The sequence below is a fragment of the Eretmochelys imbricata genome, chromosome 9 (assembly GCF_965152235.1).
Source record: "Eretmochelys imbricata isolate rEreImb1 chromosome 9, rEreImb1.hap1, whole genome shotgun sequence".
Classification (NCBI taxonomy): domain Eukaryota; kingdom Metazoa; phylum Chordata; order Testudines; family Cheloniidae; genus Eretmochelys; species Eretmochelys imbricata.
The window spans coordinates 85,729,228-85,873,406 of NC_135580.1; the positions used below are offsets into that span (position 1 = coordinate 85,729,228).

At 42.9% G+C, this 144,179-nt stretch overlaps 1 protein-coding gene across 3 annotated transcripts; it reads left to right on the forward strand.

Annotated features, from left to right (window-relative positions):
• Nucleotides 1-3,091: 3,091 nt before the first annotated feature.
• Nucleotides 3,092-77,743, forward strand: SMARCA1 (SNF2 related chromatin remodeling ATPase 1). Of its 3 annotated transcripts, none has more exons than XR_013347058.1 (24): nucleotides 3,095-3,264; nucleotides 17,196-17,282; nucleotides 22,253-22,419; nucleotides 23,154-23,254; nucleotides 23,369-23,469; nucleotides 24,895-25,074; nucleotides 30,390-30,545; nucleotides 30,831-30,962; nucleotides 34,998-35,066; nucleotides 42,188-42,297; nucleotides 43,266-43,492; nucleotides 44,840-44,961; nucleotides 48,643-48,795; nucleotides 50,752-50,884; nucleotides 51,447-51,595; nucleotides 52,437-52,556; nucleotides 54,545-54,655; nucleotides 54,810-54,923; nucleotides 59,659-59,781; nucleotides 63,154-63,286; nucleotides 65,083-65,201; nucleotides 65,562-65,774; nucleotides 67,205-67,334; nucleotides 76,126-76,236. XR_013347058.1 is itself a non-coding variant. In XM_077825812.1 (24 exons), the coding sequence occupies exons 1-24, from the start codon at nucleotides 3,184-3,186 to the stop codon at nucleotides 77,105-77,107; spliced, it is 3,084 nt and encodes a 1,027-aa protein (XP_077681938.1). In that variant the 5' UTR covers nucleotides 3,098-3,183; the 3' UTR covers nucleotides 77,108-77,743. The 3 variants fall into 3 exon arrangements, 2 of the variants coding, with proteins under 2 accessions (XP_077681939.1, XP_077681938.1); XM_077825812.1 differs by lacking the exon at nucleotides 67,205-67,334 and adding an exon at nucleotides 77,036-77,743 and having other exon boundaries at nucleotides 3,098-3,264; XM_077825813.1 differs by lacking the exons at nucleotides 65,562-65,774; nucleotides 67,205-67,334; nucleotides 76,126-76,236 and having other exon boundaries at nucleotides 3,092-3,264; nucleotides 65,016-65,149.
• The last annotated feature ends 66,436 nt before the right edge of the window (nucleotides 77,744-144,179 follow it).

Here is a 144,179-nt window from a genome sequence, read left to right on the forward strand (position 1 = left end):
CATTATTATCCTCATTTTACAGATGGGGAATTGAGCCACAGAGAGATGAACATTTTAAAAAGAAAAACATGAATGATAATGGGGAACTGTTTAAGAACACTTCACTGGATGCCTAAAAAGCCACAATTTCACAATTGAGAGAGACGGCTACACTGGTTAATAAGTTGACTCAGAGGGGAAGTGAAAGCAACTAATAAAAGACAGACAGGCACACACACAAAATAAATGGAAAAAAGAGGTATTTGATTGCTGTGAGTATAAATTAGAAACTAGGAATTGTAGAAAATTGAAACAAAAGTACACAAGGAGAAATCTGTGGCCAGCAGAATTAAGGACAAGAAAGAATTTTTAAGTATATCAGTAACAAAGGGAATCCTGACTATGGTATTGCCCCACTGTTAGAAGGTATCTGAAATGGTAAAATTTCAATAATAGGACAAAAGTGTTCTATAAATATTTCTGTTCTGTTTGGGGAAAAAGCCAGAAGATGTATTTATATCTGATGAAGTAACTTCCATTACAAGAGTCACTCAGGGGGATGTTAAACATCAGCTATTAAAGGGAGATATTTTAAAATTAGCAGGAAAGGATAACTTGTATTCAAGAATTTTAAAAGAGCTCTCTGGACCATTAATGCTTATTATCAGTAAGTCTTAGAACACTGTGGAAGTTCCAGAGGACTGGAAGAAAACTAATGTTGTGTGACTATTTAAAAAAGAAAAGGAGGACTTGTGGCACCTTAGAGACTAACCAATTTATTTGAGCATAAGCTTTCGTGAGCTTCAGCACACTTCATCGGATGAAGCTGTAGCTCAAGAAAGCTTATGCTTATGCTCAAATTGGTTAGTCTCTAAGGTGCCACAAGTACTCCTTTTCTTTATGCCTTATCAAGAGAGACTCAGGATTTGTTTATCAAAGAGAAGGGAAGGGATGACTTGATCACAGTCCAGAAATACCTACATGGGGAAATTTGGTAATAGACGGCTCTTCAGTATTGCTGTCAAAGGTGTAACAAGATATACTCTATTTCAGACAAGAATCAATTTAGGTAAGTCCAATGGCTTATGTTACACAGTTGGTGATCACAATGGTCCTATCTGGCCTTTTAATTTACAAATAAGGCCAAAATTATCAAAAGTGTCCACTAATTTGGGGGGCCCAACTTCAGACATGTATGGCACAATTTTTCAGAATACTTAGCATTTTTATTGCATTTTCTATATTAAAAATACAGCTCCAATCAATTTCAGTTGTGGCTGTAAACACTCAGCACTTCCACATATCTGGCTCCAGGTGTCTTCCACTGGGCACCCAGAAAGTGAGCACAGGTAACTGCTGACCAACTGTGAACATTCTGGTTTAGGTAACTTCCCCAGCATCACATACTCTGTGGCAGAGACAGGATGAGAATGTAGGGTCTCATCCAACTGCCTCAATCATAATACCATCCTTTTTCCTTCCAGAAACCCTTGTGTTATTCACTACAACCTTCCAGCTTCTGCAACAGGTAAGGTAGGAGTTTTACAGATAACAGGTTTCAGTGGTAGCCATTTAGTCTGTATCAGCAAAAAAAAAAAAAAAAAGATAGCCTCTTTCACTATAGAGCCGCAGTTAATTCCTTGAGCACTATTTATTCTGTGCGCTTAAGAAGGCTGGGATCCTATGGAAAAATAGGTTTCAGAGTAACAGCCGTGTTAATCTGTATTCGAAAAAAGAAAAGGAGTACTTGTGGCACCTTAGAGACTAACCAATTTATTTGAGCATAAGCTAAGTGAGCTGTAGCTCACGAAAGGTTATGCTCAAATAAATTGGTTAGTCTCTAAGGTGCCACAAGTACTCCTTTTCTTTATGGAAAAATAATGTGATCATTTAATAACGAAAGGCTGTATCCTAATGCATATCCAAAAGAGCTGTATTAAGGTTGCATAGGCAACCTTAAATCTAGCAGTTCCTAACTTCTCAGTGCTTAACTTTGCAGCCTTAACATTCCTTTAGTGTAGGTTTTTTAATGTTATTTCCAAAATAAATGATATACAGAAATTCTAGGGTGTGGAACAAACACTCAAGGTGGGTTAGCAACAGGGTTCAGTTCTTCAGATCTCTCCCACTTGAGCTAACAGAGTAAGGGGGAACAGATCAGGCCCTACAAGGGGAGGAGAGATCCACTTTGCCAGATCTATGCTAATTAGGGTGACCAGAGGAAACGGGCAAAATAGCAGGACGCAAGGGGGAAGCAAAGAAAGAAAAAGCGGCCGGAGCGGCCAAAGCCGCAGTATGGGGGCAAAGGGCGTCCTGACCGTGCATCGCTGGGGACGCGGGACAAAGAACTGAAAAGCGGGACAGTCCTGATTTGACCGAGACGCCTGGTCACCCTCACGCTCCTGGCAAGTGAAGGGAGAGACAGAGGCGCCCCGCTTCTCTTTCAGGTTCGGCAGGGGAACCTGCTCGGAGGCCTACAGGCCCTCCGGCCCCGACGCCGTCCCCGCCCCGCTTCCCGCAGCAGGCGGCTCCGCTGGCGCGTTGCTAGGCAGGAGCCGGCTCGGGTCACGCCGCGGGGAAGGGCGGCCCGCACGCCACGCCCAGCTGAGGTGAGGGGGGAGGGCGCATGCGCGGGGCGAGATCGCGGCGGAGCGTTACCGCTGGCCCCACACTGGGTGACTCGCCAGGAGGCGGCCCATCCCAGACACCAGAACGCCCCCCCGCGCCCGGTCTGAAAGGACGCCCCTGCTCGAGCGTGTCGTCAAAGCTGGGGCGACGTTGTTCTTTGGCTGGGACACAACAGCTTCCCCCCCCTCCTTTCCAGAAAGGCCAGGGCGGGCGAGCGGGACCTGCTCCTCCCGCTGCCCAGGCCCGGGCTCGGTTCTGCCCTGTTCTCCGCCGGCTTTTGCCCCTCGTCCTCCTCCCCCGTTCGCTGTATTTCGACCCTTCTGCTCCCGTTCGCTCCCCGCCGCAGGTGAGGGCAGCGGGTTCAGCGAGCGTCACGATGCACGCTGAGCGCGGCCGCGCATGCCCAGTAGGAGCCGATTAGCCGGATTCCCTTTCCCGGGCTCTGCGCCGCTCTCGCGGAGCCGCTATCTCGGAAATCTCGCGAGCTCGGCTGGGAGCGGGAGAAGGGGGCGGGGCCGTGCGGTGTTTTGGGGGCGGCGGGCCCCCCCCCCGACCCCGAGCCGGTTCCGACGCAAGATGGACCCCGGCCCCGCCAGCTCGGACGGCGAGGAGCCCTCCACCTCCGCTGCCTCCTCGCGGGAGCCGGGCGCCGAGGAGGTACCGCCGGGGGCGCGGGTGTCAGAGTCCTCGGGGAGGGGGCGCCGGAGCCCTGCTCCGCTGCCAGCCCCACCCCATGCCGGTACCCGGCCCGGCTGCTACAGCCCCCTGTCCCGCCCGGCTACAGTCCCCAGCCCTGTCTGCCCCCGGCCCCTCTCTCCCCCCACCCGCCCGGCCACAGACCCCTTGGGCCCCCTCCGCCCACCCCAGCCTCCCTGTAACCCGAGTCCATCTCCAGATCTAGCTGCCCTTCCCCCGGCCGTGCCCAAGCCCATCTGCATCCCTCAGCCCCATCCAGAGATCCCCCACCCGTCTGCACACCTCCTTCGCGGTACTGCCTGTCCCAGCCCATCTACACACCGGCCTGTCCGTACCCTCAGCCCTGGCCATGCCCCAGCCCATCTGCATCCCTTAGCCCCATCCAGAGATCCCCCACCCGTCTGCACTCCTCCTTCCCGGTACTGCCTGTCCCAGCCCATCTACACGCCGGCCTGTCCATACCCCCCTGTGCCTCCAGCCCTGGCCGTGCCCCAGCCCATCTGCATCCCTCAGCCCCATCCAAATATCCCCCACCCGTCTGCACTCCTCCTTCCGGTACTGCCTGTCCCAGCCCATCTACACGCCGGCCTGTCCGTACCCCCCTGTGCCTCCAGCCCTGGCCATGCCCCAGCCCATCTGCATCCCTCAGCCCCATCCAGAGATCCCCCATCCGTCTGCACTCCTCCTTCCCGGTACTGCCTGTCCCAGCCCATCTACACACCGGCCTGTCCGTACCCTCAGCCCTGGCCATGCCCCAGCCCATCTGCATCCCTTAGCCCCATCCAGAGATCCCCCACCCGTCTGCACACCTCCTTCCGGTACTGCCTGTCCCAGCCCATCTACACGCCGGCCTGTCCATACCCCCCTGTGCCTCCAGCCCTGGCCAGGCCCCAGCCCATCTGCATCCCTCAGCCCCATCCAGAGATCCCCCACCCGTCTGCACTCCTCCTTCCCGGTACTGCCTGTCCCAGCCCATCTACACACCGGCCTGTCCGTACCCCCCTGTGCCTCCAGCCCTGGCTATGCCCCAGCCCATCTGCATCCCTCAGCCCCATCCAGAGATCCCCCACCCGTCTGCACTCCTCCTTCCCGGTACTGCCTGTCCCAGCCCATCTACACACCGGCCTGTCCATACCCCCCTGTGTCCCCAGCCCTGGCCATGTCCCAGCCCATCTGCATCCCTCAGCCCCATCCAAATATCCCCCACCCGTCTGCACTCCTCCTTCCCGGTACTGCCTGTCCCAGCCCATCTACACACCGGCCTGTCCGTACCCCACTGTGCCCCCAGGCCTGGCCATGCTCCAGCCCATCTACATCCCTCAGCCCCATCCAGAGATCCCCCACCCGTCTGCACTCCTCCTTCCCGGTACTGCCTGTCCGCAGCCCATCTACACATCGGCCTGTCCGTACCCTCAGCCCTGGCCGTGCCCCAGCCCATCTGCATCCCTCAGCCCCATCCAGAGATCCCCCACCCGTCTGCACTCCTCCTTCCTGGTACTGCCTGTCCCCAGCCCATCTACACACCTGCCTGTCCATACACTAGCCCATTTACATCCCTCAGCCCCATCCAGAGATCCCCCACCCGTCTGCACTCCTCCTTCCCAGTACTGCCTGTCCCAGCCCATCTACACACCAGCCTGTCCGTACCCCCCTGTGCCTCCAGCCCTGGCCATGCCCCAGCCCATCTGCATCCCTCAGCCCCATCCAGAGATCCCCCATCCGTCTGCACACCTCCTTCCCGGTACTGCCTGTCCCAGCCCATCTACACACCGGCCTGTCCGTACCCCCCTGTGCCTCCAGCCCTGGCCATGCCCCAGCCCATCTGCATCCCTCAGCCCCATCCAGAGATCCCCCACCCGTCTGCACTCCTCCTTCCCGGTACTGCCTGTCCCAGCCCATCCACACACCGGCCTGTCCGTACCCCCCTGTGCCTCCAGCCCTGGCTATGCCCCAGCCCATCTGCATCCCTCAGCCCCATCCAGAGATCCCCCACCCGTCTGCACTCCTCCTTCCCGGTACTGCCTGTCCCAGCCCATCTACACACCGGCCTGTCCATACCCCCCTGTGTCCCCAGCCCTGGCCATGTCCCAGCCCATCTGCATCCCTCAGCCCCATCCAAATATCCCCCACCCGTCTGCACTCCTCCTTCCCGGTACTGCCTGTCCCAGCCCATCTACACACCGGCCTGTCCGTACCCCACTGTGCCCCCAGGCCTGGCCATGCTCCAGCCCATCTACATCCCTCAGCCCCATCCAGAGATCCCCCACCCGTCTGCACTCCTCCTTCCCGGTACTGCCTGTCCGCAGCCCATCTACACATCGGCCTGTCCGTACCCTCAGCCCTGGCCGTGCCCCAGCCCATCTGCATCCCTCAGCCCCATCCAGAGATCCCCCACCCGTCTGCACTCCTCCTTCCTGGTACTGCCTGTCCCCAGCCCATCTACACACCTGCCTGTCCATACACTAGCCCATTTACATCCCTCAGCCCCATCCAGAGATCCCCCACCCGTCTGCACTCCTCCTTCCCAGTACTGCCTGTCCCAGCCCATCTACACACCAGCCTGTCCGTACCCCCCTGTGCCTCCAGCCCTGGCCATGCCCCAGCCCATCTGCATCCCTCAGCCCCATCCAGAGATCCCCCATCCGTCTGCACACCTCCTTCCCGGTACTGCCTGTCCCAGCCCATCTACACACCGGCCTGTCCATACCCCCCTGTGCCTCCAGCCCTGGCCATGCCCCAGCCCATCTGCATCCCTCAGCCCCATCCAGAGATCCCCCACCCGTCTGCACTCCTCCTTCCCGGTACTGCCTGTCCCAGCCCATCCACACACCGGCCTGTCCGTACCCCCCTGTGCCTCCAGCCCTGGCCATGCCCCAGCCCATCTGCATCCCTCAGCCCCATCCAGAGATCCCCCACCCGTCTGCACTCCTCCTTCCCGGTACTGCCTATCCCAGCCCATCTACACACCGGCCTGTCCGTACCCCCCTGTGCCTCCAGCCCTGGCCATGCCCCAGCCCATCTGCATCCCTCAGCCCCATCCAGAGATCCCCCACCCGTCTGCACTCCTCCTTCCCGGTACTGCCTGTCCCAGCCCATCTACACACCGGCCTGTCCATACCCCCCTGTGTCCCCAGCCCTGGCTGTGCCCCAGCCCATGTACATCCCTCAGCCCCATCCAGAGATCCCCCATCTGTCTGCACTCCTCCTTCCCGGTACTGCCTGTCCCAGCCCATCTACACACCGGCCTGTCCGTACCCCCCTGTGCCTCCAGCCCTGGCTATGCCCCAGCCCATCTGCATCCCTCAGCCCCATCCAGAGATCCCCCACCCGTCTGCACACCTCCTTCCCGGTACTGCCTGTCCCAGCCCATCTACACACCGGCCTGTCCATACCCCCCTGTGTCCCCAGCCCTGGCCATGTCCCAGCCCATCTGCATCCCTCAGCCCCATCCAAATATCCCCCACCCGTCTGCACTCCTCCTTCCCGGTACTGCCTGTCCCAGCCCATCTACACACCGGCCTGTCCGTACCCCACTGTGCCCCCAGGCCTGGCCATGCTCCAGCCCATCTACATCCCTCAGCCCCATCCAGAGATCCCCCACCCGTCTGCACTCCTCCTTCCCGGTACTGCCTGTCCCCAGCCCATCTACACATCGGCCTGTCCGTACCCTCAGCCCTGGCCGTGCCCCAGCCCATCTGCATCCCTCAGCCCCATCCAGAGATCCCCCACCCGTCTGCACTCCTCCTTCCTGGTACTGCCTGTCCCCAGCCCATCTACACACCTGCCTGTCCATACACTAGCCCATTTACATCCCTCAGCCCCATCCAGAGATCCCCCACCCGTCTGCACTCCTCCTTCCCAGTACTGCCTGTCCCAGCCCATCTACACACCAGCCTGTCCGTACCCCCCTGTGCCCCCAGCCCTAGCCATGCTCCAGCCCATCTACATCCCTCAGCCCCATCCAGAGATCCCCCACTCGTCTGCACTCCTCCTTCCCGGTACTGCCTGTCCCAGCCCATCTACACACCGGCCTGTCCGTACCCTCAGCCCTGGCCATGCCCCAGCCCATCTGCATCCCTTAGCCCCATCCAGAGATCCCCCACCCGTCTGCACACCTCCTTCCGGTACTGCCTGTCCCAGCCCATCTACACACCGGCCTGTCCATACCCCCCTGTGCCTCCAGCCCTGGCCGTGCCCCAGCCCATCTGCATCCCTCAGCCCCATCCAGAGATCCCCCACCCGTCTGCACTCCTCCTTCCCGGTACTGCCTGTCCCAGCCCATCCACACGCCGGCCTGTCCGTACCCCCCTGTGCCTCCAGCCCTGGCCATGCCCCAGCCCATCTGCATCCCTCAGCCCCATCCAAATATCCCCCACCCGTCTGCACTCCTCCTTCCCGGTACTGCCTATCCCAGCCCATCTACACACCGGCCTGTCCGTACCCCCCTGTGCCTCCAGCCCTGGCCATGCCCCAGCCCATCTACATCCCTCAGCCCCATCCAAATATCCCCCACCCGTCTGCACTCCTCCTTCCCGGTACTGCCTGTCCCAGCCCATCTACACGCCGGCCTGTCCGTACCCCCCTGTGTCCCCAGCCCTGGCCATGTCCCAGCCCATCTGCATCCCTCAGCCCCATCCAAATATCCCCCACCCGTCTGCACTCCTCCTTCCCGGTACTGCCTGTCCCAGCCCATCTACACACCGGCCTGTCCGTACCCCACTGTGCCCCCAGGCCTGGCCATGCTCCAGCCCATCTACATCCCTCAGCCCCATCCAGAGATCCCCCACCCGTCTGCACTCCTCCTTCCCGGTACTGCCTGTCCGCAGCCCATCTACACATCGGCCTGTCCGTACCCTCAGCCCTGGCCGTGCCCCAGCCCATCTGCATCCCTCAGCCCCATCCAGAGATCCCCCACCCGTCTGCACTCCTCCTTCCTGGTACTGCCTGTCCCCAGCCCATCTACACACCTGCCTGTCCATACACTAGCCCATTTACATCCCTCAGCCCCATCCAGAGATCCCCCACCCGTCTGCACTCCTCCTTCCCAGTACTGCCTGTCCCAGCCCATCTACACACCAGCCTGTCCGTACCCCCCTGTGCCCCCAGCCCTAGCCATGCTCCAGCCCATCTACATCCCTCAGCCCCATCCAGAGATCCCCCATCCGTCTGCACAACTCCTTCCTGGTACTGCCTGTCCCAGCCCATCTACACACCGGCCTGTCTGTACCCTCAGCCCTGGCCGTGCCCCAGCCCATCTGCATCCCTCAGCCCCATCCAGAGATCCCCCACCTGTCTGCACTCCTCCTTCCCGGTACTGCCTGTCCCAGCCCATCTACACACTGGCCTGTCCGTACCCCCCTGTGCCTCCAGCCCTGGCCGTGCCCCAGCCCATCTACATCCCTCAGCCCCATCCAGAGATCCCCCACCCGTCTGCACTCCTCCTTCCCGGTACTGCCTGTCCCAGCCCATCTACACACCAGCCTGTCCGTACCCCCCTGTGCCCCCAGCCCTGGCCATGCCCCAGCCCATCTACATCCCTCAGCCCCATCCAGAGATCCCCCACCCGTCTGCACTCCTCCTTCCCGGTACTGCCTGTCCCAGACCATCTACACACCGGCCTGTCCGTACCCTCAGCCCTGGCCATGCCCCAGCCCATCTGCATTCCTCAGCCCCATCCAGAGGTCCCCCACCCGTCTGCACTCCTCCTTCCTGGTACTGCCTGTCCCCAGCCCATCTACACACCTGCCTGTCCATACCCAGCCCATTTACATCCCTCAGCCCCATCCAGAGATCCCCCACCCGTCTGCACTCCTCCTTCCCGGTACTGCCTGTCCCAGCCCATCTACACACCAGCCTGTCCGTACCCCCCTGTGCCTCCAGCCGTGCCCCAGCCCATCTGCATCCCTCAGCCCCATCCAAATATCCCCCACCCGTCTGCACTCCTTCTCCCCGGTATTGCCTGTCTCCAGCCCATCTACCACCCAGCAGCCCTATCTACACACCAATCTGTCCGTTCCCCCCCACCCCCTCTGCCAGCAGCCCTGGCTGTGCCCCCAGCGTGTCTGCATCCTCAGCTCCATCCAGATATCCCCACCCCCCATCTACCCACCTCCCCAATACTGCCAGCCCTATCGACTCCCTGTTCACAGCCCATCTATAACTTGGCAGCTGCATCTACACCCCAGCCTGTCCATACTCCACTGTACTACCAGCCCTGGTTGTACCCCTAGTCTATCTGCACCCACTGTACCTTCAGCCCTATCCATAACCCACCCCCTACAGCCCACCCATACTTCCAGCCTATTTGCTCACTCTGCCACCCACCTCTGTACCCTCCTACCCAACCCATCTGTTACCCCTGCACACAGCCCGTCAGTCCCTTCTGTCTCCCCCTGTGCACAGTCCATCCATGCACCCTTACAGCCCCTCTCTGTCAGCCTTCTCCTTGGGTACTACCAGTCCCTGGGGTACTACCCTCCCTGCTTTAACGCCAGGCGAAGAGCTGCAGTTGGGGAGGGGGCCTGTTTGCCCATGCGGGAGGGGAGCAGTAGCAGGTAGTTAGGGTGCTGTGTGGCATAACCAAAAGCTGGACATTTGTAGTGTGGGTGGGTTGTGGTTGGGAGAGTGAACTGCACCTTTGGGTTTAATTGGAGGTGCTCAATGATAGTGATACACCAAGGTGTGGGGGAGAAGGGACCTAGCTGGCCCCACCTGGTGGGGAGCAGGTTACCTGTATGCAGAGCCATTTAGCTAAGCTTGTGTAAACAGTTGGTGCTAGGGATGAGGGGAGATCTGAGCTGTTGGGATACGCTTCCCACTCCCCTTCAAAAGTGTATGATACTTCAATCCACTCTCGCTAACTGCTTAATGTATCTGGCTAGGGATAGGGGGTGGATTGCCAATGGCTAAATGCTGTTTGGAGGGGTGATAATAACAATATCTGACTGGTGGGAGTTTGTTTGCTGGTGTCATGGTACTTTCAGGTTTTTCAGTTATTTCTTCCACTCAGAGCTGCTCTCTTCTGCACGTGCAGTTTAAATTGTTTCCATGATCCAAAGCAAGATGCTCCAGAGAGCATGTGTGGCTGTCTCTCTCCTCTTCCCTTCAGTTTTCTGAAGAGATACTAAGCCAGGACTCTTGAGAGATCGTTAGGAATGTCAAAAGTGACATCTTCAGGTGTCACTGGAAAACAAGGTTTAGTCATAAGTAGGAATCCCTTCAAAAGTCTTTTAGGATTACCCCTGAAGGGCCAAATCTCTGTTCCACTGAATGGTAGCTGTTTTGATTTAATTGTGACCAGAATTTAGATCCAAATGATGAAATTTCACCTCTGGATATATTGGGTGAAAGAATTAGGCTGATGGAGAGAAGTGAAAAAACATGATGTTGTAGTATTTAGTTTGTCTGTGAACTGTGCAATGTGTAGTAACATTAAGACTAAGGAACAGTAAAGGAGTTAGAATTGTGAGCAAGAATTACCTACAGGGTACAATTTGTGCTATAAGGTTTTCCATCTGTCAACTGGCAAAAAAAACCTGACACAATGTCTAGACAGAACAGGATAAGTTGACATATGCCAGTAAGTGGATTAAATATTGTATTAGCATTGTATATATATCAGAAGGTCACACGTTTCTAACAAAAGGAAAGCTGGTTGCTGCTATTTAATAGTACTAGTTCAGCTGGAATCATGAATAGCTGAGAAATTCAAAGCTACATCTCATATAGATTTCACTTTAGCAACGTGCCCCCTAGGGTCGAATTGCAATTCAGATGCACAAGCGATATTATACAATGCACAGGTACATGTTAGTGTCTGGAAATCCCAGGTAATCCTAGATAATGATAAACTGTGTTTTTGTAGTTTGTCATTATGCTGTTTACACCTTATGTTACTTTAATGCTTTGTTGTAAACAGCCAGTTAAATGCTTGTATTAATTTGATACAATTTTCATTAGTTACTTGGAATAGATTTTTTTATCTTTACCTAGCTGGATGCTCTTTACATACGTACATACAAAAGCTCAACATAGGAAAGACTAAAAAACAAAAAAAGCAGCAGTGCTTCTTACTCCCACCCATTGCGTGGCCAGACATGTGAGTGATTCAGTTTAGGATGCACCGTTGCACTTTCCCATTAGCTGGAATGCCTTCCCATAGCCTAAAGTTAGCATCTTCGCTTAATTAGTGAGCAGAGATTGTCAGAGAAAATGTTTTGGATCCCTGGGGTTACTCAAGCTATACTGTTAAAATTATTATATACTTTGATAGTCCTCCATGTGATGGGATGCTAAAACTACACAGGCTTTGATTATATTCTCTAAGGCAGTGTTTCTTAACCTGTTTACCATTGTAGCCTGCATATGCAGCTCTCTGTGTATTACGCGGGCCGCATGCACACAATATATATACTACTTGAATGGTCCCTGAGGATGGCACATGGGCCGCAGCTGTGTGCTGATTGGGCCGCAAGTGGTTGAGAACCACTGCTCTAAGGCTAGTCTACGAGACAAAGTTTACTGCTATGCTATACAGCAAACCCTCTGTGTAGAAGGTGCTTGTATTGGGATTCTTTTTCTGCTGTAGCTTATACCAGTTCCCTGAATGAACAGCACTTGTTTGCTGATATAATTGTGTCTACATTAGGACTTCTGCTGGTATAGAAATGTTTGTGGGGTTTTTTTAAAATAAATCAAAGCTGTAATCTACATTACTTTCGCAACAAAAGTTTCTGTGAAGACCTGTAAGAATACATTCTATACTTAAGAATATAAGCTTATGTGTTTAAGTGACTGATTAGGGTATGTGCTTTTGCTTGGTGGTATAAGAGGAAGTATTTTTACTTGTATTCCAGTAAAATAGCAAAATACAAACTTGTATAACTCTTAATGTTACCCAGAGGTAAGTACAAACGTGATTCTCACCTCCACTCTCCATTGGCTTCCACAAACAAGGAGCAATGTCCTTATGAGAGGTACAGCACTCTCTGTCCCCTTTTAAGCTTCCAGGGAGGGAAAGGGTGTTGGAATGTTAGCAGGTACTTGTCCCATGAGTCTGCTTGGGTTCTCTATCTTCCATATCAGCTTCTAGAAGGCATAATGTGCTGTGCACTTGTTTCCCAAATTACACTCCTTATATGTTCTCCCCATTATTTCTTGTCTGTCACATTTGCAACAATTTGCTCTTGTTTTGAAGCCTACTTTCGCTGTTGCTCATAAGGATCCAAAGGGACAATGAAATGAGCTTGGCAAATTTCACTCTCCTAGTGGAAAAGTTATGAGAAGCAGCAGAGGCAGGTACTGGAGCCATCTGTCTTCAGATTTGGGAAGGCAATATTGCGTTAGTTTTCATTTGTGCGGTTCTCTTTTATAGCCATAAAGGCTACAAGCTATTTCGAACAAAGATCTTGAGTTCTTCAGAATTCTTCCCTTTCCAGGAGAAGTGTCCTACTCACTGCAGGTAGATAGATAAGTCACTTGTATTTCCCATTTCATGTGTTCCTAGAAGAATTGCAGGAAGCATCTGACATTTGATGCTGTCATTTTCACTTTTGTCTGTTAGAAGGAGTACTCTTCTTCTGTAACAAGAAGATTGTGTCCAGTATTAGTGTTGACAGTGGTCTTCTCACCAAAGTAGAATTGAGTTATGTTGTATTTACACTTTGTGTTTTAATAATAATAATTTCTATTTTAATTTCCTTTTCCTTAAGTGAGCTGTTATGATGTTCAACTGAGTTATCTACTGAGTTATCTTTTTCTTTCTGAGGCCCCTTCCAACATGCTATAAAAACTCCACGGGCCACCTGTGCCACAAAAACTGGTTTTCTGCATATAAAAGCCAGGGCCCACGTTTGGGGGAAGCAAGCACAGCAGTTGCTTGAGGCCCCATGCCACATGGGCTCCTGCAAAGCCACATTGCTCAGGCTGCACCTTCAGCCCTGCATGGCGGGGCTCAGGGCCCTGGGCTTCAGCCCCTTGTGGTGGAGCTTTGGCTTTCTACCCTGGGCCCCAGCGAATCCAGTGCTGGCCCTGCTTGGCGGCCCCCCTGAAAACCTTAGGTCTTTTATGGTAGATAAGTATTTAAGGCTACTTCTCTGTAACACGTTTATCTGGGCCCTGCAGCGCAGAAGTCAAGTGTTAGTAGTTTATGAAGCGGCATTTAAACTCTTCCTTAGCCACACTCTACACATACTTATGGCATTCTGCATTCATGGGATTTTTTGTAAATTTAGTAAAACAATAATATACCCTCCTAAGTACTGTAGCTGAGATACTGAACTCAAGTATAATGAAGCAAGACAGAGCAGTCAGTCCTACATTCATGCCCAAACTGAAAAAGACATCCTCTAGCATAAACATTATGATTCTCGGATTTGTGTCCCTAAAAACAGGTGGGCATGTTTAGCTGGCTAAGCTTTTTCAAGAGCTGAATAAATTACCAAGCTACCTCAAAAGCAAGTGAAAATGGCTCATTGAGTTCAATGTTTCATCTCTCAGATTTCAGTATTAAATTGGTTCCATTTACAAGTTTTAGGTTTTTTTAAAATGTTGGCATAATTTTGTCTAGTTTTAGTACCTGAACCTATAAGAATGGCTATACAAGATCTGACCAGTGGTCCATCTAGCCCAGTAACCTGTCTTCCGACAGTGGCCAATGACAGGTGCTTCAGAGAAAATGAACCATCCCCTGTTGTCCACTCCCAGCTTCTGGCAAACGGAGGCTAGGGACACTAAGAGCATGGGGTTGCATCCCTGCCCATCCTGGCTAATACCAATGGACCTATCCTCCATGAACTTATCTAGTTCTTTTTTGAGCCCTGTTACAGTTTTGGCCTTCATAACATCTCCTGGCAAAGAGTTCCACAGATTGACTGTGTGTTGTGTGAAGAAGTAGTTCCTTTTGTTTGTTTTAAAGCTGCTACCTATTAATTTAATTGGGTGACCCCTAGTTCCTGTGTTATGTGAAGGAGTAAATAACATTTCCTTATTCACTTTCTCCACACCAGTCATGATTTTTATAGACCTCTATCATATATCCCTCTCAGTCATCACTTTTCCAAGCTGAAAAGTCCCAGTCTTTTAAATCTCTCTTCATACAGAAGCTGTTCTATACTCTGAATCATTTTTGTTGCCCTTCTCTGTACCTTTCCCAATTCCAGTACATCATCTTTTGAGATAAGGCAACCAGATATGCATTCAGTATTCAAGATGTGGGTTTACCATGGATTTATATAGAGCAGGGGTGGGCAAACTTTTGTGGCCTGAGGGCCACATCTGGGTATGGAAATTGTATGGTGGGCCATGAATGCTCATGAAATTGTGGGTTAGGGTGTGGGAGGGGGCTCCGTGCTGGTAAGGGGGGGAGGCGGAGGAGGGCTCTGGCTGAGGGTGCAGGCTCTGGGGTGGGACTGGGGATGAGGGGTTTGGGGTGCAGGAGGGTGCTCCGGGATAGGATCAAGGGGTTTGGAGGGTGAGAGTGGGATCAGGGCTGGGGCAGGGGGTTGGGATGTGGGAGGAGGTCAGGGGTGCAGGCTTTAGGTGGTGCTTACCTCAAGCAGCTCCTGGAAGCAGTGGCATGTCCCCCCTCCAGCTCCTACGTGGAGGTGTGGCCAGGCGGTTCTACATACTGCCCCATCTGCCACCACTGCAGCTCCCATTGGCCGCGGTCCCCAGTCAATGGGAGCTGTGGGGTCGGGGCAGCGTGCTAAGCCCCCCTCCCACCCCGGCTGCCCCTATGCCTAGGAGCCGGAGCCAAGGGGAGACGTGCCACTCTTCTGTGAGCCGCACGGAAAGCCCTCGACCCTGCTCCCAGTCTGGAGCGCTGGAGCGGGCAAGCCTATGGTCCTGCTCCCCCACGGGAGCTCGAGGGCTGGATTAAAAGGCCTGGTGGGCCGGAAGTGGCCCGTGGGCCGTAGTTTGCCCACCCTGATATAGAAGCATTATGATATTGTCTGTCTATTACCGATCCCTTTCCTAATGGTTTCTAACATTCTGTTAGCTTTTTTGACTGCTGCTGCACATTGAGTGGATGTTTTTCAGAGAATTGTTCACAATGAGTCCAAGATCTTTCTTGAGTGGAACGGCTAATTTAGAGCCCGTCATATTGTTTGTATAGTTGGGATTATGTTTTCAAATATTCGTTACTCTGCATTTATCAACATTGAATTTCATTTGCCATTTTGTTGCCCAGTCACCCCGGTTTTGTGAGATCCCTTTGTAACTCTTCGCAGACAGCTTTGGACTTAACTATAGTGATTAGTTTTGTATCCTCTAGAAATTTTGCCACCTCACTGTTTATCCCTTTTTCCAGATCATTTAAGAATAAGTTGAACAGCACTGGTCCCTGTACAGTTTCTTGGAGGACATCATTGTTTACCTCTTTCCTTTCTGAAAACTGACCATTTAGTCCTATCCTTTGTTTCCTATGTTTTAACCAGTTACCAATCCATGAAAGGACCTTTCCTCTTACCCCTTGACAGCTTACTTTGCTTAAGAGCCTTTGGTAAGGGACCTTGTCCAAGGCTTTCTGAAAGTCCAAGCCACTGAATCACCCTTGTCCACGTGTTTTTGACCCCCCTCAAAAGCTCTAATAGATTGGTGAGGCATGATTTCCTATTACAAAAGCTGTGTTGACTCTTCCCCAACAAATCGTGTTCATCCATGCATCTGATAATTCTGTCCCTTAGTATTTTTTCAACCAATTTGTCAGGTACTGAAGTTAGGCTTACTGGTCTGTAATTGCTGGTATCACCTTGGCAGCCTTTTTAAAAAAAAACAATAAATCTTCAGATATATTGTTTTAACATCTTCAGATATATTGTTTTAATATTTATATTGCAGTAGTGCTTTAAGGCCAATCAGGTCAGGACTCCATTGTGCTAAGAGCTGTACAACATATGGGAAATGAGCATCAAGTATGAATATCTTAGATAACTTCTGTAAAAGTCTTTTTTAAAGCAATTATTTGAAATGATGCACGCCCTTTCAAAAGCACCTTTTCTAATTTTAAGATATCAAAAAGGCTAGTACTTAAACTTTTTTTTGCAGGTGAGCCTTATGTTTCAGGAGCAAAAGACATATTTTTAAAACGATTACATTCAATTGGAAAAAACCTTCCAGATAAGAATTCTTGTATCTTTCTGAATAATAGGTTGAAAGTCCATACTAGTTTCTAAACCTGCAGTCTTTACTCAGGCAAAACTCTCATTGAAGTTAGTAGAAGTTTTGTATATGTAAAGATTGTCCAGTATTTTTGTGAATATCTACAAATTGTGTAAAGCATGAAAATGAGCCGTTGCGATCACCATGTCTTAAACAATTTGCCCTGAATTACAGACTTTTTTCCCTTATATGGCTGAGTGTGTCCCTTGGAGGGGGATCTATGAAATTTAATCTGTTTCTTGATGTGTGTGGTGGAGAGAAGTTAAGCCTTTATCTCAGACCTTGCATTGTTCTTTTGGGTGGGTAGGGGAGGAGATCAGGATCCAGCTGCCAAAAATGTAAATAGTTAGGAATTTTATATTTAGGAACAGGCTGACAATTTTGTAAGCCATGGCCTTTCCTATGGGTAAACAAACCTCCCACTCCCAGGATGAACTGAGGGATTGTTTGTGAGGCCATACATAGGAAGTGATAAGGCTAATCTGAGGTTTTTATTTGGTCATATTTGCCCTTCATTGGCTATTTCTTCACGGATTTCAGCTCCGATTAGGGTGAGATGGTACATTTTCTTTCAGTGCTTATTTTCCATTTTGTTTGGTATGTGGGTGATCTGATTTTTTTTTTTTAACAAAGAATTCTGATACTGTTTTTGAAGTTTGCACGCTTTTTTCAATTTGGCTTCAGTAGCTCACTGTATTGATATTAATAAATATTTAAAATTTGAATTTCAGAAAAATGATCCTCCATTTCAACTCAAACTTCCTCCCAAGGCATCTAGACCTGAAAAAGAAATTGATCCAGAATATGAAGAGAAGATGGTAAGTGTGGTTTCATAGCACAACAGATGGCTAACTTTTTGTTTTACTGAGCTAGGTAGAGACAATGGGAGGAAACAAGAAATTGCAGACAGGATGTCAGTGGGAGGGAAGGAAAATGGAATCAGAATAACAATATTAATTAAATACAATTCTTGATCTCGAAGTACATCTCTATGTGCAGGGGAATTTTCAAAGCTGAGAGATAGTGAATCATGAAACTGACTTGTTTGCCGAGGGTTGAGGTATACACTTTGAAAGCCTAAGTGGATGGGGTTTAACTTTCCACAAATCTATCCAAGATATTGCCCTCTCTGTATACTTTGTTTACCCCTATGTACGTGGACATGTATTCAGCCCTTAGGGTTTTTTGAAAGAAAGCTGGGATACATGAGATTGCAGCCAGTGTGTGTTGTGACCTAGGGAGACACATGGGCATAGTCACCCACAAGGATATGAACATCCAGAATCTAACAAGGGCACGTGGAGGATGGACAGGACAAATAAAATGCTTGGCACACTTTTAAACTAGGTCCAGAATCTGAAATGCACATGACAAAGGGGAGTTAGGTTTGGGAGAGAGAGAAAAGATATTAGTAGCATATATAATTTTTTTTTTTTTGGTGTGGCCTGAGTCCATGCAAGAATTTTGTACAGATTTCAGAATGCAAAGGAAATAACTTCATAGCTCTGCATTCTTTATACACAAATTGAGAGTTTTCACTTCTTAAATGGGAGAAAAACAAGAAGCTGGTGTTTGTACGCTACGTCTCTGAAAACACCACAGAATCCTAAATCTGGGCACCCTCCACAACATAACACTGCAAACTGTGATCCATCAGGTCAGGCTTAAGGAACAGAGAATGCTGGACAGGAAAGTAGAGCTAATCAGGACATTAAGGGAGAAACCCATAGCAGAACACACAAGGCCCACTCTTGAATGTCACTCACAGGGTCAGATTTTGGTGGATGCCAGTGACCAATGGCCTGCTACATTTTCATTAGTGCTCTTCTAGAGAGTGGTGGAATTTGACGGAAATGCCAGATTAGATAGGAACAGGGACAGAGATCCGCTGCCAGAGAGGCTTAAGGAAATGATTGGTTGGCTGAGTGAATACTTCATTTTAAGTGCTAAGCACAGGTCAATGGTTAGAAAGAAAGTCAATGCGCTATGGTAATACAAATAACTGATCCCAAAAAGTAGCACCTGTGTTTTGCAAGGATATGTATTTTGGATCCAGTCTTCCGTAAATAGTACCCTTCTGCTGCTTGGAAGCAGAGAGGGTATATGCATCAAATAGCCTGTATTTTCAGCAGTCAGGCAATAAAGCAATGGAAGTGTGATATTATTTTCCAGGGTTCACCCCTTAATATCCTCTAACCTGTAAAATTGTTGGCTATAAATCGGGTGTGGCTGGCTTTGTTCCCAGTCAGCATCATCATCTGTCAGTCTGATTTAGACCTCCTGATCTTGGATTGCTTTATTTCCCTCTCTTCTGTCGGTGGTGTTATCTGAGTTCGTTGGCGGTTCATTTGGCCCCTCAGACAAGGGTACTCCACTGGAGGTTGTAGTATGGTGCAGCTTACTGCCCTCTGCCTGTCTGACCAGCTCTTCCGGTTAGTGTTAGGCTGAACATGCATAGCCATGGCCCTGTCTCATTTCCTGTCGTGTCGCCCCCCCCCCCCCCCCCCGGGGCACCATATTACAGCTCCCCCAAAGACAATAGGGAGGAAGCAGTCTCAGATCCCTGAACCCAGGCAGGCATTCTGATCAGCTTTTATGTAGGCTGCACGAGCTGGAGAGGAGTATCCTTGTGTCGTCCTCCCCTGTGTAGGAGGCAGGCAGAATCTAGCCCTTAGTAATATATTTTTCTCATCTCTACTTAGGCAACGTTTTCAGGTATGTTAGAAGTTTATACCTGTATTTACTCACAGGACAGGCATGGGCAACAATAATACAAGTTTATCCACATCATCCTCACAGACTCCCCCAACCCTGTTCTGGAGAGACCACCTCTAGAGGTTGAGATGGTAATATAATCTCTGTACAGTTTTTAGCTTGCTCCGGTTGCCAAGTATGTAGTTTCCCAGCCCAGTTGGGCTTTTTCTAACTGACAGTTTCAGGTTATTTTTGCAGCTGTGGGTTGCGGTATTTTGGGCTATTTTGCTGCCCTGCTGCTGCTGGCCACGCCCGCTGTCAGTGTCTCACTTGCACTGTGAGTGCTGTCAGTGTCTCACTTGCACTGTCTCATTGGCAGCATGCACAGAAGATGCTGTTGCCCCTTAGTCCCTCAGCCCCGCTGCCCTGCTCCTCTCTTCTGCCATCTGCTCTGCAGTTGTGTTGTGCTGCCCTGTTCTCTGAGACTGTCAACAAGGAGGCCAAGAGTTGTTACAGTTATAAAGGCAGCTGATCCCTTTTGTTACCAGCTGTCATAAATATAAAGGGAAGGGTAACCATCTTTCTGTGTACAGAACTATAAAGTCCTCCTGACCAGAGGCAAAACCCTTTCACCTGTAAAGGGTTAAGAAGCTAAGATAACCTCGCTGGCACCTGACCAAAATAACCAATGAGGAGAGAAGTTACTTTCAAAGCTGGAGGGGGGGCGGGAACAAAGGGTCTGGCTGTCTGTGTGATGCGTTTTGCTGGGAACAGATCAGGAATGCTCTTCAGAACTTCTGTAAAAAGTTAGTAAGCAATCTAGCTAGAAATGTGTTAGATTTCCTCTTGTTTAAATGGCTGATAAATAAGCTGTGCTGAATGGAATGTATATTCCTGTTTTTGTCTCTTTTTGTAAGTTAAGGTTTTGCCTAGAGGGATTCTCTGTTTTGAATCTGATTACCCTGTAAGGTATTTATCATCCTGATTTTACAGAGGTGATTCTCTTACCTTTTTCTTTAATTAAAATTCTTCTTTTAAGAACCTGATTGCTTTTTCATTGTTCTTAAGATCCAAGGGTTTGGGTCTGTGTTCACCTATGCAAATTGGTGAGGATTTTTATCAAGCTTTCCCCAGGAAAGGGGGTGTAGGGCTTGGGGGGATATTTTGGAGGGCAGACGTTTCCAAGTGGGTGCTTCCCCTGTTCTTTGTGTAACATTTTGGTGGTGGCAGCTTTTAACCTAAGCTGGTAAGAATAAGCTTAGGGGGTCTTTCATGCAGGTCCCCACATCTGTACCCTAGAGTTCAGAGTGGGGAAGGAACCATGACACCAGCTCATTTTTCCAAAGCCACCAAAGGTATGTCCACGCAGCCAACAGTAGCAAGCCTCCCAGCCTGGATCCATTGGGTTAGTGGGGCTCTTGCTATTGGTCTAAAAACAGCTTGAGATGAGGGTGAACCACTTTGACTGCACGTTGAAGTTGTGGCTTGGGCTGGAGCTTGGGCCCTGAAGCCTAGGCAGGGTTTCGGTCTTGAAGGCTGAGCTTCACCCCAAGCCACGACTTCACTAACTGCACGGCTATTTTTAGAGTGCTCTTGTGAGCCCAACAAACCCAAGTCTGTTGACCCTTGCTGGGAGGCTTGTTGCCCCAGGCTGTGTAGGCATATCCCAAATGTCCAAGCTAATATCACTGCTGACCTGTGCTGGATTTGAAGCAGCAAATACTCTGTATCCCATTTCTCATCCATTGAGTTATCCAGCCTCCCACAAATGTGACATTTCATTGAACTGGGGAGAGGAGAATGGAAGCATACATTTGGGGTCAGTACATTTATATGCCTTTTGTGTGTCATGTACTGTTTATGGAACATACCTCTTTAGAAAGAAAACATAAAGTGAGTAAGAGAAACTGTAGGAACAAACATCTAAAAACCTGAATTTGATTATTTTATTTGTTGGGAACGAATACTTGTGGATAGCTATAAAGTGGCGTTCTAGCTACTTGCACGTTGTTCATGCAGTGCAGAATAATATTGTATGTGTTTTTATATATAACCTCTTTTAAAAAAAAATAAATGGAGTAAACCATATGTATATGAAAACTGCTAAAATTGTGTAGGCCGGCAATAATGAAGACCTTTATACAAAAACAGTTCAGTAGCTATAAATTCAAGGGGGAATAATAACTGACTATAGTGGTATCTGTATTGAGTTTTTTAGAAAGACTTGTTCTTATGTGATTGTTAAACTGTGCTTGCCATCAAGATTTGAAGAGTTTGTGTGAAACTTATATTGCCCTCCTGTGGCAAAAAGGATGTATCAGCATCTTTTCAGCTTCATTTGTGAATATTGCTATCTTGCCACCGATAGACTGCTGCTGTTTGCATCTAACAGCTACCCAGCTCTTCTTCAGAGGAATCTTCTGTAGTTTACGTATTGCTTAAGAAAGTTATGATACTAATTTATGTTTTTACTTTAGTATTTGAAACAAACACATATTGAGAGGTTAAAGGATTTCACAACGAAACTGTTTTAAGTTACATAATGCATAAGATTTTGTAAACACTGTTTAAGAACTGACAGGAAAATAGCATGGTGTTAGTTGCTGTCTTGTTTAAAAACTGTTATAGCTGTTATTTATAGTCTATTAAATACAGTGTAGCAGGTGTGACTCATGGACTTAAGAAACATTTGGAGCCTGAGCCTGCTCCAACTGAAGTCCAACAGAAAAATTCATTCACTTCAGTGGGAGCAGGATTGTGTATTAGTTGCTTTAGTTTTTGAAACAGCAAAATATTACTAGTCAATGCAAACACTTCTCAGGTGGAATCTTGACCACAATAACTTAAATGAGGAGTTTTGCCATTGACTTGAGGGGGAGCCAGGATTTCATCCCTGGGTGTAAATAAAAAAAAAAAGTAATTTTTTGTCACTCATGTATGTAGCATTTGTATGGAGTTCTCCTGCAAAGTTCACTTGCTCAGATTGTTCTGCAAGATCAGTACTGAGGTATGTAAGTTGCTTGTTTTAACAAAAATAAAATTATTGTTGGTGGGGAAAAGATGCACATTTCTTCTTTTTTGTTTTGTAACTTAGAAAACAGATCGGGCAAAAAGATTTGAATTTCTCCTGAAGCAGACGGAACTTTTTGCACATTTTATTCAGCCTGCAGCACAGAAATCTCCAACATCACCATTGAAAGTCAAATTGGGACGACCACGGATAAAGAAAGATGAAAAACAGAGTTTACTTTCAGCTGGGGAGTATGTTTTCGTATCTCTATTCTTATGTCAAAGTTCAAAGTTATTTTTTCAAACAAATTATATATTTTTATTATCTATCTTTTAAATTGCAGTTGAAAAATTATGGCGTAAGTATGCCAGAACTCCTTGAAAAAGTAAAGTTGTAGTACTAAACAGGTGAAAGTGTGTGTGTGAGAGAGAGACTTTTCCCCCTGATTTGGGTGTTTTTTTATATGAGGCACTTAAATATTATTTTTGAAAGTTGCTTTTTTTAAAATTGGAATAATTTTTAGAAGTCATCCAAGCAAATATTTATGGAATTGAACATTCAACTGAAACTTTTCACTTATCCTTCTGAATGGTATACTGATCAATGGTCTATTGAATGGTATACCGATCAAGTGGCAGATTGTGTGGCCATAGTCCGTGTGTACCTTATGCCCCTCTGCCCCACTCCCTGCACAGCCACCTGCAGAATTTTTGCTTCCTTCTTGCACAGTACAACCATGGCTGAGGAGGAAAGGGCTGGATTTTAGCCTAAATAATTCAGAGCTGGAATGGATATCTGGGAATAATTACTTAATGGTAAACTGGTTCTGTGGAAGAGCAGGTGATAGAATATAGATTTGCTGGATCGACAGTGATTTCTATCCTAATTTACTGTTTTCTCAAAAATGTAGTCAGGGTATATTCCATTAGCTCTGTTGAAAAGCTTTAGAATCCAAACTCACGTGTAAACTTTCTTCCTTCTTCAGTTATCGTCACAGACGCACGGAGCAAGAGGAAGATGAAGAGCTGCTATCTGAGAGTCGAAAAACATCTAATGTGTGTGTTCGATTTGAGGAGTCACCCTCATGTGAGTATCCATGTTGGAAGTTTTCTATTTGTTTTGATTGATTTAAGTAAGATCTCATAAGTAGATCACAATAAAATTAAAAAATTTCTAGTTAGAGGAATCTTACATTTGCAGATGTGAAAGGAGGAACGCTAAGAGATTACCAGGTTAGAGGGTTGAACTGGATGATCTCCTTGTATGAGAATGGCGTTAATGGAATTCTGGCAGATGAAATGGTAAGCAGCAAGATTTTGGAATTTATGTAGAGTAATCATTCTGTTTTGATCTTTTTTGTGTACATATGTGACCTTCATCAGCCCAAGGACTTTCTTCATGGGTTTAAATTGCATGCTCTGTGCACAATTTCCTCTAACAGGAAGAAATACATGGAATAATAAACTTATTGAAGCAGGATATCGCTTTGTACCCTTTTGACTAGTTATTGCATACATAGTTATATGCTCATGCCTATTTTGGAGCATAACACTTGCATAGTTGTCACTGGTTCTTATTCTATATACAGTTAATATGTCTTAAAAAATGAAAATGTGAATTATTCTCTCATGCTTTCCAGAAAGAAAATGCCATACAGAATTTGTTAGCTAACTTAGGATTCTGCTGTTGCTGCTAAATAAATAAATCTTTTTTTTTTTCCTCTGCATTTGACATTTCTGATGCTCTATTTCAATATTGAAAAATTGTTGTGCTTGATATATTTTATTTTGTGAAATGGAATTAACTTTTTTATACTATATCTTTAAAAAAACAAGTCCTCATTGAAGTTGTCAATTTCTAGGAAAACGTTTAATACCGCAAAAGTCTATGTATAATATAGGGCCAAACCCAGCTCACTTTAATCACATGAATGTCCCTATTAACTGAGTTTCTCCTGTGATTAGGGCAAACAGGATCTGGGCCGTAATATGCCTGTTTTGGTTCTTGCTTCATTTTGGATATTGACTACAGAGGCAAACATTTTTCCTGGATAGGTCCTCTTGGAGTTTGCCATCTATCCCAGTGATCGGCTTTCCCATTAACAAGTGCATAAGTTACTAAAGTTAGCATTACACATGTGGATAGAAGAAAGAATAGATTTCTCTGGTGCTGATCTGACTCCCATTAAAGTCTTTCTATTGACTTAAATGGCAATTGTATTGGGCTGTAAGAGAGAGGATATGTTATGTTCTAGCTTCAGCAAAAGGGTCATTTTTTACTCTTTCCATCCTTTATGTGGTTAATGTACCCTTTTTGTGTAAGTAAAAAGATCATAATAGATGCAGTTTCATTAACGGTGAAATAAGTTTTTTGTGTAATTCAAACAAGAGATGCATAATATTATAGGGACTTTAATTTTTTATTAAACTTTGCTCTGAGCCATCTTGTAATTTAACATTGAAGTCCCTATAATTCATTTATATACAGTTGAACTCATAGTAAAACTATTTTGTTCTGTGCACAAAATGGCTGTATTCAGAATTGTAATTTGGATATTGTAATACATTGAAGCAACATGGGTTTTAATTCATCTCAAGAACAGACTTGCACTGTATGCATTTCACTATAAGCAGTTTCAGCAGCAGCATTAAATAGCTGGAAAATAGTTTTGATGTCCTTAATGTTATGATGACACTTCATTTTAATTTTTTTCTTTGCTAATGTAGGGTCTTGGTAAAACTTTGCAAACAATAGCATTGCTAGGCTATCTGAAGCATTACCGAAACATTCCTGGACCACACATGGTCCTGGTTCCAAAATCAACTTTACACAATTGGATGAATGAATTTAAACGCTGGGTTCCATCTTTACGTGCGGTTTGTCTTATTGGAGACAAGGATGCCAGAGTAAGTGAACAACTGAAACGTATTGTGCTTCGCATGTCAGAAAGTGGTGTTCCAGGAAATACAATTGTTTGAAGTAGTTTCTTTGGTTTGTGAAAAAATACTGTAGCTTTTAACTATTGTGGGGAGGTGTTTAGACGCTATGCCAATAGGTGTTATAGGAAATGCTAAAGTAGAATAACAGACAGGGATTTAACTGTAAAGAAATTGATGAACAATGTATCCCACTTGCCAAACTCCTTCCTCTGTTGATTTCACCTTTTTCTGGTGACTACTGAACTTCTGTACTCCCTTTTTCCCTTCAGCTGATTATATTCTTTACTTCTCAGCCTTGTTGTCACCTTCCCTTTGTCTCCTTTCTCTAGTGGTTGCTCTCCCCACCTTTTTTGGGCTTCCATTATTCCTTGATCCTAATTGTAATGGGATGATGACAAGAGGAAAACTTTGGCTAATAAAGATGGAAAGATGTCTTATTTCTGTTTGACTGGTACCCAACACATGGTGATGGGCACAGTAGAAACATTTAGATTGTAGAATCTCTGAAGGGAACTGGTGGAAGAGCCATTATTTGTGTAATTTAAAACTATACTGGACAGAGTGAATTGGGTGAATTATAACAGCAGCAGCTCTGCTGTAGTTAAGATTAAGAGTTTGCTTACCGTTTAAAAGACAAGTGCTCTAAAATCCGTATGTTGACTTAGTTTGTCTTGAAATTCACTGTGCTTCCTGGGGCGTGGCTTAGTTAATGCTCCAAATTTGGGGACATTTGAGCAAGGGGTTCCCAAGATAGAATCACTCTTAAAAACTACTATTTTTAAAAATTGTCTGGTTCTTCTAATTTGTGCACAGACAGATACCTGGGGCTCAAGCTATGGGTTTCCAGGCAGTCTGTCACCACAGTGACTACAGGTATGTCTGCACTTCATTGTAACCCTGTGCGGGAGCCGGGCTGAAGCCTAACTCCCCTTGTGTCTACACTGCAATTGCACTAACCCAGGGCTTTGACCCAGGATCCCAGGAACCTGAAGGGCTAGAGGTCTGGGCTTGAGTTAAGCAGGGACCCAGGGTTTGACCCTCTGTTGCTTTGTATATAGGCACAGCCCTGCTTGGTTCAGGTCCTGAGTCATCTGGAAGTATCTCACAATTCCATGTGACCACTTTTAGTCCTCTCTGTCCGAACAATCTTCAGTCCACTTTGTTGAAAAGGGAAGTCTGTTTCCCCCCGAACCCCCTTGGCAAACTGCAGCAGCTCGGGTCAGCCCATTCTCTTTTGAGCTCTGATCTGCGAGCACACTCTCAGAGAGCCTCCTGGGTTTGTAATGGAGAGCGAACCAAGAAATATCGTGAAATCGTAAAAAAGATAATATTGTCTGTTTGGTCACTCTCTTGAATTTTGAACTCCCTCTGTCCATCCTCAGGATGTGTGCAAGTGACAGTTGGTGTTGCCCACTCGCCCACATGTACTGGAAAAGGGCAATATTTTAAAGTGCTCTAAAATCTACACACAGACTCTGATTTTACTTTAGAAGAATTTTCAAAGAAACTAACATTAGTTAACCAGAGTGAAAATGAAAGATGGGGAAGTAATTGTGATAATGTAATCATTCTGAGCGAGATCCAAGAAAAACAAGTTGCTTGCAGTGTTGTAGCTGTACTGGTCCCAGGGTATGAGACACACAAGGTGGGTGAGATAATAGCTTTTAATGGATCAGTTTCTGCTGGTGGAAAAGCTCTGTGCATCTCGAAACTTCTTTTCCATCAACAGAGGTGGGTCCATTAAAAGCTATTACCTCACCCACCTTGTCTCTCAGAGTAAAGTAAGTCCTGGGTCACTTGTTCCAGAGACATCCTGATACACAGCCCCCTAACGAGCTGTTCATAATACTTCCGTAGTCTTGTAAGTTTTTTTTTTTTTTTTGTTCAGAGCCTGAGGAATATGGGGAGTTGAAGCTGTGGAGGTGCTGTTGAAGTGGTGCTGGGGATGTGGGGTTTGGCAGTCTACAGAGTGGAGGCTTTACATCATTGCCGACCCTTGGTCCTTAGGGTTGTGCTCTGGCACAGCTACTGAGGATCCAGGACATCACCAGACAATGACCCTTCACAACCATTATGCTTATGACAGAGCTTTGATAAAGAATTGGATTTCTAAAAAAGGAGATTTTGCGTGTGTAGTTTTTTTTTAAGTTCCCTCGATAAATAGAGGATTGTCCTCAAAAAAGGACCCTTGATCTCTGAAAGCTCAGAAGCAGTGACAAAGTAGATCCATAACTGGGGAACTTAAGCACTTTCTCCTATAGCGACATACTTAAGGGGAAGGGAAGTGGAGCCACCTGGTCCCTCCTGCACAGTTCCTCCTCTATGGCTCCCCTTTCCTCCACTGCATCCCGACTGGCAAATTAACCCAGAAATCATCATTTTCTTTATGCTGCGTCCAGCAGTGGAGAAGAGGCATCAGCTTCACCCTTCCCCTGATGCCATTGTCTCTAGAGAAAAAGGAGAGGCCAGAGCTGTGCAAAAAAGAGAAGAGTCTATATCTGGGTATGGGGTATCTCCCAACCCTTCACACATTCATATCACCTATTTCCGTCCCCCACTTCAAAATGTGACCCACAGTGATTAGACTGGAATGGGGAGCTGAGAATAAGCATGTTGAGTGCATGGCATGTGATCAGTACTGAGGTGGAATGGGGGGCTGAGAACAGGCATGCTTGAACATGCTCCACGCACACACTGCTAAGACCAGAGTCAGGGCTTGGGAGCTGAGAACAGGCAAACTCGGTGCAGGGCAGAGGCCCACAAGTGCTGAAACTGTGGGAAAGGGGATGAGAATACCCACTCGTGAATTGGAGCAATTCATACCTCTAAAACTATTGTTGCAGGTTGTATTCACTTCTATGAGAAGTTCTTATTCGGCTGAGAATGTTTCACTGACTGGAAGGACTGTTTCATATATGTCTCTGCCTCCTGTGCTGCAAATGCATGTGGACAGCCCCTTCCCCATACATTAGGCCCAGATTTGGGGTAGGGACTCTGCATCTTCACTTTTGGGCTCCTTCCTGCCTCCATCTGCTGCAGGCACTCTTCACAGCCTCACTATCATGCCACCTCCCCATCACCCCTCCAAGCTTGCCAGGGACCTAGAATGATGATTAGGTGTGGGGGGTCTTGGAATAGGGGTGCTCAGATCAGCAGGAGGTGTGGGGATGGTCAGAGCAATGGATACAATGGAGGAGATGGAGCAGCATCTGAGTAGTGCTAGGAGAATCTGAGAAGTTGGGGGGACGTAGAGAGTCGTAGTACAGCGTGTGTGATGGTTGGGGGAGTGTTGTAGCAGCACAAGGTAGAGCGGGGTGGGAAGGAGGGGGTCTGAGTTAATCAGTGATGGGGGGGGGGGCTGCATGTGTGCCCTCCCGTAGCTATCCCTCCTTTCAAAAAAAAAAGTCCCATGGATTCATGCTAGTGTCCCTGCACTGTACCTGCATCCTTTCCCTAGCTCTTTAACCAGCAGATCCCATGTGGAAACCTGACTCTGAGGGGAAGAGGGCTGAGAAGGAAGAACTGAGCTATGCTGGAGAGGTAGAAAGATTAGATGATGCAGGGGCAGTGAAGGAGCTATCATGCAGCCAGTGCATTCTGTGGCAGGATTAATGGTGGCCAAGGAGCTGAAGACCGGGGGGGGGGGGGGGGGGGGAAGAATTATGGGTGGGCAGGGGCTGCTGAGAAATTAAATGTTCCAAAGTTTCACTAATGCAGTGTTACGGTTGCCCAGTGGTGCCTGGTGCCCCTCCAGAATACGGAGTGTGACTGAACTTAATTCTCTGAAAGCCTGGAAATACAAAGATAAGGTACATGCCTTCCCTGCAGTGCAGCCTCTTTGTGCAGTGCCCCAACATGCCACTAACACACATGTTAGCACTCCTACCTTTACAAATGTCACGGAAAACCTTGGGCATAGAGCACATGAGCACTGCAGGACAAAGTCTGCTATGCTTGACATTAGACAGAAGCTGCCTGTACTCCAGTACTGAGCCTCCCCACACAAACTACTCCATGCTTGTACAATATTACTACCATTTTGCTCTTGTCCTGCAGATTGCTTTTGAGACAGTATATTCATTTTGCCTTGCCTTCACTTAACTCTGGCTAAGCCCTGGAGACCCTGTACGCTACCAGACTGCTGGCAGTCCCCATGACAAGAAGACCCTGTGTACCTCTGCAGATATAACCTCCAAAATTCAATGGGGCATGCTTGGTGTCTTAAGGTACACATGCGTCTCTTGTCATGAACCAGTCACAGCTTTGCATACTAGCTCCAACCAATCGCTCCACCACTAAATGCAGCTACAGCGAATGCAGGTGGAGTGTGTGCAGACAGTGTCGTAATTCAGATCTCTAGAACATAACACAAACACAGCACATGTTTAGTCCTTCCTAATGTCTGTGTATTACAGATTTTAAGGATACAGGGGACCATTAGGTCTTCTAGTCTGACCTTATTAACACAGGCCATAGAATTTCATCCAGCTCTTTCTGTATTGAGTCTAATAACTTGTTTGATTAAAGCAGATCTTCCAGAAAGGCATCCAGTCTTAATCTGAAGATTGCGAGAGAGAGAATCTCCATTTCCCTTGGCAATTTGTTAATCTTTGCACCGCTATAATGGAACCGTGGCTATTGCCAGCCCTCAAGTGTGTGTATGGGGGCAGGGGGTACAGTTAAAGCTGCAGGTAGCTAAAGTTGCATTGCAGGATGTCATGTATCTTAACGGTGTGTCCTGGTTTACATTTGTGTTGCTTTACCTCTTTTTATTTCCTGGTTTTCAGGGGTTTAAGTTTAGCATCCACATTCTAGAAATGCACAAGACATTACTGGGCAACCTTAGCTCTACATTAACCCAATATTTGGGCATTTAATATACAACATGGTTGAAAACACTCCTTCACGTGTCACTGAAGGGGATGTCTTATTTAACGATTTCACTGCTGATCACTTAACAGGAAATATTTATTTTAAAAATACATAGTTATGCTTAAGAATAAACACCCACTGAGGTGAATGGGGACGATTTATGCCTTTCGTCTTAACTCCAGCTGCTGATCAGTTTATGCCCTGAAACATAGATTGGAAGCCTTTGTTGTTTGACTTGAATTAGTGTAACTCCAGGTATTCTTTTTCATATGTGGTTAATCTTTTATTTTTTTTACTCGTTAACCTTTTGTTTCAATAATATTGGCAGACATAAGGGGCAGAGAGCTCCAGATAAGTTTATGCTCGCTGTTGTTACTTAATATCTATTAATTAATATTATTTTACATTAGGCTGCTTTTATCCGTGATGTTATGATGCCTGGAGAGTGGGATGTTTGCGTTACCTCATATGAAATGGTAATTAAGGAGAAATCTGTTTTCAAAAAGTTTAACTGGAGATACTTGGTGATAGATGAAGCCCACAGAATAAAGAATGAAAAATCTAAGGTAAACTTCAATTTCAGTATTTTCGTAACCTTTGCTTGAGCATTTTGTAGCAAAATATTTTTAGATTTTAAATGTTAGATTATATTCTAGTCCTATTCAAATCCTTCCTGAAGGTCGTTTTTTGAAAATAATAGTTTGATCTTCTGGGGCTTGAATTTCAGAGGTACTGAGCACATGGCGCTCTCAAAGACTTCAGTTGAAGTGATGGGTGCTCAGGATTTTTGAAAATCTGTCCCTTATGTGTTTAAGCCACAGATAACAAATGCTGTTTGTTATTTTTCCTAGCTCTCTGAGATTGTACGTGAGTTCAAGACAACAAATAGGTTGCTGCTGACAGGAACTCCTTTACAGAACAACCTCCATGAACTGTGGGCATTACTCAACTTTCTTTTACCTGATGTCTTCAATTCTGCAGATGTAAGCTGGGGCCTGATATATATTTTCGCTAGCATAATTCTGATGATATATCCTGCAGAGAGGATGAATTACCCAGTGGTTAGAGTGGCCTTGGACTTGAGATACGCAGATTCAATCCCTTCATTTTATCACAGGCTTCCTGTGTAACCATGGGCAAATCTTAGGGCTTGTCTACACTACCTGCTGGATCGGCGGGCAGCGATCGATCCAGTGGGGGGGTCAATTTATCACGTCTAGTATAGATGCAATAAATTGATCACTGAGCGCTCTCCTGTCGAGTCTGGTACTCCACCAGCATGAGAAGCGCAAGTGGAGTTGACGGGAGAGTGTCTGCTGTCAACTTACCGCAGTGAAATCACTGTGGTAAGTAGATTTAAGTACATGGACTTCAGCTACGCTATTCACATAGCTGAAGTTGCGTATCTTAGATCAACCCTGCGCAGTAGTGTAGAGAAGCCCTCAGTCTTTTTGTGCCTCAGTTCCCTAATTCCCAGTGGTGTTGAGAAGATAAATACATTAAAGGTTACGAGGTGCTCAGACACTATGGTAGTGGGTGCCATATAAATATGAGATAAATATTTTTAAAAATCATGGATACAGTGTGTCTACTACCTATCATTTTAATTCTGGGTAGAGCCAGTTGAAATTCTTCCTTGCAGAAAGGTTTCATATGGTAAAATACAGTTCTCTCTTAGAGCGAACAGACTGAATTTTTCATGCCAGTTTAATACTGTCAAAATCCACATTTTGGTAGTTTATTTGCAAACTGAGGGCCCAGTTCTGCAAATGCTCAGCTTTTGGCTAGACTAGGATTTAAAGGTGTGATGTTGGTTAACACATGTGAACCAGCACATTTTAAAACTGTCTTGTCTACACTAGACTTTTAAGACATTTCAGGTAGCATGTGTTAGCTAACACCTTTAAATCCTAGTCTGGATAAGGCTTTAGGGCCTGTTTTCCTAAGATTTTGCTTCTTGTGCTACACTTACACCATGCAAAGTGGGTGTAAAATGCTGCTAAATTAAAGTGGATAAACTTAAACTGATTTAATCCTTACTTATATCACTGTTACTTTATAAATGTGAGTTAAACCAAGTTGTGAGTCTACGCTGAACATATAATTTGCACAGTAAACTTTATGCTTTTTCACTTAGAATTTACACTTTTTCCTTTCACCACCTCTTCCCTTTGCTTTTTTTCTGTCACTCTACTCATCTTGTTGCTTTGATTCAGTTACTTCCATTCTTCTTGCTTCATGTCTCTATCTGATCTCACTTTTTATGGTCCAATTTCCTTGTCTCTTCCCCTGCTTTTCATTATGCAACCTGACTTGATGCACTATGATAGGCACTCAGATGTTACAGTGGTAGGCCTGGTATAAAATCCAGGGGGGAACAGAGTAGGCACTTCTGTTAAAAAGAGGTTCTATGTTTTACCAGTGAAGTTATTCAATTGGCTTTAAAGTTTATGGATGCTGTTAAACTTGCCGAGAGCAATGGCCTGTGTCTTCTCTCACTGGTGTAACTCCATTGACTTCATTTTTACATGACAGCGAGAGAATGTCAACAATAATGTAATGAGATTTAACACCCTTGTAGGGGAAAAATACTAACGGGAACACCCACCCCCCCTCGCCCCTCCCCGTAGAACTTCAAAAAGGGGAAGCTGGTTAAACAGAAATTTAAAAGACCGTCACAAGGGCGATATGTCTGCAAACTGTGAGGAGGCTATTTAAGAACACTATAATAAAGGCTCAAATTTAAACATATACCCCAAATAAAAACCAGTAAGAGGACCCAAAAAATGCCATCATGGCTAAACAGCAGAGTAAAACAGGTGATGAGCGGCAAAAATGCATTTTTAAAAATTGGAAGTCAAATCCTAATGCGGAAAATAGAAAGGAGCATAAACTCTGGAAAGCAAGTGTAAAAGTAGAATCATAGAATATCAGGGTTGGAAGGGACCTCAGGAGGTCATCTAGTCCAACACCCTGCTCAAAAGCAGGACCCATCCCAATTAATTAGGCAGGCCAAAACAGAATTGGAAGAGCAACTAGCAAAAGACACAAACTAACAGTAAATTTCGTTTTAAGTACATTATCAGCAGGAAGCTTGCCAAACAGTCAGTGGGGCCACTGGACGATTGAGATGTTAAAGGAGCACTCAAGAAAGACGAGGCTGTTACGGAGAAGCTAAATGAATTCTTGCATCAGTCTTTGCTGCGAAGGATGTGAGGGAGATCCCCACACCTGTGCCATTCTTTTAAGGTTACAAATCTGAGGAACTGTCCCAGATTGAGGTGTCAATAGAGGCAGTCTTGAAACAAATTGATAAATGTAACAGTGATATGTCACCAGTACTGGATGATATCCATCCAAAAGTTCTGAAGGAACTCAAATATGAAATTGCAGAACTACTAACTGTGTTATTTAATCTACTACTTAAATCTGCCTCTGTAACATATAACTGGAGGGTAGCTAGTGTTATGCCAATTTAAAAAAAGTTTCCAGAGGTGATCCTGACAATTACAGGCCAGTAAGCCTAACTTCAGTACCTGACAAACTGGTTGAAACAATACTAAAGAACTGAATTTTCAGACACGTAGATGAACATGATATATTGGGGAAGAGTCAACACAGCTTTTGTAAAGGAAAATCATACCTTATCAATGTATTAGAATTCTTTGAAGTAGTCAACAAGCATGTAGACAAAGACGATCCAGTGAATGTAGTTTACTTGGACTTCCAGAAAGCCTTTGACAAGGTCCCTCACCAAAAGATCTTAATTGAAGTAAGTAGGCATGGAATAAGAGGGAAAGTTCTGTCATAGATTTGTAATTGGTTAAAGGGGGGTGTGTGTCAAGGGATAGGACTAAACGGTCAGCTTTCACAAGGGAAAGAGGTAAATAGCAAGGTCTCCCAGGAATCTGTAGTAGGACCAGTGCTGTTCAATATATTCATAAAATGATCTGGAAAAAGGGGTGAACTGTGATGTGGCCAAACTTGTGGATGATATAAAATTACTCGGGATAGTTAAGTCCAAAGCTGACTGAGAAGAGTTACTAAGGGATATTACAAAACTGGGTGACTGGTCAAGAAAATGGCAGACGATATTCAATATTGATAAATGCAAAGTAATGCACATTGGAAAACCATATTCCCGACTATATGTACAAAATGATGAAGCCCAATTAGCTGTTACCACTCAAGACAGATCTTGGAGTCTTCATGGATGCTTCCCTGAAAATATCTGTTCAATGTATAGCTGCAGTCAAAAAAGCTAACAATGTTAGGAACCTTTGAGAAAGGGATAGATAATAAAACAGAAAATATAATACCACTATATAAATTCATGGTATGTCCACACCTTGAATACTGCATGCAGTTCTAATGGACTTATCTCATAAAAGGTGCAGAGAAGGGCAACAAAAGTTATTAGGGGCAAGGAACAGCTTCCATGTAAGGAGATTTGCTTGAAAAGAGACTGGGGGGAGGGTATAGTAGAGGTCTATAAAATCATGAATGACATGGAGAAAATGAATAGGGAAGTGTGTTGTTTGGCCCTTCATGTAACTCAAGAACCAGGTGTCATCCAATGACATTAATAGGCAGCAGGTTTAAAGTGAACATAAGGAAGTACTACTTCACACAACACATGGTCAATCTGTGGAACTTGTGGCCATGGGATGTTGTGAAAGCCAAAAACCTAACTGGGTTAAAAAAAGAATTGGATAAGTTCATGGATGATAGGTCCATCAATGACTATTAACTAAGCTGGTCAGGGACGCGACCCCAGACTCTGGGTATCCCAAAACCTTCAAGTGCTAGGAGCTAGGACTAGACGACTGGAGATGGATTGCTGAAATTGTCCTTATTCTGCTCAGTCTCAAGCATCTTGCCACTGTCAGAGAGAGGATACTGGTCTATATGGACTATTGGTCTGACCGAGTATGGCTGTTCTTATGTTCGCATGTGTGTCTGTTATTGAAAGTAAAGATGAAACTGTACATGCTAACAATAATTTGTTTTTCCTGCAGGACTTTGACTCATGGTTTGATACTAAAAATTGTCTTGGTGATCAAAAACTTGTAGAAAGACTTCATGCAGTAAGTAATAGCAGCGATGGTAATATATTATTGCTACAAAATAACTTTAAAACAAAAGTCTAATTCTTGTCTCTTATTTCTCCTCAAATTATGATAAAATGCATTGTGGTAAATGTATATAAATATTTGTATTCTCATTAATTTTAGAATTAGCATATATTTATATTGTTTTTACAGTAGTATCTGCCATAATTTCTATGTCAGATATCTATCAGCATTTCTGTTAGTTTTTCCAAATTTTTATCTTTTATAACATTACTGTTTGCAATAGAAACATCAAAGCTTATTAATCCATAAATAAACTAAGAATTGCAAGGAGTTTTGAAACTGTTAATCATGTTGAATTACTGACGTGCTGCATTGACACTAGGGTGAAATCAAGACAGAATTTCAGTTTTATCTGTGAATACTGTGGTTCGTTTAAAGAAAATTATTAAAATCTTGATTCTAGTGTATTAATAGAGGATATTAAAAAAAAAAAAAAAGGAAGAGTTCACAACCGGGGCTTTGGAGTGGAGCCGGAGTGCGGAGCACAGCTCCAAAGCCCTGTTGACAACACTTCTATTGTTGAAATTCTATCGTAAGAAATCTTGCTGTTCAGCTCTAATACAGTTACAATGGTATTTTTATTTGATTAGATCTGAGTAACTAGATGTTTAAAAACCCATGGCTCAGATAATTGAAAGAAGGGTCATCCGCTCAAAGGCCTTATGCTTCTTCACTGGCTCAGGGCCTTGGTGCCCCTCCCTCTTCTCCCCACTCTGATGTTGGAGCTGAGTTACCAAAGACTCACCCTGATTGCAGTTGGCACAAATGTCTGTAGGGGAGGCTCTGGAGGAGGGGGAAATAATATAACCTGAGGGCTCTCTTGGGAGCCAAAATGAGGAGGACCGTGTTCATCTTCCCTCAACTCTGTCCTTGTCCTCATCCTACCCGCTCTTCTCCCTGACCTGTCCAGTTCCCACTCTGTCTCTAAATGTAGACCTTGAATCCAGAGAGAGGCAGCATCTGCAGTGTTGATCTGAGGGGATGATCTGAACTGATACGTTAGGAAGCATAAGTTCCAGTGTAATGCCTGGGCTGTAGTAACTTATGTATTTCTGATTTAGAATAGTGTATTTTTGGATGTGCCTATTTAGTTGAAAAGAGAAGCCCCTTGTTACATTTTATTCACTCTTTAGATACATAATTCTGAATAAAGTAGAGCCTCACCAGTGAGCACTAGTGAAGGGAACCAGCAGAATAAATTAGTCACATCAGCATGTCTGTGAATGTTGGAGTGATCATTGTGGGGCAGTCCACCCTTGGCTCTGTCCCTCTCGTTGACTAAGCCATGAGAAAAGGCTACTTAAATTGCTGCTATTCTTTCTCCTGCCTGTGGCTACATGGATGGATGTGGGGCCAGATTCCGTCTGTGGCTGTGGGAGTAAAGAGGAACTATCTCACTGAGGCCATATCTACACTACAAAAGTACTCAGATTTTATGGAAGTCGATTTTTGGGAACAGATTTTATGAAGTCGAGTGCATGCGTCCATACGAAGCACATTAATTCGGCGGTGTGCATCCACAGTACCGTGGCAAGCGTCAACATTTTGACCGGTGCACTGTAGGTAGCTATCCCACAGTTCCCGCAGTCCCCACTGCCCATTGGAATTCTAGGCTGAGCTCCCAGTGTCTGATGGGGCCAAAAATTTGTCGCGGGTGGTTATGGGTAAATGTCGTCAGTCAACCCTCCCTCCCTCCGTGAAAGCAACAGCAGACAATCATTTTGCGCCCTTTTCCCTGGACTGCCCAAGCAGACGCCATAGCACAGCAAGCATGGAGCCCGTTCAGCTCACTGCAGCAGTTATGACCATTGTAAACCCCTCACGCATTATCGTGCAGTTTATGCAGAACGAGCACTTGAAAAACCAGGCAAGGAGGCGACAGAACCGCGGTGATGAGGACATGAACACAGATTTCTCTAAAACTGCAGTCCCCAGCAATTTGGAGACCATGGTGTTACTGGGGCAGGCTCATGCTGTGGAATGCAGATTGTGGGCCCAGGAAACAAGCACAGAGTGGTGGGACCACATAGTGTTGCAGGTTTGGGATGATTCCCAGTGGCTCCGAAACTTTCGCATGCGTAAAGGCACTTTCTTGGAACTTTGACTTGCTTTTCCCTGCCCTGAAGCGCAAGAATACCAGGATGAGAGCAGCCCTCACAGTTCACAAGCGAGCGGCAATAGCCCTGTGGAAGCTTGCAACGCCAGACAGCTACCGGTCAGTCGGTAATCAGTTTGGAGTGGGCAAATCTACTGTGGGGGTTGCTGTGATGCAAGTAGCCAACGCAATCATTGAGCTGCTGCTAGCAAAGGTAGTGACTCTGGGAAATGTGCCGGTCATACTAGATGGCTTTGCTGCAATGGGATTCCCTAACTGTGGTGGGGCTATAGACGGAACGCATATCCCTATCTTGGGACCGGACCACCAGGGCAGCCAGTACATAAATTGCAAGGGGTACTTTTCAATGGTGCTGCAAGCACTGGTGGATCACAAGGAACGTTTCACCAACATCAACGTGGGATGGCCGGGAAAGGTTCATGACGCTCGCGTCTTCAGGAACTCTGGTCTGTTTAAATGGCTGCAGGAAGGGATTTACTTCCCAGACCAGAAAATAACTGTTGGGGAAGTTGAAATGCCTATAGTTTTCCTTGGGGACCCAGCCTACCCCTTAATGCCCTGGCTCGTGAAGCTGTACACAGGCTCTGTGGACAGTAGTAAGGGGCTGTTCAACTACAGGCTGAGCAAGTGCAGAATGGTGGTAGAGTGTGCATTTGGACGTTTAAAGGGTCGCTGGCACAGTTTACTGAGTCGCTCAGACCTCAGCGAAACCAATATTCCCATTGTTATTGCTGCTTGCTCTGTGCTCCACAGTCTCTGTGAGAATGAAGGGGAGACGTTTATGGCGGGGTGGGAGGTTGATGCAAATCGCCTGGCCACTGATTACACGCAGCCAGACACCACGGCAGTTAGAAGAGCACAGCAGGAAGTGCTGCACATCAGAGAAGCTTTGAAAACCTGTTTCATGATTGGCCAGGGTACTGTGTGACAGTTCTGTTTGTTTCTCCTTGATGAAAACCTGCCCCCTTGGTTGCCTCTAAATTCCCTGTAAGCCACCTGTCCTCCCCCCCTTAGATCACAGCTTGCTTGCAAAGGAAATAAAGTCACTATCTTTTAAAAAAGTGTATTCTTTGTTAATTGATTATAAAAATAGGGAGATAACTCACAAGGTAGCCCATGTGGGGTGTGGGAGGAGGGTAGGAGGGAAGGAAAAGGCCACTTCAAAACTTCTTGAATGACAGCCTTCTGTTGCTTGGGCTGTCCACTAGGGTGGAGTGGTTGGTGCCCAGAGCCTCCCTCCCCGCGTTCTTGGGCGTCTGATGAGGACGCTATGGAACTTGGGGAGGAGGGAGGGCAGTTAAACAGGGGCTGCAGCGGCAGTCTGTGATCCTGCTGCCGTACATGAACCTCCACCAGATGCTGGAGCATGTCCGTTTGATCCCACAATAGCCCCAGCGTTGCCTCATGCCTCCTCTGATGTTCCTGCCGCCACCTCTCCTCATGTTCATCGACCACTTTCCTGTACTCTGCCATTGTGTCCCTCCACGCATTCTGCTGAGCTCTGTCAGTGCTGGGCGACTGCATGAGCTCAGAGAACATTTCATTGCGCGTGCGGTTTTTTTGCTGCCTTATCTGAGATAGCCTTTGGGATGGAGGCTTGAAACATTTGCAGCTGCTGGAGGAAAAAAAGGGAGTGAAGTATTTAAAAAGATACGTTTTACAGAACAATGGCTATACTCCTTCATGGTGAACAGCACTATTCACATTACATAACACGTGTGATTTTGTTACAAGGTCGCATTTTGCATCTTACATTAAGTGTCTGTGGCTTTGGTGTTAGAGATCATACACGCAGTGCCGGGCAACAGAATTCGGCTTGCAGGCAGCCATGATAAGCCATAGTCTTTCGGCTTCTGCAACCTTCATAACAGCAGTGCCCTCCTCTCCCATACTAAGCAAAGCATGTTGAGTTGGCCATTCAGTGCTGCGGGTTTCCTGTTAACGTGCAGCAGCAGAAACCAAAGTAACCCCCCCCAATTCTCTGGGATGATCGCTTTACCCCTCCCCGCTAGCCAAACACGAACAGCTCAGTGCCATTCCCTCCCCCCCCCCCCCCCCCCGCCCCGTGGTTAACTGCGGGGAGGATTTCTTTTCAGCCACAGGCGAACAGCCCAGTAGGAATGGCCACCTCTGAATCTCCCCTTAATTAAATTCCCCTATTTCAATCAGGTTACCATGAACGATATCACTCTCCTGAAGAGAACAGAGAGAGATAAAGAATGGGTGTTGCTTGAATGCCAGCAAACACCAGCACCGTACGCTGCCAGGCTTTGTCATGCAATGATACCAGATTACTTGCTACTAGCATGGTGTGGTAAAGTGTCCTACCATGGAGGACGGAATAAGGCTGCTCTTCCCAGAAACCTTCTGCAAAGGCTTTTAGAGTACCTCCAGAAGAGCTTCATGGAGATGTCCCTAGAGGATTTCCGCTCCATTCCCATGTCTAGTTGGCAGCCGGTATCAAGTGGAGTGCCCCAAGGGTCGGTCCTGGGGTCGGTTTTGTTCAATATCTTCATAAACGATCTGGAGGATGGTGTGGATTGCACCCTCAGCGAGTTTGCAGATGACACTAAACTGGGAGGAGAGGTAGATACGCTGGAGGGTAGGGATAGGATACAGAGGGACTTAGACAAATTGGAGGATTGGGCCAAAAGAAATCTGATGAGGTTCAACAAGGACAAGTGCAGAGTCCTGCACTTAGGACGGAAGAATCCCATGCACCGCTACAGACTAGGGACTGAATGGCTCGGCAGCAGTTCTGCAGAAAAGGACCTAGGGGTTACAGTGGACGAGAAGTTGCATATGAGTCAACAGTGTGCCCTTGTTGCAAAGAAGGCCAATGGCATTTTGGGATGTATGAGTAGGGGCGTTGCCAGCAGATTGAGGGACGTGATCATTCCCCTCTATTTGACACTGGTGAGGCCTCATCTGGAGTACTGTGTCCAGTTTGGGGCCCCACACTACAAGAAGGATGTGGAAAAATTGGAAAGAGTCCAGCGGAGGGCAACAAAAATGATTAGGGGACTGGAACACATGAGTTATGAGGAGAGGCTGAGGGAACTGGGATTGTTTAGTCTGCGGAAGAGAAGAAATGAGGGGGGATTTTGATAGCTGCTTTCAACTACCTGAAAGGGGGTTCCAAAGAGGATGGCTCTTGACTGTTCTCAGTGGTAGCAGATGACAGAACAAGGAGTAATGGTCTCAAGTTGCAGTGGGGGAGGTTTAGGTTGGATATTAGGAAAAACTTTTTCACTAGGAGGGTGGTGAAACACTGGAATGCGTTACCTAGGGAGGTGGTGGAATCTCCTTCCTTAGAAGTTTTTAAGGTCAGGCTTGACAAAGCCCTGGCTGGGATGATTTAATTGGGGAGCGGTCCTGCTTTGAGCAGGGGGTTGGACTAGATGATCTCCTGAGGTCCCTTCCAACCCTGATATTCTATGATTCTATGACACGTTAAGACTTTTCCAGTATCTGTACTGGCCACGAATGCATCCCAAGTCCTCAGGGCTACTTAATAATTAAAAAACGCTTGCTTTTATAACATGTATTATATTTAAAAAGGTACACTCACCAGAGGTCCTTTCTCCGGCTTCGTTGGGTTGCGAGGGTATTTCAGTCAGGGTGATAAAAACATCCTGGCTGTCGGGGAGAAAGGTGTGCTGTGTGCTCTCCTCAAGCTTGTCCTCCTCCTCATCTTTCCTGTCCACAAAATCCTCAGGCATGGTGGAGAGTACCCCATCGTCGGAGTCCACAGACAGGGGTGGGGTAGTGGTGGCGGCCCCCCATAGGATTGCATGCAGCTCAGCGTAGAAGCAGCACGTCTGGGGCTCTGTCCCGGAGCGTCCGTTTGATTCTTTGGTTTTCTGGTACGCTTTTCTGGGCTCCTTCAGTTTCACGTGGCACTGTGTGGCGCCCCTGCTGTAGTCTCTGTCCCTCGTGGCCTTGGAGATTTTTTTGAAATGTTTTGGCATTTCGTCTTTTGGAACGTAGTTCTGGTGGCACGGATTCCTCTCCCCACACAGCGATCAGATCCCGTACCTCCCGTTCGGTCCATGCTGGAGCTCTTTTTGATTCTGGGACTGCATGGTCACCTGTGCTGATGAGCTCGCCTGGCCAAACAGGAAATGAGATTCAAAAGTTCCAGGGGCTTTTCCTGTACACCTGGCCAGTGCATCCGAGTTCAGAGCGCTGTCCAGAGCGGTCACAATGGTGCACTGTGGGATAGCTCCCGGAGGCCAATACCTTCGAATTGCATCCACATGAACCCTAATTCGAAACGGCGATGTCGATTTCAGCGCGAATCCTCTCGTTGGGGAGGGGTACCGAAATCGGTTTTAAGAGTCTTTTATGTTGGAAAAAAATGGCTTCGTTGTGTGGACGGGTGCAGGGTTAATTTGATTTAACGCTGCTCAATCAGACATAAACTCGTAGTGTAGACCAGGCCTAACAACTTGATCCAGAGAGGCCTATAGAAATGACTTTGATGTAGCTCTCTCTTCTGCTCAACAGCATTTCTTAGGACAGTTAGCACCTGTGCTTCTATACTTTGTGTGGTGATTAAGTTATCTCTGAAGATATAGGAGGGGTGGTTCCCACTTTGCTGCTCTGTGGAGAGATAGGACAGTCATCTGCCCTACATCAGCTGGCCTAAATGTCATAGGGAGCATGTAGGTGGCAGTTTTCTGAATAAGTACCTCTGGGAAAATCTACAGCACCCTTTCTAAAGTCCTTCCCACTCCCTGCATGAACTTAGCTAGCTGTTGGAACCCAGTGGACAGCTTAATTTTTTTACTCAGATGGAGGCTGCATCAGAGCCGGTCTGATGGGGTCACTGTGGGAGCAATATGAGTTGCTCAGAATTTGAGCTGAGCAAATGCTGCAGGATCAAGCCAATTAATCTCCTATTTGAAGCAGTCTTGTATTTATAAATAGTTTGCACAGACATCTTATTTTGTAGGTTTTGAAGCCTTTTTTGTTACGTCGTATAAAAGCTGAAGTAGAAAAGAGTTTGCCTCCGAAAAAGGAAGTAAAGATTTACCTTGGGCTCAGTAAAATGCAGAGAGAATGGTGAGTTATTTACGTTAATGTAAAATTGCTCTAAATTATAACTAATAGAGTACTTTATATCACACTCAGTACATTTTTCTTTTATTTTTTATAGCCATGTCTCTACCACAGGTATGGTCAGCATATAAAGGGACTTGGTTAATTAGAAAAGCACATTTCCACCAGAAATATTTGTATCTGCTAGTTAAAAAAAACCGCACAATATTACTGAAACTAAAAGGAACTAGAGAAAAATTCTATTTTTGTCAAGGTTTTTTTTTAAAAAAAAAACTTGTGCATTTAATAAAGTGTGTCTAGTCAGTTTCACTCTTTTGTTGATACACAGTGGGCTTATCTTAATTATGTGCTAACATGCTGACTTGATTCTCCTGCCCTTCTTTTAGGGGGCAGCTTACATTAATGTTTTTCCCCAGTACCTGCCAAAAGTGTATTTACAGTAACAGGAGTAGAACTAGATCTAAAATAGAAGCATGATGCAATTGTGCAGAGGTGTGAAATGGAGAAAGGGTTTTGGTTATTTTTTTATTTTTTTTTTTTTAAAAGAAGTTTTTCATCCATTTCTTTTTATGTAGCTTTCAAACATAGTGATGGGAAAACAGGAATTTCTCAAGATCAGACCCAGTTGTCCATCTAATCCAAAAGCTGACAGACAGTGGCCTTAACTGGATGCCTCAGAAGAAATGCAAGAAACCTCATGGCTAATAATTATGGAATAACCTGTTTGTATGGGGAACTTTTTTTAGTCAGATGTTGACTTACATACTGGAGCATAAGAATTTATGTCCCTTCTAATTTTTGTCAAATCCTACATAATGTAACAGTGGATGTTGTCATTATCCAGCTTAAAAAAAACCAAACAAAAACAAAAAAGCGTAGCAACCCCAGGACGATTTAGAGATTTACTTGTGTTTTAAATGTGCACAAACTAGAGGCTGTAAACTTCTTATTTATTGCCTGTAAAACTTCAGGTATACAAGGATCCTGATGAAAGATATTGACATTCTAAATTCCGCTGGGAAAATGGATAAGATGCGGCTGTTGAATATTTTGATGCAGTTGCGAAAGTGCTGCAACCATCCGTACCTATTTGATGGTGCTGAACCTGGACCTCCTTATACTACTGACATGCATCTTGTCAATAACAGTGGTAAAATGGTAGCTCTGGATAAACTGCTGGCAAAACTCAAAGAACAGGGTGAGTGGAAGCTATAGAACAATAGCTGTATGAATAGTATTAATAACAAATAAAATGGCTCAGTTTAAAAATCATTCCCACTTACAAAGTCGTATTTGTTACAAACTAAAAGGGTTTTGTGGGCTTTCTAAGTGGCAGGCAAGGCATAGAGGAAGGGAGAACTTCACAGTTTGGAAATGATGAAGAGGGGTAAGATGGGAGGGAAAGAAATGAAAATAGTTAAGAAAATTAAGAGTGGAATAGGAAGCCATGAAGAGCCGGGCAGTTTGGGAGATGAGAAGGGGATATGTCGGGAGAGACCAGACTTTCTGACCACCTGTCAGGTTAATGTTTGATATGGCTTGTAGGCCAATAGGCTTCCATGGGAGTTGACAAGAATTGGAGAGCCAGGTCCTGTTCAGAGTGCTGGTTTTTGTGGTTGCATAGACTGGCTGGAGTCATAGTAGGCTTGAATAAACTTTTGTATATTAGATTTTGTTCAAGCTCCAAACATAATGGGTCTCTTCCACCACTGCTTTTACATATATTGACAATGGAATTTTGTGTGCTGTTGTGCTGTATGTTTTTGCTGCCTGATATTTTTCTGATTAAAAAACATCACTTAACTGATGGAATGTCGGTACAATATGTGGGGCAGAGAATGCAGAATTTAATGGATTTTAAGTTTTTGGTAGAAGCCCTATTTAAAAAACCCAAACAAACCGTAAATTCACCACAGTGCATACATGGGGGGGAGGGGGGACTAGTAATCTCCATCTTTTTTTGAAAAATGGTTCTTGTATGGGGGATCTAGTGTTTCTGTTACAGTCTTTAAGAATAAAGAAAAGGAGTACTTGTGGCACCTTAGAGACTAACCAATTTATTTGAGCATGAGCTTTCATGAGCTACAGCTCATGAGCATGAGCTTTCATGAGCTACAGCTCACTTCAGTGAGCTGTAGCTCATGAAAGCTCATGCTCAAATAAATTGGTTAGTCTCTAAGGTGCCACAAGTACTCCTTTTCTTTTTGCGAATACAGACTAACACGGCTGTTACTCTGAAACCAGTCTTTAAGAATGTTCTTTTATTTCTTCAGTTGCTATCTGGATACTGTTGTATAAATGTAAAAATGACCCTTATTGAAAAAATTGCATAATAGGAGTTTAAAATCAATTATTGAACAATAAACTTACCAAAAAAAAAAAAATAGAACCGTTTGAATAAACTGATCATCAGTTAGGGAGGAATATTATGTAAACCTGGTACTGTATTTCACATTAATTCTTTCTGTGCATTTAACCTATTCCTGTTTGGTTCTGTGATAAGATTTATATTAAAATTACTTTGTTTTCTGGACCAATCTGTCAGGCTCCAGAGTTCTCATTTTTAGCCAGATGACCCGCTTACTGGATATTTTGGAGGATTATTGCATGTGGCGTGGTTATGAGTACTGCCGACTAGATGGACAGACGCCTCATGAAGAAAGAGAGGTGAGATGTGTTAGCAAGGACAGCTTCATTATTTAAGCTAGTTATTTAGAGTTGGGCAAACCCTGTCATTGGATACCTGCATGCAATTTGAAAGTAAAGTCTCTAGATTTGCCTAAGGACAAACGTAAGGTCTGCTACAGTACTATTACCTCTTTTTTTTTTTTTTTTTTTGGAAAATCTGAGGAAATATTAATATACTCTGAATATGTTTAACTTTTAGAAAAATAGAAAAGTGGGCTGAAAATGAATAGGTAACCTGATGTACATACTTACAATAATTGGTTGGGAATGTAGGAATTGGTAAGGGAATCCTCAAAAAGAAAAGGAGTACTTGTGGCACCTTAGAGACTAACCAATTTATTTGAGCATGAGCTTTCGTGAGCTACAGCTCACTTCATCGGATGCATACCGTGGAAACTGCAGCAGACATTATATACACACAGAGATCATGAAACAATACCTCCTCCCACCCCACTATCCTGCTGGTAATAGCTTATCTAAAGTGATCATCAACTTGGGCCATTTCCAGCACAAATCCAGGTTTTCTCACCCTCCACCCCCCCCCCCCCCCCACACACAAACTCACTCTCCTGCTGGTAATAGCCCATCCAAAGTGACAACTCTCTTCACAATGTGCATGATAATCAAGGTGGGCCATTTCCTGCATAAATCCAGGTTTTCTCACCCCCCCACCCCGATATACACACAAACTCACTATCCTGCTGGTAATAGCTCATCCAAAGTGACCACTCTCCCTACAATGTGTATGATAATCAAGGTGGGCCATTTCCAGCACAAATCCAGGTTTTCTCACCCCCCCCACCCCCATATACACACAAACTCACTCTCCTGCTGGCAATAGCTCATCCAAACTGACCACTCTCCAAGTTTAAATCCAAGTTAAACCAGAACGTCTGGGGGTGGGGGGTAGGAAAAAACAAGGGGAAATAGGCTACCTTGCATAATGACTTAGCCACTCCCAGTCTCTATTTAAGCCTAAATTAATAGTATCCAATTTGCAAATGAATTCCAATTCAGCAGTTTCTCGCTGGAGTCTGGATTTGAAGTTTTTTTGTTGTAAGATAGCGACCTTCATGTCTGTGATTGCGTGACCAGAGAGATTGAAGTGTTCTCCGACTGGTTTATGAATGTTATAATTCTTGACATCTGATTTGTGTCCATTTATTCTTTTACGTAGAGACTGTCCAGTTTGACCAATGTAAATGGCAGAGGGGCATTGCTGGCACATGATGGCATATATCACATTGGTGGATGTGCAGGTGAACGAGCCTCTGATAGTGTGGCTGATGTTATTAGGCCCTGTGATGGTGTCCCCTGAATAGATATGTGGGCACAGTTGGCAACGGGCTTTGTTGCAAGGATAAGTTCCTGGGTTAGTGGTTCTGTTGTGTGGTATGTGGTTGTTGGTGAGTATTTGCTTCAGGTTGCGGGGCTGTCTGTAGGCAAGGACTGGCCTGTCTCCCAAGATTTGTGAGAGTGTTGGGTCATCCTTTAGGATAGGTTGTAGAACCTTAATAATGCGTTGGAGGGGTTTTAGTTGGGCTGAAGGTGACGGCTAGTGGCGTTCTGTTATTTTCTTTGTTAGGCCTGTCCTGTAGTAGGTGACTTCTGGGAACTCTTCTGGCTCTATCAATCTGTTTCTTCACTTCCGCAGGTGGGTATTGTAGTTGTAAGAAAGCTTGACAGAGATCTTGTAGGTGTTTGTCTCTGTCTGAGGGGTTGGAGCAAATGCAGTTGTATCGCAGAGCTTGGCTGTAGACGATGGATCGTGTGGTGTGGTCAGAGTGAAAGCTGGAGGCATGTAGGTAGGAATAGCGGTCAGTAGGTTTCCGGTATAGGGTGGTGTTTATGTGACCATTGTTTGTTAGCACTGTAGTGTCCAGGAAGTAGATCTCTTGTGTGGACTGGACCAGGCTGAGGTTGATGGCGGGATGGAAGTGGAATTCCTCAAGGGCTTCTTTTCCATGGGTCCAGATGATGAAGATGTCATCAATATAGCGCAAGTAGAGTAGGGGCTTTAGGGGACGAGAGCTGAGGAAGCGTTGTTCTAAATCAGCCATAAAAATGTTGGCATACTGTGGGGCCATGCGGGTACCCATAGCAGTGCCGCTGATCTGAAGGTATACATTGTCCCCAAATGTAAAATAGTTATGGGTAAGGACAAAGGCACAAAGTTCAGCCACCAGGTTAGCCGTGACATTATCGGGGATAGTGTTCTTGACGGCTTGTAGTCCATCTTTGTGTGGAATGTTGGTGTAGAGGGCTTCTACATCCATAGTGGCCAGGATGGTGTTATCAGGAAGATCACTGATGGATTGAAGTTTCCTCAGGAAGTCAGTGGTGTCTCGAAGGTAGCTGGGAGTGCTGGTAGCGTAGGGCCTGAGGAGGGAGTCTACATAGCCAGACAATCCTGCTGTCAGGGTGCCAATGCCTGAGATGATGGGGCGCCCAGGATTTCCAGGTTTATGGATCTTGGGTAGTAGATAGAATATCCCAGGTCGGGGTTCCAGGGGTGTGTCTCCAGACTCCAGCGAGAAACTGCTGAATTGGAATTCATTTGCAAATTGGATACTATTAATTTAGGCTTAAATAGAGACTGGGAGTGGCTAAGTCATTATGCAAGGTAGCCTATTTCCCCTTGTTTTTTCCTCCTCCCCCCCCCCCCCCCCCCAGACGTTCTGGTTAAACTTGGATTTAAACTTGGAGAGTGGTCAGTTTGGATGAGCTATTGCCAGCAGGAGAGTGAGTTTGTGTGTGTGTCCCCGGGAAAAAAAAAGCGGGGGGTTGGGGGGGGTGAGACAGCCTGGATTTGTGCTGGAAATGGCCCACCTTGATTACCATGCACATTGTAGGGAGAGTGGTCACTTTGGATGGGCTATTACCAGCAGGAGAGTGAGTTTGTGTGTGTGGTTTTTGGAGGGGGGTGAGGGGGTGAGAGAACCTGGATTTATGCAGGAAATGGCCCACCTTGATTATCATGCACATTGTGAAGAGAGTTGTCACTTTTGATGGGCTATTACCAGCAGGAGAGTGAGTTTGTGTGTGGGGGGGTGGAGGGTGAGAAAACCTGGATTTGTGCTGGAAATGGCCCAAGTTGATGATCACTTTAGATAAGCTATTACCAGCAGGACAGTGGGGTGGGAGGAGGTATTGTTTCATGATCTCTGTGTGTATATAATGTCTGCTGCAGTTTCCACGGTATGCATCCGATGAAGTGAGCTGTAGCTCACGAAAGCTCATGCTCAAATAAATTGGTTAGTCTCTAAGGTGCCACAAGTACTCCTTTTCTTTTTGCGAATACAGACTAACACGGCTGTTACTCTGAAACCTGTCATAAAGGGAATCCTATAATTTTACAGTATGCAGTAGGCTATTGTGGCTGTGCAGAGCCCTGCTGACTTTTCAGGCTCCATCTGTGTGTAGTGGTGTGCTTGTCTATTGTAAATTGCAAGGTCAGGGCCACAGCATAGGACTTGTGGGGCTTTACTTTTTTATGATTATGAAACATTTCATTATATTGACTGAGAAATTATTTGGCTTGCCTATGCAAACCTGGCCTTTTAAAGTTGTTGGTATAGTATATAGACACCAAAGAAAGTCACTAATAAAATCATTTATTTGAGGATTCTGCTATCTTAATGAGTTTCTATTTTCTTTTAGGAAGCAATAGACACCTTTAATGCTCCCAACAGTAGCAAATTCATTTTTATGCTCAGTACCAGGGCAGGAGGTCTGGGGATTAATCTGGCAACTGCTGATGTGGTTATTCTCTATGATTCAGACTGGAATCCACAAGTGGATCTGCAGGCTATGGTGAGTAGTAATCTTTTAATGCATCTCAAGGTCCCCGTCCCCGTTCCCCCGCCCAGTTATCCATATAAAATAATACATATGATAGAACTCAAAGGCTTATGAAGGAATATAGTGGTAGTACTTTTCCAGCGTTACAGATTTGTTAAAGTGGATTAAAGGGGGGGTTGGGGGGGAAGAAAAGCAAGTTCCATGTTGAGTTATGCCATTTTCAAGTATCTGTTAACAAAAGGGAGGGGGAACCATTAAATCCTCATTCTGGTTCGAAAGTGTAGTTTTGGAAAAATAATCTTCTCCTGTAAAAATGGCTATTTGCAGAGTTTTCCGCTTTAGTATTTATAGATAATTCCAAAAAGTGTGCAGTTTGATGAAAATGTTGTTGAAACCTGAATTATGGAAGAAATGGCAAATTCCTTGCCCCCCCAAAAATACCCATCTAAGAAAAAATACTGAAATTGTATCTCATAAATTACTTTCCTCACCATAGTACAGCAGTATTATTTTGCCACACAAACACTGACAATAGTCGTTCCAGTAAATGCAAAATTCGATGACTGTAAAAACACTTCTCCATAAAGGATGAAAGGCATATACAATTTTAGGGGCAGATTGTCTTCAAGCCACATCAGAAGAGGCTTAGCCAGAATTCTGACTTGTGTTCCAGGAAAATCACGTGCTGGACCAACATCTCCGCCACCTTTTTACAGGGTGCAGTGAAGCATTTACCTCTGTTCTAGGACAGCACGGCCTCTTTTTGCCCTTCCTGGGAACGTAGTACTATAGGTGCACTAGGCTAGGGTAGTTCCGCTATTACCCAGTTGGGTTGTGCCCCACCCCTGTATAGGGACACAAAGATATCCAGGAATAATCTTATCAGTGGAAAAAAAATCAAGCCTGATCTTAAAAAAAAAGTTATCCTCTTTTGGGTGATATATTACAACCAAGGCCTCTAGTTTGTTTCACATGGAAGTTAAAGATCATATAGCGCTGTCTATATGATTTTGTTTTGGTGTTCTTAATGAAAATATCTTTTTCACCATGTTGTTGTGAAGCATGTTGACTACTACATTGTGCTGCAGATGTAGGCTAAGTTTCTGTGGTGCAACGTGTGCATCGTTTGTGAGGTATTCTGAGATTTTTTTTTTTTAGGAAGAAGGCTGCTATATTAGTATAATGCAGGACAGCATAAGAGCTGGAGATGGAGGCATTAAAAGGAATCAAATGTAAAATATTACAATGGAACAAAGAATTATTATGTTAGTCCATCGTAGGTATTTGTAAGTTCTCTAATCACTCTACTATTTAACCACAAGTAGAAAAAACATGTCTAAATCTCTCTGGCGTTGGGAGTTGGGATTTGCCATTTTTCTATTGTATTGTATGATGCTCTAATTTATTATTTATTACAACCCTTTTCTGCATTTGGGGAAAAAATAAAAAAATATTGAACAGCTCCCAGTATCAGGGATTTAGTGTAACACAATCCAGAATTCTTGTACCAATGACTTATGGACCATTAGAAAGCAGATTTTTTTAAAATCGAACAGAAGAACAAATTCCTTCATGTTTGTTTTCTTGTCGTATTTGTTTGTGGTGTGTAAATTTTCTCTATTGAATCACCACAATATTTGCTAGATTAGATACAATACAATACTCAGTTACGCTGATTGAAGTCAGGATTACTCTGGATTTACATTCATTTGCTCTAGATTTACACTGGTGTATCTGAGATCAGTCAGAATCTTTCCCAGTATGTAGAAATATTACAGTAATAGTGCTTTTAAAAAAAAATCAGTTGTGTAAACATAATACTTATTCAATAGTAAGTAGGAAGCCAAGAAAATAATCTAGAATAATTTGAAGTTACAGTTTCTTCTGGTGCTTGTGCTAAGATATTTCAGCCAAATTGCTGCTATGTTCCTGTTACCTAAGAGGTTTTTTATTTTATTTTTTGTTTAGGATCGTGCGCACCGTATTGGTCAAAAGAAGCCAGTTCGTGTATTCCGACTTATCACTGACAATACTGTTGAAGACAGGATTGTAGAAAGAGCTGAGATAAAACTGAGACTGGACTCTATAGTTATACAGCAAGGTATCAAATACTGTATACACATCTGAGGACAGAATTTGGTTCTTTCACTTTGCACAGAGTTCACCATACAAAATGCAAGGCATTGAAGAATCAGGCCCGATGTCTGTAATAGTGGAATATTAATTGAACGTAAAATAGCAAGCATTCATTTAAAGGCCTGATTCTTCACTTCTTACTCAGATGGAGCTTTCTTTGACATTAATGGGAGTTTTGCCTGAGTAAAGAGTGCAGGATAGAGCACCTACTCCTAAGAAACTGAATTAGTAAAAGCAAAGTAGCTATTGAATGGTGCTTCTCTGAATATGCATGCTATAAAAAAAGATGTGTTCCATGACAGTTACAGTTCAGTAGGTACTGTATTTATTTACATTTCTGTAATATATTGAACTGTAAAATTGCATTGCAATTTCAGTTGAAGCTCAGTGTGCGACTCCCCTGTCCTTCCTGTGTTGCTAAATGGGAAGCTGATCCTCACTAGATGGAAAGGGTGTTTCAGGTTGGGCTTGGCATGGGAAGGGTTAACCTTTTTTGATTAAAGCATTCAATGTATTTCTGATGCTAGGAAGACTCATAGATCAGCAGTCTAACAAACTAGCAAAAGATGAAATGCTGCAGATGATCCGGCATGGAGCCACACATGTTTTTGCTTCCAAGGACAGTGAACTGACAGAGGAAGATATTACCACTATTTTGGAAAGAGGTGAAAAGAAGGTGAGAGCATAGTTTCATTTGGAATTTGGAACATAATTGTAAGAGAAAAGAGTTAGGAATCACCAAACCTGTTTAAAATTGTAAATTTTGTTTTGTTGCTCATCCACAAAAAAAAAAAAATCTGACAAAATTTGAATTTATTGAACTAGCAGCTATCTGCTTCTCCTATATAATAGGAAACATCTTGGAAGGGAAAAAGTGATAGGTCTGTTTAGTTGTGCTCTCATTTCCTGCTTCTCAGTAAGTTACCTAAATATGTTACAATCTAATATTTCATAAGTTTTTATTTTTAAGGTCTCCCAAAAGCAGCAGTTATTTTTTTCAAGTCCAAATAAATTAATGTTAGTTTTAGCGCTGTTGTTTCATTAAATAAGCTTTTAGAAGTGAGTATTGTTAAACTTTTGGTCAGAAATCTTATGACAGTTTTTTAATAGATGTAAGAGCTTTTTGAAACTATATATGGCAGTAGGTAGCTTAGTGGGCTAATGAACAACCTTTTCAGCTCAGAAGAGTTGTACATAAATTTTGTTGAAATTATTTGGTACCAGCATAAAGTATAGGAGATGTTGGGGCACATCATAACAGCATACTAAACTTAGCTTAATAGGAAGTCTCAGTGCACGAGAGCAAAGGACTGGAATAAAATGTGTGCTTCAGATCCTAATGAAGGAGATGGTTACTTCTACTCATGAAAGATGAGTACTAATATGCATGAAAGTAAAAAAGAAGGGAGAAAACTTAACTGAGTGATGCTGATTTTTTTTTTTAGAAACTTAACACAGAATTTAGAGTATCTCGGACGTGTTGATAAAGGTAACTTTATCTCTGTGCCTTATTTTAGACAGCTGAAATGAATGAACGTTTGCAAAAAATGGGAGAGAGCTCTTTAAGGAACTTCACTATGGACACAGAGATGAGTTTATACAACTTTGAAGGTGAAGATTATAGAGAAAAACAAAAGGTGACTTTGTTTTCTTGTACATGTAGCAATGTGTTTACTTTAATTACAATTGTGATGAGTGAATCAGATTTTCACAAGCATAAAAACATTTCATTGGGAGTCCCATAGCTGTAAATAAGAGGCTAGGAATTCACTTAAAATTTTTTACTTTGCTCTTCTAAAATTTTGCTTTATCTATGGTACTATTAAAAGTAAAAAAAATTGATCAGTTTCATCTATCAAAAAACTTACTCTTTACAAACATCCGTTGCAGAAGATGAAAGCTGCTATTGCCCAAATCTTGTAGATCTGACTAAGGCACGACTTCTATTATGCCTCATTCCTCTTGGAAGTCTTTGGAGTTACATTGGTTTTATTCCTGTGTAACTGAGATAAAAATTACACCCATTGACTTCAAAAGAACATGGGCCAGATTCTCCTGGGCATTAGGGTGGTTTTGCACCACTCCAGTGGTGTATAGGTTTCCGGCAACTGTTTAGCAGGCTACAAGAGGATCACCCCAGGATAAGGGTATTGTCCAGTGGTGTGTGCAGCTGCCACTTCCCTCCTTGTGGCTGGTGACCAAATTTTCCCTGCACCTCCACAAATCCCATCTGTTGTTAACAGCCTCTTAGGCATCCGGTGCAGGTTGGGTATGAGACTGAGGTGGCTTTGTGCCACCTTTGTGCCCCCTTACCGAATTTTGTTGAGTGCTCCTTAGCAGGAACCAAAAATAAGGGCCCTTGACTTATTTAAATTATGCTCCAAAGGAAATATATTTTTATAGCAAGGCAGTTTCTTCCCATGGTTGAATAATGTCATATATTTATTCTCACCTTTAAGCTTCCTTGCTTACCTTCAAATCCAAACAGTGGGGGTGGGGGAAACCATTTTGGAAATCTTTTCAGCATTATATTTTACTCCTGATAGTATCTTCTATTCTGAATTGGAACAAGGCAGTTCAACCAGTACCAATTGTGGTATTGATCTTGTAGAACCTGTTTGTATGATTACGGTTAATTCACCATTGTCAAAAACATTTGTTGCCAAAACTGGTGATTACTGAAGAGCTTGGCCATGATAGATATTTGGAGATATACACTAACAAATTCTTGAATGCAGCCTGAGGCTCTGGTACTGCAAAGATGTCGGTATGGGTAGAATCTTGCTTTCTCACAGAGCTTCATTGACATTGGTGGAGCTTTGTAAAAGTGCAGGAGTCTGTCCAGGCAGATGTCATTGAAGGTTCAGAGCCTAAAATGGTAATTAATATTTCAGATCTCTTTGAAGCCGTGTTGACAACTTTTTGAAAATATGGTAGAAAAATGCACCTTGCTAATATAAGGTTCTGTCGTGCTCTCAGTTGCATATGCACTGGGGATAAATAACAATGTCTGCTGGAGAGTCCCTTAAAACTCACAGGGAGAGGAGCAAAGCCACCACAACATTGTCACCGCTCTTCTCTATGTCCTGTGGTGTATCAGACAATAGTGGGTGGAGTTGAGCTGTAGCCTTAGTATATGGCATTATCTGCTGGATATCTGTGGTGTTTCTGGCAAATTTCCATTCAGTAGCTACTACTGCTTAGAATATAGCATGTGCATGAGTAATGCTGCCAGAGGTAAGAGTAGGCCCAGAAGTAAAGCATAGGTACAGCCCTCCATGTAGATTTTTTTAGCATGTCTTGGCAGAGGTAGTGGTGGAATGAAGGGCAACATCCCTTGTCTTCTCCACATGGCTACTTACCTATTCTTCCCCACCTGTGAAATCCTCTTTGTATGTTTGTTTAAAATGCTTTCATCAGAATTTGTCTCTTAGTGATGAACCTTGTAGTAGCATGAATTCTGTTGAACCATAAGCTTTAACTAATGCTCACAATAGAAACACTTTTCATCTATCGGTGGACACTATCTTAATTAGTTCAACCCAAATTGACTAATTGCTTTTTTGTGATTTCAGAAAGATATTTGGAGTTATTTAAACTGTTTCATTTGTTTGTTTGTGTGTAGCTGAGTATGATGGAATGGATAGAGCCTCCAAAACGAGAGCGCAAAGCAAACTATGCAGTGGATGCATATTTTAGAGAAGCCCTGCGTGTTAGTGAACCAAAAGTTCCCAAGGTAAAAGAATATAGATTTTTAATCTGTACCACTCTTTTCAACTTGTAGTAAAATCAATATGTGTTTTACAGTGTAAAACGTTGCTACTGTCTGGACAATGGAAACTGAAAGTAATAGAAAATTGTGTAACGGTAATATATATGTATTTTTAAAGGCTCCACGACCCCCCAAACAGCCAAACATTCAAGATTTCCAGTTTTTTCCACCACGATTGTTTGAGCTTCTGGAAAAAGAAATTCTTTATTATCGCAAGACTATAGGCTATAAGGTAATAATGACTTTTCTTTTATTTCAAATGAATTAAATATATTAGCATCAGTGTATCCAGATTTGTTGTAATAGTGAGAATTGCTAAATTTTTAAGGAAAATGAAAGTACTAAAGTCATGTTAATAGGTAATTTAGAGGCTTTCTAGCAAGCTTGTATTTGTGTTGACTTGCTGTAGGTTTGATTACTCAGTATTTTCTTGGATCTCTTGTGATGTGGAGTTAACAAGATCCAGGAAACGTAACCAAGAGAACAGTCTCATGTTTTACAACAACAACAACAAAAAAAACCCCATCCCACTTCATTAATACTAAGAAAAGACTAAAACAGACACCAACAATGTTGATTCTCCTAATTGAGCCCTAACAACTGGATTCATGTCTAATGCAGGACTTTCACCTCCCCTATTCAGCTGCTGAATTCTCTTCTCTCTTACACTTGCACTAACTAGTTTATACTGATGTGACTCCGTTGACTTCAGTGGAGTTACTCTTTTATTTACACAGGTATAACTTAGTGCAGAAATCAGGCCAGTTGTGACAAAATGAGACACACAGGAAAGAGATTTGTCCAGAAAAAGATAGTCGGAACATGAAATTATGAAGTGATCTAAAAAATGTAATGCAGGAGAAATCAGAAGATGGGATTACATAGCAACAAATATGATGTTGACATGACAAAGGCAAAATGATGTAGTATTGCCAAAACTTGGTTTTAATTAAAAAAATGTTTGAAGGGAGAGGGGAAGCTACTTAGGAGCAAAAAGTATGGAGGAAAATGTAGGACTAGTGTTCAGTAAGGAGTGAGCACAATTAGAAGAGGAAAAGGTAATTTCCCAGTGCATGTGCTTAACACTTTCAGCAAAAAGAATGAAAGAAGCATGAGGCTTGGTGATATATGTATAAACTAGAACTAGAATATCAACTAGAGGCAGGTAAAAGAACACATAGGTAACTTAAATATATTTAAATCAGTAGCACTAGATTAAATTCATCTGAGTTCCTAGAGGAAGGAGGTGATATCACAGCCATTGGCAATCATTTTTGAGAACTCATGGAGAACAGGTGAAAGGCAAATGTAGTAACAGTTATTAAAGAAAAATGACGCTCCAGCAAAATACAAAGACTTAAAGGAGTTGTGTATATTAACCTTAACACTGGTAACGTACTAAAATTTGCCCTAACATTCCACTTACGAGGTAAAGAGGGCCTATAATATTGCATCTCCCTGAGTATATGATTTAAAAAAGGGGTTACGATGCGAGTCTCCTCTAGAGTTTAAATAAAATTAAAAATACATTAGGTGGCATAGATTGTAAACTCTTTTTAGGGCAGCGACCATGTCATCTCGTTGTTGTGAAGTACCTACCACAGTTACACACAGTGTAAAATAAATAGCAATAATTAAAGTATTTTTATTTACTACTGACAGAGAGCAGTTTGCGGAGTTCTTAGCTAAAATGAGCCTAGCAATTTTAACAAATTAGAAACTTCCTAACCATGTGCTCATTATATAGTCAGCTTCAATTGCATTGTAGGTAAATATCAGTGTATCTCTTCAGTTTACTAAGCCTGATTGATGTCTCTCAAGATTAGTGGACCTCACAGTTTGAGAGACACTAACCACCTGGAGCACAATGGTATAACTATAGTGTTGGTTGCTTGAATGGGAGGGAAACGCATTGTCAGCTTTCTCTATTTAATAATAGACCTTACTGGAACAGGTCAGCGAAGATAGGTTTAGTCCTTTATCCTGTGTTCAGATTTAGCAGCCTATGTTGGACTCTTTAGAGTAAGGTGAGAAAACTACCAGCATGCACTTCAATTTGCCATTTTTGCAATACTGTAATATGCCACAGCAAGAAATGTCTTGCTGACTTCAGCTGGTTATTGTCTTACCATATGCCCAGAAGTATGAGGATGATACAGTTTGTAATTTTGTCATAGCTTGTGCAACTGTTTCTGTTATATGTAAGTGCAATCACATTTTGACTCTTAAAATGCTATAGTTGAATAATGTCCTATAGAAGTGGCTTTTACATATTTATGAATTTTGTGTAATTAAAAAAAAAAATTTGCCTTTGTCCATTCAACTTGATTGCCTTTAATTTCATAGTTCTACTTTGAATTATAGGAGAGGTCAGAAAGGAGTGGCCCATTTGCTTAGTATGCCGTTCTTAATTTAAGACATCTTTATCATATCTCCTCTTAAGTTTTCTTTCAATTTCTTATTCCTTTGTTCTTTTGATATAATAAACTCTGATGTGGGAATTCAGTGGGCAGAATTATTAATTTCCTTATGGGCTTTTCTGTGATGCTCAGTACTACAGTGTTTGAGTGCTTCACGGATATTCAAGCATTTACCTCTGTGACACCTTGCCTCGCATCACATAGGAACTCTGTGGTAAAAGCAGGGATAGAATCCAGTTCTTCAGGGCAGCATTCAATTTCCTTAGCCATGAGACCGTCCTTTCTCTCCCTGTGATATTCTCTCTCTGCCACTACACACCCTCCATCTTCTACAACCAAACTTGTCGCAGCCCAGAGCTGCAATTGTAGGGAAAGCCCTGCTTAGCCATGAGCTGGGGCATGCCCAGGGTAAATGGAATCTTTGGGAAATTCAGCTACTAAAATCTACAAATGAGCATGTGCAAATTGCAGTTTTTCAAAGCCTTATAATTTTGGCCAGGTTTTCATGGGGACAGCAAAAAAGCACATCCTTGACAGAAAGCCCACCTGACAAACTTCAAGTCCCTGGTCCAGAGTATGTGGACACTAGAGCTTTTCAAAGACAAGGTTACCAGAATTTCACACAACTAAAATGTGGGTGGTTTTGGTTTTTTTTTTTTTTTGTTAGTCTTGTTCTGAAAAACAGCAGTTTTGTTTGAAGTTTTCCCCCAAAAATGTAGCCCAGGGCAGCTCCCTGGCATAGAGGATTTGAACATGAATGGTTAAGTTTGGCAAAGTTATAAGCAACAGAAAATAGGGTCTTATAATGGAAGTGTTTGGCAGGCTTAATATGAGGCAGTACTTGCCTTAGCTGACCACTTGATCGTCATTGAGGGGTGTCCTTTTGGTGACATAGAGATGGCATAATTGCTCATATGCCACAACCTTCTGCCTAGGTGTTAGATCAGAGAAAAGTTCATATTCAATCACAACAAACTGTAGCAGTTATGGTTCAACTTAAAAACAACAAAAGAGAAAATTCTTAGCTAAGGCTTAAATTTAATTCTTTATTTATCCCTTTGTGTCTTGCCATCACAGAATATGTGGTATGCAAGATCACTACTGGGCACTGTTCTTTACAGTTGGAATTTAGCAGTGAGGGAAGGGCCCAGAACAAAGTTCTCTGTGCCCTAGATCTCCAGCAGTACCCTGTGCAGGAAAGACACGGGTAGAGTGGCTGCAGAGAAGATGTGAAAGATCTTCCTTGTGTCAGGAAAGAGATTTTGTGCTGGCTTCAGATGCACTGGGGCACACTGGAGTGTTGCAGTGAGAAGGGAACAAGCCCCTGAGTCCACATGTGTGGATCCAATAGGTGGGAACTTTTTAATAGGTAGGCAGGGTAGTAGATGCTGTTCCACCACATAGGCATGTTTTAAGAACTTCACCTGCATTCATGTGTAACTCCTTTTTGATGGTGATGAGTATGAAGGGAAGAAACTCTTGCTTCCATGTTCAACACTTACATTCAAATCAGATTTCAAGTCTGATGTGCTTCAGAATGTAATACACAGTACAGAGGTCAAAATACAAAACTTGCTGCAGTCTGGGTAGGGACATAAAGAGATACCTGCCTTGCTCTACCTAATGCTGTAATCTTCTATCTTTAAATCAGCAAAACTTCTTTTTGTAAATAGGGTGCCGTATACATTTATATTGCGTATACCTCTGTTCTACACAGTGGGGCAGACATGCAGCTGGTTAACGTTGTCATAGTTCCACTGACTTGAACGGAAGTGTGACAGTTTACACCAGCTAAGAGCTGTGCCTTTCCTTGTTTGTAGTTCATGCCCAAGATGTGCTTGGCACAGGACCTGGCACTGTGCAAAGCAGACCTAATATTTTCCAGGATTAGGCCTTCGTGTGTGAGAGGGATGAGCGATAACATTTTTTTTAAACACTTGTCTCTTAGGCAACAATAGGGGAAAAAATAAGGTTTAAATTGTTCTATTCACAGTGGAAAGATAATAGTTATAAAAGTCATTGTCTGCTTTAGTTCCTAATCACTGGAGAAATATATCTTTATCATTTTTATGGGATCTAACAGCACTTATCATAGAGAGGAATTGCTTCACCCTTAAGGAACTTAATTAACTGAGATCCTTTGGTTGCTTACCAGTGAGGTTTAACATTACACTTCAATGAAACAAGAGCCTGGAAGCCAAGAAAAAGCAAATGTCGATGAATGACTTATGGTTTGATATATACACCTTGCCTGAAAGGATAATATTTTCAACCTCAACATTTCTGTAAACTGTAAATCCAGCTGAAAAAAAAAAATGTTCCAGTAGCTATGTGGCATGTTTTAAATTTTTTTTCTACCAGTATATCAAGGTGTCAGAAACATTTCCTTTTGTAACAAATGCTCAATGGTGAGGACTGCATCAATCCTGTCAAACTTAACTTGTGTTTATAGAGTAAATTGTAAAGTGAGATTGATATGAGTATGCACAGTACCCTTAATAACACTGTTCTTTTACTCCTTGCTCATCCTTTTATTGATGATCTTAGGTCCCTAGGAATCCTGACCTCCCAAATGCAGCTCAGGTACAAAAAGAAGAACAAAAGAAGATTGATGACTCTGCACCTCATACTCCAGAAGAAAGTGAAGAAAAAGAAAAGCTGCTCACACAAGTAAAATGATAAAAGTAGCTGAAGTATTTAGTGCATAGCGTTTCATCAAAAGATGACTATTAAAATATACATGGAAGACTGCAGTGTGTTTATAAAAATGGCAGTTCACATTTTTCATTCAGTATTGTATACAGTAAAACAAAACTATTAAAAGGTTATGAAATTAAAAAAACAACAACACATGCACAAAATGTTTAGGTGTAGTGAAAAATATCCCTCCAGTCTAAATGCAGCGATGCTTTAAACTAAAGACATTTAAATGGTGCTTTGCTTTATCCAGCCATCTTGGCAGTTGTATTTGACTAGAAATTCATCAAGTGTGGGAGAGGGAAAGGAGACTAAAGACTCAAGAAAGAAAACCAAATCCACAGAACAGAGAAGGAGAGAGAGGCTAGGAGAAACAGGGTAAAGAGTGAGAAGAAAGAGTCCAAACTGATCATCCAATTAAGCAATGTAATGACATTTTTAGCACATTTTATATTTCTTTTAAACAAGTAATACACTTCCAAAGTGTGTGTAATGTATATCTGTAATTCCAACTTGGGTTTCTGATAGTATAAATAAAATCAGAATCCTTTAATATTGTAGCTTTACCATACATCAGCCTTTGTGTCCCTATCGGGGGCCAAATCTGCCTTACTCAGTGCCTCTTTTTCCCTTACTGAAGCAAAGGTGTCATTAAAATGTGTTTAGTTTTGCTTGATTAAATACCAGGAAAGTGCTTCAGGAATTCAATGTGCAGGTTTCTAGCTTTTAATCTGTTTGGTGTATGTATGCAGTAGTGATGCCATGAATTAATATCTGAGTTGCAGCACAATCTACAATGTCTTTAGATACTTTCTAATTTCTGCACAGGACTAAATACCATGGGATTTTTATGTGACCTCTCTTAGAATCAGGGAGATGCCTGTGTTTTGGAAAAGATGGCCTTGGTTCTCTTCCCTAAGATTTCTTGATGTAGTCCTATATTAAGGTCAGAAGGGACCATTCTGGTGATCTAGTTGACTTCGTACATAACACAAGCTATAGGACTTCCATGAATTAATTACTGTTTAAAGCCCAGTAGCTGAGCTTGAATTAGAGCATATTTTATAGTAAAGCATCCAATCTTAATTTTAAAATGTTCAGTGATGGAGAATCCACCACAACCCTTGGAAGTTGTTCCAATGGTTAATTACCCTCACTATTAAAAAAAATATAAAAAATAAAATAAAATAAAAATAAAAAAATTGCACTTTATTTCTAGTCTGCATTTGTCTAGCCATTGAATCTTGTTATACCTTTGTCTGCTAGATTGAAGAGCTGTTGATCGAATTTCTGTTTCCCCCGTTATGTATTTACTACTTACAACGTCAAATGTGTGTGGAGGGGCTGTGTTTGAGTTAGAGGCTCTAGCTGTCGTCTCCCATGGTTATTCCATTCTCAAATTTAATTTGCCTGTGATACCTTTATGTATTAAATTAAGGCCATCCTGGTTGCCTGATTCACGTCAGTGCTGTTGATGAAATCAGTGGAACTGTTTGTGTGAGTAAAAGAAGCTGGATTTGGCCCATAGACAATAACTTATGTTACTCTCTTCAGTTTTTGTTTTTATTATTTTATTTATTTATTTTACAATATATTTTTTTTCATTACATTTAAGGTAGGAAGTGTAACATTCTTTTAAAAAGTATATAATAGACCAAGATTAGTTATTAACATATTTGAACCATGCTGTTATACAGATACTATGATATATACCATCTCTGAAAATACTGTACTCTGATCTTTGATCACAATCCCACAAACTGTGAGGTGTATTTTCCCCAAGTTTTTTGGGTCCTCAGGTCTCAATGGATTCTCCTATCCAACTGCCATTCTCTTAAATATCTGCAAGTGGTACCACAACTTATATAGCGGATGCATTCCCAGTCTTGCGGGTTTCCAGTATGTTTCTACCCTACCCACTCTTACCAAAGATATTTTTTAAAAAGTCACACAGGACAGGCAAATGTTATCACATGGCAAGAATAAGACATGATCTAAAATCTCGTTCATCTTGACCAAATGTCAGTGGATAGGTTTGGCTTCTGCAGGTACCTGACACTGTCATTGGATGAGACCAATTCCCTAATATCTGAATGCTGGTCTTGATGATTTGACATATTAACAATAAATTATTGAGGAGGAGAGCTTGACTGAAAGAGTAGTAGTTTTATAATCTAGAAACCTTTCCTCTGTAGAGAAATGGACATATTGTACCAAAAGTGCTGCAGTCTAATGGACAGAGAAACAATGCTGCTTTAGTTGTTTGCAGTGTGTAGATGTGTGGTCCCAGGATATTAGAGAGACAAGGTGGGAAAGGTAATATCTTTTATTATTTATCTTTTACCTTTTTTAGAAAAGATTTGCAAGGCTACAGTTTTTTGTTTACTACTCACAACTTCATCAGGTACAGCAGGGTAAAAACTTATGCCTCTGCTGATGTCGTCATCAGTACTAGCTTCATTGATTAAAAAAGAATCCTGTATTGTGATCATAGGATTGTTTTTATACAGATCCATTAAGTTGTAGGCTGAGCCTGTTCACTTGGAGAATCCACTATTTATTTATTTATTTATTTTTATTTTTTCTTCTGAATGGTATTTCTCTGGTTAAACAAGTGCAGTGCAGTACAAACCACCCTTCAGACTTGTGGGTTTTTTTTTTTGCTTATTCTTGGTTCTTTTTGTTGCCCCTGTCCTAAAACCAATGCATCATCTTTGATGATGATCTTGTGCACTGTATCTCATTTAGCTGTTTTTGTAGTTTTGGTTCCATTTCTACAATGCATAACTGGCTTGCTGTTTGGAAACTCTCAATAACACTGTCATTTGATTGCATCGTGTCAGAACAGAGATCTTTTCTTGGTACAGTTCTGCTTCCATCCAGATGTATCTTATTTATAGTTTGTAAGTATTCTAAATAAGTGCTATTGCATTTGGGGTTTGGTTGGTTAGGTGACTTTCAAGGGCACCAGGACTGGTGCTCCCCAAACTCCAGTCATTTTATTTGTTGCTCGTGCCTGTTGAAATATGAGCTAAATGAAAATCCATTAGGATGTGGATTGAGCTTGTTTCTTTGGAGAAATACCATTTTCAGGTAAGAAAAAAATTTGTTCTTACTGATGCATGAGGGGTTATGCACAAAAACTCACTAGAGATCTTTGACTGAGTAATAAATTCTGGATAATAGAAGTTTATGGAAATCCTGAAAGACCATTAACCACTGTAATTATGTGGCACTGTACTGAAGCATTAACAATTGGAGAAAATGGTACATTCTAAGAGAAAAGTTCTAGCAAAATATTTCCACCTGTACCTGATAGTGACGTCTTTATCTCTCTGCTTGCAGGGTTTTACAAACTGGAACAAAAGAGACTTTAATCAGTTTATTAAAGCTAATGAGAAATATGGACGTGATGATATAGATAATATTGCCCGTGAGGTGGAAGGAAAGTCACCAGAGGAAGTCATAGAGTATTCAGGTTTGTTTAAATTCAAGTATATCTTTTCACAATCATATCTATATAACCATTCTGTTTTGTCATATGACTTTTGGAATTACAAGGTTCGGAGCTTGGAAGAATGTGAAAGGTTAAAAGAATGTGTTCCCTCTTAGAAAACGTGAAGTCCTGGGGCAGATTATGCTGTGAAAGCACCTTTATGTATTCTTATTCTGCACTAGCTGATTTTTAGATCATGACTTGCTTCATCTAAATTTGACAGTGTCATTGTACAAGGGGCTGACTTGTTTATTTTTCAATGTGGGACTCCCGTTTTCTTGGCAGTGATTACAGAGCTGACATTGCCTACTGTTGGTATATGCACATAATAGACAGCCGAATACAAAGGCTGTAAACAAAGGCTGTTCTGTTGAAGCAAATTAAATTGTGCCCATTTACTTCAAGGTTGAATTTGGCCCACAGGACATTTTCAACACTGATGTAAGCAAAGTAGGTGCACATGTCAGAACTGGATGAAACAAACCAAAAAGAACAGATTATTTAATATTACTCAACCCATACAATACACACGAATAAAACCAAACTATCATGCAAATATTTAAAGAGCAAAAACACCCGTATTATGAAACCTCAAAATAATCTGAGGGCCAGATCCATCCCTCGTGTAAGTCTTTTGAAGTCACTGGGTTACACCAGGGATGAATTTAACACACACAGTTTCACATCTCAGTCCAGTCCAATACTAATACAGATGGATGTGATTTCTTTTTTATTCTATTCTGGGATTTTTGCTGGTTTTACATCCTGATCCTGCGAAGAAACATGCTTTATTTTGTGTAAAGTTAAGCACATGCACAATTCTTTGCAGGATTGGGGCCGTAACTTGGAGTAGCTTTCTGGACTTGTATATAGTAGCCATTAATAACAATAAATATTTGTGGTATTAACATCAGAACGTGAGTGAATATGCAGTAGAAATAAGTAAACTGAGCACTTTGAGGAAAATGCAGGTCAACAGCTCTGTGAAATTTTTCCTCAAAATGTCAATATCACATAAATTGATGTACGAAACCAGGCCCTCAGCTTGTGGCGAAGTACACAATAGTTTTTGACTTTATTTCCTTGAGCTTCCCTCCATTCGATTTCACCAGGCAACCTCTCCTAACATCTTACATTTGAGTGTTCTTCCTGTAGTCAAAGAAGGCTGGACTCAAGTCTCTCCAGAACTTATTTAAATTTTTGGGGGTTGGCGGATGTCACTTAGTTCAGTGCTACTCAAAGTGGTGGTCCGTGGACCATCGGCTGCTGGTCTGCGCGTACATTGGGAAAAAAAATTGCTGGTCCCCCACATCAGATAGCGTGAGAAGCACTGACTTAGAGGATTCCAAGAATGAGTTTGTATGAGCCTGCTGACCTAAGACAGAGGACAAGTGAAAGACCAAAAATTGGTTCCTTCACATGGCGGACTGTTGCACTGACACTAGACTTGTGTCCACTATTATTGATGTAATATGTACTCCCTTACATATACAAAGTTGTGCAGGATTTTATCCATACAGACCTCATTAAAGTAAATAAACTGAAGTCAGTATAATTTGAGTTATTTGTAGCTCACCTCTAAAGATACTGATAAACATGAATGTGTCTGAATTTGTTTTTCTCATAGCCTAGTGAAATAGTGTTTGGTAAATCTTCAAATATCAAGGAACAGAAAATCTGCATTCTTTAATATTACACTGTTTTGCTACAGAATTCTTCATCCAAACAAGGACATAATGACAAGATTATTTTACAGATTGAATATTTTGTTCCTTTAGCCGTTTTTTGGGAACGTTGCAATGAACTGCAGGACATTGAGAGGATTATGGCTCAGATTGAACGAGGAGAGGCAAGAATCCAACGAAGGATCAGTATCAAGAAAGCTCTGGATGCCAAAGTAACAGTTGCAAAATTTTGTTCTTTTAATTAGTCTTACCATTAATTTTCTCGTACTAAGTTCTGCCTACCGTTAACATTGGATGAAGTGTCTTTCAATTCCCTTTAGAAAGAAAACACTTGGGTAGCGTTGGTATTTTCCACACCAAAGTTGGCTAGTTTTCAGTGGGAGAGGAAGTGATCCCTGTGTATAGTTTGAATAGTGGTTAAAATTTATAAATGCTTTTGGTTGAAAAGCAGAATGAAAATATAAAATATTGTTTGTCATAAACAACTCGTACTGCTTGTAACAATTAAGTGGTAAAGCCTTAATTTAGTGTTGTACATCCACCAATAAGTCTTATTTTTGTTTTGCATTCAGATTGCAAGGTATAAAGCCCCTTTTCATCAGCTGCGTATTCAGTATGGAACAAACAAAGGCAAAAACTACACAGAAGAAGAAGATAGATTCTTGATATGCATGTTACACAAGATGGGCTTTGACAAAGAAAATGTCTATGAAGAACTAAGGCAGTGTGTGCGCAATGCTCCCCAGTTCAGATTTGACTGGTTTATCAAATCTAGAACTGCTATGGTATGTACAAGCATCAATTACATGAAGCTTAGATTTTGTAGATAATGTTTTATGTTTCTTTAAGCAGAATTATGTGGAATTTGGATCTGTACCAGAACACTGGAGTGTAGGAAACAATTAGGTATGAGAATGGTCATTTTGGTCTATGTTCTCATCACCAGTTCCTAGCATAAGATGTGGTGGCCTTTTTCTCAGCACAGCTAAACAGTGCTTTACAATGAAATTGAAACAAACAGATTACAAAACCTGGCAAGTCTGAGTCTTATGTCAGCCAAAGAGCTTAATGCAAAGATAGACTGCCCTTACAAATCTGTTGTTTGCTCACTCCACACTAAAAATAAATAATCCAAACTGTGTGTCTGTAACTGGTCTTAAATTGAATCACTTTTCAGATTTAGCTGACAGGCTATCAAAAGATGAAGATGATTTGATTACACATAAAATAACATTTTATTTTTTTGTTAATAATACTTTATCTCTTGTATTTGTATTTCAGGACTATAATGAGAAGTCTAGTAGCTGAGTGTTGCTACAAAAAAACAGTTATTGTGGCAGGTGACTTAGTGTATGTTATAGTAGGTAAAATGTAAAATTAAAGAAGAATTCTCCTGTATAATGTAGTCATTTTTAAAAAGTCATGACACTTTACCTAGCTCATATTACAGTAGACTAGTTTGTGAACAGTTGGATCATAAATAAAACACAGTACCAATTTGACTAAGATATCGGTTAAATTAATACCCTGCATTTCAGCTGCATTCTTTCTTTAGTCTGGATAATATAGCCATTCTAACTGAATTTAATTGGTTTGTTTATTTATTTATAAAATACCCATCCAAGACTTTGAACATGGCCCCCCAAAAATGAGCAGCACGTTTCAGTAGGAAAAAGGCCATAAATGCCTCCTGTCTACTCCCACAGCTGCTTATAACAGCAAAGATGGTCTGGTTGACATATCAACTAGCAGCACATTTCCTATCCATGTATTCCCCATCCCCTCAACCATCCCCCTTGCCCCTTGATTACCTTCCAAATCTGCCCTTATTAACTAGTAGAAGATACCATTTTTACTAACTTAAATTTCCTTTTCAGGTAGTGTTGGATTTTAAAACTATAAACATACAGGGTCACATCTATGGTATCTATTTTATTCAGCTAAGTTATTTCTAAGTGCTTGTTAATCTCCTGTGAGTAAATTTTATGAGGGTAAAGCATGAGGCCAGAACTTCACAGGTTTTATTATTATAGTTGTTGTTCTTCTCCTCAAGGGGATAGGAGTAAGTGGCCACACAAGGGGGTGGAAATGTGGTGAGTAGTATCTGTTAGAAATTGAGGGACCCAAAATGTAGTGAATATTTTGGTTTAAGTAGTCTTTTTCAAACTCAAAATTATTTATTAAACTGATTATTCTACTATTATAATACTTACAGGCTATAAAGGAGTAGTAACAATACATTGTGAACACAGATGAAAATCAGAGATAATGTTTGGGCTGCAAGCCCCCTTCCAGTTACAGACAATTCATAATTTCTAATATTTTTAAACTAAACCTTTTAAGAGGTAATTATTATTTCTAATGTTTATTACTTTCATTTTTCTTAATCTCTCAAAACTCTGTCAGACTCATGATGATATGCTTAGGCTTTCATTAGTGATGTAGTTTCTGTTTGCATATGAAAATCCTGATTTTTGTTGAAGTGTTGTTGTTTGTTTTTATTTTGCATTTTATAGCCAAACTTGTGTAAAATAGGGTAGGCAAGGCAGTTTAATTCTGAAAAGGACTTGTTTATATATCAGTCCAAGAAAAACTTCACTGTATCTTACCAGCCACTAGATGTCTCTTGAATTCCATATAAATAGCCTAATTTTCCTCCATCTTCTCTTTCCTATTCATTTCCTTCAGAAAACAAATATAAATTCTGCTGCATTTCTTTATTCCCAAAGCAGATGGCCTACCCAGGTTAAGATCACAAACAGAGTGAGAGCTTCTGTAAAACAATAGTTTTTCTTAACTGCACAAAGACTTATTTAAGTGTACAGGATTAGTAATTATTATCTTCCTCTTTATTTTATTTGTGTTCGTGCTTCAGGAATGGACAATACTATGACCTACTGAATCATAGTTATTCTCACCAAGCCATAATTTGTGCCTGTTCTCTGAATCTCTTTTTCTGCATTTCTCCAGAGGAAGAGCTCTCTGCCAGTCCAAGATCTTTGGACTGACAGAGTGCCTGTTTTCTGTAAATATTGGCGATAGTCCAGACTTATCCACACACTTTCTGGCTTGACTATGCCCTTTTACTCTCATGATAGATTCTCTATCTTCAGTGGTGCAAACGGTGATGGTTCAGTGCTCCTCCTTTCTCTGTTGCAATCCTAGTTTTTGTAGCTATGACAAGAACGAACAAAATTCTTTCCGCTTTCCAACCTGGACAAGAAGTATCAAACGACCTTGAAAGAAATGAGCAACGGGCAGTAGATCCTTTCCATCAAGACTTGACTCCCTGTAAGAAAAATATATGGATTATTCCATATTAGAGTGCTTGAGGTTGAAGACAAAATTCATGATGGATATTCTATTTTCTAGTAGAAGCATCTAATATCCCAGCAGAAGCTTATTTGCATGAACCAATCAGATTCTCCCATCAGCAATTTCTAAGGCCACAGCTACACTACAAACTTTTGTCAATGCAAGTTACATTGGCGTAAAGCTGTTGCAGTTAGTATAACTCTTTTGCACCTGCATACTTGACGCCTTGTGTTGGCACTGCCTATACTCACCAGGAGTGCTATATTGATGTGCAGTGCACCGTGAGTAAGTATCCCAGTATTCAACGCGCCATCCTCCAGCACACTGTTTTTTGCGAAGTTTTGGCAATATATGGTGGGGGAGAAATGAGTCACACGGGGTAACTGGGAGCGAGGGGTTAACTTCCACGAGTGCAACTGTGTCCATCCCATAATGTTATCTATATCCCATAATTTTCATGCCTTTAAAAAAAAATTCTGAATGGCCTTCTTCGCTGTCAGAAACATGGAGCCTGCACAGCTTGGCACTATTGTCATAAGCATTGCAAACACAGGACGCACGATCCTCCAGTATTTGAAAAGGCATAAGAAGAAGTGAATCAGTGGGGAACATGAGGATTTCTTGGAGGACAGATTACTGTGGGACACAGTGAGAGTCAGTTCAAGGTTGGTTAGTGGAATTCACTGAGCAGCTGCAGATGGAGTGCTGCTCCTGGGCATGAGAAAGGAGCACTGACTGGTGGAATCGGATTGTGATGTAGGCTTGGGATGATGAGCAGTGTCTGCAGAACTTTCAGATGCGGAAGGCTACATTCCTGGATCTATCTGTCTGAGCTCACCACATCCGTCCAGTGCAGCGACTCCAAGATGAGCTGCACTGACAGTGGAGAAGCCAGTGACGATTGCACAGTGGAAACTTGCAACACCAGATTGCCACCGGTCAGTGGGAAATCAGTTTGGAGTTGGATATTCCATTGCTGGAACCATTGCCATGCAAGTGCGTCTCCTGCTGTGCAGGACTGTGACTCAGCAATGTGCAGGACATAGCGGATGGATTTGCTGTAGTGGGGATCCTGAATTGTGGTGGAGCAATAGATGGCATACATATCCCTATTTTGGCATCAGACAACCTTGCCACGTAGTGCATCAACAGAAAGGGCTACTTTTCTATGGTTATGCAGGCTTTGGAACACTGGGGACGCTTCACCGACATCGGTGTTGGCTGGTCAGGGACACTCTCATCTTTAAGAACAGAGAAATGTTCAGTAAGCTACAAGCAGAGACTTTCTTTCATGACTGATGAATTAATATTGGTGATGTTGAAGTGAACCTGGGGGATCCTTTGCTCCCCTGGCTCATGAAGCTGTACACCAGACATCTAAACAGCACCAAGGAAAGATTCAGCTACCCTCTCACCAGAGGCAGAATCACAGTTAAATGTGCTTTTTGGTAGATTGAAGGGATGCTGGTGGTGTTTACTCACAAGACTGGATCTCAGTGGGAGGAAAAAATCCCAATAGTTGTAGCTGCCTGTTAAAATATCCCAGAAGCAAAGGGGGAAAAGCTGCTGCTGGAGTGGAGATGGAGTGGCTGTCTACTGAGTTTGAAAAGCCAGACACAGGGGCTATTAGAAGCACTAACAAAGAGCTATCTGTCTCAGGTAGCCTTTGAAAGAGCACTTTAACAGTGAGCCACAGTAATGTATTCTGATGGACTGTGCTCTACCTGGCCCAGCTATTTTGGGGCCTGTTAGGAATTTGTGTGGTGCTGTGTATGAATATAACACTGTCAATGCACCTATTAATTTTGTGTGTTTGCTACACACTTATGATTATTACAATGTCACTGATCCTATGAGTTGTCATGGTATATATTAAGGAGTCAGTGGGTGCTTTCAAAACTGCTAGGCATCCTGTAGCATATGTTGTGAATTCATAAAGATGAATTATTTTCCAAATAATAGAATTTTATTCAGTAACAAAATGAGTGCAAAGAAAAATCTCTGCAGTTTAAAAACTTAATAAATGAAGAGAACAGAACTTAACAAGGGGAAAACTCTTATGTACATTTTACATACACATACAGAACCTGTGGCTTTCACAGGTCAGTGTATTACTTTTGGGGGAATTCTGTACCAAAAACTTTTAAAATTCTGCATATTTTATTTGTCAAAATAACACAATATAATCACACCAGTTTCAATTATTTTGGTAATTTTATTTCAAAATACCCTGTCAGCAAGTAGGTCTGTAACAACACATACAACAAAAAAGATTCAGGAAATGTGTTTTGACAGATTCCTTACATCTTAATACAGAAGTTTAAGTAATAATTCATTTAAACTACAGTACAGAAACTTATTCCTGCACCCCTCAGAAGCAGTGCAAAGGCTTGGGGGACTTGGGTAATGGAGGAGCTGAGGGAGAGGGAAGTAATTGCTGGGAAGGAGACTGGATGTGAACTTGGAGGGTTGTTGGGTGGGAAAGGTATGGAACGGGTGTTTTGGTATGGTTTTTTGAGTGTGTGGGGCGGGGGGGGGAGGAGATGGGGTTGTTAGGGAGCCTACCCCATGCAGATCCTGCCTGACCCCTAGCATCTCCCATTCAGTCAGGCACATCTGCCCCTGTCCCCATGTGTCCCTGCACCACCCTGTCTTCATGTGGCTTTGTGCCCCCACTCAGCCACCCTCCTGCCCCCATCCCCATGTGTTCCTGTGCCCCCACTTGGCCACCTGCCTCCAGTAGCTGAGAGGGCAGCAATTTATATCCTCCATTCTGTCCTTCCCACAGAGATGCCTCCACAGGGCCTGTTGGGTAGTCCAAAGATAGCACATAACAAACAGGTGGTCAGAAGATTTTTCTTCTGATTGCATGCATTCTGCTGGTTTTTTGACATATCTTTCTAGTCAGATATTTAATTTCCCCCCCTTGTAGCCTTTATAGATGAACAGTTTATATTAAGTAAATGTTTGTGTTTAAGATACCCACAAAGTAGAAGTGATTAAATGGTAACAATTTAATGTTGGCAGCTCCATAGAATGTCACTCTTTTCATTGTAGTATCAAAGAGGGTAGTAGTCCAAATGAAGTGATTTCCCCTTGGGATTATGAACATTGCTTTGAAGTATCCCACTTCAGTGCAGTTCTTAGCAGGAGCTTGATTCAGTGTCTGACGTTGAGGTTGTACCGTCTGTTAAAGTCAGGTTCAGGCACACAAATGTGGTAGGCAATTCCTTTGCCTGTTGTCATTCACCTGACCCTGACTTTCATAGAGAAGTTATTCAGACCTTCTGTCACTCAGACTTAGGCAGTCTTAGTGTCTAGGATTTTCAGTGCACAGGAAATGTAATGTGGAGTCTTTAATCTCTGAATAAGTCTCCCAAGTTTACTGATATTTTCTGTGCTTGTTGTATTGAAGCTTTATGACGACTGATAGATATAGAAAGGGGGGTATATTAGTAGTCACCCATCTACTAGAAACATCAGTTCAATAAATAGTACTCAGTCGAAGCATAGTGGCATGCACTGAAGGTGTCAGTCTTTTTAAGTTTCCTATTGTCTGTACATGTTAAAAGATTATTTAGCTGCCTTTTCTAGGTAGACTGAAGAAACTGCAAAAGAGGCTGTGAAAGAAAAAGTACTAGTGGTCCAAGCCCGTTCCCAAATGCTCATCTTCATGTATTTCCTACTTGATGATGGAGTTTGTTTAATAAAAGCCATGTGAACAGGTCTGCAGGTACTCCAGTTAGTTCAGCCATATGAGAGCAGTAAAGCAATGTAGTATCCTGGCATACTTTTAAAAATAACTCAAAATACCTACATAGATACTGCATTGCAGAAAGATTCCCAGATTGGTAGATCTGTTTTGTGTACATTATTTCTAAGATGAGGATCCAGTTCTTTTCCCATTTTTCTTACTTTGCATTATTTAAAAATTGTGAATGAACTTAATGCCCTCAAAATGAGGGATTCATCATGCTGGTTTGAGGCAGGCATAGAATGGGCAGGACTGTGCATAATTATCCGTAGCTAATATTCCCACTCCCCAGGTATACCATAGCATTGCAATTCTACTCCTGTGCCAGTCATGTAAAATCTAGTGGTTTAGTGATGTGAACATCCAGAGATTTGACTAATAAACTTTCACTCTTGATCTAAGTACAGACTTGAATCCAGGTCCTCAGATTTGAAGGGTTAGTGGACTAATGTACAGTGCCCTGTAGCTCCTTTGCTTTTTCTTAATACTTTTTATCTGTATGTGGTATTGAGTATTGCCATGTTATCTATTTTATTCAGTCTAAGTTATTTAGAAAGTATTTTTGTATTATTTTAATGATAAAATGTTTTGTGATCATTTCCCACTTTAAAATTGTCTTTTACTGGGTTTCATAATGTCATTGGTGGTGGTGCATTTTTTCATTCATATTATAGATTCAGGCTTTAGTCAGATATAAAGCCAAAAAGTCCTTTTTATAAAGACATCTTTTTAGTTCTGTAGTCTCCAAGAGTGTGAATCAATGGAGGCTATATGGATCATAGGGAAATTGACATTATCTGTAGTTGGGAATTGTATGATAGTAGTATCCTCCCACCCTCGTGTCCCTTGAGCGCTGGATTGTTTTCCTATGGTTTAGAATAGTTAGCACAATAATCTTCTGCTTCTTTTCAAGTGTATAAGCCACTGGAGGTAATTTGGCATTGCTGTAATATGAGGACTTGGAGAAAGTACTAGTTTCTGCAAGAGGTAATGAGATTCCTCTCCCCTACTCCACCATATTATTGATAAACAGATGAATAAGAAGAAAATACTCTCTGGTCACAAGCAGTAATTACTTTTGGTGCACACAGGATCCAGTCACTGCTCCTCTGTGAGGAATGAAAGCTGACCAGCAGCACTCTTCTTAGGAGAATCGTTTTGCTTCAGAAGATACCACCAAGTACAGAGAACCTTCCTCCACCAGAAATATAGGAGGGTTGTTACAAATTGCTCTGTCTGAAATGGCCATCTATTGGATACAGAACGCCTTGGAAAGTGCTGGGAGCCAGGACTCTGCCGCCGAGGCTAAAATGGGGGTTTCCCCTCCCTTTTTCATAAATCAGCAGCTTCCCACAAACTTCTGACAGTATCCACAGGAAAAAGGTAAAACCCTCAGTGTTACCACAGATATGCTCAAATGTTGTTGGCCTCTCTTCTGCCATCTGACAGTATCCCTTGTTGCTTTGCATCTGGAGTTGGCAAGCTACCTCAACAAGATCTTCAGTGAAGCAATTTCCTTTGCAGTTGCTATTTGCCTCGGCCCCCTTCTACTCGGCCTAACCACAGAAGTCGATTCCCCTGTAGACACTGGAAGGACAAAAACCACTGTTATTCACCATGGGAAATGCTCTGTTCTTATGTTAAGAAACTTGACGGGCTTCCTTCTCCCTTTCCACGGAGTGGCTGCCTTCAGGAACTCTGTTCTGAACGTTGGGTTATCAGGCTCCCAATCAGGGAGGCAGACTTCCTGGTGATGAGATGAAAAAAACCCAACAGTAAATATTAAAACTAAAAGCAAAGCCAAGCAAGACTCCCGATCTGGAAGACTTTTAGGCTGTGTCAGAAGATCATATATAATTTTTTAAATCTAAGTTTTGTGGGTCTATGTATTACAATAATTACTAATTGGGCTGGGAAGATCTTTGGGAGGCCTGTATTCCAGCACATGCAAACCTCTGATTGGCCCTTACCCCACTTATTCATTGGGGACAGAATGACCTCCCTCACCCCACCTTTATTTTTATTTATTTTTTTTGAGTCATCAAATCGAGACATCAGGCAAATAGATTATTGCTATCTTTAGTATAGAATTTCTCTCTCCTCTGTGAAGCTTAAGAAATGTTTTCACTTTATCTGTCGGATTCTTCCCCGTCCCCCACAAATGCAATAAATGAGAGCATCCAGCTCCTCCGAGAAAGTGTAGACAGGTATTTCTTGTCTATTTTTAGTGCCAAAGCATTCAAGAGGCTTCAGGGCAGTCTTACATCTCAAATGGCTAAACTGCTTTTAGAAGAACAAACAATTCCATTTAGAATAGTTTGAGTCTGAGTAGCAGCTATAAAAAAGGGAGCTTTTTTTAGCATCCATAAGTCTTCTAGACACATCTCCATATACCCTGCCTCATATCTTTTTTTGTGTTTGATAGTTCTGATCAACAGCCAGTCCATTTTTGCACACAGACCATCCTTTCAGTCTGGCCACAGCTCTGCGAATTTAAAGATTCTAACCAAAGTAGCAGCTACCATTCATAAGGATTCAAGGGGTTCATGATCTGTTATATTTAGATAATTGGCTAGTAAAATCCAAATCTCTGATGAAAGCCCAGATTGAGTCTCAGTGTGTGCTCTCTGGGTTTACTGTTGCAGCGTCTCATAAATCATCACGTGAGTGCTGTAGATCTATCTGGAACTTGTCCATCTGGGAGCCCAGTTCAGTACTGGAGAAGGCTATGTGGATTGTCTACAGAAAGCTTTAGAAAATTTGCAGTAACAATCAGAATGTTCTTTGACATACAGGAGATTAAATCAGATAAATCCTTTAGTTATTTGGCTTAATTGCTCCTTTTGCTAAATTTTGTACATTGGTCCTAGCTTAGTGAATCTTTTGGTTTCAGTGTGAAAATGGAGAGAAAAAGCAAACTTGGCTCTGCAGGAGAACCTAGCTTTCCATTCCCTGGAATGTCAGCAAATCTGTGGTGTGAGTGCTCCTCACTTCCTCAAGGAAGTTTCACTAACAGATCGCAATTTGACCTTTTAACCCCAGTATCTTTTGTATGGGGAACCCCCATGAACCAGATGCCTGCGCAGGACAAGGGGCCAAAAAGAAATAAATACTTTGATCTGTAAAATGGGGATAGTAATACAGTGGTTTGGCTATTTAGACTGTAATCTCTTGCCACAACAGCCCCTTCCTTACTTCACTTAACTAGCTGGCTTCCTGTCTCTTACCATATCACCTCACTTTCAAAAACCTACAAACATAATTTCCGCATTCCTGCATCTTTCAGCTCATGTCATGTTTTTCATCAGTTTGGAACAGTCTCTCACTTCCTATCTTGGAAGCGCCCCATCAAATCTTCCTTCATATCCCTCCTTGGAACCATTTCTGTCGTGAATCCTTCATTCCTTGCTCTTCTTACCAGAAATCTCTTTGCTGTTATAAATGAAGTCCTGTTTCTTGTCTCCTATTTACCTCCTCTGTTTTAAACTGTAAGTCCTTTAGAGCAGGGGGCACAGTATCATATATATTTATGGCATTACATAAACTTTTTAATAATCAATTAGTACTCATGCTCAGATATTCTACCACTGGCTTAAGTCAGTAAATTTTTTTCATTTCATAACCCCTTGTGCTAATGCTCACAGAGCATCATACTGCTGATATGGGAACACATCGCAAGAAACGGCCAAATTCATGTATGTGAGACACATAGGGAGACATTACTTCTTTGGTATCTATAGAAATACTGTTCAAATCACAGCCGTGGCTGGCACGTTTTGCTGTATCAAGATGCTTTTAAATAAAGAATAAAGGGCCAGGTTATCAAAATTGCTCACTCCCATTTAGGCACTTAAATGGAGTGGCCAGATATTCCAGAATGCTCAGGACCCTGCAACTCCCATAATTCTTGATGGGACCTGAGCACTTTGGATAATCTGGTTCATATTGTTGGAATCAAGCACCTTTGAAAATGTCTCAGGATGTTTTGAAATCCCTAGTGACTTTCAGTGTATATAGTGATGCAGTCTCTGCTGCAGAATTTAATGTTTGATTATTACCCTTCTTAGGAATTCCAAAGACGCTGCAATACTCTCATATCATTGATAGAAAAAGAAAATATGGAAATTGAGGAAAAAGAGAGAGCTGAAAAGAAGAAAAAGGGAACAAAAGTTCCAGCGGTAAATTTATCAGCATTTACTTACCTCTTAATGGGGCATGATTCAACATTTATTGATTTGTCTAGTTGAAACGAAGTGCAAAATAAGGTAACTGTAACCTCAGGTTTCTCCAAAACAAAACTGTTAGTTTGCTGAGAAAGAGGTTATGTGGATACCATAGGTGTTCATCTGTGTCTCCCTGGAAGTGTGGGTAATAACTCCTGAAGATCAGAACTTCAAGTCTTTGATTCCCTTTAAAGGGTTTCCATATAGGTAGCATAGAGATACCTGTCTTCTGAGTGCGATGCATTCCTTGAGGAAAATATTCCCCCTCCAGACACCCCAACAAGATGTAAGTGGATAGTATTACATAAACTTCAATGTCACATTGTTATCCAGTCTCTAAAATACTAATTATTGGAGGGAGATATTTAATGAATTAAATAGTTCTTCAGATGAATTAAATAGAACAAGCAAAGCCACATACACAAACCAGGGGCCTAATCCTGCTACCCTTATTCATGATGTGTAATACTGAACCAATAAAACTCTCTGTGGAGTACTGCTCATCGTGAAAAAGTGTGGCCCTTTGTGCTTATTTTAACTTTAACTTTTTCGGGGGGGTTCTCTTTTGCCCTCTGTTGTGCACTATGAATATGAATGGTTGAAATATATGTTGCATAGTAAATTAGAGCCTCTATCTTCGGACTGAATAGGCATGTCATTCTAGTTTTTAATATATTCACGGTACATTTGACCATATGTGCTCATATTTTTCAACATTTGAAAAACAATAAGCTGTTTGTTTTTATTTCTTTAGTCACAGAAAAGAAAAGCAGATTCAGCAACAGAGAGTTCTGGGAAGAAGGATGCTAAGAAAGTGAAGTCGTAAAGTGGAGAAACTGAATGCTAAATATAAAACTGCCACTTTTTCTTTCTATCTACAAATGTTAATTGCCAGCTTCCGTGTGTTCATGGTACTCTCAGAAAAATCTCATGGTTTAATTTTTGCAAATTTTGTATATTACACAATGCCTTTCTTCACTTAAATAATGTGTAGCTTTATATTTTATGCATTCCAGTACCTTAGTGCTGTGGTTTTCAATCTGTGGTCTGCGGCCCCTTGGGGTCTCCAGACTAAGGGGTCCTTTAAAGGTTGTCATTACCATAGAACAGTGGTTTTCAACCTGTGGTCCACGGACCTCGGGGGGGTACGCAGACTATGTCTAAGATTTCCAAAGGGGTCCACACCTCCATTCGAAATTTTTTAGGGGTCCTCAAATGAAAAAAGGTTGAAAATCACTGCTTTAGTGTATCGTATTTTGTGAATTACATGTCTTCAGCAAAATTCACTCAGTCCTTGTTCTTTGAAGCTCGTGCTGAGGTTTTAGCTTTTATATGTTTTATATGCTGCTGCTTTAAAAGAAAACTTAGATTCTATAGCTGTATTGTTGTTTCATACTTTAAATTTATATGGCTGTGGGAAAATAAATTGAATTAAAGTGATTTGAGGAGAAGTATACTCTTACCCTTCTTGTTTTGTGTTGTGTATCCTCTCTACCTGCTCTGTAGTATGTGAACATTAGCATAATAACAGATGATACTTGTCAGCCAGATACTTGTTTCTAGAGTATTAGGATAGGATCAAGAGCTGGAAAAATGATAAAAACTAGCATCTATGCTTGCTGTCAACATTACATTTAAATTGTCTAAAATATTTAGGAGGGAAGACATCGCAGAAAAATATGTGGAAAAAATATTTTTCTGTGTGCTCGGGCCCTGATTCAGCAAGGTACTTAAGAGCACACATAACTTTAAGCATGTTAGTAAATCCACAGATTCCTGTGGGACTACAAGCATGCTTATGTGCTTTGCTGGATCAGGGTCTATTGCAGTAATTCTTTTCTACTCAGCTGTACTGGTTACTACATTACAGACTTGTTCAGGAATGAAGTAATTCAGCTGCACGTTGGTGGGCTGGTTCACTGTCCAGCTGCAGAATCAAGCTGAAAAACCCTGTTTATGATATAAAACAGTTGCTTGCACCCTCTATCCTAGTTCAACACATCAGGCACTAGGAAACAATAGTGGTTAAGCTCCTTTTCAGCATTTCCATTTGGATGAATGGGCAAGAGTCCTGAACACACTTTCTGTGGGGTATATGCCTGGCCTTTTTCAAGATGGCTCACAGTCTCTGGTCATATTGGATTCCTTTGCCATTCCTAGAGTAGCAGAGAGCAATGGAAGTTAGGCACCTAAAGATCTTTGAGGATCTGGGCCTACTGCCTTTCTTTAATTTTCCAAAGGCTGTCACTGTTTGGTTTCTAATATGGACCACGCTGTAGTGAGGCCTGCCTTTATAACTAAGTCTAGATTAAGGCAATGTACTTTACTCAGCTCTACTTTAGAAGAGGACTACTAAGGGTATGTCTACACTACGAAATTAGGTCGAATTTATAGAAGTCGGTTTTTTAGAAATCGGTTTTATATATTCGAGTGTGTGTGTCCCCACAGAAAATGCTCTAAGTGCATTAAGTGCATGAACTTGGCGGAGTGCTTCCACAGTACTGAGGCAAGCGTCGACTTCCGGAGTGTTGCACTGTGGGTAGCTATCCCACAGTTCCCGCAGTCTCCGGAAATGAGATTCAAAAGTTCGCGGTTCTTTTCCTGTCTACCTGGCCTGTGCATCTGAGTTGAGAGTGCTGTCTAGAGCGGTCACAATAGAGCACTCTGGGATAGCTCCCGGAGGCCAATACCATTGAATCGTGTCCACAGTACCCCAAATTCGACCCGGCAAGGCCGATTTAAGCGCTAATCCACTTGTCAGGGGTGGAGTAAGGAAATTGATTTTAAGAGCCCTTTAAGTCGAAAAAAAGGGCTTCATCATGTGGACGGGTGCAGGTTTACATCGATTTAACGCTGCAAAATTCGACCTAAAGTCCTAGTGTAGACCAGGGCTAAGTACTCGCTAGTGTAGAATGCAGCAGCTTCTCTCTTCAGTGGGTGGAGCTGAAAGACTTCTGCTCTGGGCTCTGTACTGCCTGTTTTTGGTTATGGGACAAATTCAGGGTTTGTAAAGTTCTGATATACAGGACACAGTTATGTGAAGATATTGATTCTCCACCCATATGCCTTTGTGGGAGTTACCATCAACTGGGTTGCCCTTGCTGTCAGTTCATCTCTCCAAGGCTGATGACAAGGCCTTGTCAGCAAAGGCACAGCACCTCTCTCCACCACAACCTGAGTTTGAGATGATTCAGGATAAAATGTGTTATTTTGGTTAAGCTTTTGGAAGTTTATTGGTTTGATTCATGTTTGGGAGCAGGACATGAGTCAATTACTGAGTCTTGTATGTTGTAAGATTTGCATTTTTTAAATCTATTTATTGATGTTAAAATGCCCAGATCATCACCTCACTATTATGATGAGAAGTTAATAACAAAGACAGCTTTGCGATGGTTGTCAATCTATATTTCTAATGTAACCCAAATGGGCCCCAAAAGAGGAGTGCTCTAAGATGAGGAGAACAGCTTTTCAAATAACCTTTTTATGCTAGAGCAGGGGTGGGCAAACTTTTTGGCCTGAGGGCCACATCCCGGTTGCAAAACTGCATGGAGGGCCAGATAGGGAAGGCTGTGCCTCCCCAAACAGCCTAGTCCCTGCCCCCAATCAACCCCCTCCCACTTCCTGCCCCCTGACTGCCCCCCTCAGAACCCTCAACCCATCCAACCCCCCCTGCTCCTTGTCCCCTGACAGCCCCCTCCTGGGACCCCCCTGCCCCTAACCACGCTCCCCCCGGACCCCGCTCCCTGTCCCCTGACTGCCCCAACCCCTGTCCACACCCTTGCCCCCTGACAGGCCCCCTGGGACTCCCACGCCTATCCAACCTCCCCATCCCCTGACTGCTCCCGCCCCCCAGAACCTCTGTCCCATCCAACCGCTCCCTGTCCCCTGACTGCCCCCCCGGGACCCCTACCTCTTATCCAGTGCCCCCGCTCCCCGCCCCCTTACCATGCCGCTCAGAGTGTCAGGACTGGCCTGGGGGGAAAAGTAGGAAGCTGAATGGCACAAGATCGTGCAGTTGTTCTGGAGATGATCTTCCTGATCAGACGGCACAGTTTCTCTGAAGAATGATAGTTGCTCCAAGGAAGGAACTTTGTTATCTATTGTATTTTGTAGTTCCTGGTTAGACTAAATGTGCTGTTGAACCACAGTCCTTGAGAACACTTGTGTATTATAAACTAGTTCCTCAGCAAATTGAGTCTCCCCATCCATCATGTCCTACAGTGATAACTAAAGAAAATTGCTAACAGCTGCTGGTCAGGATTAAAGTAAAATGGATCCTTTTTTTTCTCTTCTTTTGTGTAGTTGTAGAGATGTACACAATATGCACCTAGTAATATCTAAATGATGTGCTGCAAGGACTCTAATGTAGATGGACTAAATTAAAGGAATCTTCCTACTTTTAACTAAAAAGAAAAGGAGTCCTTGTGGCACCTTAGAGACTAACCAATTTATTTGAGCATGAGCTTTCGTGAGCTACAGCTCACTTCATCAGATGCATACCGTGGAAACTGCAGCAGACTTTATATATACACAGAGAATATGAAACAATACCTCCTCCCACCCCACTGTCCTGCTGGTAAGGACAGTGGGGTGGGAGGAGGTATTGTTTCATATTCTCTGTGTATATATAAAGTCTGCTGCAGTTTCCACGGTATGCATCTGATGAAGTGAGCTGTAGCTCACGAAAGCTCATGCTCAAATAAATTGGTTAGTCTCTAAGGTGCCACAAGGACTCCTTTTCTTTTTGCAAATACAGACTAACACGGCTGTTACTCTGAAACCTACTTTTAACTAGTATTTTCTTAGAAAAAAAGTACTGAATGTGAATAGCTTGTATTACATCTAGCTCTAACGAGGCGCATTAGAAAATTCCGAGCCCTAAGATAAGATTAAATAAGTGGTGTAATAGAGAAATGATGCAGTACCATATGAGGAGTTTCAGGAATGACTTCAGGTCTCCCACTCAGCAGGCATCTGGAGTGTGTGTGTGTTCCTTTGGGAAAGGAATATAAATGCTGCAATTGTTTAGCACCTTCTAGAGCTCAGGTTATGCATGTGACATGGAGAGTGGAGCACAGGAAAAGGTGCAGCACTTATATCTGGAAGGAAAAAGAACAGACCTAATGTGTTAAACTGAGTATACTGAATCCTTGAATTCGTTTTGATTTTGGTCTTAGGTTAGGGATTTCAACAACAAAAATGTCACCCAACCAATAAATACATCATGTGAAAATTCAAGCTTTTGTACTACTACAAAACAAAGAGAAAATATAGTAATCCTTCTGTACTGATTAATTATTTTATAGTATTGTGAATTCCTGCTATCCCAATTTGCATTAGTATATGTACCTATCAGCTAGGAAGTTTCTCTTGTGATGAATTAGCATTGCTTATCTGATTTGGTGTTAATGCTACATAGAGGGACAAATAAGAATCCAGTTCTCTTTGAAATGTGGAGTGAGTGGGTACAGTATAAGCAAATTAATCAGAACCCCTTCAGTGCCATGATGGAAGTAACCTTTGGGCAACATGCTGTGGCAATTTTTCATTTCCCGCAGTGCTTTGTCAAGATGGACAGTGTCTATTGTACAAAGGCTCTTTCTGCAGATATCTGCTGCTTGTCCAAGTGCAATGAAAAGTTTAAGTAAATTCAGTGATCACTAAATAATCCTAAAGCTATAGAAAAGACATGGACCTTACATGCTGATGAGGCATCTGAAATTTTGCAGCCTGCAGTGGATTCTGCAGAACGCAAAATCACAGATACATATTGGTACAGACATTGGTCCTGGTTTTCCACAGACTATGGGCTTGCTCCTGCTAGGAGCTGAGCACTCTGGTCCCCATCCAGGAAAACACTGAAGCATGTGAATAGTCACAATGACATTAATGAATTTACTCATGCTTAAAGGTAAGCATGTACATAAGTGTTTTGCCAGATTGGGGCCAGAGTGTTCAGTGTTTTGCAGAGTCAAACTCTAAAGAAGGGACCCATTCCTGATGAAAGACAGAAGGGTTGTCTCCATGGTGTGGTAATGCTCACCAGAAGGGTGTAAATTTTAGAGCGCTGTAAAGTGTTACTCTCTAATTGTCCCTTTTGGACCCTGCTGACATGTTAAAAGGTACCTAGTGCAAGTTGGATGTAGTCCAGCGCTATGTTAACATGCAGCTAGGACCTTTAGAGTGCGTCAGGGTCTACATGGGGCAGTCAGAGCGCAGAACTTAGGAGTGCTCTACAGTTGACACCCTTGTGGTGTGCACTGCTGCACTATATAGATAAGCCCTTATGCTGAACTCAGTTTATACGTTCTGATGTGCACCATATTCTTTCAGTACACGTGTAATGTCCAGACTTTCATATTAGAATTAATAGGAGGAGCATGCTGCAATATTGACACAAATATATCTCTATGTACAGAGTAGTTCCAATTTAGGTTTGTCTCCTAAAATGTTTATGGTACCTTATATTGTTTGTTTATATGAAATCCGAAGTTCCACTATATACACCATGTTTAGCCTCCAGTAAGACCTTTTCAGGAGAAAGCAAATCGTACTCATTCAAGGACTGATCCCAAAGCTCATTGAATCAAAGGAAGGACTCAGGTTTTAGAAGATGACACAGTACATGGTGCCTTTTTGGATTTACAAATATATTTTTATTTTTGCTACTTCCAGCTATTGGAAATGTTTCCCCTACATAAATTGTAAATACCCTTATTTATTTTGAATCAGTGGATATTTTAATTCATTAAAGTAATCCTGAGAATATCACACTATTTTTTTATGTAGGGGCTGGCCTTTCAGTCTTTACAGCAATGGGAGTTTTGCCTAAAGTTTAGGCCTTAAATCCTCACAGCCAAAGTTGTCAACTGTCGAGTTCGCATATCAAGATGAGGCAAAATATGACACACACGGATGGCCATCAGATTTCATGCAGCTTTTGCAATTTCCAAGGGTATTTCCATGTCTTTAATAAATTATCAGTCTATGGTTTTAAATAATCATAGCATTTAGTCTCTCTTGCTGAAGCACTGACTCTAACATAATTTGGGGTCTTCGAAGAAGTTTAATCTAGTAAATTTTTAATTAGGTGTCAGTCAAAGTGAGGGACTGGTTATAAAGTATTCTCATTTTATAGTAAAATCGTCAACATAGTAAATGATAGTATTGGTAAACCATATGCTTTCTGTATATATTTATCTGTATTTCAATAGGTAGTTCCACTAGGCACTGTGTATAAAATTTGACAATTTAGCTGGTATTACCCTATATTCTTTTGTTAAATTAGGAGAATACTTAATGACTGGGGCTACTGATTAGCACCTTTCACAAGGCCAAAGTGGGGTATTTAAGTTTAGGCACCTAAATCCATATTTTGATAAACAGGTGACCAGATTTTCAGAGGTGTTGAACACTTAGAGCCCCCTTAGCTTCCATGCAAGTGAAGAATAGTTATCAAAATGCATCTGTGAAAACAGACCAGGTTTTCAAGTGCTAAAATTGGCTTTATACTCCCAGGTTTGAAAATTTATGTCCCTAGGGCATGATCTAGTGCACGGGTGGGCAAACTATGGGCTGTGGGCCATATATGTCCCTCAGCTCCTGCAGGGGAGCGAGGTCGGGGGTTTGCTGCGCTCCAGCCAGGGAGCTGGGTTAGAGGCTTGACCTGCTCTGCGCAGCTCCCAGGAAGCAGCCGTAGTACGTGAGGTGTGGCCAGGCGGCTCTGCATGCTGCCCTGTCTGCAGGCACCGCCCCTGCAGCTCCCATTGGCCAGTGGCAGGGGTGGCGCCTGCGGATGGGGCAGCTTGCAGAGCCGCCTGGCCATGCCTCGGAACCAGAGGGGGGACATGCTTCCGGGAGCTGCTTGCAGTAAGCGCCACCCAGAGCCTGCACCCCGATCACCTGCCACCCTGATCACCTGCCACAGCCCTGATCCCCCTCCGAACGTCTCAATCTCAGCCCAGAGCCCCCTCTTGTATCCTAAGCCCCTCTCCCCCGTGCCGCAACAGCGTGCCCCATCCCTGATCCCTCTCCCACCCTTTGAACTCCTCGGTCCCAGCCTGGAGCCTCCTCCTGTACCCCAGAGCCCTCACCCCCACCCCCCTGCATGCCAACCCGGAGCCCCCTACCGCACACTGAACTCCTCATTTCTGGCCCCACCCCAGAGCCTGTACCCCCAGCCGGAGCCTGCACCCCTACCCCCAATTTCATGAGCATTCATGGCCCACCATACAATTTCCATATTCTGATGTGGCCCTCAAGCCACAAAAGTTTGCGCACCCTGATCTAGCCTATTAAAGTCTATGGGAATTTCTCCATTTACTTTAATAGGCTGTAGAGCAGACCCTAAATGCCAACTTTTCTTTTGTTTTTAAATACTAAGTACAAAAGGAGCAGGAGGCCTATCTGAAATAATGGGTTGGTCTCAGTGCAGGTCCTGTTCATTACACAGAAGCCAGCACAAGTGGTACCTTTGTTGGCATTTTGAGCAGAAAGGCAAAAGGTTGAAACTGAAACAATTACTCAACCCCAGGCCGGAGCTGGGGCACACGTGGGGAAACTTGCTGTGTGACTATCTATGCTCTAGTTGGTCTGTGGATTGAGGAGCTCACTCTGTGTATTTTCAAAGAGCACTAAATTCAACTGAAATTTAAAGTAATTTACTTTGCTTCAGATAAGTGCAGCTACTGTTGAAGACACCGAGAGATGCGCCCATTCATATCTTAAGGCAGAATCTAGCCCTTAAACTTCCAGACCAGGGTGGTTTGTTTAGACAATTAAATACATTTTTGCTTTTTTGGGTAAACTGCTATAGTTTCTCTTTTACCAGTGCAGGCCTGAGGGTGTGGCTGGTTTTCAAGACATTGCTGCATTTGGGCATAGGGAATATGTTCAACACCCACATCACATCACAACAATGCTAAAATAATCTGTGTATTTGCCTAGATTCCTCTGTCTAGGCAACTGTATAGCACAATGCAGATTTCTCCTCAAAATCTGCAAGTCGCTTTCACTAAGGAATGCTAACTTCCAGTGTCTACTTACCAGAGCTCATACAAAACCCTAAAATAGATTGATGTGACATAAGGAGTGAATCCGACTCTTCTAGGCAGTTGTACCAAAAATCTGAATCGCATTTCATTTGTTACAAAGATCTGTGCATAGTTTCAATTTCAAGTTATTAGCTGATGCGGCGCCTCTCTAAAATGCTCCAAACTTCTCCACAGCCAGCCTCTAGTGATTTCTCTCACTCTATGTTCATGTCAGCTCAATTGACACTTGACGGTAGGATTCTGTGTCTACAGCTGTCATAAATATACAGGGAAGGCTAACCACCTTTAAATCCCTCCTGGCTGGAGGAAAAACCCTTTCACCTGTAAAGGGTTAAGAAGCTAAAGATAACCTTGCTGGCACCTGACCAAAATGACCAATGAGGAGACAAGATACTTTCAAAGCTGGAGCGGGGGGAAAACAAAGGGTTCTCTCTGTCTCTGTGTGTCTTTTTCTGGGACCAGAGCAGGAATGCAGGTCAGAACTCCTGTAAAAAATCAGTGAGCAATCTAGTTAGATATGCGTTAGATTCTGTTCTGTTTTTAAATGGCTGATGAAATAAGTTGTGCTGAATGGAATGTATATTCCTGTTTTCGTGTCTTTTTGTAACTTAAGGTTTTGCCTAGAGGGATTCTCTATGTTTTGAATCTGATTACCCTGTAAGGTATTTATCATCCTGATTTTACAGAGGTCATTCTTTTACTTTTTCTTCAATTAAAATTCTTCTTTTAAGATCCTGATTGCTTTTTCATTGTTCTTAAGATCCAAGGGTTTGGGTCTGTGTTCACCTATGCAAATTGGTGAGGATTTTTATCAAGCCTTCCCCAGGAAAGGGGGTGTAGGGCTTGAGGGGATTTTGGGGGGAAAGACGTTTCCAAGCGGGCTCTTTCCCTGTTACATATTTGTTAGACGCTTGGTGGTGGCAGCAATAAAGTCCAGTGGCAAAAGGTAAAATAGTTTGTACCTTGGGGAAGTTTTAACCTAAACTGGTAAAAATAAGCTTAGGGGTTTTTTCATGCAGGTCCCCACAGCTGTACCCTAGAGTTCAGAGTGGGGAAGGAACCTTGACAACAGCAGAGGCTGATACAAACATCACCGGTACATGTTGGCCCCTATAGAATTTTGGGTTTTTAAGACTTATTTTTGTAATTATGTCCTCTGAATCCTGCAAAAGTGTGAATAAATAAAAAGGTTACCCTTTCAAAACAAAATATTTCAGCAACCCTTTGCAGCCCATATAAACAGCTATCACTGAAATAGTTTTACCTGTAAAAAGAAAAGGCGTACTTATGGCACCTTAGAGACTAACACATTTATTAGAGCATAAGCTTTCGTGAGCTACAGCTCACCTCATCGTATGCATCCGATGAAGTGAGCTGTAGCTCACGAAAGCTTATGCTCTAATAAATGTGTTAGTCTCTAAGGTGCCACAAGTACTCCTTTTCTTTTTACGGATACAGACTAACGGCTGCTACTCTGAAACCTGTCATTATGAAAGTTTTACCTGTGTTTCCCTTACAAAGCGATTTTACTGGACTCTTAAATTCGCCTTACTATGATTCACATTGCAGAAATGCACATCTAGTAGAGGTACAAGAAATTCTGGTGTTAAAAAAACCCATTGAACTTGGTCAGACTATAGTTTATTTTCATATTCAGAGGTTTTTTTGTTTTTGTGATATTTGCTGATAATTAAGTGCTTTTTTTGCACTAAGACTTATTGATGCATTATTCCACAGGTCTGCAGATTTTCTCTTGAAAACAAAAGGGAAATCAATTTCAGCAAAATACAGTTGTTGCCTTTTTATTAGGTTAAGGTACTCAATGTAAATTAGTGTTCTGAATTTATGTCCTGAATCAATAAGGTGTAATTATTGATTTGGGTTGCACAAGGCAAAAAATGAAAAAAATTAGTCTTTCCTGACTCTGGTTTTTTTTAATAGCATAAAAACGTATCACAAAGCCTATTCAGGGCAAGTTATTTGCTCATAAACCTGAAAGGTAGAAATATAAACACAAGGCCAAAGTTAGCTTATTTACCTCTGGTACAATAATAAGATTTTCTTAGAAAGCAAGATTTCCTAGATTGCTCATTGGCATGCCTGTAAGTTTAGAAACTCTCCTAGAAAAATAATTTAGGGGGCCTAGAAGGCTGAAAGGTTCGTTATATGGACACGGGACCAGATTCTACATTGTCTTGCACGACAACTGGGTGAAAAATGGGAACATTTTAGTGAAAAAGTCCCCTTTTTTCACTGCAAAATGTTGTGACTAGCTCCACGTTGCACCGCAGCTAGGCATTTACACTAGCGTAAAGTGGCCTCAAGCCTGGGCCATGCTCTGGCCATGCCAATGATTCAAACCTAGTGATTTGGTCCTGTTGTTTGCACAGGTGTGTAATAGCATTCTGATTTGGTAGCATTTGGTATCCACTGTGCTCAGGTGGAAATGCAGGGCAGTGGGGAATCAGAGCCAGATTCAATAACGTGTTGCAGTTGCTTTGCACTCCTGTGGTTACCTAAAGCAGATGTAAAGCCCAGCTCACTCTGCCAGAGGAGCCAGGTCTATGGCTGCTTCGCATCACCGGAGCAGCACAACATAGCTACAGCGTACCAGTTAGTCTGGCTTTCTAGCTCTAAGACAGCAACATGAAGATAATGGACCTGGTTCTTATGCCTGTTTTATGCTAGAGTAGCTCTCTTAGCAGAGTCACTCATTTAGACCAGTGTAAGAGGCATAACAAAGAGAAGGTTCCAGAGCAGCGTAAAGGCGACTTAGGCCAGGTCTGCATGACCACTTACTTCAGTATAATGTACGTTGCTCAGGAGCGTGAAGAAAGCCACCCCCTTGAGCAATGTAAGTTACACCAACCTAAGCGCCAGTGTGGACAGTGCTATGTCAGCAGGAGAGCCTCTCCCACTGACATAGCTACTGCCTCTCACGGAGGTGGATTTATTATGCCAAAGGAAAAGTTGAGGAATTACAGTATTTTTACCCCTTTCATTGGCCTGTCTCAGTGCTCTTAAAAATAAAACAAAATAAGGAGACTAATTGATTGAAGATGTATTGCCCTTGATCAAATAGAGAGAGAGCCCAGCTGGCAGGAAACCTATCAAAACAAAAGACAAAGCACAAGAGTCAGTTTTGTCAGATGGGGACCGTGTTCTTGCTGGAGATCAGAGGATTCCACATCAATCACAGCAGCAGTCTGTGCAGGTTATAAATAGCAGGTCCTACACAAAGGGCTGCTCGCTGTGTCTGTTTGTAACTGAATCTCTGATCTAGATAGATAGCTCTCATGATGTGTGTCAGAGATTCAGTGGTATCGAAGGGAAAAGTGTATGTGAACCAACCAATGGAGTATGAAAATATTCAGGTCAATGGGAATTCCTAAACATGGCTCAGTGTGAAGGTGACCACATTTTCAACATAGAAAAACTGGGACAGTTTATGGTGACACCTCTTAGGGTCACACAATAGTCATACAAAAGACAAGGGTGTTGGTGTTGTTGCTGCCAGGTTCTGATTCTGTGGCAACACGGGCACATTTCTCAGTGACAGAACTCCTCCAGGAACTTAAACTTGTTGGTAGTACTGTCATGAAACACGGCACTAGTATTGGGGTTAGCTTTCACTTTGTGCAAAAGAACAGCTTTGATAGTGTCTGAACCCATTCAGCTTTGGGATTGTAAGCTCTTTGGGGCAGAGACTGTGTGCTGCTCTGTTTGCACAGTGCCTCCCAGCATAGGGCCCCAATCTTGGCTGGTTCCTAGGCATTATTGTAATCATGCTTAATTTTTTTCTTTGTTGCAATCACTTTTCATACCGAACTGGTAAACAGTAAACAGTGCATTTGAATCAGTGCAACAATCCATTTCAAACAAAAAAAATATTAAGTTATAAAAGGCAAACATGATGATCGATAAAAATGAAAACCTGTGATGTCAGGTGTCTCAAAGGAAGTTCCTGGAATAATAGGACATAACAGAAAAATCCAGGACTGTCCCATTACTCTTGGTACATATGATCATGCTACTGCCTTGGAGCTGTATAATATACACTTCTGTATCTTGATTCTATGTTGGCTGGTTCATGTGCAGCTTTTTCTTGCACCCTCACTGTATTGCAGCACCATGCAAGGAAGCTCATTCCTCTGCCTGCTTCATAATGAAAGCTGGAGATAGTTTTATGTTGCAGTGGATTGTATCGAAATAAAATCAGAGCTGCGTTTCTGGATTTTAAGAGTCTTCAGTGCTCTTCATGCTGTGGAAGAGGCAGATGTGCAAGTTGCAGACATAATAATAAATGCTAAGGGGGAGAGTCCAGGAGGCTCAGAATAAGTTAAGGCCTGGATCCTGTGCCTCAGCTAAGGAGTGATTGGTGCAACTCAGGAGGGGTGTGTGCAGAAGTGGAGTTTAACCTCTTTTCCGTGTACCAGTCCAGGAGCTGTCTATGGGCGGGTCCAGTTCCCAGTGAAACTTAGAGAAGTCTCCAGGCTCCTGTAAATTGTTCCAGCTGCCAATGATCACAAGAGATTATACGGACAACTGGAGATGTGCGGGATGCCCCAGCCATATCCTGGCCATGTGCCCTGCACAGGAGATGGCATAGGTTCCACTATGGTAGCTGTTTAACATCCTGGAGCCCCTTATCGGATCTGGCTAAGTAAGTTTGCGCTTCTGGAGCAGCACATAGCAGACTTGACATACCAGAGAGCTGGGCCCAATATCTTCAATGGTCAACTGCTACAGGTACATTATCAAATCTAGTGGCATATGAGGTTAAGACAATTATAACCGAGATGGAGCCAAGTAAAACCCCAGCTCCTAACACATCTCTACTTTGAGAAAATTTGGAATTGGATACAAACCTGGAGCATCGTCATACCATGAGATTTTAAGCAGAACTTCTCAGTGAAGTCAGTAGTGTATTTTGATTAAAATCTGATGGCATGATATAGCATGTGAATCCAGACTTTGCAGCTGGACCCATTTCTGATGGCCTGAACCAAAACCTTGGAGTCAACCCCCCGGGAAAGTGCAGATCCCAAGTGTGAGCCTGATTTCCTGCTCTGTTGTGTTAGCTTTATGCCTGAGTTCAGTGGAGTGCCACTGTAGTAAAACTGGTATAATTGAAGTGGAGAATTAGGCCCTTTGTGTCTTGGGCCCACCTCTAAATGATACAATTGTCAGGCTTGACTTCAAATAAAAACTTTACATGCTAATCCATCATCTTAGCGCCAGGGCCCATGTGCACCTGAGTTGAATAAAACCACATGGAAGCAGGCAAGAACATAGGGCTGCAGATGTGCAAGATTGGCACTGTATCCTCGGCGATGCACAGGAAATGGGTTTTGTTGCAACTGGCTGTGGGTGTAGTTACGGAAAATCTCACAGCCCTGGCAAAGGTGAGGAACTATATGAATGAAATCCATGGTGCTGCACCTAGTGATGGCATGGCAGGATTTGGCCCTCAGTTTTTACTTATGCTCTGATTCTGCAAGCTGCTTTTACCACCCTCATGCCCATATGGGGCCCAATGGCAGCATGTTCCAGTGTACAGGACGCTGCACTGGCAATCAGGGAGCTGGGTTATATTCCCAGCTCTGCAACTGAACTGCTGGATGACCTTGATAAATTACTTCCTCTGTTTGTTCCTCTGTTTTCTCTTCAACTCCCTTGCCTGTTCGTTTACAGTTTCCTTGGGGCAGAGACTAAGTCTCACTATGTGTTTGTACTGTGCCTTGTACAATGGGACCCATATCTAATTGGGGGCCTCTAGGCTGTACTGGAATATTAATAATATAATACTCTTATCTGCAGGCAGACCTGGCACTGAACAATTTGCAGGATTGGGATCTGAGATACTAATCCCAAGGGGGGTAATTAACAGTTTTTCCTGTTGAATAGATGACGTGTCAGTAGAATTATTAGTGAATTAGAACCAAATGAAGAATTAGTGAATGTCACAAAAAGACACAAATGAATCCTCATTCCATGTGAAAAAAAGCCCTTCGTTGGATTTTATAGCTTTTCAAAGGGAAGGAAATATTGTTTCACTAATTTGCTTAACAAAATCACTCCATAAACAACTCATCATTTTAGATTACTTCTGTTAGAGAGCACTGTATTTAAATGCTGAGAACTGACACTCGAAAATGTAACAAGGTTGCAAATAATGGAAAAAATTGCAGATGTATTTTATACCTTTCTTCCAAAAATCATAAGGTCTCATAAATACAGTCTCTAAAAATGTCTGTGGAAGAGTTAACATAACTGTACAAGCAATAAGCCTGATCTTTCAGTGTAATTTATTTTAGAGTTGCTCAATCCTTTTTTATTAAAACTAGCACATCTGAAGCAGAATTAAATCCTATTATACCAGCTCTGTGATCATATCAATTTTTCTTTGCCATCGGTGCACTTTATCAAAAGTTACTTTATTCCGTATAGGCTAACACAATCAGGGTAGTAGATCACCTTTTGTAGTCTGGTAAAGAAGCATGTGGCTGCTGTCCTAGGCAGTGGTGGAAGTTTCTATAAGTTGTGGCTGGTTTTGAACCTAAAATACCCATGTGAGACAGGAACTTTGTGCAATTTGGGAAGAAAAAGAGACTTATGCCCCATTCCTGTAACTGCATCCACATTGATGCAGGGGTTTATTTATCTGTATGCAGCATCTGGTTTTGCTGTGATGTTAGCAAAATTGTCCTACAAACCAAGGACCAGATCCTGTGTGGTGCTGACTGCCTCCTACAGGGGGCCAAGCCCGCTCTGTTCCCAGGAGATGCAAAGGCTCAATCTTAAAATGAAAAACCCCTCTCATTTCCACCTGGCAGATAGACTCTGATACTTTGGTGTCCCTATGCACGTGGATCTGAGATACACGAGTAGATCTATTGGCCTAACTATGCTCTGGTTATTTGTACCAGTATAGCTACACTACAATAGTGCAAACTCTAATGTAAATACTCTGCACTGGTGTAAGGGAAATCCTTACTGCTGCACCCAGGGCTGCTTTATGCTGCTGCTGTAGAATCTGGCCCATATACATTCATCCCCATCTAAACTGGCAGCACTGTCTCTGTGTCCACTCCAACTAGATCACTTGCACCAGGAAGAGTACTTTTAAGCACAGCCTTCCATCTTAATAATATAGTAAAAACTTTTCCCTCTCCCATCCCAGGTGTATTCTCTAACTGTAGTTTAACCATTCCCCTGCCCATCTTCTCAGTGTCTTCTAGCTCAGACATTGTTTTGGCGGCAAGCACTGGTTTGCTCTGGATGCGAATTGCTAAATACTAGTGGCTGTGTTGCTCTGGTGTAATTTTACAGGGTAGAGTTTATTGTTTCTATTTAATGACCTGTTTACTGCTGCAGTATATCAGTCTCTGTAGTTTAACTGGGCATATTTTCACACATATCTGACAAGTTTACAGAGAATAAGAATGGACATATTTTGTGTGTATAGGTTAATGCTCCCAAATAAAATCCCACAAATTGCTATGGGTCCATAGTGCAGAACAGAATCAGTTCCCCAACGGGTTACTTCTGTGTGTCTGTTTTATAAAACACTGGGGCAGAATCCACCACACACAGTTTGTTTACAAGTCATCAAAACACATAGGGCTAGATCCAACCCCACCTTTCCCCTCAGCTATGGCTGCTTTACTCTGTTCTGATGACAGGTTTCAGAGTAACAGCCGTGTTAGTCTGTATTCGCAAAAAGAAAAGGAGTACTTGTGGCACCTTAGAGACTAACTAATTATTTGAGCATAAGCTTTTGTGAGCTACAGCTCACTTCATCGGATGCATACTGTGGAAAATACAGAAGATGTTTGTTTTTATACACACAAATCATGAAAAAATGGGTGTTTATCATTACAAAAGGTTTTCTCTCCCCCCACCCCACTCTCCTGCTGGTAATAGCTTATCTAAAGTGATCACTCTCCTTACAATGTGTGTGATAATCAAGGTGGGCCATTTCCAGCACAAATCCAGGGTTTAACAAAAACGTCTGAGGAAGGGGTGGGGGTGTGTGTTAGGAAAACAAGGGGAAATTAGGTTACCTTGCATAGGGCTGGAAGAGAACTTGAGAAGTCATCTCCTCAGAGGGTGTATGTCCAACCTGTTCTTAAACATTTTCCAGTGACGGGGATTCCACAGCCTCCCTTGGAAGCCTATTCCTGTGCTTAACTATCCTTACACTTAGAAAGTTTTTTCCTAATATCTAACCTAAATCTCTCTTGCTGCAGATTAAGCCAATTACTTCTTGTTCTACCTCCGGTGGACATGGAGAACAATTGATCATTGTCCTTTTTGTAACAGCCTTTAACACATTTGATGGCTGTGATTAGCTCCCCCTCGGTCTTTTCTCAAGGCTAAACATCCAAAGTTTTTTTTTTTTAATCTTTCTTCTTAGACCAAGTTTTTAAACCTTTTTATCATTTTAAACGGCAAAGAGTCCTATGGCACCTGATAGACTAACAGACGTATTGGAGCATAAGCTTTTGTGGGTGAATGCCCGCTTCGTCGGATGCATGCAGTGGGTATTCACCCATGAAAGCTTATGCGCCAATACGTCTGTTAGTCTATAAGGTGCCACAGGACTCTTTGCCGCTTTTACAGATCCAGACTAGCATGGCTATCCCGCTGATACTTTATCATTTTAGAGTCGCTCCAGTTTGTCCACAGCTTTTGTAAAGTGTGGCACCCAGAATTGGACACAGAACTCCAACTGAGGCCTCACCAGTGCTGAGGAGAGAGGGACAAATACCTCCCATATGTTATCAAGGGCACTGCTGTTACACCCCAAAATACTAGCCTTTTTCACAACTGTATCACATTGTTGACTCATATCAATTCGTGATCCATTATTACTCCCAATTTCAGCACTATTATCACTTTGCCAGGGATTCCCCATTTTGTAGATGTGCATTTGATTTTTTTTCTTCCTAAGCTTAGTAATTTGCACTTGTCTTTATTGAATTATGATCTATCTGGTCATCCTATTCAGTAGAGTGTTCTTGACTGCAGAACCTGCTCTCATGAACAGAGCCCTAGTTTACTGATTTTGAGATCCAATATCTTTAAAATCAAATATTTGTTTGACTGTGGATCATTGCGAAGGAGGGTTATCTTATGGTGTTTTGGGGCAGTATAGGAACTGGGAGCGGCTTGTATCTCTGTGCTATTTTGTCACATGCCCAGAGTCCACGATGGTGGGTGCATTAAAATAATAAAATAAATACCTATGTCAAGGTGCAGGAAGGAGATAGTGGAGGGAATTATCTGCATGCACTGGAACCTGTTTATCGTTGGTGGACACTGTTGAACTTTTCTTAATCAATGTCAAATCCACCCTCACAATGGATTTGGGCATAATTAGGTTGGGTGAAGACCAAAGGCTGTTAGGTGAAATGATAGATTGAAGCACAGCCTTCAATTCAAAAGGCAGAAGATTTCCTCAAAGGTATTTGGAGATGGGGTCATGACCTCATGCATCGATTAAATGGCTATATACATTAGCACTGCCTGGGCTTTTTGCTTGGTTTGTTCTTTAACTGGGCACAGATACTGTTACCATGATTCTATTCACATTCTGTTCCATGAGAACATTTTTCTACTAGCCTGTTTGCTGCTGTTATTTTGGGAGAGTTCTGTACTGAAACAACCTTCCTGTTTCATTGTTATATATTTTGTGTGTTTCCTTCTTGTACAGTTTAAGATGGGCGTTGTTTTTGGATCTGCTGCTGGCTTTCAAATGCTTGCATAGCTGCACCCCAACCGTTCTTAACTCTTTTGCATCTGGCTCAGAACTACTTTATAACTTTTGTATCTCTCTCTCCACAGCTGAGCGGAATCTCTAGCTATTTTCCTTCTATGCTATGGAACAAGCTTTCCTGGAATGCCACGGCCTTTCATCTTCTTGGTCCTTTACGCTGTGCAAAGTGAATGCTAAGTGGGTGTAATATACTTCTGTAACTCCTTGGTACATGTGTGTGACAGGTCTCCTCTATCCCCGATCCACAGAGGAGTCTGTTATAGCCTAGCTACTGACTCTTTAGCTCAAGCTGTAGCAGTTTATAGGTTTAGTTAAGAAGGTCCCCAGTTGAGTCCCTGGTGTGCCAGCCAAGACTGTGGCTGTCATGCTGACTTGGCTGTAGAACGACCACTTTGCTGTGGTGTAATTGGCTACCACGAGGTGCCAGGCAACAGAGCATCAGGCCCAATTTCTTTCCCTTAAACATTTTTTCCAAGTGAACTTAATGCTGGTAAAATGTTTAAAACTAGTGAGTGATGTCCTTAATGTATCCACTGTAATTTAGGCAGTACAATCTTTCCATATACTGCCCAAGTGGTTTTCAACCTTTTTTCATTTGTGGACCCCTCAAATGGAGTGGCCGGACTCCTTTGGAAATCTTCAGGGATCCGCAGGGATCCACAGACCCAGGTTGAAAACCACCGTATACCCCATCTGATAGGCTCACTGCGGAGAATTACTCTCTGCAGGCAGCACAGTGGTGAACTTCTAGTGCCTCATTCCGATCTTGCTTCCATCAGGAGTGTAATCAGGAATAACTCCACTGAAGTCAAAGTAGGTACCCAAGTGTAAAACGGATGTAACTGAAATAAGACTTAACACAGTTTGGCATGATGGTTTGAAGGGGAGAGAACAACTGATAACAGCCCAGAGGAAGGGCACTGGCTGTGCTGAAAGTGAGTGGGACAGAGAAAGACAAAGGGGAAGGGTTCAGAGGGTATCAGGAAAATGCAGTTGAAAAACAAGGTGAATGTAATTATCATTAATCTTCAGTCTAGTCGAGCACCTGATCCCACCTGTACCGGGCATGTGCTCCATAGTGTGTGGAATATTCTACACTCATTGAAGAACATTCTGGGGTAGATCCTTAGCTCAGGTAACTGTCAGCAGGCTGAGAAATATATTGAAACCTACCGTCTGAGTGACCTCCTGCTAGGGCCTTTGGGGAATGGAACAATGGACAGTCAGAGAGCAATATCACAATGTGGAAAAGTAGCAAACACAAGTGGGAAATGACCACTGAAGTGAGAGAGCACAGCCCAAGAGCATACCTCAGCACTTCAGACAATGTGGCCCCTGTCAAGAGATGGCAGTGGATAGTTCCCCCATCTTTGATGAGATATTTCTACACCTAATAGAAGCTCATCAATTGATTTCAGACTGATCAGCATCACTGCTTTGCAGGCTGCATAAATTTAACATGGCCTTTTATTCCTTTTTACATCCACCTTTGCAATGAAGACCTCTTTAGGAGAGCAAATGCCATGGTGACAGCACAGCTCAAAGCCAGGAGGAGGAGTGTCAACATGGATAATCTGCCCAGGATTTAGAAAGCTAGAGACTTGAGAAAGATCTTTCAGTTTATTTACCAGACCCAGAACTATTATCTTTGAAATCATGATCAAGACTCCAGATCCTCAGTGGCTGTAAAGCAGTGTAGCTCCACTCAAGCCAGTGAAAATCGGCCAATTTATGCCCGCTGGGGATCTGAGCCATGTAGATTTCCAATTAAATTTCATTTTCCTGTATTTTTTAGTAAAAATACAAAGGGCCTTCGGAGAGCGGAACAATGGCAGCAATAGCTCCAGCCCACCTCAACAAATCCCCGACCCCCTTCTTTTCCGGATCTTTAATAAAAGGTTTTAATTCTGTGTTTGCCCTGGTACTAAGCAAGCTGAGGTCTCTCTGAAACCCCAAACCTTGTTTAAAGCTGATTAATAGTGGACAGTGACAAGTTAATGGTGTTAACATGACCCTTTGGGGCACATTTATTCGATCAAAATTAATACAACTCCTTGGGCACAGCCAAGAATCTGGGACACAACTTTTATGATAGATTTCTTGGGAAATCATTTGCCCTCTGAGGGAAAGAGAAAGCAGTACAGCATGCTGCCTTCACTCACAGGCATGCTCAGGGTTTTGTAGGCCAAGCTGAAAAGAAGTTAAATGGGAAAAAACAACAAAATTTAAGCACAATTATGTTTTTGAGGCACAGAAAATGTTCTAACGCCTATCCGTACCTAAGCAAATAACAAGGAGCACTCTATGGTCTTGTCTATACATGAAAATTAATCCAGAATAAATTAGGGTATGAATTTAAAGTGGATTAATTATTCCTGATTAACTCCAGGTATGGATGCTCTTATTCCAGAATAAGAGTGCCTTATTCTGAATTAGGTTAATTCAAGTGGATTAAGATAATTTAGAATAAGGCATTTTCATTTTGGAATAAGAGCATCCACACATGGAGTTAATCAGGACTAACTATTCTGGAATAACTGCCTATGCAAACAAGCCCGACACAGTGATGACTCCCACCCTCTCATTTTAGTCACACAACTAGACCTGCATTTGTTACACAATTTGAAGTTTTTAAGGTCAGGCTTGACAAAGCCCTGGCTGGGATGATTTAGTTGGGGATTGGTCCTGCTTTGAGCAGGGGGTTGGACTAGATAACCTCCTGAGGTCCCTTCCAACCCTGATATTCTATGATTTATTACTTCTGTGGGGGGATAGAGAGTTAAAGGGCTAAAAGCATGGATTCTAGGAAATGAAAACAAATGCTATTTACAATAAGAAGGTATAAATTAACTAAGAGAGAAGGAAATAAAGTATATTGAAAGCAGATCACTATAGAGAACTGTGGATGCTTGGATTGCTTTACCAACTAGTCAATTAGAGTCAATTATTGTCCTTAGACTCCTGGCACCATTTTTAGTATGCATGCAGCGTGTCCAATTTAGTTTGCACTGTTCCTGGGTTTAAATTTTTCTCTCTGTCTGAAATGTTCTAGCTAGAACCATCATAAAAGTGCCAGGCATTAAGTATATCACAATTGCAATTCTTTTGACTGGAACCTGATTTGATTCAGTTGAAAATGACTTTAGAGTATTGGATTTACGGTTCATTTAACAAGTGCTGTAGATGTCAATACATTAGTGTAAATCTGATGCAGGTTGTAATTTGGTTTCTAATGAGGTTCCCAAGCAGTATCCTACTATGAAAAATGGGACATTCTTCAGTGGAGCACAAAGTACACCTGTCTGATCACAGATGTTATCAGAGGTCTTATCACTTAACTTCCTGGGAGGAGAGCAGTGCTATGTCTTCCACTGGGCTTTAAAAATGCCTCAGCCTGACAAAAAGGTAGAAGCACAGATTGAGAGATATAAAAGTTTGCAGTTTAGGAGTTTTATTTTAATTACAGATTTAAATTACAGCATATCCTCTGAGGTCCTGATTGGGCTGTTGTTCTGGACACAGAACAGCAGCTGAATTCAATAGAACTGCAGCATCAGGTGTCATTAAAGCAACAGCTCTGCAGCCTTTTTATGCATGTTGCAAGATTTTCACTCTATTTGAACATCCTCACTACTTGGTTCTCAAAGTGTTTCATTTCTCACACCACCAGGACAGGCTCCACAGAACACTGTCATTCATGGACTAGTCTTCGAGAAGCAGTATGCTAGAGAGAAGCTGGGAAAGAAAAGACTGCAAAATCTTGCTGTTATCACCAAAATATGTGCTCTGCCTTTGTATTCTCTAAACCAGGGGACCATCCTGGAGGAATGAATGTGGAAGGTGAGAGCTGTGGGGATAATCCATTGGGTGAAAGGCACTGTAATTGAGTGGCTAACACACTGATCTTGGTTCTATACACCAGCTATGTGTGAACTTAAGTGAGGGGCTTTATTGTCCAATGGATAAAAGCTGAGAGGGGAAACTGCAGCATAGAGCAATAAACTTCTTGGGTCAGGGACCGTCTCTTACTATATGTTTTGTACAGATGGGCCCTTAGACACTGCTATAATAATAAGTAGCTGCATTTGCCAAGGTTTCACTTGGATATATGCTTAACTTTAAAGCTTATGAATGGTGCCAGTGATTGAATGGGATTACTCATGTACCTCAAGTTAAGCACATACATAAGGGTTTGAAGGATCAGTTTCAAATAAGGACCTTAGTTTTTTCTCATATAAACATTCCTAGAGATGTCACTGAGTAGAATTACTCATGTGGAAGTGTTTACAGGGCCAGGCCCTTCAACCGAGAGCTGGCTGAAATTTTTCTAAATTCTGACTATTTGACGATCTTCTTTTGGTCAAAATTTTGAGGGGGGAGAGGGATGAATTTTTCACAGAAATGGTGATGAAAAATTCCCCCATTTTTAGAAAGGAAGTATTATCCAATGGTTAGGAAGCTAGCCTGGGAGTTGGGTAGTCTGGGTTCCATTCCCTGTTCTGCCACAGTTTTCTTGCATGACCTTGGGCAAGTCACTTAGCCTCTGTGCCTATCTATAAAAATGGGGATGATGGGACATCCCTACCTCTCAGAGGTGTTTTGGGGATAAAAACATTAAAGATTGTTAGGCAATCAGATACTGGGAGATGGGGGCCATATAAGTACTGTAGATAGCCAGCTTTAACCATTAACGTTTGGTCCTTGAAAAATAAGGCTTATTTCTCATGGTGTCCAACTTTATTGAAAGGTGGTTTGAGGAGACCACTGACCCAAAACCTCTGTTTACAGAGTTTTGTTCTCTATCTTCACCACAGATAAAGAAGAAGACAGGACCCACTAGTTTCTCTTTCTTTTCCTTAAAAAATTCCATACCAATAAGCATTTCCCAGGAGAAATTAAAAATGTATTTATTGCTGATATGGTGGGATGGTATGGCATGTACGTATACAATGCAGCCCTCCCTTCTCTCAATGAGGACCTTCCCTAGCGATTGCTTGGTCTGCACTAATTGTACCACTGCATGGTTCCTCTCTTATGGGGACATTTTTTCAGCATGCCTTTATGGGTACTGGGCCTTTAAGTTTGTGTAACTTTAGCGCCCTCGTGGCCAAGATGGAGTCTGCTCTGGCTAAGGGAAGGTGCGCTCAGGAACACAGCAAGGAAAGTACCTTCCACCCCAGGGGCACCTGTTCCAAACCCTGCACTGTGACCTTACACCCCTGCTGGATGAGTACAATGAATATAAGGAAGGGAAATATTTATTTACAGAGGGATGAAAGGAGAAAAACAAGAGGGAGGGAAAGATGGGGGTGCGGTAAAACAGGGTTGCATTAAACACAAGGCTCCACAGGCCGAGTGCACCACATTCTGAAAGGGCAGACAATGAGCAACACAGAGTCTGCACACAGAGTTCAGGGGTCCTGGACAAAGTTCTAGTCCAGTGATGAGTCTTGGGTGCTCCTGGTCATCTTTGGCAGGGGTAAATTTTCCCTGGCAAACCTCTCCGGTGCCCTCTTCTGCCACTCTCTACAAAGCCAAACAGAGCGACAACCTCCCCGCTTAACCAGCTAACAGCCTCGCTCCTTATTCCCAATGCAAAGTCACCAGCCCCAGTATTCACGGCCCCAAACCCATACAGCTCTGAGCAGCGGTGCTACTGGGTCCAGCTCCGGTTTGTCCTTCTCAGGTGATTCCTCACTGGCACCGTGCTCCTCCTGTCTCCTGTCCTGGGTGTCCCCAATCGGCCGCTCTGTCCCTCCCAGGCTTCTGGCAGGTTCTTGGCTGCTTCACTCTGTGAGGGCCTGCTTCCTGCAACCCTTCTGTCTGGAGCTCCAGACATCCCCGCCCCCCCCAACAACACTTCCTCCTTTTGGAACAATCCACACTTGCCCCCTCAGGAAAAAGACTTAAAGGGGGCCATGCTTTCTAAACCCCAATGGGATTACATTTGGAAGACCAAAGCAGCTGCAGCCCTGAAGTGGCCATTTTGCAAGTGGTTGCTGCTACCAGCATCTCTTTCTTCCCAGCCACTGAGTATTCTTACTCCTGTTATGTTTACCCTTCCATATGGGTTCAGTGTCAGATCACTGTTATGATCTGGTGTAGCTGTTAGTACGCAAATTATTTCAGAAGGTACAGAAATAATTGGCAGAGTAGAAAAATAGTGATTTAGTAATTAATAGGTTGCAGGTCATGGATACATTCTTAGCTTGAAAAACAATTCAACAGAAGAGTCTTCTGCGGTTAATAATGAGAAGTAATGGCTCATGATTATATGCAGCAAAGATAAAGTTATACCAAATGTCATACTCAAGGAAGTAACATGCAGGTGTCTAGAACTCAGATAAGAGAATGTCCTGATCACGGTGGTCATCTGTATCCGTATGCCTTCCTGCTACAACACAACGGTCAAGTTTTAAAAACTCTTCTGGCATCATGATTATCCATCTAGCTATCACACTTTCTGTGGGGGCTTCCATGTGGCCTTCAGAGGTGATGGAAAATGGGAGGGTGGAGAACTTTGTGAAAATTTTAATTCCCCCCCATTTTTTGATTGAAATTTAGAATTTTGATGACCATTTTGATCAGAATTCCCAAAATTTCAACTAGCCTTCTATGTGGGTGAAAAGCAGGAAGAAATAATCACAGAAATAGTCTTACCATTTTTCCTTTTTTTTTTTGGTGGTCAAAATGCAAGATATCACCAAAAATGTATGTTGCCAATTTGAAGAATGTTGACCAGTCCCATTGGCTTTCAGATATTCTCACTTTCTGCTTCTCAGAGCCTGGGTCAGGGCACTTTTAGGATTTCTAGTGGATATTTTTTCTCCAGGTAACTGCAGTTTATTGCTTTCTGGATTGTTTAAATGTTTTGGGGCGATGAGGAGACAAAGTTTCAAGAGCTGACTGTTCTATAACAAAACCTAAACTGCAGAAATTTCTCATTTACAATAAAAGCTTGTAGCTAACTGGGAACTGTAGTTCCTGTATTGGGCTGATTTCAGCGGGACCCCAGATGGAGCAAGGTACTGATCAACATAAGTAAAGGTATCAGAATGTGGCCCCATAGAATATATACACATGGCTAAGGATTTTCAGGATCAGGCCCTCAGTTGCTTCACTCTTCTGCCTGCTCCTCTAACACTGCCATCTAGAACAGCCTTCTACTTCCTCCCAATTAATTTCAAATCTCAACTGAAAATATAGTTGCTCTCCCTTCTCTTAATTTCCTCCTTTGCTGTTATGTAACTGTGTTAAGGCTCTGTGTTGCAGCCTGTACCTATTGGGTTCTGGGAAGTGGGCAGGCGGAAGCCCGCCGACTGCTATAGGACCCCACCCCACCCCCCAGCCTAAGGGGAGGATCCACAGGACCTGGAAACCAAATGATTCTGGGGGACAACTAATGAAATAACAGGGACAGGAGTGTGGTCAAAGGGTTAAAAGAAGGGAGCCTTCTAAAAAAAGGGGACACCGAGCAGAGAACCCCGGACAGTGCCCACTGCTCCTCAAAGGCATCAAGGGAGCCAGTGGATGCTGCCCAGAGGAACTCTGCCCAGATACGTGAACGGACAGAGGATCAGAAACAGGCCCCACAGTCACAGGAGTCTCCATCTGCCAACCTCCTCTCCCTGGTTTTATAGATGGCCGTTTTAGCCAGGCCAGGAGGAGGTTGACCAGGAGGCCCCGTGACTTTGTGGGGCCACGGATACGGAGCGCATAGAGAAGGAGGTGAGGGGAAAAGTGCAGCCAAAACCTTAACAGAATATTCGTGAGGAGCTGGAATAGGGGCTGCAACCTGGCGCACTCTAAGTAAACATGCGCCAGAGTCTCCCTCACACCGCAGAAGGAGCAGGTATCCGGGACAGGGGTAAACCGTGCCAAGTACATGCCCGTGCTCACGGCCCCATGAAGGAGCTGCCAGCTGATATCCCTGGAGGGCCTTGGGACCAGGGTGGCGTATAGGCTAGCCCACCGGGGCTCCTCACCCTCTAGAGGTGGCAGGAGGTCCCGCTCTATTCCACAGCCACTGTGCAAGATGCCCTTCGTGCACTTGATAAAATAAAGATGAACTTTCCTGTCCATTCCAGCAGCAGGAATGTCATTTCATCACATGTACACTCACCCGCTGCTGTTGTTTTTCTGATTTGATTGATTGTTGACCTCAAATGGTGGTAAATGGGAAGCATTGTGCTTGTGCTGTACCCAGATATTAACTTGAGTGGTTTTGCTTAAGTCAGCCACTGCACTGGTTAGGGACTTCTTGAAAAATGTATCTCCACAATCTGTCATGGTGAAAAACTAAATGGAATTCACTTACTGTCTGAAGATGGCTACAGATCTCAGGGACTGAGATGATGGGCATGCCTCAGAAGTTACAGTTGTGTGATCTCCAGAAATGTCTGCTTGTTGCTGCCAGTACAGGCAGTGGGATGAAGGACAAAAAAAATCTCTCTCCATAATAGCTGCAGATTAATTTTATGAATGGGGCACACTTGTCTGCAGAGTGCACACCACAAACCCTGCACCTATGGCGGTTTTATGAATGCTCTGCCATTTCATAGATGCTGTCTCTCTTCTCCATTGTAACATAAGGCCAGAAGATTCAAAGGGAGGTGGCAGATAATGCCTGAGCCACAATTCTTGCAATAAATTAGTGGTTTTTGACCTTCATTTTAATTTGACCTTCAAGTGCACTGGCTAGATGAAAAAGTTGGATGACGTATTTTAAGCAATTATTCAGACTGGGCTGTAGAACATAGAAAAGTGAAAAGCTACTTTGACTTTGAGAATGTATGAAATATTAAGTTTAAAATATCAGCACTGCTTATCATACTTTGCTACCATGAAAGACTGTGTGTGTTTATAGATCTCCCAAGCCCATGGAATCTCAATCTGTGTATATTCTGGTGTCACAGTTGAACAGTTGTGTTATCTATAGCCACCTCCAAAGGAATCAATTTAGAGGCAGCAGCATTTGCTGCAAAAGCACTGGGAAATCAATATGATCATTGGGAGTGGCTGTGCCAATTTCTATGCAGATTTCTGTGCCTGGACCTAATGCCATTAACCGGTGCTAATGAGTGATATTTAATGTGAGAAAGTGATTCTCTTCAGCTAAATAAGAGACTCCGTTTGCCCCTGCAATCTGTTTTAGCTGATGGAGACAGTTCAAGATGGAAAGACAGTATTAGCTGATGGACGAATACTGCTCCTTATCGCAAGGGTGCTTGGACTAAGGGTGCATCTACAGCGCCAGGGAAGGTGTGATGGTCGTGCTGGTAGGCATCCCCATGCTAGCTGTAATCTAGCTAGCGTGGGTAACAATAGCAGTGAAGACATAGTGACGCAGGCATCAGCGTGGGCTAGCTGCCACAATGCAAGCCTGCTGGGGATGAACTTGGGTGACTACCCCCTGCTGAATTCTGGGCCACTGCTATTGTTACCCACACGAGCTAGACAAAAGCTTGCATGGGTCTACCCTGCTCGCGCGCCCTCCGATCACACCCGCACTTTGCCGTGTAGATGTGCCCGTCAACAGACACCATGGAGCAGATTCTGATCTGATTACACTGATATGAATCCAGGTCATTTCACCTCCTGTTACTATAGTAGACTGGAATCTGGCCCTTGCTGGGCAGGGTTTTCACTAATATGTTTTGCAGACTCTTGAAATGAGCTAGTGCTCCCACTTCCCATGACTGCTTGTTGCCTTTCTCTCCAAATGTGGCTTAAACGTCAGTGTACTTACAAATTGTTTGTCATAAACCTTCAGAAATAACAGGGCACTCTAGAACGATGGCTTAATTGCCTTTTGTAGGGCAGCTTGATGCAATTAAAGGAAGACACTGCAAATTTGCGTATCTTCTTTTCCCAAGGAGCAGAATCCTTAAGAACTTTGCATGCAGCTTGTGAGCATTAGCTTTATTATCTTATTGTATTTTCATGTTTAGTGAATGCAGCAGTAGTTTGCAATAAATATAATTTTAAAAAAATCCTCCCTGTTTGATCTTCAGAATATTGTAGATAGATTTCCCACATAATAAATTCATTTGGCACATCTCTGGACTTTTCAGTTCTGCCTGGGATGGCAAGTACTGAAACACTTCAGTAAAAGGGGGTTTTGGATATATTTATGGCTTGATTGTCAATCTGTCCCAGCTCCTGTGGCAACACAGTGCCCCCCATAGCATCCTATCGGGGTATTGGATTAGTACCAGCTCAAGAGGGAAGAGTGTTGCCTACACTAATCTGCAAGGTGACTTTCTGCAGCACTTTGGAGCTCCCTCCTTGGAGGTTGCAGAGCCACACACTGATAACCTGGCCTAATCCTAGATAGCTGGAGAGATCTGACAGGGAATCCATACCACCACTGCCAACCCCAAATGTGCAAAAATCACAAGGCAAGCACAAAAAAGAGAGGTTTTTTTTCAAAAAAAATAAAACCCCAAACACATTGAGTTCTTCCTATTTGCCTTCTTGTTTTTGAGTCTTTTGGGTTCACATTTTCAAACTTTTCTGTGCAACCATGAGTGAGATTTGGTTTTGTAAAATGAAAGTGTATAGGCTAATTTAATCACATGATTCCAGGAGCTGGGACTTCAAGAAAAATCACAAATATATTGAGCCTGGTAATAAAATTGTGAGTTAACATCATTGGCCTCCCTGCTTATTATCCTTTCCATAAACCAGAATGGACAGCAATACTTTGTTAAGCAAGTGTATGTTAAAAGTTAATTTTTTTTTTCTTGTAAAGCTCACGTTTCTGTGTTTCATTAGGAATTCTGCTTTGTTGTTCTGTGAAACAAGTTTCTGTTTACAGGTACATCTACTTTCTATTCTATAGTTTAGAGAAAGTCATAAGAAAAATCTTAAAACTTACTTAATGAAGTCTTTTAAATGCTCATCTTGCACTTTTGAGTGAAGTGCAATTTATATTTCATAAAAATAGAAGCTGAATAGCAAGCTGTAAGTAATTATCATATAATTAAATGTCTACTATGAAAGAAATGAAAACTCAGGCTACTTGCTGGCTTCCGTGACTGGGTTATGCAATCACAAATTAAATTACATTTCCTTGCTTCATGAATGCTCAGGAGGCCATTACCCCAGTTTGAAGAGAGACCTCTGAGAGTGTCAGTAACATTGGATTGGAGATGAGGTTGATCACACTAGTGAACTCTACGTTCCAAGGAACAGACCATGTGAAAATCTGTCAGGCCTTCAGTTCAGCAAATGCAAACAGCCCTACCTGTATCTTTATTTGAAGTGCTTATGAAATGAACATGGTCCTGTGTTAATGGTGAAGAAATCGTCTAAGAAACAGAGGGAAATAAGTTGCACAAACAGATGAATAGGTCCTAATCCTATAACATGCTTTGCATAGATAATAGATCATGTACATATACAGAACATCATAGACTATAGTGGGAGTCTGTCATGGCATGATAGGTGGAATCAAGCTTTCTTAAACAGGCAGGCATTTATTAAAAGCCAAACAAATACAACTACAGACCAGAACAGGTTTCTACAAAGCTTTAGTCCCAGCATTGTCTCTTTTATTTACCAGGGTCCATGCCCAGCCTAGAGCTCTGTATAGCACACAGAGACAGATAGTGGCTCAGTAACATATTATATTATTATACGCATTAAAGGAGGAGTCTGACTGCATGGTTTGCTGGAGCAGGAATAGGGGGCACGAATAGTTTTCAGTTGTTCTCCAGGGTCCCAGCTTTCTTTTTGTTGTTAGTCTTTAGCTGTTACAGTAGCAAAGAAGCCCTTAAGAGCATAACCTGAGTTTGCAGTGTGCCTGAAACACTAGCTTTGAAGCATGAAATACTTCATTCATTTTACTAGGAATTAACTCAGGTGCTGTTGATTTGAATGTTAACATGGTTAACTATTTCACTGCTATCAAAGCAAAAGGGAGGAAAGCACAATGAATATCTGCACAATGTACTTTGGTTACTCACTTTGTTGCCACTTAGGGCTGGAGGGGGCATGACTGATTTAGTTTTTTCTGAGGGGGAGGGAAAGAAGCACTCCATTATTAGAAGCTGGGAAACACTGGCTCAAGCAGAACTCTCCTAGCTTAAGAAAATGAAGCAGTAGTAGCCTTCACTGACTTATAACAAAAAATAATTTCCTTTTGTGATGAATGAAACATTTTTCCACTCGCTGTATTAAGGGCTGTTCCTTCTCTAATTGGCTGAGAGAATTGGCTAAAGAGTGAACACTTTTGCAGTATTAATGCATTTTTTACCTTGATAAACTTTGTATGTAAAATGTACTCCTTCACAACTCACTGTTAAGCATGAGCTTTGCACCATGTTGAATTTAGATGAGTTCCCTATCTAGTTACTGGATGGAATGTCAGACTTAGGCAAGAGTCAGTGATGTAAGCCCTACTATTGTCACTGTTAAAGGGGATTCTCTTACAGATCAAGCGTTAGGGGACTGCGCTTCTGGAACTAAACAGCCAAAGTTTTATCTACACCTATATCATTGTGACTCCTGGATGCCTCCAGCGTGCAGTATAGTGACAGCTATAAATCCTAACTGGCTGTGGTATATAGGATAATGAAGACAGTATAGTAGTTTCCTTTTATGTTATGTCAAGGGGACATATAACTGAAGTTGTCTTTGCGCTCTCTCTCTTTTTTTCAAGTTAGCTATTTAACCTTGACTTCTGGCTGTATTTTTTTCTATCTCATTACATTTCTCCATTATACATTATTTGGTTTGGTTACAGTCACTAGACTTTAACTGCTCTGACATATTAATTTTAAGGGCATAAATGACTTCATTAAAATAATGTCCTCCAAATAAATGCACTTGGCACTGCTATTGAAAGTGGACAAAGACACACACATGAAACATCAGATCCTTTACGCTAATAATATATTGTGGAAACGACATACTAAAGTAAAAGCTTCTTAGCTTTCAGAAGTGAAATGTGTACCCTAGATGTTTTGGAGGCTAGTGTTACCTGGAAAGCAGCTCAGTGATTTGCACAAGCATCAGTGACTCCATTTGCAATTTGGTTTTAGTAAAAACCTAATTTTATTTACCTTAGGATCTTTTTTAACTTGTGTGATTTTTAGAATCTCTAATTAGTGCATGTTGTTTGCATGCAATAAATATGTTCCTGTCACAAATCTGAAACAAGAAAGGATGTTGCCTTGCAGATTTTGATGTTAAAAATGACAAGGATAGAGGAGGTAGATGTGATTAGAACAGGTGATTTGAAAGTTACAGCGGCTGCGTTCTGTTCTCAGTTCTGCCCCCGACTCAGTCACTACATGATCTTGAGCAAGTCATGTTAAACTCTTTCAGTTACTCAGTGGGCATAATCCCTAGCTGGATTCTTGGCATTGTGAGGTGTGTGTGTGTGTGGGGGGGGGGCAAAGGTGGTCAGTGCAAGGCAAAGCTGCTGTAACTTGCACTGGTTTGGCTGGTTCCCTAGGCATTGTTCTATCTCTAGGGGTACTTACTTAGTGTCCCTTGTCACAATACTATCTGAGCACCTCACACTCACTAATGGATTTAGCCTCACAAAACCCTTTGAGATAGGGAAGCACTATACCCATATTACAGATAGAAAACTGAGGCAGAGGGAAGATCTAATGAGTTGTTCACAGTCATACAGGGAGTCTGTGCCTGAGCTGGGACTTGAATCCACATCTTTTGAGTCCCAGTTCAGTGTCCTGTCCACTAGACCATTTTCCCTTCTCTTCCATCAGCTGAGGAGTGGTGGAGCATGTTATCTTCTGGCTCCGACGCCTTTATTTTTACCTCCAGCTAACCCACATCAGAGAATGGGGTCTGGGAAAAAGCTGTATCACCATCACAAAGAAACCTGAACAGGTCTCAAAGATCAGATGAGCTGGTCCAGATTTACACCAGTGTAACTCAAAGAATTTGATGGAATATTTGTTTACTCTTCTCGATGGGTTTACTAACATCTCTTAGAAGGTCTCTGAGTGTCTTCTTTAATCAGCTAATTGATATTGGTAAAGTGTTTTGAGATCCTCAGATGGAAGGTGCAACAAAATACTGTTGGTGCAATGTATCCAAGAGTGTGTCTGCACTAGGGCGAAAGGTGTGTTTTTACAGTGTGATTGCTAACACATTATAAAATCCTTGTGTAGACAGGGCAAGCTGTAGTTTGACCTCAGTGTATTTGATTGAGGTGAACCCAGGATACAACCACAACTTGCCTGGTCTATACTAGGATTTTACAAACTATTGGCTAGCACGACATTTTTTTGCTAATACAGAAAAGGCCTAAATAGCATATACAGAAGCAGAGACACATAACTAGAGGTATACATGTCATCAGATGAGAATCATTTCCTAAAAAAATAAAGTTTAAAATTGAAGCAAACCCAAATAGAAAAGTAATTTCCTGAGCTTGTAAAAGTGTAAAGGAAAGTGCCTGAACATTACTTGAAGCGGGGACTGTGAATGTGGGAGGTAGACAGTGTTAATAAAAGGACACACACTTCAGTGTGGTGCTGTGAATATACCGGATTAGTAGACAGTCCTAGAATCATATGCTGGAAACAAGTTTCAATTAAATGAACATACTCCATATAACTATTGAATCCTAGCTGGATAAATGGATTTTAGAGGAATATATATGTTTTGTTTTTACCATGAAGTCACTTGATAAGGTGGTAATAAAACTGTCAGAGTTTCCACTTTGACTGAAGCTGAGCTGTAATAGGGGATTAATTTCAATTTCTGAATCTATTTTGGGGATGAGGAGAGAGATCTGTGCCTTTTCCAGCTCAGGAATTAGACTTCTGTTGAGTGGGTTTTATGTTCTTGACCCTACGTCTCTGCCCTTGAAAAGCAACGGTACTTAAAATCCACTGTAATGCAATAAGTCTGAGCTTCAGTTTAGTGTCGGCTGTACTTGATAGCCATTATAATGCAGTGCTGATGGTGGTCCCTGTTAAAGAAATGAACATGTGTGATGTAAACACTGACCTTTTGGGGGGAGTTATAAAATTTTACCCGGGTGAAGTGGAGGTTATTTTTCATTTATCCCAACTTTTTGATTGAAAATCTTTTGATTTTCAGCTGTGGTCCAGAGTAGCTGGTGTCTTTTCCTTTCTCCCTACTCATCCACACAAGTTGCCTTTATAATAAGCTCTTTCAGTAATGATCCTCTGAGTTTCTTTCCAGAGACAGCTTTTACTTCTTGCAGAAATAATTGCAAACTCTTACTATAAACACCACCATCTACTAGTACAGATCCGCTTTAACAAGCAGGCATGATTGGTTGCTGTCCACCCCTAGTAGCTGGGATGACTGATATGAGCTACATCTAATCTGTGTGAAGAAGTAAGCAGTACTGCTGGGTTAGACCAGCTAGCGCAGGATGGATGTCTCTGTGAGTGAGTGTGAGTAAAAACTGCAACTGAGGCAACTGTGATGAATTCATAAGAATGGCCATACTGGGTCAGACCAAATGTCCATCTAGCCTGGTAGCCTGTCTTCTGACAGTGGCCAATGCCAGGTGCCCCAGAGGGAATGAACAGAACAGGTAATCATTAAGTGATCAATCTCCTGTTGCTCACTCCCAGCTTCTGGTAAACAGAGGCAAGGGACACCATCGCTGCCCGTCCTGGCTAATAGCCATTGATAGACCTATCCTCCATGAATTTATCTAAAAAATTTATCTTTTTCAAACTCTGTTATAGTCTTGGCCTTCACAACATCCTCTGGCCAGGAGTTCCACAGGTTGACTGTGCGTTGTGTGAAAAAATACTTCCTTTTGTTTGTTTTAAACCTGCTGCTTATTAATTTCATTTGGTGGCCCCTAGTTCTTGTGTTATGAGAAGGAGTAAATAACACTTTCTTATTTAGTTTCTCCACACCACTCATGATTTTATAGACCTCTATCATATCCCCCACCTTAGTCATCTCTTTTCCAAGCTGAAAAGTCCCAATCTTATTAATCTCTCCTCATATGGCAGCCATTCCATACCCCTAATAATTTTTGTTGCCCTATTCTGAACTTTTTCCAAGTCCAGTAGATCTTTTTTGAGAAGGGATGACCCCACCTGCACGCAGTATTCAAGATGTGGGCGTACCATGGATTTATATAGAGGCAATATATTTTCTGTCTTATTATCTATCCCTTTCTTAATGATTCCCAATATTCTGTTTGCTTTTTTGACTGCTGCTGGACATTGAGTGGATGTTTTCAGAGAACTATCCACAATGACTCCAAGATCTCTTTCTTGAGTGGTAACAGCTAATTTAGACCCTATCATTTTATATGTATAGTTGGGATTATGTTTTCCAATGTGCATTACTTTGCATTTATCAACATTGAATTTCATCTGCCATTTTGTTGCCCAGTCACCCAGTTTTGAGAGATCCTTTTGTAGCTCTCTGCAGTCTGCCCCTCTTTCTTGTTCTTTCTGCATTCAAGTCCCTCCTGAAGACTCATGCCTTGTCTGCACTGTACAGGGTTTGCTGGTAGAGCTATATTGGCAAACCCTCTTAGTGTAGACCCAGGGGTCTCCAAACTTTATGAGATGAGGGCCATATTAGAATTTTTTTAAGGGGCTTTGCGGGCCGAAGTGACTGTGAAAAAATTAAATATATGCAAAATCGTTAAAAAAAGATATTATTTTAGGATTAGTGAGAAGTATGGTACTGATGTTTTTCTGACAAAATTGCATTTAGCTGTGGTTCAAAGTTAGTGTTCCCTATCATCAGAATTGATTGTACATGTTCATCAGACATGGTCGATCTGCAATTGGATTTCACATATTTCATCACTGAAAATGTTTTTTCACACACATAAGTAGTGCCAAACACTGACATTAATCCACGGACAAAGTTTTTTACATGAGCATATTGATTACTTGGCAGGCATTTATAGAACTCTACCAGATTTCCTTCCTTATATTTCAGAGTAACAGCCGTGTTAGTCTGTATTCGCAAAAAGAAAAGGAGTACTTGTGGCACCTTAGAGACTAACCAATTTATTTGAGCATAAGCTTTCGTGAGCTACAGCTCACCGATGAAGTGAGCTGTAGCTCACGAAAGCTTATGCTCAAATAAATTGGTTAGTCTCTAAGGTGCCACAAGTACTCCTTTCCTTATATTTGTCCTTCAACAAGCATTGGATTGCAGGTCAATCACTTCCATTTGAAGTTCAGGTAGCAGTTTTTGGAGATCGAAATCAAATGGGTTTTGGAAGATCCGTATTTCTCCTGCATTCACATCAAGGTCAGAGAAACGCTCTTGGAACTGTAGTTTCAGATCAGAAATGATTTCTTGTGCAAACCTATTTGGGAATCGTGATTCAGTTTCTTGGTTGAACTTTTCACAACATGTAAAATGAGCAAAGCAGTCCCTCATCAGTTGGGACTCAAAAATAACTAGTTTTTGCCTGAATGCTTTCACCTGGGTGTACATGTCACAGATAAGCCCATTTTCCCCTTGTAGTCTGATTGAAGTCATTCATGTGCTTGGTCAAGTCTACTAAAAAAGCTAATTTCCAAAGCCATTCACTGTTTGTGAGTAAAGGTAGAAGTCAAGCTTTTTTATTTAAGAACATTTCAATTTCAGTTCTAAGCTCGAAAAATTGCGACAAAACCTTTCCACAGCTAAGCCATTGAACTGAAGTGTGGTAGGGCAAATCTGATTCTATTTCCACCAGAAATGCTTGGAACTGACGACGGTTAAGTACATGCGAGCGAATGAAATTCACTGTTGAAACTACGGGTTCCATAACACACGACAAATCCAAATATTTCCCGCATGATGCTTGCTGATGAAGAATGCAATGAAGAATCATAGGCTTGGGACAGCCCGCACTTTCACAAGCTTTGTAGATTTGTCCAACCAACCCTTTTTTTTTTTTTTTGAACCGCACATGTTTCTACCTCCATCGGTTGTAACGCACTTCAGTTGTTTCCATTGCAGGTTGTACTGAGAAAGTGACTTTTCAACTTCTTTGAAAATCTCTTCACCTGTGGTTGTTCGATGCATACTATGCACAGAAGCTAGTTCCTCCGGAACTTCAAAATTACTGCCAACCCCACGAATAAACAACAGCAGCTGTGAAGTATCGGAAACATCGGTTGACTCATCAAGTGCGAGGGAAAACCACTCTTCAGGTCTGTGTGGCTCAAAAGCTTGTCACTTTCACCAACCGAAGTTGGTCCAATAGAAGATATCACCTCCCCCACCTTTTCTCTCAAAGACCCCATTCATTCATTTCATTCAGCTGGAAAATTATATTACTGCCAATGTCCTCGATTCTATGAGCAACTGTGTTCGCCAAAAAACTAATTGTCTTACATAAATCTACTTTTCCTGGGCATATTTCTTCAGCTGCTTGAATCATACATATTTTAACTAGCTCGCTATCAGTAAATGGTTTTCCTCGTTTTGCTAATAGGTGTGCCACTCAGAAGCTGGCTCTTGTTGCAGCTTCATTCTCGGTTTTCTTCTTCTTAAATATAAACTGTTGTGACGATAAGCCACGTTTCATGGATTCTAATTTATCTGAACGTAGCTTTCCCGTAAATTGAGAGTAGTTCGACAAGTGCTTGGTTTCATAATGTCTACGAATGTTGTATTCTTTTAGCACTGTGATAGTTTTGTTACATATTAAATACAACGCTTTACTACCTGATCGATAATGAAATAGTCCACACTCCATTGTTCCAGGGTCCCGCCGCCCGATGCGATATTGGTTGCGGGGCCGGACAAATCAAAGCTGTGGGCCGTAGTTTGGAGACCCCTGGTGTAGATGCTTCTTATCCTGGCAACAGATTGCTTTTATTGGTATATGGTAGTGTTCTGGGCTAGAATATGTCGTTTGGCAGTATATTTAGCAAAGTCACTACTTTTTCCAAATTAATAAGCATTCCCTGATGCAGAATGGAATATCTTGTATAACATATAATATAATCTCCAAAATAATATGGTGCTAGAGATTGTTTAGCAAAAAATATTTTTTTCATAACCCTTGCTCTTTAAGTAAAGAATCTATGTTCAGTCTAAAGATATTAGCAAAGACTGAAATCTTTAAAGACTCTAGATCGATGGTATGTTGATCTGTAGGTTGTGTACCCTTAGATGAGCTTGCTGCAGTAGGCGTGTGGAGCAAAGGTCTGCTAGAAGGTTTGTGATTGCTCTGGAATTTCTGTCTGGTGATGAGTGTATTTCTATTAGGGTGAGGACTGGAATGGAGCTGGCTGGCCTCATGTTGTACAGAAGGGAAGTTGTAATGATTATTTGACTGAATAGGCAGGCTAAGTTCCGATAGTCCTGTGTAATGTAGAAACGCCAGTACAGTGAGCTACATGTTTAATCTGCAGAAGAGAAGAGTGAGGGGGGATTTGATAGCAGCCTTCAACTACCTGAAGGGGGGTTCCAAAGAGGATGGAGCTCGGCTGTTCTCAGTGGTGGCAGATGATGGAACAAGGAGCAATGGTCTCAAGTTGCAGTGGGGGAGGTCTAGGTTGGGTATTGGGAAACACTATTTCACTAGGGGTATGTCTACACTACAGAATAAGGTCGAATTTATAGAAGTCGGTTTTTTAGAAATCTGTTTTATATAGTCGAGTGTGTGTGTCCCCACAGAAAATGCTCTAAGTGCATTAAGTGCATTAACTCGGCGGAGCGCTTCCACAGTACCGAGGCTAGCGTCGACTTCCGGAGCGTTGCACTGTGGATAGCTATCCCACAGTTCCCGCAGTCTCCGCTGCCCATTGGAATTCTGGGTTGAGATCCCAATGCCTGATGGGGCTAAAACATTGTCGCGGGTGGTTCTGGGTACATATCGTCAGGCCCCCGTTCCCTCCCTCCCTCCGTGAAAGCAAGGGCAGACAATCGTTTCGCGCCTTTTTTCCTGAGTTACCTGTGCAGACGCCATACCACGGCAAGCATGGAACCCGCTCAGGTAATCGTCACTGTATGTCTCCTGGGTGCTGGAAGATGCGGTACTGCATTGCTACACAGTAGCAGCAACCCCTTGCCTTGTGGCAGCAGACGGTACAGTACGACTGGTAGCTGTCATCGTCGTGTCCGAGGTGCTCCTGGCCATGTTGGCCACGAGCGCCTGGGCAGACATAGGTGCAGGGACTAAATTTGGAGTGACTTGACCAAGTCATTCTCTTTAGTCCTGCAGTCAGTCCTATTGAACCGTCTTATGGTGAGCCGGCAGGCGATACGGATTGCTAGCAGTCCTATTGCACCATCTTCTGCCGAGCAGCCATGAGATGTGGATGGCATGCAGTCCTTTTGCACCGTCTGCTGCCAGCCAAAGATGTAAAAGATAGATGGAGTGGATCAAAACAAGAAATAGACCAGATTTGTTTTGTACTCATTTGCTTCCCCCCTTCCCCTGTCTAGGGGACTCATTCCTCTAGGTCACACTGTAGTCACTCACAGAGAAGGTGCAGCAAGGTAAATCTAGCCATGTATCAATCAGAGGCCAGACTAACCTCCTGGTTCCAATAAGAACAATAACTTAGGTGCACCATTTCTTATTGGAACCCTCCATGAAGTCCTGCCTGAAATACTCCTTGATGTAAAGCCACCTCCTTTGTTGATTTTAGCTCCCTGAAGCCAACCCTGTAAGCCATGTCGTCAGTCGCCCCTCCCTCCGTCAGAGCAATGGCAGACAATCGTTCCGCGCCTTTTTTCTGTGCAGACGCCATACCAAGGCAAGCATGGAGGCCGCTCAGCTCACTTTGGCAATTAGGAGCACATTAAACACCACACGCATTATCCAGCAATATATGCAGCACCAGAACCTGGCAAAGCAATACCGGGCGAGGAGGCGACGTCAGCACGGTCACGTGAGTGATCAGGACATGGACACAGATTTCTCTGAAAGCATGGGCCCTGCCAGTGCATGCATCATGGTGCTAATGGGGCAGGTTCATGCTGTGGAACGCCGATTCTGGGCTCGGGAAACAAGCACAGACTGGTGGGACCGCATAGTGTTGCAGGTCTGGGACGATTCCCAGTGGCTGCGAAACTTTTGCATGCATAAGGGCACTTTCATGGAACTTTGTGACTTGCTTTCCCCTGCCCTGAAGCGCATGAATACCAAGATGAGAGCAGCCCTCACAGTTGAGAAGCGAGTGGCGATAGCCCTGTGGAAGCTTGCAACACCAGACAGCTACCGGTCAGTTGGGAATCAATTTGGAGTGGGCAAATCTACTGTTGGGGCTGCTGTGATGCAAGTAGCCCACGCAATCAAAGATCTGCTGATATCAAGGGTAGTGACCCTGGGAAATGTGTATGTCATAGTGGATGGCTTTGCGGCAATGGGATTCCCTAACTGTGGTGGGGCCATAGATGGAACCCATATCCCTATCTTGGCACCGGAGCACCAAGCCGCCGAGTACATAAACCGCAAGGGGTACTTTTCAATAGTGCTGCAAGCTCTGGTGGATCACAAGGGACGTTTCACCAACATCAACGTGGGATGGTCGGGAAAGGTACATGACGCTTGCATCTTCAGGAACTCTGGTCTGTTTCAAAAGCTGCAGGAAGGGACTTTATTCCCAGACCAGAAAATAACTGTTGGGGATGTTGAAATGCCTATATGTATCCTTGGGGACCCAGCCTACTCCTTAATGCCATGGCTCATGAAGCCGTACACAGGCAGCCTGGACAGTAGTAAGGAGCTGTTCAACTACAGGCTGAGCAAGTGCAGAATGGTGGTAGAATGTGCATTTGGACTTTTAAAGGCACGCTGGCGCAGTTTACTGACTCGCTTAGACCTCAGGGAAACCAATATTCCCACTGTTATTACTGCTTGCTGTGCGCTCCACAATATCTGTGAGAGTAAGGGGGAGATGTTTATGGCGGGGTAGGAGGTTGAGGCAAATCGCCTGGCTGCTGATTACGCGCAGCCAGACACCAGGGCAGTTAGAAGAGAACAGGAGGGTGCAGTACGCATCAGAGAAGCTTTGAAAACCAGTTTCATGACTGGCCAAGCTACGGTGTGAAAGTTCTGTTTGTTTCTCCTTGATGAAACCCCCCGCCCCTTGGTTCACTCTACTTCCCTGTAAGCTAACCGCCCTCCCCTCCTCCCTTCAATCACCGCTTGCAGAGGCAATAAAGTCATTGTAGCTTCACATTCATGCATTCTTTATTCATTCATCACACAAATAGGGGGATGACTACCAAGATAGCCCAGGAGGGGTGGTGGAGGAGGGAAGGACAATGCCACACAGCACTTTAAAAGTTTAAAACTTTGAAACTTATTGAATGCCAGCTTTCTGTTGCTTGGGCAATCCTCTGGGGTGGAGTGGCTGGGTGGCCGGAGGCCCCCCCACCGTGTTCTTGGGTGTCTGGGTGTGGAGGCTATGGAACTTGGGGAGGAGGGTGGTTGGTTACACAGGGGCTGTAGTGGCAGTCTGTGCTCCAGCTGCCTTTGCTGCAGCTCAACCATACACTGGAGCATACTGGTTTGGTCCTCCAGCAGCCTCAGCATTGAATCCTGCCTCCTCTCATCACGCTGCCGCCACATTTGAGCTTCAGCCCTGTCTTCAGCCCGCCACTTACTCTCTTCAGCCCGCCACCTCTCCTCCCGGTCATTTTGTGCTTTCCTGCACTCTGACATTGTCTGCCTCCACGCATTCGTCTGTGCTCTGTCAGTGCGGGAGGACAGCATGAGCTCAGAGAACATTTCATCTCGAGTGCGTTTTTTTTTCTTTCTAATCTTCACTAGCCTCTGGGAAGGAGAAGATCCTGTGATCATTGAAACACATGCAGCTGGTGGAGAAAAAAAAAGGGACAGCGGTATTTAAAAAAACACATTTTATAAAACAGTGGCTACACTCTTTCACGGTAAACCTTGCTGTTAACATTACATACATAGCACATGTGCTTTCGTTACAAGGTCACATTTTGCCTCCCCCCACCGCGTGGCTACCCCCTCCACCCTCCCCACTCCCCGTGGCTAACAGCGGGGAACATTTCTGTTTAGCCACAGCCAAACAGCCCAGCAGGAACAGGCTCCTCTGAGTGTCCCCTGAAGAAAAGCACTCTATTTCAACCAGGTGACCATGAATTATATCTCACTCTCCTGAGGATAACACAGAGAGATAAAGAACGGATGTTGTTTGAACGCCAGCAAACATACACTGCAATGCTTTGTTCTACAATGATTCCCGAGTACGTGTTACTGGCCTGGAGTGGTAAAGTGTCCTACCATGAAGGACGCAATAAGGCTGCCCTCCCCAGAAACTTTTTGCAAAGGCTTTGGGAGTACATCCAGGAGAGCCGCGAATGCCAGGGCAAAGTAATCCTTTCACATGCTTGCTTTTAAACCATGTATAGTATTTTAAAAGGTACAATCACCGGAGGTCCCTTCTCTGCCTGCCGGGTCCAGGAAGCAGCCTTGGGTGGGTTCCGGGGGTACTGGCTCCAGGTCCAGGGTGAGAAACAGTTCCTGGCTGTCAGGAAAACCGATTTCTCTGCTTGCTTGCTGTGAGCTATCTACAACCTCTTCCTCCTCCTCCTCCTCCTCATCTTCTTCGTCCCCAAAACCTGCTTCTGTGTTGCCTCCATCTCCATTGAAGGAGTCAAACAACACGGCTGGGGTAGTGGTGGCTGAACCTCCTAAAATGGCATGCAGCTCATCATAGAAGCAGCATGTTTGGGGCTCTGACCCGGAGCGGCCGTTTGCCTCTCTGGTTTTCTGGTAGGCTTTCCTCAGCTCCTTAAGTTTCATGCGGCACTGCTTCGGGTCCCTGTTATGGCCTCTGTCCTTCATGCCCCGGGAGATTTTTGACAAAGGTTTTGGCATTTCGAAAACTGGAACGGAGTTCTGATAGCACGGATTCCTCTCCCCAAACAGCAATCAGATCCCGTACCTCCCGTTCGGTCCATGCTGGAGCTCTTTTGCGATTCTGGGACTCCATCATGGTCACCTCTGCTGATGAGCTCTGCATGGTCTCCTGCAGCTTGCCATGCTGGCCAAACGGGAAATGAGATTCAAAAGTTCACGGTTCTTTTCCTGTCTACCTGGCCAGTGCATCTGAGTTGAGAGTGCTGTCCAAAGCGGTCACAATGGAGCACTCTGGGATAGCTCCCGGAGGCCAATACTATCGAATTGTGTCCACAGTACCCCAAATTCGAGCTGGTGAGGCCAATTTAAGCGCTAATCAACTTGTCAGGGGTGTAGTAAGGAAATCGATTTTAAGAGCCCTTTAAGTCGAAATAAAGGGCTTCATCGTGTGGACGGGTGCAGGTTTACATCGATTTAACACTGCTAAATTCGACCTAAAGTCCTAGTGTAGACCAGGGCTAGGAGGTGGTGAAGCACTGGAATGGGTTACACCTAGGGAGGTGGTGGAATCTCCATCCTTGGCAGTTTTTAAGGCCCGGCTTGACAAAGCCCTGGCTGGGATGATTTAGTTGGTGTTGGTCCTGCTTTGAGCAGGGGATGGACTAGATGACCTCCTGAAGTCTCTTCCAGCCTTAATCTTCTATGATTCTATGATAATCTAAAGGCTGACAGTCAACTCTGATGGACTGTTACAGTGCAGAGGGCAGAATGCAGTTTGTGCAGAAGCAGGAAAGCAGTTTCTCCTCACAGGTTAAATCATTCCAGTATTGTTGCCTTATTTCAGTCCCAGCAAAGGGACACTATTAGATATGAGTACAAGCTGAACTTTAGATCTGCATTTTCCAAAAGTCTGGAGGGATCTGGCCCATGAAGGATGGTCCAGTTAAGGGCACTGTGCTGGGTTTCTGGAGATCTAGGTTCAGTTCTCCACTTTGCCACAGATTTCCTGAGTGACTTCAGGCAAGTCACTTCCTGCTCCATGCCTCAGTTCTCCATCTGTGAAATGGTGATAATAGCACTTCCCTATCTCACAGGGATGTTCTGAGGATAAATCCATTCAAGATTATGTCACGCTCTAACATTACAATAACAGGGGCCATATAAGTACCTTAGATCAGTGGCTCTCAACTTTTCTGGACCACTGTACCCCTTTCAGGAGTCTGATTTGTCTTACATACCCCGAAGTTTCACCTCACTTAAAAACTACTTGCTTACAAAATCAGACATAAAAATACGGAAGTGTCACAGCACACTATTACTGAAAAATCGCTTATGTTCTCATTTTTACCATATAGTTATAAAATAAATCAATTGGAATATAAATATTATATTTACATTTCAGTGTATAGTATATAGAGCAGTATAAACAAGTTGTCTGTATGAAATTTTATTTTGTACTTACTTTGCTAGTGCATTTTATGTAGCCTGTTGTAAAACTAGACAAATGTCTAGATGAGTTGCTGTACCCCCTGGAAGACCTCTTCATACCCGCAGGGTACACGAACCACTGGTTGAGAAACACTGCCTTAGAGAAACACGCCATCTTTCAGATGAGAATCTGAAGCATGTGTCTTCTCGGGACCAAAACCAGAACTAGCTATACTGCACTGAATCCCTTGTTCACAGGACCAGGATCAGGTCCAGAACTTGTACGGGGAAAAAAAAAAACAAAAGTGAAGGTGGAGGAGGGCAACCTGGAGAGTAGAAATGGGGTTACAAAAGCAACAGGAATACAGAAAGGCAACTGGGTGAGGAATTGTCTAGAGTGGTGCAAGGGGTTATAATGATGACTAATGGGATAAAACTTAAGGAAGTGAGGAAGCGGCTGAATATCAGGAAAGAACTATTAATGGTGAGATCAACTAGACTCCTCAAAGGAAGTGGTAGCAGCCCTATTGCTTGATTTAGTTTCTGCTAAGGAGAGGTCCACAACTGAAGACTTGCTGCCTTGGCAACTTTTGAGGGACAGGATTGGACAGCAGGGAACGCTGCTGGTTGAGTGTGTGGAGGGCTAGACCTGGACTAGGAGGGATTGAGGAGTATTGCAGAACTGTTGGTGGTCGGGGGGTGGGGGGGAGGGGGTGAGACAGCCCTGTGCCCAACTCATAGCAGCGTTAGTCCCAGTTAGCCCTTCTCTTACATGAACACACATTTTCTCACAAACAATAATAATGCAGTTTAATGGATTATTTGGGGAAAAATTTGTTTTTTGTTTTAAAAAGCTGTGTCTTCTAGCAGCACCTTGTACATTGCAGCAAAGAGGGTGAAATTCAGTCCTGTGCAGAGAAATGGCACAAGGCAGTGCTTGGATAACAGAGGAGAGGACTTAGGGTATGTGTAGGCTGCAGTAAAAGACCCAGGCCAGGCCCAGGTCAGCAGAATCAGGCTCACGAGGCTCTGGTGGTGGGGCTATAAAATTGCAGTGGGGCTGTACCATAGAGGCCATGATGAAGGTTGTGACCATTAGAGCTGGTTGGAAATGTCTTGATTACACAATTTTTTGATGAAAAATGTCATTTTTGTTTGAATTGAAATATTTAAAACCCATCTTGATTTGGACAGTTTCATTTTGAACAAGCCTCCAGGTGCAGCATTGCAATAACGTAACACCCCAGTTTGATATTTTCAGAATGGAACAATTCCACGTCTTTCTTTCAAAATGACTTTCTAAATGAAATTCATTGTTTTGTATAAAACACATGAAAGTTTAAAAAAAAGTAGAAATTGGAATGAAACATCTCGATTTTAATGAAATGTTTCAGTTGATTCAAAATGAAACTTTTTCAGAATTTAATTCTGTGAGAAATGTCAAATGTTTTTGTTCTGTTTTGGAATGGATATTTTTTTTTTTCTAAATCGCACAATTTCCTGCACAGTGGAAAATCTGGTTCCTCCTACCCAGCTTTAGTGATGAGAGTTGAAACCAAGGACCTTGGGAGTTAGAAGCATGAGTTCCTACAGCTTGAGCTAAAGGCCCTGGCTCTGTACAGAAGGGAACCAGCAACACTCACTGTATTAGGCACTCAAATACTAGGGTGGTAGTATCCTAAGGATTTTATAAGACCACCAATCACCCATCACCCTAGTATCTGAGTGCCCGAACAGTGAATTACACATAGGCCTTGTGTTTGCCGCCTGCATGGAAGTGAAATTTCACTCAGACTGAATTTTAAGGAAAAGCTACATACTGAAATCAATGGAATTACCCCAGCCTAAAACTGGAGTAGCAAAGTGAGGGAATATGACCAGGACTTTTTAAAAAAATACTGCAGCATGCAAACACTATTGGTTCTGCAAGGCACTGCCATAAATTTATTGTTTAACACCAGGAAAATTATTTTTCTCCACAGTAAGAATTTCTGTAAATACACCAGACTAATGAGGATACAGTATTGTCAGATGTATTTGGAAAGCAGCTTTTTTCATTCCTGATACTGGATCATTTATATTTTTGTTTTCTGTTTTTATGATCTCTATTAATGTTTTTGCTAAAAACCTGCAAGCCACTGAAGATGAATGAATATTTATAATCTTCCCCCTATTTCTTTATTGCTGATCTTAATGGTAAATTATTAATTCAGATTGAAATACAGATAAACCTGAAATTGGTACCATTTAAATCTGCTTTTTTCCCCAAAACTTGTGGACAAGATAGACAAGATGACTGCATTCCAAGCTGCAAAGACAAGCTATTTAAAGTTGTTTACCTCCACACTTCAGCAGAATGCTCCCGTACATGATAAATGAGGTAAATAAAGGTGCCTTTTCAAGTCCAAATAACTCCACCAGAAATGTAACAATTCTGAGTAATTTAAAATAATCTAACAAATGGAACAATGCCTCAGTGGCTTAATAAGAAATTTGGGAACACTGCACCGCATATGAACAAAACCGTTTGAAACATAATTCAAGCTTATTTCCACATTTTGGTAGGTTCATGTTTTCTGTTTGACTTTAGGATGGAATGAAACTTCAAACACAGAATTAATAAAAAAAAATCTCATTCAGAGTTTCTTATTCACTACCTGGTCACTAGATATTATTATTTCTCTCTCTCATGTGATAACCCAACCTTTCCATTTGGGGTCACAAAGGGTTTAATTAATGAAACTCCTCATCAGTCAGAGATAGAAGTAGGAAATTAGGCCCTAGTTTGTCATGTCCTTGAAGAATGATGACTTTTAAAGTTAGCATGCAAGTCCCTGCCTACTCCAGAATTAGAAAAAACCTCCGTATTTCTGAGCACAGAGAGCTATCGCTAGCCAAGAAAATGTCATTGAGTTTTGTTTGTATTTTTAAAAGTCATTATCTTTAATGGTGATTCCATTTGAAGAAGACTAAATTAATCCACCCCCTGCTAGTGTAATCTGGGTTTGTTTCTGCTGAAAATATATTTGGGAAACGTCCTTAGCGTTCCTCTCTGAAGAGAGGCATCTGGTCCCTTTTAAATGACTAGACTGCTTATTTCAGCATGATGGTAATCTCAGACTTCTGCCTAGAGTATGTGCTGACAAAGAGCACCAAACAGATCTTTAATAAAAACTTTGAATTTCCCTCCAAAGCAGAGTTTAGCTGCAGGTTTCAAATGTTTATCGAGAGAGAATTCACTCCCACCCTAATCCCAAACTTTCATCCATTTTCTAATAATTTTTTGCCTTGTATTGCAGATGCTAACACATTTCATGAGTAAATGCAAATAAAAAAGTAGCTAAGGAAAAATGCACCATTATTAGAGTCAGGGGATTTTAAAAAGAAGGTTAAAACAAACACGAGCACTCTCCCTGAGAGTGCGTCTCGAATCCAGCCATTACTTTTAATCTATTGATACTAAAATCTCCTTGGGCCTCATTATGTCTTAATTGTAAAAGGAGCTCAGTATTACTGGTGCATTTTACACAGACTTCTGCAGAAAGCATTCATGCACCCAGCAATCTTGGAGAGATTGTCTTTTACAGGTTTAGAGATTGCAGTCCAACTCACTAGCACCTGCTGTAGGGCTAGCTCCCAAGGAATGTTTACCAGTAGCTGGAGGTGATATTCTCAGCTATGGGAATTAATTTAGATAAACTTAGATTTTAAATCAGTTCTGGGCCTTTAAAGAAACAGCGGTGTTTTGTGAACACCAGCCTTGTTATCATGGCCTAAGCACAGATGGTAAGTTTAAAAAAAAATCCAACTACTACCAGGAAGTATGTTAAAATAAATGACAAATCATTATTCTCTCATTTGATGCCTATAGTAATTGTCTGCTAATGGGGATGGAAGGATGCTATATAGGGGCTGGATGTTCCTCTCTATTACTTGGAAGGGGGAGAAAAAGAATGATGATACTAGTTTGGAAGAGGTGCTCAGATCTCATGATGATTACCTGCCAGCAAAACAGGCATCAAATTGCACATTACTTAATTACTTAAAGGGGCAGGTATTGCAAAAGTATGCGCTGAGATCCACTGACGTGGTTAAGATTCTCCGTGTATCCTCGGGGAAGCACCATTCTGAGTGGAGCTGGTCAGGAATTTTTTGACAAAACATTTTTCCTTTGGAAAACCCCATTTGTTGAAACCAAAACTGTTTGCAGGAAAGGGTCAGATTCAACACATTTCTCCTTTTGGAGAAAATTTCGAAATTGTCCTGTTTTGACAATTTTAAGTGAAATGAAAAAGTTCCATTTGTCCGTTCAAAATGACTTTTCATGTTCTAATTTAATTAATAATAACATGTAAAAATTAAAATGAAAAAGTCCAAATCAACATATTTTGAAATTATTGAACTGGAAAGTTTTCAGGTGACCCAATCTGAAGTGTTTTCTGACTTTTTTGGTTTGTGAACATTTCTGAGATTTAGACATTCCTCTCCCCGCCCTCCCAATTCAGGGCTGGAAAAATTTGTTGAACTCTTAAAAGTTCGAGCTAGATGGGTAAAATGTTTCCTGCCCAGCTCTAGTTATGAAGCCATGCTCATGCCCATGGGCACAGCCGCTAATTCCTTTGCACTGTCATTCAAGAGGATTCTTTAAACTTAATGTTCTCCCTTCTACTAGTTTGGTGCAGGAGGGATTTTCCCCCTAGGTGCAGTAATATACCAGTGCGCAAACCGGTATCCTTGACTAGATGGGATCAGAATTGCTTTAATGCTAATACTGTTAGACATGATGGAGGTCCTCCTTAGTTCCAGTGGCAGAAGCCTGTGCTTTTTGGAGATGGAAGATCTGAGTTTGGTCTCTGCTGCTGCTCTGAATTCTGGAATAGTCACGGTGTTCAGCAACGCTGAAATTCTGTGTGGCCATTCATCTCACAAATGGCACCGGCACAGACGTGCTTTTTGTGCAAACCCCTTCATCAGTGTATAATCATAATCCGAAGAATCCATGTGTTTGTGATGTCCTGCAACCACCTCATAAATTATCTATAGTCGCTTAGCAGGACAATTATACAACAAAATAAAAAGGACACCTGTAAAAATGACACTGCTGGGTCCAATTGTTTCTCTCTTGGTGACTTCCAGATAACATTTCCTGTTTTTGTGCAAAGGAGTATGGGCCAGATTATCACCTCACATTCATTTTACGGCACTGGCATTCCGAAGGCTTGAATGGGGCTATTCCTGATTGACAGCCGTGTAAGTGAGAACGGAATTACACCTGCCACTTCTAGCTGCTGGCCTTGCAAACTCCCCCTGGGATGTGAACGTCAAGCTGCACATCCTTTACTTAATCAAAAAGATTCTGTAATCTAATCTTGGATCACAGTTTGGACGTTTATGTGGTGAGAGGGGTGGAACCAAATTCAGATCAGTCTCTGGGGTTAACTGGAATAAAAGCTTGTTTTCACCTGTAAAGTCAGCAGATAGGGCTCCTAACACACACAGGGAACAGGTCTGTTTAAAAAGGTGACATTTTTACATAGCTACTTGTTCGGAGCCTAATTGCACTTTAATGCGCATTTAGAATAGACTTTTGCTGAAATATGCTTGTTCATCTGAGTCTCTTATATCATCAGTGTGTTTTTCCACTTCGCTCTCTCTCTAGGATGTTCCACGTGACTTGAGAAAAGTTAAAATGATGGAATTTACTCTAGACTGTAAACAATTTTTTTGCCTCTATTAGTTTGTTTGGAAAGTTGCAAACCTCGAGTAATCAAAATAATCATTGGTGTCAGAACTGTTATGAATCATTAAACCTTGCACAACAACAGGAGCTACTGATAGTTCCTCATTCTGAAAATGAGCACGTTTTATGTTGTTGCTGCGGTAATTACTTACAAATATCTAATACTTAATTACTTCCAAGGTGTCAGTCTTCATAATAGTTTATTGGAAAATTCTAACTGATGGAGCAGATGCTTCCACACTATGTCTATTTGTGCCTGAAACTGACATTCTGGTCTAAATATTATTCCACTTTGATCAATGTTATTCCTTCGTGTATGTCTGGTTACAGCTGTGACAGGGAGGGTTTATCCAGCTGCGGTGGGAATTACTATCCTCTCTCACTACTTCCAAGTTCAGACGGTTGGAGCAAGAGAAATGTTTGCAACTATCTTATGTTGGAGACAAAAATTATATGGGCCAGATACTGGTCCCTGCTCTGGCTTATTTGCCTTGCTCCAGCTGCGTCAAGCAACTAGTCAACTGGATTAAATGCCTATTGGGAAATTAGGGTTGTCAGGCATCCAGTTTTCGATCGGAACACCTGGTCGAAAAGGGACGCTGGCGGCTCCACTCAGCACTGCCACAAAAAGTCCGGTTGGCGGCACAGCAGAACTGCCGGAAGCGGCCAGCATGTCCAGCTCCTAGACGCAGGGGCAGCCACAGGGGCTGCCACGGCCCCGAGCACCAGCTCTGCAGCTCCCATTGGCTGGGGAACCATGACCAATGGGAACTGTGGGGGCGGCGCCTGTGGGTACAGGCAGTGCCCAGAGCCCCTTGGCTCCGCTGCCTAGGAGCCGGATATGCTGGCCACTTTTGGGAGCCACCTGAGGTAGTCGTTGACCAGCAAGAACCCACACCCTGAACCCCCTTCCACACCCCAACCCCCTGCTCCAGGTTGGAACCCCCTCTAGCACCTTAATTCCCTCCCAGAGCCCTCACCTCAACCCCCGCCCCAGCCTTGAGCCCCCTCCCGCACTCCAAACCCCTCGGCCCCAGCCTGGAGCTCCCTCCTGTACCTGAAACCCCTCATCCCTGGCCCTACCCTAGAGCCTGCAACCTCAGCTGAAGCCTGCACCCCCTCCCGCACCCCAAACCCCTTCCCCAGCCCAGTGAAAGTGAGTGAGGGTGGGGGAGAATGAGTGGTAGAGGGAGGAGGGCTGGAGTGAGGGGGGCAGGGCCTCAGAGAAGGGTGGGGCAGAGGAAGGGCCTCAGAGCAGGGGACAGGGCAAGGGTGTTCAGTTTTGTGTGATTAGAAAGTTAGCAACTCTATGGGGAACTTCTTTTGGCCCCTGTCAGCTGACTTTGACTTGCAGCACTCAGGATGCGGGGCTATAAAATTGCAGTGTAGACATTAGACTTGGGCTGGAGACTGGGCTCTGAGACCCGTGCAAAGTGGGAGGGTCCCAGAGCCTGGGCTTCAGCCCCACCCTGAATGTCTACACTGCAATTTTATAGCCCTTTTTCATCTCCTGGTCTGTCTTTCAACCACCCCTGAACTTTGGGGGAAGTTCGGATTGGATCCAGACTTTGCAGCCTGGGCTGATCTTTCTCCTTCTTTCTCTCTTTGAGGTAATGAAAGTCTTAAGAGAACCAGGCAATTTTACTTCAGTGAAGTTGCAGATGCAGAGAAATAAATATAAAACAATCTAATGAGAATGTTGGTACTTCTTGGCAGGATGCTGCTAAATGTGAGAGTAAATAATAGGTGCCTTGAGCCGTAAGGTTTGCATTTTGAAAAGCTGTCGTTTTCATTTAACACTATGGATCATTAAACGGCTTATCTGTATAGTCTTATTAAATCTGTATAGCTGTTACACTGTATAATGCATGTGTTGTAGTTAGCAGATATTACTTTAACAAAGTAATCTTCTAAAAAATGCATTGCAAGCCTTGCTATAGCAGATACTTTGCAAGGACAAACACTGCATGAGCTATGGCTAATGATTCTCTGACAAAGAAAGTAGTCTGACTTTGATAAAGTTGGACTGAGTTATGCTGGGCCATGTTATTACAAGAAATAATGCACCAAAACAGCATTGAAGAATTTTAGTGGAAGTGGTTTATGGTTGATTTTGTAGTTAAGGCTCAGACTTTATAGGTGCCTTGGGTAGCTGACGTAGGTTTAGATCCTGCAACATGCTGAGCACTCCAGCCCTGATTGAGCACAGGAGTTTAAATGTGTGCTTAGCTGAAAGTATGTGAGTAGTCCCATTGGCTCAGCGAGGCTATTCAAAAGTAAGTTAAGCATAGATATATACTGAGGTCAGAAGGGACCATTATGATCATCTAGTCCGACCTCCTGCACAAGGCAGGCCACAGAATCTCACCCACCCACTCCTACGAAAAACCTCTCACCTATGTCTGAGCTATTGAAGTCCTCAAATCGTGGTTTAAAGACTTCAAGGTGCAGAGAATCCCCCAGCAAGTGACCCGTGCCCCACGCTACAGAGGAAGGGGAAAAACCTCCAGGGCCTCTTCCAATCTGCCCTGGAGGAAAATTCCTTCCCAACCCCAAATATGGTGATCAGCTAAACCCTGAGCACATGGGCAAGATTCACCAGCCAGATACCCAGGAAAGAATTCTCTGTAGTAACTCAGATCCCACCCCAGCTAGCATCCCATCACAGGCCATTGGACCTATTTACCATGAATATTTTTGAAGATCAATTAGTTGCCAAAATCATGTTATCCCATCATACCATCTCCTCCATAAACTTCTTTTATTGGAGCCTTTCCCCCATAATACAATATTAATGAGAGATCTGAGCAATAATCCAATATACCATACTCTTTCATTATGGATCACAGAATATGAATATTGATAGTTAACTGATTTGAGTCTGCTGTGTGTAAGTGTTTGCAGGATCTGGCCCTTAGGTGCTCATTTTAGGCCAAAGTAATTTTTTCCAGGGAAATTCCACATTCCTACTGAGCAAAATAATTCCATGCAACCTTAATTAGACAAGTATCAGCAGGGTAGCCTTGTTAGTCTGGATCTGTAAAAGCGGCAAAGAGTCCTCTGGCACCTTGTAGGCTAACAGACATATTGGAGCATAAGCTTTCGTGGGTGAATGCCCACTTCGTCAGATGCATAGACAAATATCATTGGAGACCATGCTTATGTATGAATACAGATTGAACATAATCCTTTCACTAAATCCATTAAACTATACCCTTACCTTCAAAATGCTGGTCTTGTTATATTGTAAGCTATCAAACTTGATACCATAGAACAATTATAGCAGACCCCCTATTTACTTGAGGACAGAGGAATTCATAAAATCGAAAAAGTCATAAAACTGAACATCTGAAAATGACAGTTGATCCAGTGCATGAGTTGCAGTATGATGCACCAGTGCAATGAATGCATTGGAATGTGAAAGGATGTTGACTCGTTCTTCATCGAAGCCACCTCGTTATCCTCCTTCAAATTCCTCTTAAAACTCTTTGCTGCTCTGATGCCTACAAAAATCTCAACAGTGGTTAGCCACCTGATGTGCTATGACCACAGCTTTTCATGCTGACCAGTAAATATCATCTCACTGTTCCCTTGTGCCCTAGTGTCTATAATCTTATGCTTAGGTCAGTGGTTCTCAACTGTGGTCCACCGCTTGTTCAGGGAAAGCCCCTGGTGCACCGGGCCGGTTTGTTTACCTGCCGTGTCCGCAGGTTCGGCTGATCGCAGCTCCCACTGGCCGCGGTTCGCCGCTCCAGGCCAATGGGGGCTGCTGGAAGCGGCGGCCAGCACATCCCTCGGCCCACTCTGCTTTCTGCAGCTCCCATTGGCCTGGAGTGGCGAACCGCGGCCAGTGGGAGTCACAATCGGCCGAACCTGCGGACGCGGCAGGTAAACAAACCAGCCCTTCCCTGAACAAGCGGTGGACCACAGTTGAGAACCATGGGCTTAGATTGTAAACTCTTGGAGATAGGTGCCACACAAAAGAACAAAAAGATGGTCCCTATCACAATGGGAGCCTGGGTTTGGTGCTATCAATACAAATTATACATAATAGTGATTAATGTTGACTTCAGTGAATGTTTGAGTGGGCCTTTAAATAGTAACCTTAACTCTGTCCCTAGATTTGCGTTATCTCAGGTTACTGACCATTAAGAATTTTTCTGTTCAGTGGTCTGTATGTGTGAATTAGTTTAAAGTTAGTGTCAGAATTGCTTATGCAACCTAAGCTTGGAACTTCCTTTGGATTTATTGTTAAATGGGTGGACTATGAATGTTTTTTAGAGCTGGTTGGGTAATGGGAATATTTTTCGCAGAAACATTCTCTTTTTGTTTGTCAAAATTTTTTGAAATTTGAATCTTTTTGACCAGCTCTTATGTTTTTTTCTTTTTGTTTTTAAATGTGTAAATCTCTTGAATGTGCAATTTAGCACCTTTCTCTGTAATTTAAAGTGGCGTGGCTTTTTTTTTCTTTTTTTTTTACATACAAGTTTGCTTTATTTTATTTTTGTATTTTGAAGGAATTTAACATGGCAGAGGAGTTTAAGGGTTAGTTTTTGCCTTCTAAAAACTAAGTACAACTATATTGTGATGGTTCATTGGCTTGTATCTTATCTCTGAAAAGGGCAGCTGCTTAAAGCAGGATGGTGTTTTCTGCTGAAGTTCCAATATATTCTCTGTTATCCTGAGTAATGAATCTTCTTTGGAAATGCAAATGTTTTTTCTTATTTCTGCCCTCAAAAATTGAGACCGAGCTTGTTTAAAAGGTAACAAAATGATTAAAATTGGATGGGAAGTTTGCAATTATATGTGATAAACAGTGTATTATGTTTTGGATTATCTCAAAGGAAAGTTTCCACTGACAAAGGCAGTGAAAGCGCATTGCTTTTAGTATTGTTTTTTGAGTTTTTTTTCTTTGCTTTTTTAGGCCTCAAGTGCCTCTTCAAATATAAATCCAAATGACAGGACTTCAGGAATTTGAAAGGTATTAGAGAGACATGGATATATGCAGTTAATGAAATATACACACTTACAATACATCAGGAGAGGAAGAACACTGAGGAAAAACTCAGCAATTTCAGTATTTAATATAGGCTTGGGTTAAAGTATTATTTTTTTTTTTTTGCAAATGCAGCATATGTTAATCTATTGCTGAGCATTCGTCTAGCAGATTCAATTTCCACTAGTAATTTTTCATTTATTGGTTTCTCTTTCTCGTCAACACAGCTGTGTATTCTGATCTGTGCTGCTGATATCAAGTTCAGTGCAGCACATGGAGAACCCAAGTGATTTATTATAAAGAGTTATGGACTAGATTATAGGGCCTGCCAGACGGTCTGCAGAATAAATACTGATTATGATTTCAATCTGTCTTTTGAAAATTTGTACTGATACCTCATTACCAGTAACTACCATTAAAAGAAGCCCAATTGATGGATAGGGGGTTCAGTTTAATCACATAGTAATTAGTGGTTTGCCAGAAGTATCTCACTTTGGTCTAGCACCACATATGAGTAGGTATGTTAGTTTTGTCTTGCATGTAGGTGTAGGCTAAATATTCAACCTCTCTCTGTTGATGATTATATGACACTGGTAACAATCCATCTGGCACTCTGCTCCAGCCAAGAACACCACGTCTTCATTTTAGAATTGCTGAGGCTATTCTTTTTTCTTTAAATCAAGAAGCTTTTAATTAGGCAGGCCTGATGGTAAACAAATAACGATTTTATTTATAATGTGACACCCAGTCTGTGGCGTTGAGAAATGGCAGCTTGTTTTCAGGCAATCCTTCTCGTAAGCTTGTTAAAAAGACAATGTGTCCCCTCAGTGTCTCCAGCTGTGCCTGCAAGGGCTGGGAGGGATAAATTGGTTAGTCTCTAAGGTGCCACAAGTACTCCTTTTCTTTTTGCGAATGCAGACTAACACGGCCGCTACTCTGAAACCAGCGAAAGGAGGACACTCAGGCCTAAGAATAGTAAACTACGCTTACTGAAGGAAGGAAGAACTTGCGCTCCAATCCGTGTGGGGAGCCCCTAGGACGTGCAGAGGGGCTGCAGGGGACTCTGGCCGTTCGGGACAGCTGACCAGGCAGGACTGTGCTGGGGAGGAGTCCTCTGCGGCGCTATATTCTCCGTGCTTATCTCGGGGTTACATGGGGTCATCAGCTGGCTACATTCTTATATGTACAATTTATGCTTATTACATAAACTGACTTGTTTACAGCCAAAAATATGCTGAGCTATGCTACAATATCTTTTGGCAGGGTCTGTCGGACAAAGCTAATTGAAACTGCCTGCATCCTCCGCTTACATCCAGTCACATACTCAGTCCACCACTTAGCTCCTCGCCAATCTTCCGCAACCTTGCCCCTACACCAGCCCTTTCTTTGCTGTGAGGCAGGTGGCTATAAATCAATATATAGTGCTACCCTTCTTGACTTGAATGACTAGCCAAAAATTCAGGCTCTTTTAGGTGGTTCCAGTTAGGAGGAGAAACTGATGATGGTATCTTTGATCCTGTTTATTTACAAAGAATGAATGAAGTTCTGATGATTCTTCTGAGCACACGAGGGATCAAGCAGTAGGAAACAGTATCCTTCCTCCCAGCCCACACCCTCTTTTAACCAGCACCCAATCCAAAACCTCCCTCTGGGTTTTCCCAGTGCCACACACTGGGCTTGTCCTGGCTGCGTCTGGAGTATTCTTTCTCTGTGTATTTCTGCCTGCTTATCTTGCCTCCACAAACCCTTACCCAAAATAATACCCAGTGAAGCCCTCGGTCACATAATCATAATTCCTAGGTTTACTTGCCTCTGTCTCTGTTGTAGATAGTAGCTGCTACGAAGGAGCTTAAATGTTTCTTATGGCTCTCTTAAATGAAGGTTGGCTGTCACATCTACCAGTTTCACTAAGGTTTAACCTAACCTACAACAATATTTGAGGTACTACATATGACTTTCAAGTGGCTACTGTATGTAAATTATCTAAATTAGTTGCTCTGCACTCCTACACATCTGACTATGAAGGGCTCAGAGGAGTCTGTTCCAAAGCCGGTTGGAAATCACTTGACGTCTATCCATTGACTCCAACAGACTTTGGCTCAGGTCCATATTGAACAACAGTATGTATGAGGCTAGAATACAAACGCTGCTGATGGTCTGAAGGAAATGATACTGTGTTGGTAGGTTTTGGCTATCTCCCTCCAGAGTATATGGGCCTGATTTTGATCTCATTGACACAGGATTTTTCCCAGTGTAATTCCATGGACTTAGATGGGTCAGACTCCTGATTTAGGTTGGTGTAAATAAGAGCAACATCGGGCCCAACATAATGAAAAAAGAAACCTCTCCACGTTCTATTCTTGTATGGTTTCAGAGTAGCAGCCGTGTTAGTCTGTATTTGCAAAAAGAAAAGGAGTACTTGTGGCACCTTAGAGACTAACAAATTTATTTGAGCATAAGCTTTTGTGAGCTACAGCTCACTTCATCGGATGCATTCATTCTTGTATGTTCTCTTCCCGTCAGCTCCTCAATACCTCTTTAGGAGCTACAAAGAGCAGTTTTCAGCTGAGGCAAGCCTACCTCTTCTCCATCCTGCTCAGCCACAAGGAGGCTGCTGCTTGACTTGACGGAGAGCTGATGAAGGTTTGAATCTTGCCTGCACAGACTGAAAGTGGAGAGTCTGCTACTCAGTCCGCACTAGTGTCCAGACCAGCCGGTGTCAGACACAACAGACTGAACAATGGAATGCTATTGATAATGTTCCTATTTATCACACTGAAAACACTTCCAGAAGTAGTAATGATTATTTCCTTGGTGTTACTGTTTGTCACTTCTGTAGCATCTTAAGTACGCTTGAAATAGTCTCTGGGTGTAATTGGGATGAACGTATATTCACAGCAAGTGGTAATCATATCTTTTGCCTGTTCTGTGCTAGCATGTACGTTTTAACCTCTTCAGTATACTAGGAGGCTACCTACCTATGGGGCTTAGCAGTGTTTATTTGGACATCAGGCCAGATCTTCAGCTGATGTAAATTGGCATAGGTCCATTGACTTCAGTGGAGCTATGCTGATTTACACCAGATGAGGATCTATTCCCGGGGTTTTTAATTGTTGCACATGTTGCTGTACAACGGGGAACAGTGGTAAAGGAGTGCTGGGCACCCATCAGGTGCACTACAGGCGTGAAGAGTGCAGTGAAATGCAGCACAGTACCATGCAGAGGACAGGGAAGTTTTGTGGCCTGTGTCACATAGGTCAGACAAGAGTCCCTTCTGGCCTATGAATCTATGAAATGCAATGTGGTGAGTGTAGGGCCAGATGAAGGCAATCAGGAGCCCTGGGCACCCCATGCTCTGCCCCTGCAGTCCCACCCCCACTTCCACCCCAGAGAGGCAAGGGCAGCAACAAGGGGACACTTTGTGCTTCCAGTGATGGCAGCTGGAGCCCCCTCCCCTTAGAAGCTGCAGGGTCAGAAGCAGCGGTTCTCTCTCCTCCCAGGGAGAGAGGGGTGGCAGTACCGGGGATGTATGCATTGGGGTGAGTGGACCAGGCACGCTGCACTCTCATCCTCCAATCACTCACTCTGCTGGGGAATGCTGGGTCTTGAAGCTATTACCCCACTAAGGGTATGTCTGCTGTAGATGTACCCTCAGATGCATACTGCAGGTCACACCTCAGCGCTGTTGTTCAGGCTGCTCGAAGACTCAGGCAGACATCAACGCACCCGTTAACCTTGAAAATTTGAACCAAGTGTTTCTTTGCATCCATGTGGCCTAAACGCATTTTACTAATCAAGGGTGAGATTCTGACACGATCACATGATGGAAGGGGCTGGGGTCCGATGTATGGACCTATTGTGCTGATGCCTTTGTCTGGTTCTGGTTGAGTCATCTTTAGAATTTAGAAAGCCCCTAAGAACATGTGTGTGGTTTCTGCTGTGGTGGTGTGTGTTCCAGCTGAAGACTGATTGTGATTTCTGTGCAAGCAGAATAGCATTAACAGAGAATGGAATTGACTGGGCACAGACTTTTAGTCAACCTTCCAGCTGATGATTTTAAGCCACTTAGCTACTCAGTGAGCAAAATTTTCAGGCCTCAGATGTTTTATTTTGCCTCTTACTCCCCCTGGCAGTCTTACCTGAATTAATATATAGCAGACTAGTTACTGGTTATTGTCCCATTTAAAAATAGCCCGAGGGTAGGTGTGCAGCAAATGTAAAGCATCAGTTTGGAGAACTAGGACTGATGCACACGGTTGTAATTCTCACTTACAGAGAAGGTCTGATTTGAACAGCATAAAATGTTTTTCAAATGCAGCCTTGCTGAATAGAGAATTATCAAGCTCATTAAACAACCTGTTATTGCAATGATAATTATGGGATTAACACACTCTGCTTGAAGGTCTGTAATTTGTTTTGTAATGTAAGCAAGATGATGAGTTTGCCACATCTAAAACTAGTGGACAGTAAACCCCAGAAAGATTCCTTTCCTGGTCTTAAGACAACACATGGGTAGTGAGTGATGCGGCATTGGTAGGGGAAGGGAAGGGGCCTGGTTCTGAGGATTGTCATTATATGGAGCCTTTCATCTGTCGTTTCCTGATGTGAATCCATGACAGAGTCCTTGTTGCCATCTGGATGCTGCTTTGGATCCTGTATAAAATGCATTGGTAGTTTCAGTTCAGTTTTCAGTGGGCAATCACCAAGCAGGCTTTTTGCACATTCTTGAATTTTGCTTGCAGTATGATTCCATCAGTGAGTTGAATTTTTTCCTTCGCTCTTCTAATGAGATCTTCTCCAACACTTTTTTGTTTTAAACTCCTTGCTAACTCTCCTTTCCTTTCTTAGGCAATGTCTGAGTCAACTCTGCGCTTTTTCCAATTCACGTCCCTGTATTTCAAGATACCATTCTTATTTTCTGGACTCTCGTCTTGGGTGGTTTCTGTCCAGAATAATGCAGTAGCCCTTGCAGTAGCATTCAGACGAGGGTGCTATGCTTTGCTTCCAGGGAACGCCCTAGTTCTTATAGGTTGTATAAAGGACTCATTTCGTGGATTCCTTTGGCAAAGTTTTCTGGCCAGCTGACAGCCTGATGGCAACCCTCCTCCTTTTTCAGCCAGGCTTGCGACTGGCTATGACAGTGGAATGATATTACATTTGCTCTTGAGATAAAAGTGGTGCCCAGATGCTGCTTGTATCGGTGAACGCCTATAAATGTCAATGGGTGGTTTTAGAGTAGGATGATATGTGTGTATATATATATTATCTTTTGGAGTTCAGATATGCATCATTGTAGGAATATGTGTGCGTGTGTTTGTACTCATATAAAAAGCTAAAAACAGTCTTACAGTGATGCACGTAGCTTTCCATATATGCATATGCACACATTCATACGGTGATGTGTATCTGAGCTCCAAAGATCACTTACTCTGGAGAAAACAATCGTAGCTGTCGAGTTTGATCAGAATATCAAAGATATTCTAGGGTCTGTCAAATGTCACACCACCATTTTCTTCTGAAACTTTTGACATGAACAGCTACGGAAGAAATGGATCTGACATAATAATGATGACAAGATCCAAAGGTGCTTTCCTCAGCACTCTTTGTCATTCTTCTTGATGAGATTTGGTGGGACAGACGCTCTGAAGTTGTTCTGTTAGCTGTTAGGGTTATTCATGAGGTTTTGGAGACTAGATGATTCCTGACCCCCCTCTGCACTCTCTCACTCTCTTTCACCACCCACACACACTGGTTCACTCTAATCAAATGGTGAGACAGAACTTCAACAGCTGTTTGCCAGAGGGCACAGGAAAAGTATGTGGCAAACTAAATGTATGCTCTAATTTGTTAAGAAACAAATGCATTGCTAATTGAAACAAAGCAAGGCTCTGCAATCTGAATTTACTTATCTAACTAATATTAGAACAGTTGAGAGCAGAGTACAGTGAAACAGGTGAAAATTCATATGATCTCTCCTAAGCTAAGCAGCCTAATAGGCAGGTTCACTTTTGGAAGATGATTGCATTGCAGGACAACAATCCTAGCAGAAAAGACTCATGAATGAAGTTTGGTGGGACAGCAAGTCTGTGGAGGCCCTTTTTATCTGCCTTACTACTAATTGCCATATTGCACCTCACATCAGATTTTTAGGATCAAAGCTGGTTCCTAAAGAGATGAAGCTCCAGGTGACATGTTGGACCCCAACAGGGAGCAATCTGTACTGTAATTTATTACAGCAAACACTCCTGTGGGACCACTGTCCAGCTACAACTGCTTACTCCATCTAAGTTTCCACAGGAATATGTATGGTCTTGGCTTGAGTAAAAAAATACCATAATCAGACATTATGTGCAGGAGAAAGATTTAATTTATATATTGAATAGAAAGAGACTATTCAGAAAGGAACTGGTCTGGAATTTCTCTCTGTACACAGTTTTCTGATAACCTCATTAGGCCCAGCCTCTTGCAAACCCATTACCAACCTTCCTGATCAGACAAAGTCATTGCTGCACCTTGCTCTTAATCCACTCTCCAATGGCGTTTGGTTTGACTGCATCCTGCACTTACATTCCATCATTATTACTCAAACCTGAAAACACTAACAATAACTAATGCATCCATTGGCTCGGAGTAGTGTTTTCACCCCCCTTCTTTCTTGTATAGAAGGCAAGACTAGAAATTTAATACCTTCCTGACACAGTGTAGTGCCTCGTGTCCTGAGAGATGCGTGTCAGCGTGAAGCCACTCTGTATTAAAATGAACATTGAAATGAAAGTGTTCCTTCCCCTGCTCCTCTTGTCCATTATGGAGCACAAATCTACAGAAATTAGCAAGGGGCAGGAAATTACAGTTGGTAACAAAATAAAGGTTTTCCTCTGATTTCTTCTGACATTGCTTTAGTTATGTGTTCATTATTTTTGATATCCTTATATCTTGTTGAAATGCTGCCAAATGAAAAGGGGTTGGAACTCCCACCATCATCAACTTTTATCTTAGTTGTGTTGTAATTTTGGTATTTCACCATTTTATTATTCCCTTTGTGCTTGGAGATAAGAGTTTCTGCATTATTATTTAGTGGAAGTGGCAATTTCAGAGTTCATTCAGCAAACAGAATACAAAACTAAAGCATATGCTTTTGCTCTGCACATCTGGTGGATTTCTTACCTCTATGATTTAAAAGTCTGGGCCTTGTCTTGGATCCCCTTTCATCTGTCTTTATTTTGCTCTAGTCATTTCTCTCTCTAATATTTATTACATTGTTCTGTTGTTTGTGCCACCCATTTGCATTTGAACCATTATTATGTTACTTTCAATCTGATTAGAGAGAACTGTTGGGTACACATTTTAAAGACCTATCCAATTTGAGACATTTCCGCTGGTTTAAGTGGGAGCTGGAGTGAGCCCATATTCCATGATGTTGTGGGCAAACTTCTCCAGTCTTCATCAAGTTAAAATCCTCATTGACATGAGTGGGAGTTGGACAGGCCTGTCAGAGCAGGGTAGTCCACACACACACACACGAACTAAAACCCATGTTGTGTGTTGTTGTTGTTGTGAATAAATGTGTAGGTCTTCTTTAAGGGCCAAACTCACATACCACTGGGCTTTCTTCTGCCAAATCAAAGGTGCAGTATAAGAGATGGCCGACTTCAGCCAGATCCGAATCAAGAGTCTAAAAGTGTTGGGTGTACTTCAGCCCACTTCCAGAAAGGAAAAAGAAAAGGAAAACTCTTTGCTTCACCTTTCAAACCCTTCTTCCTATAGCTCATAACTAGAGCCAAATGCAAATCAGAATTTCCTTCCTCTGGGAAATGCCTATATTTCAACATTTGTTGTCATCCCAAATTGGAATGAAAAATTATAATATTTAATATGCCACAGAATTAAACATTCAAAAAATTTTAGTTTGGAAACTGTGAAACAAAACATTACACTATTCCTGAATGGAAGTATTTGGTTTGTTGCACTGACCCAAAATATATAATAAAACTGCATTTCCCTGAGGTGCCGCAGCAGCACATGTAGTTGTAGTTGGTACCTGATGCTCCCATTCTCCCCTGCTGGCCAATCTCCCTGGCTGGACTATAGCTCCCATGATGCACCAAGCACAGGCGTTAGAGAGGAGATCATGTTGCATCATGGAAGATGTAGTCCAGCCAGGGAGCCCAGCTCACAGGAGAAAATGGAAGCATCAGGCACTCAAGCTACAGCTCCTTTGAGACAATATGGCAGCATAGGGAGATGCCATTTAAGGTTGAACTGACTTGAAAAAAAATGCTTCAGGGTCCGTTTAACATACTGAAATGCTTCAATTTGGGTCAAATCAACCTGAAATGAAATATTTGATTTTTTTAGTTTTAGCAACAGGAAATGGAAAAGTGTCATCAAAATCAAAATTCTCTCATGAAAATTTCAGTTGTACAGAAATGGAATGTACTGTTCAGCAATTTTCCATAAAAATGATTTTTCATCAGTTCTAACTATGATTCTCGCTGCAACCTCAGACCGTGACTCTCCACAGCACATCCTTCTTAAAAAATGCTGGGGAATTAATTTTATTCCCCAGCATCTCACCCAGGTTTGCTACCCTGCAAATATCTCCACTCAGGGAAGGCAACTTTGAACCTTCCTGTAGCCCCATGGAGAGGGTTAATCTCATCCCACCAACCTTTAGACAATGCACTGTTGTCACATTGAGTTTTGATTGAATAAGAGCTGCAGGATTTGGCCCTGTAAGAAAAGCCAAGAAATAGGGGCAGGGATGAATTTATGGATAAATAATACTGCTGTTTCATGTGGCAAATACAGAGAAAGCTAGAGAAAGAATTACAGTAGGGCCTGAGAGTTACGAAGTGACTGGTCAACCACATACCTCATTTGGAACTGGAAGTACACAATCAGCCAGCAGATGCAAAAATAAATAAATAAATTAAACCAAAATATTGTACTGTACAATATATGTTAAATGTATGTTAAATTGGTGGGGGCGGGGAGGGATAGCTTAGTGGTTTGAGCATGGGCCTGCTAACCCCAGGGTTGTGAGCTCAATCCTTGAGGGGGCCAGTTAGGGATCTGGGGCAAAAATTGGGGATTGGTTCTGCTTTGAGCAGGGGTTGGACTAGATGACCTCCTGAGGTCCCTTCCAACCCTGATATTCTATGATTCTATGAAATGTAAACTACTCAAAAAAAAAAAAAGGGAAAGATTAAAAAAAGATTTGACAAGGTAAGGAAACTGTTTCTGTGCTTGTTTCATTTAAATGAAGATGGTTGAAAACAGCGTTTTTCTTCTGCATGGTAAAGTTTCAAAGCTGTATTAAGTCAATGTTCAGTTCAGTTGTAAAGTTTTGACAGAACAACCATAACGTTTTGTTCAGTTACAGACTCGTCAGATTTATGAACAACCTCCATTGCCAAGGTGTTCATAACTCAGGTTCTGCTACGTCTACAGAACATTGTTATGTACCATTCCTGTTTTGCTACATCTACACTATGAGCTGGGGCGTGAGTCTTCTTTGTGTAGGCTTATTCGCACTAGCTCTCGTCAAGTGAGGGCAAATGTATGTATCTATGGTAGTATCTAAAGCCTGTTGCCGCTACACGTGCTACCCCAGCTACGCTGCTATTTATACTGGAGCTAGCTTGAAGAGAGCTAGCGCAGATGTGTGAATATGGGCAGAAGAATCACACCCTTAGCTCATATTGTAGTGGTAGCCTTTGGGGTATCTCATGTACGTCATATGAGTACCACCGCGGTACAAAAGCCCATGTTTTGGCATACCATGCATTACTAGACCTGATTCATTTAGCTGCCTGCATCTCTGAATCCTGACTGGGTGGGGTAGCCATCTGAAATAGCTCATGTTCCAGAGGGGGAACAAGACTCCCTCTCACCTCCACCCACTAAGAAGGAAAAGGGGTTAATGGACGATAACAAGAACTCTTTCCTATATCCTCAACCTCCCTTTGTCTGTGTTGCTTGTGTTATGTAACCCCCTGGTGAGTGTGTGTGACAGGTCCCTTCTATGTCCAACCCACAGAGGAGATGAGTCTGTTACTGCCTAAACCAGGGAGTCTAGGCTCTTTAGCTTGTACTTTTAGCTCTGGAGCTCCCCAGTTAAGTGGCCAGATGTGTTGTCCAAGATGGCTTGGCTTTTGGGGTCAAAATCTGATGTCAGTCACCCCAGTCTAAATCTGGAGTACCTCCGCTGATGTCTGGGAATGACTTTACAGCTATTTAACTGAAATCAGAATCTACATCGATCAGACGCTAGCCTGTTTATCTTTCTGCTGCTGCCTCTTTCCGACAGGCCCTTTTTCAAGCAACCTGCATTGCAACTGCGGTAGGAAGGTAATGCACATTCTTTCAGAGTTTGCCACAGCCGCCCTCTCACTTCTCAATTCAGTAACAGATTTACCCTGACACCTGTACACCTGTTGTCATGGAAACACATTTCACTGATACATACTGAGTTTGCCTGAATAGTCCTTCAGACTCTGAACTGATGACAACAGCCCCATGGTATCCATGTGCTATGATATCCATGGGTTTAAGTGTACTTCAGAATGGGGGTGTGAGCATATCAGAGCTCTGAAATGAGAGCATGGCTGTGCCCTGGGTTTAGAAATGCATGTGCCTAGCGCTGGTTTTGGAGCAGGTGCTGTTAATTTGGGCTTCACTAGCTCCTTCTGTGCATAGATTAATAAAGCTGTGCAACGCCTTCATGGTTTTCTGTAAACTAGATGCATCAAGTACAGAGATGAGCTCTGCAGGGGTCTGAACTGGTTTACGGATGATTGCTTCTGCAGATGTTTTGCATGTTTAACCTTCTGATGGATTTGGATTAGCTATTTGCATTCTGAACACTTCAGTGTTCCTCTCTGGGTTTTTGGAAAGCAATTTGATGCTCTGCCAGGATGTGGAAACACAACTGTCTGATCCTTCTCACTATTTGTCTGAGCCTCTAGGCAATGCAGGCAGTTTGTTTTCATGGTCTTGTGACACTAGAGCATGTCTTTCCCCGTAAGACTTGTCTTCACTGCAAAGTTAACTCAAGTTATAACTTGAGTGTTGCACCTAACCTGCCTCCTGTCCACACATAAATACTCCTAGCTGCAGTGTGGTGGTTCTTTTAACTCGAGTTGGCTGCTATGCGAGAGAGAGTACAGGCTAAAGCTTGAGTGAGGAGAGCTCACCAGCTGCTAACACATCCACTCTGTAGAGTGGATGCAAGCTAGCATGACCTAAGTGCTCTTAGTCCTCCAGTGCCTCCACACAGTTCTCCCCGTTTGGCCAGAAAGGACAGACAAGTTCTCCCACAGTTCACTGTGAGGGAATTCCTAATGCAAACCAGCTAAATGCAACGCTAAGAATCCTGGGATGTGTCCCCAGAAGTCTCAACACCACACCGAGTGAGTGCAGTGCCAGTGTGAACACAGCAGCTTGAGAGCTATTTCGTAGCATGGCTGCTCTAATTTGAGTTAGCCTAAGTCAAAAGGTGTAACTCAAGTGAAGATGGAGCCGGTCAGAAAAATGTTTTGTTTGAATTTTTTCATTGGAATATGCCAAGTTGTGAAAAATTGAAATGTTTTGTGAAGATGGTTCGATTTCGACTCTGTTCTGATGGAGCTCTGGCAGGCAGTTTTCAAACATCAAATTCCTAATTGGTTTCCTGCCAGCTTGCCCACCCAGCTCCTCGAAGCCTGGATTTGGGAGCCCTGTGGTATGGGGGTCCGTGGGGGTAGAGCAGCCAGCCAGGTGAATTGCCCCAGAACTGGGGCTCCATTCACTTTCATGGAGAATTTTGAAAATGTTGGTTTTCATTCCAAATTGGAATAAAACCAAATTTTGAAATATTGAAATTCTCCGTGACAAGGAAATCTTTCTCCTCACAGATCTAGTAGATAACTCAGGTTAGCTGTGTCGTGAAGACATACGCTAAAAGGCATTTCAACATTGCTCTCCCCAGGTGCCCCGAGTGCTTTCCATAACTGAGAGTTGCAGCAGATGGCGAAAAGGACCAGATAGATATTTGTTGGATCAATGTTTAAAAAAACCCCAAACAAACAAGCAAAACTGCTGTATTCTTTAGTGTGACAGCTTGTGGTGGCAGCGAAAGCAACTGGTACATGAACAGAGCAAATACCCCAGAGCAGTACAGGAGAATCTCAGCTGGCATTTAAAAAAATTGAGATTCTAGCCCTCATGGTTGAAAAGAAAAGCTGGAAAGCACGACCCCTAATGGCTCGATGCCAGGAGGCAAATACAAGAAACCCAAATGTAATATTGTTTTTTAAGCCACTCTTATGATTTAATGGGGCAGGATTCGTGATTTTTAAATGCTTGGGTTTGGCAAGACTGTGTCTGCGTCATGCAGACTTCCAGGGCTGCTCTTGGCTTGAAGCAGCTTGCGAGCCAATCCCTGGTTAGGCTGCGCTGAAAGGCACAATCCAGCCTTCTGCAGGGGAAGAGAATGTTGCTCCGATTCTCAGAAAAATTTCAGGCAGGATTTATGTAATCCAGGTGCAAACTTCTAATCAAAATAAGGAGAAAAAATGGTTGGTTTGTTGGAAGGCTGGACTGGCTCTTTGATTTTATATGCATAGTCTGATCCTACTCCTTGGATAACTAAGCAGCATGAAAGGTTATGATTGATTTAGGATAATGAGTTCGAAATAAATGTAAAATCTCACTCCGCTTACATGAAGTACTGGGTGTCAGCTGCATTAAAAAAATCCATTATGTACTTTCAGACAACTGCAGAGCTGTATATTTTAAAATTATCTCCTAAATGGTAACTTTTGCAGTGACTTATTGGCTCATCTCATGCTTATTGTGTTATCACGATAAGTCATTTTCTCTAAGCATAGAGTGGAGCAGCTAGAAGTTTCAGTGTAGATCTGACTGTAATTCTTTTTCAGCCCATTTGTATTCCTATTAAGTTTGTCTGAAAGGTGTCTCATTTTTTGGTTTGCTTGGTTTCAGCGCTGACAGTTATACCAATGAATTGAAGCAGCGTTTCCATTTGCAGCTGGGGACCCATTCCATGTTGCTAAACTCTCAGCTGTTCTTAGCACTTATCTTTTAAGATGAGGCTGGGCAGATCTCTAGTGCCT

Coding starts and splice junctions, on each gene's coding strand:
- SMARCA1 (XM_077825812.1), top strand. CDS start 3,184: ATGGACCCCGGCCCCGCCAGCTCGGACGGCGAGGAGCCCTCCACCTCC. Junction 3,265..17,195: donor GGGAGCCGGGCGCCGAGGAG/GTACCGCCGGGG, acceptor TTTGAATTTCAG/AAAAATGATCCTCCATTTCA. Junction 50,885..51,446: donor CTCTATAGTTATACAGCAAG/GTATCAAATACT, acceptor TTCTGATGCTAG/GAAGACTCATAGATCAGCAG.